Source organism: Lampris incognitus, chromosome 5 (genome assembly GCF_029633865.1).
Source record: "Lampris incognitus isolate fLamInc1 chromosome 5, fLamInc1.hap2, whole genome shotgun sequence".
Lineage (NCBI taxonomy): Eukaryota > Metazoa > Chordata > Actinopteri > Lampriformes > Lampridae > Lampris > Lampris incognitus.
Window position 1 is genome coordinate 10272539 of NC_079215.1, and position 144179 is coordinate 10416717.

The 144179-nt window shown below is 44.1% G+C and overlaps 4 protein-coding genes across 5 annotated transcripts; 1 reads left to right on the top strand and 3 right to left on the bottom strand.

Annotated features, from left to right (window-relative positions):
- Positions 1-1727: 1727 nt before the first annotated feature.
- xpo1a (exportin 1 (CRM1 homolog, yeast) a) lies at positions 1728-46776 on the bottom strand. 2 transcript variants are annotated; one of them, XM_056279865.1, is made up of 25 exons: positions 46202-46776; positions 45077-45208; positions 44503-44604; positions 43244-43316; positions 42452-42513; positions 42148-42189; positions 39984-40165; positions 32117-32165; positions 31892-32011; positions 29388-29516; positions 26489-26647; positions 24245-24427; positions 23875-24013; positions 20664-20845; positions 19820-19976; positions 18905-19068; positions 12976-13110; positions 12447-12630; positions 11756-11862; positions 9970-10164; positions 7902-8070; positions 4339-4473; positions 3316-3475; positions 2435-2531; positions 1728-1944 (listed from the first exon to the last, which is right to left on the bottom strand). In XM_056279865.1, the coding sequence occupies exons 2-25, from the start codon at positions 45200-45202 to the stop codon at positions 1798-1800; spliced, it is 3198 nt and encodes a 1065-aa protein (XP_056135840.1). In that variant the 5' UTR covers positions 45203-45208; positions 46202-46776; the 3' UTR covers positions 1728-1797. The 2 variants fall into 2 exon arrangements, with proteins under 2 accessions (XP_056135840.1, XP_056135839.1); XM_056279864.1 differs by having other exon boundaries at positions 42148-42192.
- A 3637-nt stretch (positions 46777-50413) lies between these two features.
- fam161a (FAM161 centrosomal protein A) lies at positions 50414-70399 on the bottom strand. The gene is made up of 7 exons (XM_056280900.1): positions 70136-70399; positions 68064-68311; positions 61368-62597; positions 60877-61044; positions 55293-55392; positions 51991-52148; positions 50414-51230 (listed from the first exon to the last, which is right to left on the bottom strand). The coding sequence occupies exons 1-7, from the start codon at positions 70286-70288 to the stop codon at positions 50837-50839; spliced, it is 2451 nt and encodes an 816-aa protein (XP_056136875.1). The 5' UTR covers positions 70289-70399; the 3' UTR covers positions 50414-50836.
- Positions 70400-75736: 5337 nt separating this feature from the next.
- cct4 (chaperonin containing TCP1, subunit 4 (delta)) lies at positions 75737-89327 on the bottom strand. Its single transcript, XM_056279630.1, has 13 exons — positions 89050-89327; positions 88510-88562; positions 88335-88424; positions 87404-87512; positions 85023-85287; positions 82038-82170; positions 81506-81645; positions 80646-80742; positions 80092-80202; positions 78717-78847; positions 77415-77649; positions 77033-77146; positions 75737-75909 (listed from the first exon to the last, which is right to left on the bottom strand). Exons 1-13 carry the CDS (start codon positions 89165-89167, stop codon positions 75895-75897), a joined length of 1611 nt encoding a protein of 536 aa, XP_056135605.1. The 5' UTR covers positions 89168-89327; the 3' UTR covers positions 75737-75894.
- A 112-nt stretch (positions 89328-89439) lies between these two features.
- On the top strand, positions 89440-115142 carry pus10 (pseudouridine synthase 10). Its single transcript, XM_056280984.1, has 18 exons — positions 89440-89504; positions 90401-90535; positions 93334-93601; positions 94150-94232; positions 94478-94512; positions 97665-97779; positions 98754-98815; positions 102543-102588; positions 104474-104538; positions 104671-104756; positions 105814-105939; positions 106871-106927; positions 107036-107112; positions 107377-107432; positions 109313-109430; positions 110892-111034; positions 111176-111275; positions 114869-115142. Exons 2-18 carry the CDS (start codon positions 90410-90412, stop codon positions 114905-114907), a joined length of 1602 nt encoding a protein of 533 aa, XP_056136959.1. The 5' UTR covers positions 89440-89504; positions 90401-90409; the 3' UTR covers positions 114908-115142.
- The last annotated feature ends 29037 nt before the right edge of the window (positions 115143-144179 follow it).

Below are 144179 nucleotides of genomic sequence, written 5' to 3' on the forward strand. Positions count from 1 at the left end.
TGTGACTTGTTCACCTGTGAGTGCCTGGGATTAATCCCAATTAATTCTGTTGTCTGGTTTATCTTGCTACTTGGTGCCAGCAGCCACACCATGTACCCTGGCTCTGCTGAATGACAGAAGCTAAGCAGGTGTGGGCTTGGCTAGTATTTGGATGGGAGACCAAAAATGAGTGGCTGTTGGAAGTGGTGTTAATGAGCCAGTAGGGGGCAATCTTCCCTCTGGTCCTAATAAAATCAACAAATATCAAATCCCAATGCCCCAATCAGTGCACTGATGGGGACACTGCTGTAGGAGATGCCGTTCTTCGAATGAGACGTTAAACTGAGGTCCTGACTCACTGTGTTCATTAAAGATCCCATGACACTTATCGCAAAGAGTAGGGGGTCCCCCGGTGTCCTGGCAAAATTCCCAACCTGGCTCTCTCCATCTGGCCACCTAATCATCCCCCCCCCGCCCCCATGTAATTCAGTCAATGATTCCTCCCTCTCCCCCCAAGCTGATGTGCGGTGAGCGTTCTGGTGCAAAATGGCTGCCGTGCATCACCCAGGTGGGTGCTACACATTGGTGGCGGTTGAGTGTTCCCCTTCAATGTGAAGCACTTTGGGTGTCTAGATAAATTTAACCCATTATTATTATTATTATTATCATAGTGCCTTCGTACAGCAGACAGGCTCTACAGCCGCCCATGGGCCCCGCAGTTGTGCAGACCAAGTGAACAGCCGGAGCCCAAAGCACCACAACGCCTGAGGAACACTGAGCCCACAGGGTGACAACCCCACACATCCTCGAGCAGCACACTCAATGTTTTAAAAACAATTTAGTATCAGCCCCTTCAGTGCCAGTCTTTAGTCTGGCAACCTACAACTAACACCTGATCACTTCCTCTGATGCAGTCAGTTGTGATAATACTGACGCAGAGATAAAGCCTAGTTCCAGCTGCTGAAATCACTTGCAGCATTCTAAGTATCTGGGCCTGTTACGGTATTAACCCACAGAAAACAGTCATCACACTAAATGGCTTTTCTGGGCCTTGGGAGTCTGCGGTAAACAAGCAGCACACAGTCACTCAGAGGGATTTGTAAAAATAACCAACTTTATGTACTCATAGTACTAACACAGCTTTACAAATAGGATGATATGCATACAGCCTCCCTTTGCTCCCGACATTCTCATCTAAATTCAGAGCCCTCGTTTGTGAAGCGTGGACTCCTCATCCTTAGAGAAAGAAGAAAAGGAAAGAGAGATGCTGACAAACTAAAACAAAGTCTAAAAAAGAAGCAAGAAACATCTACTCTTGACAGTCACATTCATGTTGCAGGGTGCAGGAACCACATGGCACTTTCTGAAACCAACACACTTTGTAAAGTCAGGTGCTTTCATCAAAATATATTACATATTAACAAGTATAAGCAGTATAGTTGTGTGTGTGGGGATACAGGGGATTTAACAAATTCTTCCACCTTCATGCATGTCTAAACAAAATACATTATTACCATACATAAACCTTCAATTAGCAAGGAAAAAAAAAAGGAAATAGCATATTACACAATTATCTTTGTATAAAATGCAAATGTATGCAAAAAATCTGGGGTCAGTGTGTTTGGGCGGGCAATGTACATGTTGGCAACAATTTGGTCGTCCTACAACCGAGTGCTTGGGATGAAAAGCCCCTTCATTTCTCAGTCTGACACGTGTGCACACACGCTTGAAGAAACAAGCTATTGACAAGCCAGATTCCAAGCTTTCTGTGAACATGTCCCTCCTCCACCACTGTACATATTGGTCCGAACCGTTAATTTAGTCACACATTTCCTCGGGCAGCTCATGGGGGTTCAGGATGCCAGGCACAGACATCTGGATCTTGTGTTTCTCCTCCTGGGCTTGGCGGAGAGACGCCTCCCTCTCCTCCAGGAAAAGGTCGGAGGTGTCTTCGCCAGCAAACTCCTGTGTGAACACGGACAGAAGCACAGGGGACACGTCAGCCAGGCAACCGCAAAACCGTAGAAGAAGAGACTCCACAGTGCAGAGTGGTGGGGCATTTTAATGATTTGTACACTTGGGGGTAAGTGAATGGGTTGCTGGTTTTTTTTTTTTTTGCCCAGTGATCCATATCCATCCATCCATTATCTGAACCATTTATCCTGCTCTCAGGGTCACGGGGATGCTGGAGCCTATCCCAGCAGTCATTGGGCGGCATGTGGGGAGACACCCTGAGCAGGCCACCAGACCATCACAGGGCGGGCAAACACACACACACACACACACACACACACACACACACACACACACACATTCATACCTAGGGGCAATTTAGTATGGCCGATGTCCAACTTTAACCATCTCTTCCTTCTCTGGATTCTGTTTGGATTTCTCTTTTGTTTAGGTTTACATGATGTCCTTCATAAACCCGTTTTCATTTCATCTGGCCACTCACCTTGATCTGAACCAGGAAGTCTCTCAGGTGCTCCTTGAAGGCAGGAATATCCTGATTTAAACTGAACAGGCCCGTAACAAACACTTTTACCTGGGCACTGCAGAGAGAGCGAGAGAAAAAAAGAACAAAGAGTCAGGATCAGAGTTCCAGCCGGCTCACTGGTGTTTTGTGGGTAACGGCAGCTTAGTTAGGGGAGGACACGAAGTAGGCCAGAAAGCCCAGTAGGGTGTAAAAGTTCACATATTTTCACTGGAAGTGATCAGTACAGGCCCTGAGTCACAGAACACGGCACACCTTTAATGGACCGCAGTGTGTGATTAAACTTGTACATTAAAAATGTACATGCACTATTTCAACTAGGCTGTAGCCTACAGATGACTTCAGTTTTTGCTGTAGAATTTCATTATATATGCAAATTTCAGATGTCCAGGCACCGTCATAATTACGCACTTCTGTGAAACAAAGTGGTCTGTGCTCTAAGGGATATTTAATGTAAAAGAACTACTTGCTGGGTTGATTTTAACATCTCGTAAGAAGACAGCTTGTAAGAAAAGCTTCAGGCATGTTTGGCCATTTATGAGAATAATTTTGTACTTCTGTCCTACTAGCACCACAGGGGCACATGGTATCTGCTGAATACTGCCGCACTGGCTTAATGCTGAGGGGAACTACAGCAGCGTCAATATTCAATACAAATGAGACAAAGCACATATGCTGAAATCAGCGTCCACAACCACGATGGCATAATGTGACACAAAAGGCAGCGAGTACAAAATTAGACCAACTGTGTCCTTTAGTACAGGAAACCAGTGCGAAAAACCAAAGTGAAGCACATTTTGTTGTGTAGCGGTCATGTGACTGGAGGGCTGGAGTCTCCTTACTCTTGTAGATGTGGGAAGGCCGTTTTCAGCAGGTTGGCCACGTACTCCTGGACATAGACCTGGTTGGTGGTGGGGTTGGCAGGGCTGAGGTTGGAGTTTATCTTCCCCTCCTCCACCAGGCTGAACATGTAGGCCAGGATAGAGGCGTGCATGGTCAAACCTGATGACGTACAAGATGTGGAGGGCTCAATCACACTTTTCTTTCACAGCATTTTCATGTATAAAAACGCAGTCTGATTTAGATCAGAACAAGTTGAAAGTGGGGAGGATGAAGAAAAGACAAGCATTTACTGCTACACAGGTTGAGAGAGCTTTTTGTGTCTGAGCACAGAGGCTGACGAAGAACCCTGGTGAGGGCAAGGGTTAAGTGTGTGTGGTATTTTGATGTGCAGGTGTCAGGGCCTAATCCAAATATCTAAATGTGAGTTGGAAAAGAAAATGAGTGACAGTAAAAAAGTACAAGTATAGTGGAAAAAGAAACAAAAAATATTGATAATACAACACATCAGCACCAAAATAAAAGAAATCACAAAGTAAGAGCAAGGGTGTGGGTGGGAAGCAGAGCTAACACAACATTACTTCTTTAATGCTGAAAACAAACAGCCAATTACATTCCTTTCCTTCTGGAATTTAAAAGATTTCCTATTATAAAAAAAACAATATATATTACATGTTGGGTGTTTTATGACTTTTGGGCAGTGAAAACTTGTTTCAGTCCCAATGAGTTATTTCAAACATCTTGATAATCCTAAAAAACATATTTTCAGAAAATCCATCACTATCCAAACCACTTAACCTGCTCTCAGGGTCGTGGGGATGCTGGAGCAGGCCGGCAGGCCATCATAAATAGGAAAATAAATTCAATTCTTGAAAAACTCAAGTTTTTCCCACTATTTTATCTGAGGAAATTGTCTCAAATTCTGTTAAAGGAATGACATAATGGATTATTTTTTCAGTTCGCTTTGGTGGATCACAACTACTCAACAAAGAAAAAGAAAAGCCATCGGTCCGCCCCACTCTTACCTGCAGTGTGTGAGGTGTCAGTGACCACAGAGAAGATGTGCTGCAGGATGTCACAGAAGAAGGTCTGGTAGAAACTCTGTGCTGCTGCCTCCTCTTGAGCAACGTTCTGCAAGAGGGTGTACAGGATCTGCAGGCCTGCAGGACAACATTAGGAAACTGAACAGAAAAGCTTTCTTTCCATTATGCTAGCTGTTCATCCAGTGTCTGTTCCAGGTTAATCCAATTCAAGGGTTTTTTGGGGGGGGGGGGTTGGAGGGTAGAGCCTATCCTAGGAGGCATTAGGGTGGAAGCCAGGTAAACACCCTACCTATGGACAATTTAGATTCTCCAATAAACTTAATATGAATGACTTTGGACCATGGAAGGAAACTGGATTATCTAGTAGGGATGTTCCTGAACACTAACTTCCCTGATGTTTAAATGCAAGTTAAAACTCAGATTAGTCGATAGTAAGAAAACACTCAGAAAACAGTCAATGGGCACAATTTTAAGGTTAAACACTGTCCGAAAAAATATTGCATATATTATAAGAGCATATGAAACTGTTAACAGCAGAGGAGCACTAAGGGGATGCATGCAACATAGCTGCATATCTATAATAAAATCCAGTCTTGAAGTTCATTTTCCTTCTCCCAGTCTTTGTTGTGTTTTTTCCATACTTGGAACACGTTGTTAGCAGCACTGTTTGTGGAAATCAAGAGGATGCTGGCTCAATTCAATAAAATGGCCCAGCTACCGGGGATCTTCCATAACATGAACTATGATAGAACAATGTTGTAGTACATGCAGCTACCACATGGTTGTGCTACAGTGACGTTATACTGAATAACGCATGGCTCTTGACCAATCAGATCACTTGGAATTACGTGATTTTTCTCCAATGAGGGGAGGAGGGGTGGGATGGGTCAAGTAGGGATTTGTGGGTGGTCGACTTACACTACAGCACTGATATTACCATGAGGCTGTAAGCAGATAGTGACAACTAATGCATTAGGGGAAATAGCGACCATAAATGTAAAGAAACGAAGTTGCTTGTCAGATTTTCCTAACAAGCAACCATATTTTTTTAAAACGAGCCAAAAAACCGCAACCAACCATTTTTTCAAGCGACTTACCAGAAAGAAAGAAAAATCAAGGAAACGGTAGAGACTGCATTATATAGCGCTTCTCTAGTCTACCGACCACTCAAAGTGCTTCACAACGTATGCTTCACATTTACCCGTTCACACATGGCGGAGGCTGCCGTGCAAGGCGCCAACCTGCTCATCAGGGGCAGTTAGGGGGTCAGTGTCTTGCTCAAGGACACTTCGACAAGCTCTCTGGTTGAGCTGGGGATCAAACCAGTGACCTTCCCATTACTAGACGACCCACTCTACCTCCTGAGCCATGCCGCCAAAAAAAAGAGGAAGCCCAAAGTCAGGTATTATAAGTAATCTTGGCAGCTCTGGTGAACAGGCCAATGTGTTTTGTATTTTTCCCTTTTTTTTATCTGGCATTGTTAACATCAGTAATGGAAGCTCGTTTTTTATAAAGCAACATTTGACTAGGAAGACATGACATTTCAGTGCAAATTATGTCAATATGTAATTTAAATGTGTACATATAATAAGTTTAACCAACTATTTCTGGTGCCGACTAGCGAGGATAACAATGTTAATCAACCAGTCAACTAATCGTGCACATCCCTATCATACAGCTTAGATTACCCCAATTGTAACATTTCAGTCCACAACCCTACATTCATCTACACCGAGACCGTTGAGTTTTTGGACAGCTTCAGGTACCGTGGACTCACTCTGGACAAAGACTTTTTCAACCAACACACCACCTATATCCATAAACGCTGCCAGCAAAAGACTGTAGTTTGCAAACTCGAGGCACCCTCCTGTCAAACCTCACCTTCTCTTGCTACTGTACAACAGCATAATCCAGCCCACACTACTGTACCGCTCCCCCTGTCTTCATCATATTAACACTACTGTACCGCTCCCCGTCTTCATCATTTCAACACTACTGTACCGCTCCCCGTGTCTTCATCATTTTAACACTACTGTACCGCTCCCCGTTTCTTCAGCATCTTAACACTACTGTACCGCTCCCCCTTTCTTCAGCATCTTAACACTACTGTACCGCTCCCCGTCTTCATCATTTCAACACTACTGTACCGCACTCCCTGTCTTCATCATATTAACACTACTGTACCGCTCCCCGTCTTCATCATTTCAACACTACTGTACCGCTCACCGTGTCTTCATCATTTTAACACTACTGTACCGCTCCCCGTGTCATCATTTTAACACTACTGTTCCGCTCCCCCCGTGTCTTCATCATTTTAACACTACTGTACCGCTCCCCCTTTCTTCAGCATCTTAACACTACTGTACCGCTCCCCCTTTCTTCAGCATCTTAACACTACTGTACCGCTCCCCCTTTCTTCAGCATCTTAACACTACTGTACCGCTCCCCCTTTCTTCAGCATCTTAACACTACTGTACCTCTCCCCCTTTCTTCAGCATCTTAACACTACTGTACCGCTCCCCTTTCTTCAGCATCTTAACACTACTGTACTGCTCCCCGTCTTCATCATTTTAACACTACTGTACCGCTCCCTGTGTGTCTTCACCATTTTAACACTACTGTACTGCTCCCACTGTCTTCATCATTTTAACACTACTGTACCGCTCCCCCTGTGTCTTCATAATTTTAACACTACTGTACCGCTCCCCCTGTGTCTTCATCATTTTAACACTACTGTACCGCTCCCCCTGTGTCTTCATCATTTTAACACTACTGTAACACTCCCCCTGTGTCTTCATCATTTAAACACTACTGTACTCCGGTGTCTTCACCATTTTAACAGTCACCAACAGGAACTGGCTCATTTGCATCTCGCACAGCGCATCCAAAATCATTGGCCTTCCCACCCCAAACCTATCAGACCTCAATAGCAAAGCCATGATATGCAGCACTAACTACAACTCAGGATCCCCCTCACCCCCTGAACTCATTCTCCACACGGCTTCCCTCTGGTGGAAGGTACAGGTCCTACACCGTCTGCCACTGAAGTTCTAAACTCAGTGAACCTCTAAACCCTTGTGTTAATGTATTGTTTCCTTGTTCTCTATATCGTGGGGTATATACAGTATGTGTACATGTATTTACTGTATGTGAGGGTGAAAAGAGGAAAAATCTCTCGTAGGACAATTATCTATCCATCCATCTTGAAAGAACCGTTTTGTTGGGGGAGGGGGGCAGCAGCATTAAACACATAGCCATGGTGCCTTCCTCGCGTCAAATCGTTTTTTATTTAGTATTACAAAAAAGTTTTGACGCTTGGGATAGAAAAGCTGACGTGTCAACAAAGAGCAAAAAAATTTAACTTTCAAATTTATTTCAAATACTTTTTATGTGTACAAGGAGATAGGTATGAAAACACACCTGAACTGCATTTCATTCACATGAACTTAGAAAAGTTCAAACTCAATGTTCCTGTGACTTGAAGCCCTAAGTTTGACAAGCCAATTCAAAAAAAAAAGTAAAGCGACACAAAGCCAGAACAATACCTGTGTCGGCCACGTTCCTCATGGTGTGTTTGAAGGCCCAGATGATGGAGTCGAGGACCAGCTTGAACTGGGAAGGGCTGATGGAAAGGAAGGCTGGGAAGCACTGGGAGTTTACGGCCTGGAGGAGGTAGAAGAAGTGGGTCCTGTGTTCAGGGAACTCCTCAAAGTCCTGATGAAAAAAGACAAGCAAGAGGAGTGAACGTGTGTGACTGGATGATTGTGACATTACCACACCATAATTTGATGGAAAAAATGCACAATCACCAATTATGAAGACACAAAAGCTCTTGAGACAAAGTGGCTGCTCAACTGCTGGTCGACAAGCATCGCAATGGTTTCTAGTTAGTGGGCTAGCTTAAAGAAGTCCATTCATGCTGTAGCCATTTTCATTACTCTCCAACATTTTTAACCCAACTAGCACTTGGGTAGAATTTCATAAAACCAGAAAACATTCAGATGTATTAGTTGTGTAGAATTTGCAGGTGTATTGCTTTTTTTTTTAAATATAAATTTATTTCTGATTTTCCCCTTTTTCTCCCAATTTAGTGGCCAATCGATCCCTATTTTAATTCAAACACCCACCCTCGTACTGCGTGCGTTCGCCAACTGCATCTCTCCGGCCGGCAGTCTCAAAGGAGACGCCTCCCCACTTTCGTGACAAGGCGACTCCAGGCCGAACCACTGTTTTTTCCGACACACACAGAGACGCATTCACGTGACGAACACAAGCCGACTCCGCCCCTCTCCCGAAGACAGCGTTGCCAATGACTGCTGCTTCATCGAGTCCGGCCATAGTCGGATCTGACGAGACCGGGGCGCGAACCCCAGTCCCCAGTGGGCAACTGCATCAACACAAAGCCGATGCTTAGACTGCTACACCACCGCGGACTGGTGTATTGCTTTTTTAAACTTGTCTGTTTTAAACTTTTAATGGTTTAATTTTACTTTTTGAAAATATTTCCCCATCAAAATGAACAGCATAAAGTTTCATCCCCCTCCCCAGTTGCACCCAGCCAATTACCCCACTCTTCCAAGCCTTCCTGGTTGGTTGTTGCTCCACCCCCTCGGCCGCTCCGGGGAGGGCTGCAGACTACCACATGCCTCCTCCGATACATGTGGAGTCACCAGCTGCTTCTTTTCACCTGACAGTGAGGAATTTCACCAGGGGGACGTAGTGCGTGTGAGGATCACGCTATTCCCCCCAGTTCGCCTCCCCCCCCGAACAGGTGCCCCGACCGAACAGAGGAGGCACTAGTGCAGCGACCAGGACACATAACCACATCCAGCTTCCCACCCGCAGACACAGCCAATTGTGTCTCTAGGGACGCCCAACCAAGCCGGAGGTAACACGGGGATTCGAACCGGTGATCCCTGTGTTGTTAGGCAACGGAATAGACCGCTACGCTACCCGGACGCCCCCCCCCCCCCCCCCAATGTTTCATCTTGAATGGAGAGGACTGATGAAGCCACAGTTAAGTTCACAATATCTTTAAACCTCTGAAACTGCCTTGACAACAGTTTAAGCTGGTTTATGCCCATCCTTATTTTTAAATTGCTCTGCTGCCACCAGAGCTGCAGGTATACAGGACATTTCACAACATTTGTCAGAGAATCTTCACATCAGATCTTGTGTAGTTCTTGGTGATATCCTGGCTACACTACACCTGTCTAGAGATTTTCATTGTGATTACTTGAGATAATGTTTCTCTTCAAAATCGACCAGCTCAGCAGCAAAGAAGAATACTTTGGGGGAGGGAGAGGTAGAGAATATCCAAAATGTTTATGAAATTTTAACCTGTTTTTGAATACATACATTTTAACAAGTCTTCTGCCCAAAGACCCATTAAAGGTTCCTTCACTTTACCATACATATGTAGATGGGAGACAACTAATGGACATTAAGAATGTCCAAGATACTGAGACATTAATTTTAGTGCCTTCAGCAGCCTGTGAACCACATTCACAAGTTAAAACCAAAAAGCAGTGAAACTGGTGTCTGTATGAGGAATTTAAAGAAAGTTGGGTCGCTGTTTTGCAGGCATTCTAGCGAGGTGCAAGCAGAGCCTACCTTGTTGATCATGTTCAAAGTGCACTCAAACACGGCGTCAAAGATCTTGGGTATTTCAGCAGTGATGTGAGACCCCAGTTTATTGACGATGGTAGCCATAGTGCTGAGGACCTCGGGCTCCCTGGCGGCGGGCACGTTCCTTTGGTAGTCAATGAGCACAGCCTCCAGCAAAGGGGGTACAAAGTTCTCTCCAACCTGGAACACACACACACACACACACAGAGGATCCATTTTCATCTGGTTACCCGTCATCAATCAAACTGACCTTATCTATACAACACGATTCAGAAATCAAACGCAACGCATTATGCTAACACTGGGCTTTAGCTTGTATGACACACACAAGCATTTCCCAATAAAAAAGTATGTGCACATACATGCAGAGAGTGAATATAAGCTGTGGTTAGAGTAAGGGCTGAGCATATGCATATATAATAATATATACGTAATGAGGCAGAATACAGACCAAGGTGGGGGGGATTTGGATTACACCCTGAACAGATGCAAACCCTGGTTAACAAGGTGTACCGAATCCATTTTCAACCGGCCATTAGGGCTGTCACAATTATGACATTTTAGTTGATGATTAATTGTCATAAAAATAATTGCAATGAACGATTTAATTGACTTTTTTCTGGTCATTTTATACCACTATTATAGTATAAGCCTCAACACATACAGCTTATGGAGAATAAGAGTCATTTATTTATGGACACTGGACTGATTTCTGTTTGCTTTTGGGGCTTTGCAAACAAAAACTGCATAAGGGCAGACCTCATAAATAATAACTCCAATATACAAAGGCTATGACTGAAAAATACACAGAAATTACAGAAAATCACAGGCTAGATATAGCAGCCGTGATAGTGCTGCACCTAGATTTATGTTCAACAGCTTGTTCTAAAACTATTGTGTAGGCATACACAACGTAACGAAGAAGTGGTTCAAGATGATAATGATGATTATGTAAAATAATTGCGGTTATCCCAAATAATTGTGATTGGACGATTATGTGATAACTGTGACTGGCCTACTGGCGATGACGAAAAAAGGCAGCTCCTTTATTTTCAGTGTATTAATGAAATGATTTTTACAACTTTTCATAATCCTTAAGCTTTTCCTCTCTTTGTATTAATAACTAAAGACTGCTCAGCAACTAACCGTTATGGAGTGTAGATATCTCATTTATGGAGGTGTTACCACCATAGACTAGTCTAGTGAAAGAATGAATTGAGGTGGAATCAGCAATATGAACGGTGCAGCAAGTGCTGGTTTCACGTGTTCTGGTTTGGGCCCAGTTAGGCATTGAATTTAGGTAGTAGTTAGTGTTGGATCATATGGCTGAAAATGTTATGATTAAAATTTTCATATCCAATGACAATGATTTTCATCACCGCATTTAAAAGCGCTATTTATGTCAGGTTTAATTAGCTGTTGCTCCTGAATAAAAGGTGGATAGTCACAAAGGTTATCCACCCTTAGAACAATTCTAAATGCCAGATTATATTTCCAAAATCTGCATGATTACGGCATTAAATGGCAAAAAAATCAATTGTAAAGATAAAATCAATTAGAAAAGACAACCAGCAATTGAATTCTCTTTCAGACGTTTAAGAATTATGAAGGCAAACAAAACTTTGTTTCAACAAAAATTCAGCAGCATCATCTTTCAGTGAACACAATACTTATAAATTCAGAAGGGAAAGGGGCTATGGCTAGCTATGGGCTAGCTATGGGCTATGCCCCCCCCCCCAAACGCATAGTAGTGAAAGAAGGCTGAGCTAACCATCTGGGGGTCGTTGGAGCGGCTAACCCATCCTGAGATCAACTTCAGGGTCTCTCTTTTCACCGTCCTCATGCTTCTTATCAGGGGCTGTTTAGTCACCATCTCTCCTATTGGGACAACAAAGTAGCATTAAACCTGAGTGATCTGAGGGTGAACAGCCTGATGGTTTACCTGCAAATGAATGCTGCGCGGTTAGACATTGGGAAGGAATGAACGACGTGGCAAGGTCATGTGATCATGATGAATTGAGAAATATTTTACAGGTATGTTTTAGCCTCTGATGATCTGTATTCTTCACCATTCTTAACTAGACATCCAAGATGAAATATTTCAATTTTGCCTGTAGGCCAATTTTCTCTATTTTGTAAACAAAAATTGCAAAAGGATAATTTTGAAGTCTGCTGTGTGATTATCAACAATCACTAAGTGTTAGTGCCATGTCAATCGGAACAACACAACCTTCACTTAATTTAACCATGAATTCATAATGTCATTCAAACAAGACAATGGAAATCATTTCAATACTGAGCTTGTAAAACAACCACAAAACTTTTACTTGGGTTTGTCAAGAACGGAGCCCTGTTGTCTGATTAACATGTACACCTCTGACTGTGGGTAAACTTTTGAATGAACTCATCAACACAAGCACCTGGCAAAACACAAACAAACCCACTGTCGGATGGGCACTCACCGTTTGTTTGGACAGCAGAAGAGATGTTTTCACTCAGACACTTGTAGACGTTGAGCATATCCAGGTAGATGCGTCCCAACTGCACTACGAAGGGATGGCCCACAGCCTTGCAGGCTCTGACGTTGGTCTTCAGGATGCTGCCGAGCTGCCGCACTGTCTCGGCATCTTTCAGGATGTCCACGTTCTGATGGAGGGGGTTTGCAGGAGATAAATCCAACAAACATCAGAGTAGTCTACTGTTGGATAAATACTAGCTAAAAGTTAGTTAAACAGCGGGAGGACGACCAAAGATTTAATCACTCACAATGCTAAAGTATAGCACAGTTCCTGTGGCTGTTTGAGAGTATGTTTTCTTTCATAGAATCTGAAGCAACAACCATAGTCAAATACTGGGGGGGCGGGGGGTGGGGGTGCTAATTATGCATCTATAAAACTTGAACTTCAGGAAAATTAACTGCATAAAAAATGTGAGAAAGGGACAAAATAAAACCAGGTTTTACTTAAACCAAAAATTATCTGCTCTTCGTACCTTGGTGGCCTGTTGGATAATGCTGTCCCACACTTGGTTGGGCAGGAGCATGTACTTCTCTATCAGGTGCTCCTGGACAGCCTGGTCAGTCTGAGCCCCAATCATGTAGCCCACTGCCTCATAAAACGTATGGACCTGCAGACAAACAGAAAAAAAATAAACAAATGATTTATGTTAAACAGTTGTTTCAAACCATGCCATGAAAAGAACTGAATTATATTTTTTGAGGATTGACAGACTGTTTTGGAACCCAGCTACTGAGGACGCAAAAGCCAGTGCATTCTGGTCCCAATCCCAGATAAAATGGAGAGGGTTGCATCAGGAAAGGCATCTGGCGTAATACCTTTGCCAAATCAAATATGCGGATCGTAAATCAGATTTCCATATTGGATCAGTCGAGGCCCGGTTACCAGCAGGGTGCCGGTTGAAACTATGTTACTTTTGGGCAAAGGAGAAGGAGGCAGTGGGGAGGATGGGTAGGAGTGTGGAGGTCAGAGATGGAATTTTGAATGTTGGCACTATGACTGGTAACGGGAGTGAACTGGCTATGGTGGAGACAAGGAAGGCAGATATACTGTGTGTGCAAGAGATCAGGTGGAAGGGGAATAAGGCCAGGAGCATCGGAGGTGGGTTCAAACTCTTCTACTGTGGTGTGAATGGGAGGAGAAATGGGGTAGGGGTAACTCTGAAGCAAGAGTATGTCAAGAGTGTGTTGGAGGTGAAGAGTGTTGGACAGAGTGATGAGTATGCAGCTGGAAATTGAAGGTGTGATGATAAATGTTATGAGTGCATATGCCCCGCACGTTGGATGTGAGATGGAAGAGAAAGAAGAATTCTGGAGTGAGCTGGATGAAGTAGTGGAGGGTATACCCCAGGAGGAAGACAGTGGTGATTGGGGCAGACTTCAATGGGCATGTTGGTGAAAGGAACAGAGGTGATGGGTAGGTATGGTGTCAAGGAGAGAAAGGTGAAAGGGCAGATGGTGATGGATTTTGTGAAAACCTCGAACCCGAGTTGAGTCTTGAGTCTCCAGTGTTCAAGTCCAAGTCCGAGTCCCCAAAGAAGAGTGCGAGTCAAGTCCCCATTACCTGAGTCAGAGTCATCAAGGTTGAGTCCGAGTTGAGTTCCAACAGGATTTGCATGAGGGTATGCACGTGAATTCGCATGTAGGTGGAACACATGTGCCTGCCCTTGTACGAAATTGAATAATGTTACGGTATTAATACAGCTATCAATATCTTATGCCAAATTATTAGGGTCTATTACAAAAAAAAACTAACAAAAACAAAAAAAGTCTTTATCAATTAACAAGTCCGAGTCCTCATCTCCAACTTCCGAGTCCGAATGCAGTCAATGCTCGAGTCCGAGTCATCAGTGCTCAAGTCGAGTCACAAGTCCTGAAAATCAGGACTCGAGTCGGACTCAAGTACTACAATACTGGAACAGGTCAACGCTATTGACAGAATTTTGTACCATAGATTATACCCAGGAAAAGCTATACCTGCTCTGTATGATTTACCCACGACACATGAACAGAATGTGCCATTACGGCCTATTGTTTGTATGATTAACTCAGTGACCTGTAAGTTTCTGGCATCTATTCTTAACCCGCTGGTAGGCAGTATTGAATATCACATTCAGAAAACTATGCATTTTGTGGATAAGGTGAGGGACATCATTATGGAGGGGGATGAAACAATGGTGCCTTATGATGATACGTCTCTCTTCACGTGTGTTCCTGTTGATGAAGCAGTGGAGTTCGTATGAAATATCAAAACGACACCACCCCTCAGTTAAAGGACCATCCTTAACACTGACCAAGTGTGTCTGCTCCTGAAACTGTGTCTTCAGTCCATGTACTTCACATACAGGGGGCAGTACTATAGGCAGAAGCATGGCTGTGTTATGGGATCCCCAGTTTCACCAATAGTGGCCAACTTGTATATGGAAGAAGTGGAAAAGAGGGCTCTGATGTCTTATCCAGGGACACCATCTAGCCATTGGTTCTGATTTCTGGATGGCATCTGGGTTAAAATCTAATCTCAGGACCTACCACATTTCACCGACCACATTAACTCGGTGGGCAACCACATCAAGTTCACCAGCGAGGATGTGAAAAATGACATGCTAGCCTTCTTTGACTGTGAAATTGCAACTGGTGATTGGGGGACATTTGATTGTTGATGCTTACTGTAAACCAACACATACTGATCAGTACTTAAGGTTTGACTCTCAGCATCCACTGGAGCACAAACTAGGAGTCATCAGGACCCTGTACAACCGAGCTGACAACATCCCCACTGTTACGGCCACGGGTGTGTCCGTATAGTTTTGCGTTGCCTCCTGTATCACTCTGACTCTACATTCAGGTATCCCCCAGGTGCTCCTCATCACCTAATCAACCGGTCAACGAATCATCCAATTTTCATCAGCTGTGTAGTCTCCCATTTACGTCTGGCCCGTTTTTGGTTTAGTTTGCATTTTGATTATTTTGAGTTATGTTTAGCTCTTTTGGGCAAGGGGATCAAGGTAAGATGCCCATGGGCAAACACCCCATCATGTAGCTTACCTCTGTTAGACACACTAGGTTAGCAGCGGTTGCCACTTTTTTTCTTTAGGTTTGGTGCTTTTCAGCACTGTCAAGGGTGGGTTACTTTTGTTAATGGTTTGTTTTGGCAACCGTTCGGTTCCCTTGTCCTGTCATTGTTAATAAATATATTTTATTATATTTATACGTTTATGTCTCACTGTGTTGCCCCCTCACCTCACTGTTACTCAGGACGCTAATAGTTGTACCCACTCCAGACCGAGGGTCGTAACAAATGGGGGCTCGTCTGGGATATTGGCGGCTTTGGTCTGGCTAGTTGCTGTTTCCTGTAGTGTGCTGTGTTAACGTTGGGTGGTGTTAAGCACAGTGTTCATTATTTAGTGTTAACAGGTGTTGTTGGTGTGTTCTTGGTTTGGTGGTGGGTATGGCTGTGGCTGCTGGTCCACTTCCTTTCATCCTCTGCCATGGTGTTGGTTCTGGTGGCAGAGCTTCGTGCCGACGAGGTCCGATGCTAGGGCAGAGCTGCCGGCCAGGCTGTTGTGGTTCGATCCCTGGTCCCCTGTGTTGCACTCGGCGTGGATGCTGACGCCCGCCTGAGAGGCAGGCTGAGTCAGGTCTCCAGTGGGAGATTTGGGGGGCGGGATTTGGGGCAGAGAGGCTGGAGGGGAATTGCGGACGGTAGACCTTTAAGGCTATGAGCGCGGGGCGCGCTGCGCTCTCTGCTTCCACCACCACCTGGTCCATGCTGGCACACCTTGTGTTGTGACTGTTTGGTCACGAGTTGTAGCTGGTTCACCTGCGGGTCGAACGCGGCTACGTCACTTGGCGTGAGTCGCCACGGTGACCGAGGTGTGGTCACGAGTTGTAGCTGGTTCACCTGCGGGTCGAACGCAGGTGACGCCCAAACAGTGCACCAGCCAAACGAAGAGAGAAGGACAACAGCTGCCTAAGTGTAAACCAGTTGTGATTCCGTATGTGGTGGAAGTTTCAGAACAGTTGCGACACATATTTTCCAAACATCACGTCTCAGTTGCTTTCAAACCCCAAAACATGCTGCGCCAGAAACTGGTCCAAGCCAAGGATCGGGTCACCCGGCACAAACAGAACAATACAGTATATGCAGTTAAGTGCTGGGAGGATTGCTGTGACTTGTACATCAGGAACCAAACAGGCACTGCCCAAGAGGATGGCACAACACAGAAGAACTAACGTGTCAGGCCAGGTCTCCGTAGCCTACACCCACCTAAAGACCAGTGGCCACTCTTTCAAGGATCAGGATGTGCACGTCCTCGATAGGGAGGGACGCTGGTTCGAACAGGAAGTCAAAGAGGCCATCTATGTGAAGAGGGAATGACCATCAGTGAACGGGGGGGGGGGGGGGGGGGCTAAGAGTACATCTGTCACCATCTTACAGTGCTGTGAATTCAACTATTCCCCAATCCTCTGTCCTCTGAGAATAGTACACATGGCCATTGTAACTCTAGTTAATGGTCACACATATCTGCATATGACACGGATCGTTGTTTTCGGTTGTTATGCCACTATATTGTTTATAGGGGTGGGGATACCTGCAGTCAGCTGAGACTGAAGAGGCCATTTAGATGAAAAATTTCTCTCAAACGTTGTGTCCAGATGACTGATTCAACTTTCTGCAATTTTCTTACCAGATTATTGAGCATGCATAAAGACATATTTAATGGTACCATAAAACAGCAATATGCTTTGCCAACTCCCTCCAGGCGAACGGGGAAAGTTGAAAAAACCAGGCTTTGTAGCCAGTTGGAAAAAAGGCAGGAACAGCGGATTTCAAAACCAAGTTTCTAAGACATTCTTTGCAATTTCTGACAGAACGGGTTTACTTTAAAGAGAGCGCAATCAAATCAGGACTACGAGTTTCTGGCATCGGCGAGGCAAGACAGTATCAAATGGATTATTTCCATTTTATATAGTCTAGCCACCATTGGATTGCACATGATTTCAGTTTGGTTGGAAATGTGCTTTCCTTTACAAAATAAAGAGCCTGAAATAAAAGTTGTCCAGGTTTAACAGCTGGTAACAGATGAATACACTCACCGGCCACTTTATTAGGCACACCCGTCCAACTGCTCGTTAACGCAAATTTCTAATCAGCCAATCACATGGCAGCAACTCAATGCATTTAGGCATGTAGACATGGTCAAGACGATCTGCTGCAGTTCAAACCGAGCATCAGAATGGGGAAGAAAGGTGATTTAAGTGACTTTGAACATGGCACGGTTGTTGGTGCCAGACGGGCTGGTCTGAGTATTTCAGAAACTGCTGATCTACTGGGATTTTCACGCACAACCATCTCTAGGGTTTACAGAGAATGGTCCGAAAAAGAGAAAATATCCAGTGAGCGGCAGTTCTGTGGGCGAAAATGCCTTGTTGATGCCAGAGGTCAGAGGAGAATGGCCAGACTGGTTCGAGCTGATAGAAAGGCAACAGTAACTCAAATAACCCCTCATTACAACCGAGGTATGCAGAAGAGCATCTCTGAACGCACAACACGTCGAACCTTGAGGCAGATGGGCTACAGCAGCAGAAGACCACACCGGGTGCCACTCCTGTCAGCTAAGAACAGGAAACTGAGGCTACAATTCGCACAGGCTCACCAAAATTGGACAATAGAAGATTGGAAAAACGTTGCCTGGTCTGATGAGTCTCGATTTCTGCTGCGACATTCAGATGGTAGGGTCAGAATTTGGTGTCAACAACATGAAAACATGGATCCATCCTGCCTTGTATCAACGGTTCAGGCTGGTGGTGGTGGTGTAATGGTGTGGGGGATATTTTCTTGGCACACTTTGGGCCCCTTAGTACCAATTGAGCATCGTGTCAATGCCACAGCCTACCTGAGTATTGTTGCTGACCATGTCCATCCCTTTATGACCACAGTGTTCCCATCTTCTGATGGCTACTTCCAGCAGGATAACGCGCCATGTCATAAAGCTCGAATCATCTCAGACTGGTTTCTTGAACATGACAATGAGTTCACTGTACTCAAATGGCCTCCACAGTCACCAGATCTCAATCCAATAGAGCACCTTTGGGATGTGGTGGACCGGGAGATTCGCATCATGGATGTGCAGCCGACAAATCTGCAGCAACTGCGTGATGCTATCATGTCAATATGGACCAAACTCTCTGAGGAATGTTTCCAGTACCTTGTTGAATCTATGCCCCGAAGGATTAAGGCAGTTCTGAAGGCAAAAGGGGGTCCAACCCGGTACTAGCAAGGTGTACCCAATAAAGTGGCCAGTGAGTGTACATTGTTATGAAGGAAAACCCGGGTTCAAGTCCCCACAATTGACAGGTTTCCTTAAGTAAGACACTGTATTGTTAGGTGTATTTAAGGCTTACCTGCTGTGGCTGGAGGTCACAGATGATTGTGTTGATGTTGTTGAGGATCTCGTCGATGAAAGGCATGACCTCACCCACCTGCACCTGGACAAAATGGCGGCGGCATTTCTGGGCAATCTTAATAAAGGTGTCACATGCCATGTCCTGCACGCCATCATGCGTCTCTACATTACACAAGAGAGGAGTCATTATGTAATAACAGCCCTCAAAAATTTGTAATTTCTTCTGATTTCATTAAGCAGAGACTGACCACATTGTTCTCTGGAGCTGGACATCAGAACTACATATTCTGTGTGTTATGGGGGGAAAATCGGGTTTAGTCATGCTTTTATTTTCATTTCTCATTGTGGGGGCATGGACGTCAAGAACATTAACTGTCAGTTACGTTTGGCATAATACTACTAAATGAATGTCGAGTAAACACTTGTAACAAAGACAAAACAACAACAATAATTTGGATATGAATCAGTCTTAACCAAACGTCCAGTTGATTAAATACTTTACATTCAAATAAAAGAATATACACCCTAAATAGTAGCTGTGGTCTGCCTCAGTAGATCAGTACTAGACACAATGTATTCTGCTTTATATTCTATATCAGCTCCGCCAGAGTTTATGTGATGTGCTGTTGAGGTTAGAGTTATATTCATACATAGCAAGGAAGTTAAGATCTCTGCCTGTGCTGTCATACATACACCCCCCCCCCCCAAACACACACACTGGTCTCAGGTCAATGACACGTGTCCCACTGTTCTGAGAGCTAATTTTTTCCCAGCTTTCTCTTCATAGAGACAGAGAGACACAAAGAACAGACAGAAAGAGAGAAAATAGTCATTGCACTCTCTGCCTTCTCATGTCTTTCAACAATACAAGCAGACAGAAAAAAAAAAACTGTTCTTGCCCCACTTTACTCACCATGCATAAACTCAAAGAGTTTGTTGACAACAGTCTTGAGGAACTTCCAGTGGGCCCGGAGGAAGCGGGGGTACTGGCCTACGATGTACATGATATTGGAGGCTATGATGGCCTTGTTGTCCTTGCCTCTCTTCTGCTCACATAAGCCCAGCAGGTCCTGTATGAGCAAAACACTCGGTATTGGCTCATATTCTGAAGCCTGCCATAGTTTACAAAAATTTGGCAGTTTTTTTTCTTCTTCTAAGTTTTCCATTCATCCATCCATTATCCAAGCTGCTTATCCTGTTCTCAGGGTCGTGGGGATGCTGGAGCCTATCCCAGCAGTCATTGGGCAGCAGGCGGGGGAGACACCCTGGACAGGCCGCCAGGCCATCACAGGGCATTCCGTAGTCGAGTCTATGTAATTTCCATTCAACCATATGTATTTCAAATATTTCAGGTTAATTTATTATCCTATCAAGAACAAAAGTGCCATCTAACGGCAAGATAAAAAAAAGTGATATTTCCTAAAGTGCTTCAAAAGCCTATGCTTACATTGCATTTTGCCCACCAAAAAAAATTAAAGATTATCATACATATATAGTCTACAACATGACAATTTGACACATTCCCCTTTTGAGGATATTAAAACAAGTTCATTTAGGTCAAATCTTTATTTAGCTATAAGTGACCAGAACAGATGAAACACAGTCTGTTCTACTAACATGTCAGACCATGTCTAACTTTAGTCTGTTGATCATGACCCTTTTTGTGTAAGCGCAAGGTTAAAGGGCAGCACGCTGGACATCAGACAGAGTTCTGGGGAATTTATAGCTCGCCAAGTTCCCTGACCATGTGTGCCTACCTTGATTACAGTAACCAGGAACCTCTTCTCATCCTCCTCATGCATGGCCCCGCTGATGGAACCGATGGCCCAGCAAAGAGTATTGAGGTTCCTCCAGGACCACTCAGTACCGTTCACCTGGTTATGGAGCTTCTCTGTCATGATGCGCTCTGTGTCAGCGTAATCCAAGTGGGTCAGGTAAACTGCAGAAAAAAACAAAAACAAAACACTAACGTGAGAAATAAAAATAAAATTGGGTGACGCGTGTAGCAGTTCAGCAGAGCTGGATACAAAGACCAGAGAAAGGCATACTTTGAAGACCCTATCCTTAAATTCGTGGCATCAATTCTCTCCCATCAGTGAGACAGGCAGCGTGTATCTGACCATTTCAAAACTGACAACTTCACAAGTCAACATTTCACCGGTTTGTATCACTGGATGCAGCCTCATGAGCCATCCCAGTCTTGTAAGTTGATCATGTTGATTGACTGATCTTAGGGCGCGGCGCCGCTCCGTGGGCACAATTTCAAAAAGGCAGACCCAATCAAAAAGCGGACGGTCTGATCAGCTTTAGAAACCGAACCAAGAGGACTATGTTCCCGTCACACAATTTCTTTACAATGCTGCCGTTTTGCATCTCAACTAGAAAGTCAAATCTTGTGATTTCTATGACAACAGTGGACACATGCCTGCACATTCCACAGGCATCATGCGACTTGTATTATGCTATGGCTTTCTCAATGCAAATAACTAACATTCACCAAATGCCACCAGTGTTTAGCCTTTAATGACTGGTTTGCCTCACAGGGCTACGTGTCATATGTTAGATGACATCAGACGCACAATCAACAAAGATACACCCGAAACAAAGACACACCGGAAGACTACACTGGCCAAAAAATTTCTTCAAGTTTAGCTTCCTGAATTATTTTTTTTTTGAGATTTTGATAGACAATGTCAAGCTGAACACAAAAATAATTTCAGATTTACTGTATCACATAGGAATTTTTGAGAAACATTAAAATAACTTACTGAATTTAACATGTTTAATCACATAATGATACTGACACATTGTGTTAGTTCAACTGAGCTTCAAATGTTTTGCAGCTGGTTTTCGTTTGTACTCAGCATCTGGTTCCTCTCGTGTCAGTGTCCGACAATAGTCGGCCAGCGTTGATGGGTTCCAGTTGCCCTGATACTTCTTTTTCGTGGTCACAATGTCCTGCTGAAACCTTTCACCATGTTCGTCACGGACTGCACCAAGATCAGCAGGGAAGAAGTCCAAGTATGAATGCAGAAAATGAAATTTCAATGACGTTGCATTGCACTTCGTGGTTTTGTATGCTTTACGCATGTCGTCAAGCAGCTCAATGTAGTTTGGTGCTCTGTAGTTGCCAAGAAAACAACAACATCCTTAAATGCATTCCATGCTATTTTCTCTGGCCCCACCAGCAGATCTTCTAACTTCCTGTCGTTGATGACCTGTCTCATGTGTGGACCAACAAAAATGCCTTCCTTAATCTTGGCATCAGTTATTCTTGGAAACAACTGTCTCAAATAGTGAACTCCATCACCTTTGTTCATTGCGTTCATAAAATGTTTCATCAATTGAAGTTTTATATGAAGGAGGCAGAAATATCTTTGTTGGGCCAACAGGGGGTTTAAGCGCCATACTTTTCTGCCCTGGAACGAAACGCTTACGGAGCGGCCAGTTTTTTTTTTTTTTAATGTAAAGGGACTTTTTAGCACAGCTATCCATTCACAAAGGAAACAACAGTACTTTGTAAATCGAGCTGCATTCCTAGTAGCAGTTCCAATACTTTTAGATTACCACAGATGTTCCAGTCGTAATTGTTGTACTGTATGTGTTTCAACAACAGTTCCATGTTATTGTAGTGTACCGCACAGCCAATGGGTACTTGGGTACTGAAGGGTCGACATTGCCATTGTGTAATAGAACAGCTTTCAGGCTTAAATTTGACGAATCTATATAAAGACGCCATTGTTGTGGGTCATGCACACAACCCAAAGCCATGAACAATCCATTAATGTCAGTGCAGAACCAGAGGTTGTCAACCTGCGTAGAGAAGTTCGTCAAATGTTCTTGATGCTTCCGAAAGATAGAAATTTTCATATCTGGTGACAGCAAACCTCATCCTTGCAATCTGGAACCAAGTAGTTCTGCTTTAACTTTCGACAAATCTAAGTCCCTGACCAGGTCATTTAATTCTGGCTGTGTTATCAGATGAGGATAACCAGATATAAAGGGTTCAACATTTGGATCAGTGCCATTTTCCACATCTGGTTCATGCGTTGGGGCATCTTCATCTGCCTCATCTAAGCTTCATGTCTCTGGTGGCTTCGGTACCGGAAAACTGTCATCATGCGGTACCGGTCTCATGGCTGAAGGCAGACTGGGGTATTAAATTTTAGTAGAGAAGCCAGATACATTGGTCAGACAGAATTAACAGTCCGTCACGTGATCCTTCTGTTCTCACCATATCATTGGGACTGCAAATAGTACTAACTTCCTGAGTACCTCTGAGCCAAGCTCTCAGGTTGACCGCACATGTTGCACAACAAATGTGAGGAGCCCAGGGTTTCTCTTGGTCAACAATTTTACATCCGAATTAGAGCTCATAGGCTTTCTTAATAAGTGCAGTCATGGTGTGTCTGAGCCACAGATGTAGCAGAATATATGGCAGCTGTTGCAACACTGACGAGACATTTCTGCTATATTAAATCTTCCTGAAGACAATAAATCTTACTGTTAAGTATACTCACTATGCTATTGCCTGAAGAACATGTGCGTCAACATGCATCCAAACAACATGTGTAAATGTGAGCAGTTTTTATAGCCTGTCTGCTGGCATCTAACCTGACTAAGCATGCCCAGGCATCCCTAAGACAACGTTTGCATAGCACCTACACTGAGCACATGCCCAGTAATGCTTGGACTGACCAAAACAGCTTGCTTGGTGGGCAATATACTAGTAGACTTAAAATATGATGGGAAATAAAAAAAATAGGCTATAGCTACAAAAATGGTATGTGATAGGAAAATTTTAAGGTGATTTTCGTGACCAGCTGCCCAAAATCCATAAAATACACCGAAGTGTTCAGGAAACAAAATTTTATGTTTTCTGGCTATCAAGGTTCTACAGTATTACCACTTTGTCAGCACGTGTGCCTAATAATTTCCAAAACTGTGACTGGAAGCCTGAACACTGACCCAGCGTCTCTCTCATGTTCTTGTAGAGGTTGATGGAGTCTGTGTCCTTCATAAACTCCCTGACCACCTCCCCCTGGTCATTCTCCACCACCAACACCTCCTCTGGCTTAGCCATGCGACTCACCATCAGGAGGCGCACCTGCAAGAAGCAGACAACAAATACAAGCGAGCTCATGTTAATTTGCAGAACATCTACTGTGAAATTAAAATTAAGATCATAAAACTTCTATTGTTTGTACATTACAAAATTATAATTACAAAGTAAATTATGACCCAGTGTGAACGTGAGTACACTTTGACCAACAAGAGTTAGTCAAAATGTGGCTGCACAAGCATGCATAAATATGAATGTATGTTTTTGACCCTCTACCTTTGAGAGTACAGGAAGGAAGAGGTGTCTACGTGGGGGTACATCAGAGAGGACAGGGGAAGTGGAGGTAGAGAAGGGGCTTTCTCTGTAGAGTTCAGCTGCCAAGTGGTTCCAGTACTCCAGACAGATCTTAAAGATCTCAGTCTCCTCCACTTCTGACACCAGCAGCATGTAGTGAAGGGCCTGTGGGTTGGGAGAATCAATCACACATGTTTAAACCTTGGTCAGGTACGTAAAAGAGAAGATCTGCTGTACCAAAGGCGTTTGGTTCTGCTGTGTTTGTCATAATTAAAATGGTTCTCTTTAGGAAGTGTGTCAAGGTATATAAATAAAAAGCAGAAAAAGGAGATCAGGTCAGTTTGTTTAATTGCAGACTTAAATTTCCTTGCTTTGGTAGCCTGCCTGTCTGATGAATGCTCACAGAGGAAACAGATTGTGGCCAAGTTTCAATGCTATGTCCAGTCTAAGCCATTTGTCCAGTTAAACGGTGTCCTGGAACCAGGGCTGACTAAAAATAACATGTTGCCTCCACCGACTAAAACTCTTTGCCCTTATTTACTATACTATCAACATCAGTTTCCTCCTGTGGAATCATACAATGACTCTTACATACAATGGCCATGTTCCAACTCAGTGGCCGCATCCTTCGAAGGCTGCATTTGAAGACTGATTACATGACAGCGGTGCACCAAGGCTGTCCCATTCCAAAGGCTCCTTTAAATGCAGCCTTTGATTGTCAGAATTTTAAGGACACAACGGATGGATCCTTCGTGGCCCAACCTTTCCCAAGATTTATTGTGTGCTGGTGATGACTGGATTTTTTTCCCACGAGAAAATGGCATCTGTAACTCCAGCAGCGGCCAACAATTACACGTCTAAATGTAAGCATTAGGTTTCAACTTACTCAAATAGCTAACAATACCAATGTTAAAAAACGAAGGGACCTTAAAACCTCAAATGGTCATTAACATAATGGGCAGTTACTAGACATTAAGTAATGCCAACGCTGGTAAAATAGTCATCGTTAAATGTTTTTTTATTTTATTTTTTTATTTCTGGGTCCAAGGGGCATCCAGGTGGCTTGGCGGTTTATTCTGTTGCCTACTAACATGGGGATTTCCTGTTTGAATCCCCATGATACCTCCAGCTTGGTCAGGCGTCCCTAAAGACAATTGGCTGTGTCTACGGATAGGAAGCCGGATGTGGGTATGTGTCCTGGTCGCTGCACTAGCGCCTCCTCTGGTCAGTCTGGGCACCCGTTCAAGGGGGAGGGGGAACTGGAGGGAAAAGCGTGATCCTCCCGCGCGCTATGTCCCTCTGGCGAAACACCTCACTGTCAAGTGAAAAGAAGTGGCTGGCGACTCCATATGCATCAGTGGAAGCATGTGGTAGTCTGCAGCCCTCCCCAGCTTGGCAGAGAGGATGCAGCAGCGACTGGGACAGGTCGGAAGAGTGGTGTAATTGGCCAAGTACAATTGGGAGGGGGGAAAAATATTTCTGGCTCCATTTCCACTACCATTGTCAACTGCAGCTGTCAAGGTTGATAGGGGACAGGAGCAGCGCTTCTTGACACAAGGGTACAGGGCAGCAACAGCTGGTGATGCAAATAGGAAATCCTCTGTAAACAAGACCGTCTAATTTAACAACGCTTAGTTTGGCCTTCATGTTCTACAAAGCACACACCTTTGTAAACCATGTCCTTCGAAGGATGCGGCCCCTGAATTGGGACACAGCCAATGACTTTTCCAGTCAGTCCGTCTGAACTTCATTAAACTGACAAATAGTCACAACCATGGTCAAGATGTTAGGTCATAACAAAGCTATGACCAGGCCAACACAGAAGGGGAAAATGTTAAGAGATCAGCAAGAAGACATTGGTTGAAAATGAAAGCACAATGTACCCAAAAAAACCTAAAATCAGACTCAAATTATAACCTACCACCACTCCAAAACTGCTTAACTTATCAAAGAAGGTTTGAATCAGTTCATCTGGCTATAACGTTTATTGACAGATAAGCTTCATCGCTCAACTAAGTGACATCTTCAGTCTAAACTGACTTGCAGGTATCCCCAGTCCTTGTAAACAATACAGTTGCTCAGTTTATCCCATGCCTTTTCTTTGACTTCGAGCGATTCTGGTGAACTTAATTTGCTAGCCAGTGTGACTAACAAAAGTCTAATGTCTGGTTTTATAGAAATACAGAACTTCTCCTGAGGGAATCACCTTCCTGGTTTTGCTCTTACCTCCATGAGTGTCTCCCGGAGATTGGGCCTCTTCTCTACGAGCTGGCCGTGTTCTTTCAAGAAGGTGCAGAGGAAAAGGCTAAGGTTCTGGATGAAGTTCTGCTCATCGTCTTTTCCATTGGCATATGCCAGCCGGATGTTTGTGTTCAATGGCAGCATCTGATCAGAGGGAGGGAGAGAAGGTTTTTCTATAACCCCTTTTTCTTCTACAAATATCTTACCTGTCCTTTCCTGACGTCTTTACCCCTGGGGATATGAAAGTATATGACTATTTGGGCTTTGTGGCTCTGGCCCATGCACTTATTACCATCAGCTGCTTGCGATGCTTTTGATCTGGATATACAGTAGTATACTGCCAAAAAAAAAGAAAAGAAGAGGAAAACCTACCCAAAATTAATCCCTTTATAACGTCCTCACCGACTTCAACATTGACACCTACACTACCGTTCAAAAGTTTGGGATCACCCAAACAATTTCGTGTTTTCCATGAAAAGTCACACTTATTCACCACCATATGTTGTGAAATGAATAGAAAATAGAGTCAAGACATTGACAAGGTTAGAAATAATGATTTGTATTTGAAATAAGATTTTTTTTACATCAAACTTTGCTTTCGTCAAAGAATCCTCCATTTGCAGCAATTACAGCATTGCAGACCTTTGGCATTCTAGCTGTTAATTTGTTGAGGTAATCTGGAGAAATTGCACCTCACGCTTCCAGAAGCAGCTCCCACAAGTTGGATTGGTTGGATGGGCACTTCTTTGAGCAGATTGAGTTTCTGGAGCATCACATTTGTGGGGTCAATTAAACGCTCAAAATGGCCAGAAAAAGAGAACTTTCATCTGAAACTCGACAGTCTATTCTTGTTCTTAGAAATGAAGGCTATTCCATGCGAGAAATTGCTAAGAAATTGAAGATTTCCTACACCGGTGTGTACTACTCCCTTCAGAGGACAGCACAAACAGGCTCTAACAGGTACTATTTAATGAAGATGCCAGTTGGGGACCTGTGAGGCATCTGTTTCTCAAACTAGAGACTCTAATGTACTTATCTTCTTGCTCAGTTGTGCAACGCGGCCTCCCACTTCTTTTTCTACTCTGGTTAGAGCCTGTTTGTGCTGTCCTCTGAAGGGAGTAGTACACACCGGTGTAGGAAATCTTCAATTTCTTAGCAATTTCTCGCATGGAATAGCCTTCATTTCTAAGAACAAGAATAGACTGTCGAGTTTCAGATGAAAGTTCTCTTTTTCTGGCCATTTCGAGCGTTTAATTGACCCCACAAATGTGATGCTCCAGAAACTCAATCTGCTCAAAGAAGTGCCCATCCAACCAATCCAACTTGTGGGAGCTGCTTCTGGAAGCGTGGGGTGCAATTTCTCCAGATTACCTCAACAAATTAACAGCTAGAATGCCAAAGGTCTGCAATGCTGTAATTGCTGCAAATGGAGGATTCTTTGACGAAAGCAAAGTTTGATGTAAAAAAAATCTTATTTCAAATACAAATCATTATTTCTAACCTTGTCAATGTCTTGACTCTATTTTCTATTCATTTCACAACATATGGTGGTGAATAAGTGTGACTTTTCATGGAAAACACAAAATTGTTTGGGTGATCCCAAACTTTTGAACGGTAGTGTATTATCACATAGGCACTACTGAAACTGTATTCTTATTCTTTACTCCAACATGAGGGTATGCACGTGAATCCACATGTAGGTGGAACACACGTGCCTGCCCTTGCACGAAATTGAATAATGTTACGGTATTAATATAGCTATCAATATCTTATGCCAAATTATTAGGGCCTATTACAAAAAACTAACAAAAACAAAAAAAACCAGTCTTTATCAATTAACAAGTCCGAGTCCTCATCTCCAACTTCCGAGTCCGAATGCAGTCAATGCTCGAGTCCGAGTCCAAGTCATCGGTGCTCAAGTCCAAGTCGGGTCACAAGTCCTGAAAATCAGGACTTGAGATGGACTCAAATCCGAGTCCTGGACTTGAGTACTACAACACTGACAACAATAGTCTGTACGCTTACTCTTGGGCATTATGAACGTCCATTTTTGATGACCATGTGCATACAGTCAACCCCCCCCTCGTGTGTGTGTGTGTAACATTGGACACAAACTTAACTGTTTTTGTATGTGTAGTAAATGTGTAAACTATAGCTCAGCGCCACCCACAAAGTTTGTGTGCATGTGCAATAACAGCTGATGCCTCATTTACAAAACCCTTATTTCAGATGTTTGTGTTGTGTGACTATTCGCATTTGCCCCTAAAAATAGATATGTGTGAACAGAAAAAAAAATAAATGTAGGAGCACAGTGTACGTGCAAGTAAAGTTTACAACCTACCGTAGTCAGTCGGATACAGACATGTTTAAAAAAAAAAAACCCATACTGCAGAACCAGTATGGTTTAAAATGCAGTGTCAGTGTTTAAAAATTTTGTGTTTCAAAGTTTTCAGTGCTTCAATATTAAAAAAAAACAACAACCCAACTTTCAAATGTTTTAAAAAGCTCTGACATTATTTTATTGAATAAGCTGTGTTTCAATTTTCAGTGTTTTAAAAAGCTATGTCAATGTTGTTTTCAATATTTTAAGGCCCATAGTGCCTAAATACTAGAGTCTTCCACCTTCATTGTCCTCCTCTGGTTTTCACATCACAATAAAACACAAGAAGAACGAGCACACACACACACACAAGCAAAATATATGTAATCAATTGTTTGTTAATAAACTGTGTTACCTGGAACATTTTTCACTGTCCTAATTTTTTTTTCATTTAGGAGCACATATACTCCTTGGGGGAAAAGTTAGCATCCAGTCCTGCTCCACTACCAACTGCATTCCCACAGCTGTGTGTGTGTGTGTGTTTGTACGTGTGTGTGTGTGTACCTGTTTGAGTTGGCACATGGTGAGGGTGAACAGGTTGATAAACTGTTCCTCGTACTGGTTGACGCTGACGCCGGCAATCTCGGTGAGACACTTGAGGGTCACATTACGGAACATGGGCACGTTCAGGAACTATTGCACACAACAGAGGAAACCGAGTGGGGTCAGTGTCGAGAGGGTAACATGTCAGGACATCATTTTAACCATCTTCCCATCTTCTACTCAGAAACCCCTCACTTTACATGCTCAGTGTTTCCATCTAGGTAGGTTTGGGTATCGATTGGAACCCCCCCCCCCTTTCTCCCCAATTGTACTTGGCCAATTACCCTATATTTTCCGATCCGTCCCAGTTGCTGCTCCACCCCCTCTGCCGGGCAGAGGAAGGCTGCGGACTACCACATGCTTCCTGATATATGTGGAGTCACCAGCCGCTTCTTTTCACCTGACAGTGAGGAGTTTCACCAGGGGGACGTAGCATGTGGGAGGATCACACCCCCCCAGCCCCCCCCCCTAACAGGCGCCCCGACCAAACAGAGGAGGCGCTAGTGCAGCGACCAGGAAACATACCCACGTCCGGCTTCCCATCCGCAGACACGACCAATTGCGTCTGTAGGGACGCCAGACCAAGCCGGAGGTAACACGGGGATTCGAACTGGCGATCCCTGTGTTTGGTAGGCAATGTAATACATTGCTACGCTACCCGGGCGCCCCTTAACGATTCTGATTCTGCTTATCGATTCTGGTTCTTAATGACTCTCAATTCTGATTGTTTGAGGGGTGGGGTCAGAACAGGTCACGTATTTATTTCACAAAAAAAAAACTTTTTTAAAAACCTTTACACAAGTCATACTCATATTCACAACTGACTTAATACAGTTTGTGGAACCTGTAAATTGACTTCTTACAGGTTCATTTGGTTGCTGTTATTAAATATGATTTAATAATAAGATTTTTCATTCAATGTACTGTAACTGTAACACTGAAATCTGCCGAAACACAACACGGCAACAATCTAAAAACCAACTAATTTATAGTTTGAGGACCCGAATCCCATGTGGGTGTTGACGAGAGAGAAGTAGGAGCATCTGTGCAAACGTTCATCCACCAAAAAAAAAAAAACATTACGGTATTTGCACAAATTTGAGCCTTTAGCAATTCAGTCAAGTATAGATCGTTTGCTGCCTCGCTGTTAAGAACAAGACAAACATTATTCAATTTTAACTTTCCCGATTGGGACGAGGTGCTGGCTGAGGGTTGACTGAGGAGGACCAGGTATGTGAGGGAGACCAGCGCAACATGTCAACGATACACTCGTTGATTTGTATACCATGCTGGAGAAGGTGGGGTTTTTTGGGGGGGAGGGGCGCCCCATTTTTTTCTCCCCAATTGTACCCGGTAGATTACCCCACTCTTCCGAGCCGTCCTGGTCTCTGCTGATCCTGGGAGAACTGCAGACTACCACACGCCTAGGCGAAGGTGTTTTGTCATGTTAGCAGTGCATCCTTTCTTGCACAAAATAAGTTTAGCACAGGTGTTGTTGCACTGTGCTGACTCATCAATTATTTTAAACAAAATGAAGCCACGGTTTTGAGCGCTTGCTGCAGTCCACGATGGTGCACGGCTCTACCTAGACTCATGTGCTCACTACTCTTCGCTCTGCACAGCGTCGCCCAGTCCAGAAAGAACACCAACATGTAGCTTAGGAGACGAGAAGACATGCATCTATTCAACTAGCATGACTATAGGTGCAGCCGGATAGCCAGGTCCTGGTACTGAAACTAGCACGAGCGGACATTTTTTTTTAGGAAATTATAAGCACAATCGAATTTAAAATGTCTTAATGATTCTATTGGAATTGGAATTTTGGAACCGGTTCTAACTTGGAACCAGTTCTCGATGACCAACTCTACCAATAGGCTTGTCACTGTCTGCAATATTTCCCCAATATGGAATAATCCCTGTTATTCTTTTACCAGTAATAGTGGTTATCAACAGCCGTCAAAAGGTAGCACAAGGGTGCAAAAAATGTACCTGTATGAGTAGTACACTACTAACACAGGCTTATGGTCATTTCATCAAGTGGTTTTTGAGTTTTTTGCCCCCCCCCCCCACTTTAAATGTCCTGGCAGTGGCAGATGTCAAATAAATATGGCAAGTGTTAATTTTTTTTACAATCCTGTGTTATCAGCAATGGCAATTGTATATGTGTATGTTTGTCGGAAGGCTCCCTGACCAAGTTGCATTTGCAACTAAGTTTGTAAAACATGGTGAGGTTTTCAACAATGCTGTTCCTCTGGTTCTTATGCTCTTGCACACACAACCAAAGTAAGATTGTTTTTGTCAGAGAGGGTCTTTGTTCAATGGCTGCTTCCCTTGTGAAGTATACACGCACAAAACAGTTGGGTACACGTTATTTCTAGACATCAGAGAAGGTACGTTACTGAATATTCTGTTAGTAGTAGCAATGATGTTTTTCCATTAAAATAAAATCGAAAATGTTGATCTACCTTGTATACCAGAGTGCTGATCAGTTTGGTTTCAAAGATGTAACCCAGGGGAATCCAATTGAGGAAGCGAAGGAGGGTCTCCAGGGTGGCGTGTACCAAAGGTGCATTTTGGGAGTTTTCCTGACAGAAATGGGATTAGAGGAGTCAGAATGGATCTGACAGAAGATTAAAAAAGGTGGCTCATTTTCCTTAGGGAATTCAGGATAAAAGTCAGTTTTGGCTTACCATAACAAACTGGCACAGCTGGAAAATCTGGGAAAACTCGTTGCACATGCTGAAAACAGGACAGATAATCAGTGATATTAGTCGTGTGATATTAGTCACTATGAATATGCCAAGATGGCGCCGTGAATGGCAGCCTTGGTACAGCGCTCTCCAGTACTTTTGTTTTTGTCGATCCTCTGTGTTCAGTTACTCGAACCTAATTACTTTCACTAGAAAAGAACTGCTTAACATTAGGCAGTTCACACCGGGTAGTTTTTCACCAGCTTTCACAAACCCCAAGTTTTTTGGAAATCTTAGTTGGAGGAACAGCGACTCTCTGTGAGACATGGAGAGACGCAGACGGGGGAAGTACACCGATGCGTTGGTGAGGCTCCGACAGCAGGATCCCAACCATAGGAAATCAGGAGACATTATTTGTTCGGGTGCTGGAAATATCCCAGTGTTGTGCGTGCAAAAAATGAACAACATTATTGCACTTTGGAAAAGACTAGTGGGTGTGTGTGGAAGTACTGCATGTGGTCAAGATCTCGATTATAAAGTTCTGAACTTCAACTCCATTTGTCTCTTGTTGGACGCCCTGCAGTGTGTTTGAATCCTGTAACCAGATATAGTTATAATAACGGGTGAGGGCTACATTAGCCAACTGTTAGACGGGTGAGAGCCTCCAAAGGCTAACCGTATTTTTCAGACTATTAAAATAATATTTTATCTTCTGCACTTGATACTTTATCCCCCCTGAATACATGGGTTGTCCCATTTGCCCATACTGCTCTCTAGTACACACCTGCTCAAGGCTATAAGGCCGGTGCCTTGAGAGGCTTTACACCAAGATTGGACTTGCTGTTCACAAACAATTGTATTCAAATCATATACTCCATTACAAAAATGCTCTTTCAACAGCTAAAACATCCCATTAGGCAAATATCATCAGTACGGTTGAAGGGAATACTGGAACTCTCTTCTCCACAGTAAAATGTTACTAAATCCACCAGAAACCAGTATGAACAGTCATCTTTCTAATGAACAATGCTGTTTTTTTTTTAAAGTTTTTCCAACTCCAAAATTAGTACAATTCATGAGCAGTTAGCCTCTGCTAACATCATGCAGACTGACTTACCATCAACAAGCGCCATGAAACTGTCCCCATTCACTGTCCTATGTGAGTTCAATCTTCCAACTGAAAATCACATTTCTGAACTTATCACTAAGTCTAGCACCTCCACACGTCACCTGGATACAATTCCCACAACCTTAGTTAAAACATGCCTGCCTTCTACCATCTCCCCGATAACCTCCATCATCAACTCCTCTTTCCACTGGTTAAGTTCCCCCTTCACTTAAGGTTGCCATAATCAGGCCAACTCTGAAAAAATTTTAATTTACATTCTACTGACCAAAAATACTACTGGCCTATTTCCAATTTACCATTCATCTCCAAAATCCTTGAGAGAGTAGTTGCATCTCAATTTCAGATCTACACTGATAATTCCAGTCTGGCTTTTGTCCCAAACATAGTACAGAAACAGCCCTGGTTACGATCACTAATGACCTCCATCATGCAGCTGACTCCGGTCTACTCTCTATCCTCATCCTCTTTGACCTCACCGCAGCCTTTGATACTATATCCCATCAGCTCCTCGTGGATTATCTGGCTTGCTAGAATGCTAGAATGAAAGTCCGCGGTGGTGTAGCGGTCTAAGCATCGGCTTTGTGTCGATGCAGTTGCCCACTGGGGACTGGGGTTTGCGCCCCGGTCTCGTCAGATCCGACTATGGCCGGACTCGATGAAGCAGCAATAATTGGCAACGCTGTCTTCGGGAGGGGGACGGAGTCGGCTTGTGTTCGTCACATGAATGCGTCTCTGGGTGTGTCGGAAAAAACAGTGGTTCAGCCTGGAGTCACCTTGTCAAGAAAGTGGCGAGGCGTCTCCTTCGAGACTGCCGGCCGGAGAGATGCAGTTGGCAAACGCACGCAGTACGAGGGTGGGTGTTTGAATTAAAATAGGGATCGATTGGCCACTAAATTGGGGGAAAAAGGGAAAAATCAGAAGAAAAAAAAATGCTAGAATGATGGTGCTGAATGCCAAGCTGAAGTCCACAAACAGGATCCTTGCGTATGTCACTAGGCAGTCATTGTGTTGCAGGATGTAGTGCAGTCCCATGTTGACTGCATCATCCACTGACCTATTTGCCCAGTAGGCAAATTGCAGGGGGTCCAGCAGGTTTCCTGTGACGTTCTTCAGTCACCAGCCCTCTTCAGCCCTTCAACACCAGTTGTTTGAAGGGCTTCATCACCACATACATCAGAGCGACAGGCCTGTAGTCATTCAGTCCTATGATGGAGGGTTTCTTTGGGATCGGGATCATGGTGGAGCATTTGAAGCAGGAGGGGACTTCACACAGCTCCAGGGATCTGTTTAAGACCTGCATGAAGATTGGAGCCAGTTGGTCAGCACAGGCTTTACGACAGGATATGGAGACACTGTCTGGACCTGGTGCTTTCCTGGTCTTCTGTCTTTAGAAAAGCCGGCTCACATCCTCTACACGTATCTTGAGTGCAGCCTGAGTATTGGGGGGTTGCCAGAGGTGTGATTGGGGCAGTTATCGTTGGGCTCCAGTGGGTGATGGGTGTGTCTCTCAAACTTGCAATAGAAGACATTCAGGTCATCAGCCTTTGTTTGCCTCAGTATGTGGGGATGGTCTTCTGTAGTTTGTGATGTCTTGCAGGTAGTGTTGCACGGTAAACCGGTACTGAAGAAGTACTGCAGTACTAGTTTTGAAAACGGTACCATACCAGCATTTTGAAAAAAATACCTTGAAAATGAAAAATTATATCTTTATTATGAGAACGGCTATTTGATCTGGCTAATAGGAATCTGTCTCTTTAAGCACAACGCTGACAGTGGTGACGTTACACTAGTGGTGTGTGTGAAGTTGCGGGACACAACCCTGACTGAGTTTGTAATGCAAGCTGCAGCAAGCGTGAAGTGAGGTGAGAACGACAGTTGAGAGAGCGGACCACTTTTTCCATTTTGTTCAGAGACTAGACTCGAAGAGATGGCAGCAGCTTCAGCAAAACCTGAACTCGTTGATAAAGAGGGGGCCTGAAGTGGAATACGGCAATATTTCAGCTTTAAAGTGGACGAAAAAGGCGAACCCATAAAAACACAGCAGCACCGCTGTACAAGCGCTGTTTTAACGTGTCTTGCAAAAGCAGGCAACACGTCAAACCTGGCCAAACATGTCGGATAAACATCCTGACCTTCTCAAGGAATTCAAAGACCGACAGGTGATAGTTGACTAGTTCACTCCCATTATGTCCATGAAAGAAATAGTGATTGAAAAGCCTCTGCAGTAGTAATATACATATACTCATATATAGCCTACATAGTTGTGTAGTGCTGAAAGTGTCGTCCATGATGTCGTATGCAAATAATGGTGTCAGAAAGACTGTCACTTAACTGCAGAGATATTTCGATCCTGCATATGCACCAAGCTAGCAAACAAGTCATCACAACATCCCCTGTACCTGCAACAGAAATTAATTAATGCACACGTGTGTCTCTACATAGTGAAGTCACAAACATACAGTGATTTGGCCACTTCCCATTGAATGTTTCATACATACTGTATAAAAACAGCACTGGAAGTCTTTTCTTTTTAGTGAAACATTAGCATACATATGACATAACCTAGTCATAGATTATGATATATCTAATCAGTCTCATCAAAATGTATGGTACCTCACCAACTAGTATGTATGGTATCTCACCAAGTATGGTAGTATGGTATCTCACCAACTAATTAGGCCTTCGGCTATGACAAATTCATAATCATAAATTTTCTAACCTATTTTTTTCCCAAGTACACGTCTAGTGCCTCTGGCTCAGAGAGACTCCACCCACTAAGAAGCAACCTAGCATCTAAGCTGTTTTTGAGCAGCATATAAAGTACTAAAAGGAGTCCAAAAAGGCTAAAAGGCTCAACTTGATTGATTGAAAGGGGCAGAATTCCTCTGTATGGACCAAGTGCCAGTATATTTAGTTGAGAAAGCTAGGTTCAGAAAACTTGTACACAGCCTGGACAAAGAAGTAATTCCTCAAGGAATTTCTTTATATATAATGAAACTCCCAGGTGTATGGTGAGACAAGGTCTATTATCAGTGCACAGCGGACACCAAAGCCTTCTTCTCCTGCACTATGGACCAGCAGAACTGTAAACACATACATGGCTTTAACAATCCAGTTCATCACAGAACCCTGGGAAATTAGGTCTTTGTGCTTAGGATGCGCTGCATTGCACTCTGACCACACAAGCTGACAATCTGAAGGAAGCCCTGGTTGATATTGTGACAGATTCTTGGGGGCTAGATATGGCCAAAATGTCTGGTATCACAACAGATAATGCTTCTAATAACCTCAAGGCTTTTGCTGACTATAACTGGACACACTGTTTTGACCACAATCTGTATTGGTCAGTCAAGAAATCAATAGACATTGATTGTGTGGCAAGCTGTCTTTCCTGACTCCACAAGACTGTCTCTGGCTTCAAGATCTAATAAGATGTCAAGTCTGCTGAAAGACAAACAGAAATCTTTAAAGCTGCCACAACATAAACTAATTCATGATTGAGCCAAACCGATGGGGTTCCACCTATGACATGGTGGATCGGTTTTGTGAGCAGCAACAAGCAGTCTCTGCTGTTCTGGCTGAGGACAGAAAGAAGTGGCACCTGATGCCCAGAGACACAGATATGACAACTTTGGAAACAGTGAGGGGTGTCTTGGCTCCATTCAGTGATAGGACCGATGCCTTAAGCGGAGACAAAGAAACAACTCTCTCATCAGTCCTACCACTCATGTGGAAGACAAGAGCCTGTCTGAAAGGGACCGAGTAACAAATGAAAAACAGCAAGTCACCCTAGGACTACGGTTTAGGCCGAGTAGTGACAGAATACCATTCAAGCCAGTTATGCTATAATAGTTGGGCTATTAATGTTCAAATTTTTGTCACAGATGTCATCGTGTTGAATGTCATCTCTTATTGTTTTAATATATACAAATCTATTTTGAATCGGGACAAAGAAAAGTTGTTCAGAATTAAGATAACGCTCAAAATAGCCGAGTTGACAATACTTTTCTTTACTAAGAAAAAGAAAGAAAAAAAAGGTTACACAGCCAAGATTTAGGATAGGTTAGAGGTAACTGAACAGTTTGAAATTATGCTGCTATTTTAGTTAACCCAGATTATTGTCATTTTACATTAAATGCCACTACTTTATTTTATTTATTGTTCTCATTGTTCTAAAAGTTTGTGTTTCGACTGAAAATGTTGTCCGGGTTTGAAATAAAGCATAATAATGTTATTTGAGAGCGTTTCCCCTTTTTAAAGTATCGAAATTCATGACTTGGTAACTGTATCGGTATCGAAATAAAAATGTTATCGTGACAACACTACTTGCAGGCCCCCCCACACAGACATGGGGTCGTTGGCTGAAAACCTGTTTTTTTTAGCTTTTCAGTGTAGCTTCCTTCAGCCACTCTGACTTCCTTTATCAGTGAATTTCTGGCCTGCCTGTACAGGGCTCCATCCCCACTGCTGTAGGCATCCTGCTCGGCCTGCCGGAGCTGTCTTAGTTTGGCTGTAAACCATGGGTGGTGGTTGTTGCTGTATGTTCAGAAGGTCTTAGTAGGCAGGCATGCACACGTCTTCACAAGAGCTGATGTAAGACGTCATAGTTCCAAGTTTGTCCAGGTTGCCAGTTGCAGCTTCAAATACCTTCCCATCAGTGCAGACACATACAATTATTATTTAAGACACCAAATAATGACTTTCATTTCCCATCGTAATGTCATTGTATAATGCTGAGGTGAGGATGGAAAATATGAGCCAAAAAAAAAAAAAAGAAGATAAAAGATTTGGCACATGAACTAGTGCTTCAATATAAGATACATCAAGCCTCTTTTCTTCATAAGTTGTTTAACAAACATCAGCACTTCTTAGTAATCAGACTCCAAGAAAATTTATCTTACAAAATCTCCTGAACATGTGTAAAAATGATTGGAAACATTTAAATCAAAGCCATATTGATTTGGCCATGTATATGTTTGCACATACAGGGAATTTGACTACGGTTTAGTGGCTCTCAATTTTAAAACCCATAAAATCGTCTCGTGACGATTTAGCCTCTGGGGACAACAGCCTATATTTTGGGGCCTCCGCTGTAGCTGCTCACCTCCATTTGCTATGAAGACTTCCTTTTCCGCGCGCCCGTCATTCTTTACAGGCGAAATAGCAACTTGAGACAAGAATGGAGTTGAGAGACGACATCTACGACAACACTGTTTCACAAGTAGTCAAAATGGGTCCAATGTTTCTCCACACAATACACAAACGTAGTTTTTGTAGGTTTTAGGTCCAGACAACATTTCGGCCAATGCATTATGCCTCTTTCACTCCCTACATGGACTGTTACCAACATGCAACCAATGCATGTTCCTGTAGAGAACGCCGTCTACTCAAACATGATTGGTCAATACTACTCGGATTAAAATGGAAACTGAAACCACAATGCTTCCGATACCAAAATCTTGTCCCACGCCTACAGATTCACCTGAACTTTAATATGCTCCTGTCCTGTTTGGTGGCCAATCCAAACCAGACAGTGAAGGATGTGCAGAGAACAGACTGGCTAATTGCAGAGTAGAACTGAATTGGCAGCTCTAGAGGGAGGTTGAACTTCCTGAGCTGACGGAGAAAGTATTGCTGGGCCTTTTTGACGATTATGTCTTTGTTGGATGCCCACCTTAGGCTTTGGGAGATTGTGAATCCCAGAAACCTGAAGGTTTCCAAAGCAGACACAGTGATGTTGAGAATGGTAAGAGGGGCAGCACTGGGGGGCTCATCCTTAAGTCCACTATCATCTCCAGTTTTGAGTGTGTTCAGCTCCATCCAGGTTGTTATGACTGCACCTGAGGGCCAGCTGTTCAACCTCCAATCTGACCTCCACTCGTCACAGAGTGTTCTTAGTGTTTTCTACTTTCTCTTTTGGGCTTAGAGGCTGTTTATAAATTGTTCAATCATATGTTAAGTAAAAACTCCAGGAAACAAAGGAGCAAAACTGCATAGGCCAGCTAAATCAGTTGAAGAAAAAAAAAAATCCCTCCAGACCAAACATTTTTTTTAATACGATTTGCCATTTCCCTCCCAAATAGAAAAGTACCAGTACCAAGAACTAAATTACTAACATTAATGACAGCATAAAAATGTGACAACATTTTGAGAGAAAATGCTTTGCGGATTCATTTTTGGATTATTGGTTATTGGTATATTCCAAAAGGAGATATGCCATTATTTTGGTACATCGCATTCACCTATGAGCCTTAAGATCCCCAATGTACTCAAAGCCACCAACAGTTCTCCCCACTCTTCCAGTACCGGTATCAGGTTTCCATTAAGACAGAAAAGCTGAAGTGGGGCATTTTAATCTTCCCATGTAATGTTAATTTCTGACTGAAATGTTCCGATTGTCTTGCATTTTGGACATCTTTCTGCTATTCTGTTGTATTAAGAGCCACCCATTTTTCTCTTATATGGGATTTTGTGTCCATCACTTAATGATTATCAGTTGAGAAATGAATGTGCTTTTCATTTACCAGGGATCAGCATTGATTAACGTTGACGTAAATACGGATTAGATCTGAGCTAGAGAACCAGCCAGTGAAGATATTTAGGTCTGATTAACGTACAAGAAAATATATACAAAAATATTAATGAGGCCCATAAATCATCTTCTAAACACCCTGAAATCCTCTTTATTAGCAATGCCCCTGACACCCCAAAATGGACAATCTCTGCTCCAACAGGTACCTGTCTTTGAGGTGCTTGGCCTTGACCTGTGTCATCTGCCCACTGGAGAAGTCAAAGACCTCCTCGCTGAGCAGCTTGAGGATAACCATGTTGTTCTGACAGAGGCTCTCACTGGTGCGGCTCGCCCCCACGATGTCGCTAATGAAGGTTGGCCAGTGCTTGGGCCACTCCTGCTTCAGGATCTGGACCAAAGAGGGCAAAAGAGAGATCATTGACCTAATCACCTCCTCAACATGGAGGATTTGTTTGTGTTGGGCAGAAAGACTGGGACACCCCCCCCCCTCATTGTGCACTTCCTTGGAATAAGGCAGTGCAAGGTGGAGAGAGAAAGGGGATAGCATGCTGCAAAGGTCTTGAGCGAAACTCAAGCCACTGGCCCAAGCCCACACTGTATGTCCACATCGAGCTGAACCACAGCTATATCAGTGCTAATCTGGTTGAAGTAAACAATGAAGAAAAATTACTTTTCTTCTGTGAAGGAAAACACGGGTGCTGGACAGCACAATCGATACTTACAGACTGTTTCTTATACAGTGCATCCGGAAAGTAGTCACACCCCTTCACTTTCCCCACATTTTGTTATGTTACAGCCTTATTCCAAAATGGATTAAATTCTTTTTTTTCCCTCTCATCAATCTACACACAATACCCCATAATGACAAAGTGAAAAAGGTTTTGTAGAAATTATTGCAAATTTATTAAAAATAAAAAACTGAAATATTGCATGTACATAAGTATTCACACCCTTTGCTATGACACTCAAAATTGAGCTCAGGTTCATCCTGTTTCCACTGATCATCCTTGAGATGTTTCTACATCTTGATTGGAGTCCACCCGTAGTAAATTCAATTGATTGGACATGATTTGGAAAGGCACACACCTGTCTATATAAGGTCCCACTGTTGACAGTGCATGTCAGAACAGAAACCAAGCCATGAAGTCAAAGGAATTGTCTGTGGACCTCCGAGACAGGATTGCATCGAGGCACAGATCTGGGGAAGCGTACAAAAACATTTCTACAGCTTTGAAGGTCCCGAAGAGCACATCATGCTGTGGGGATGTTTTTAAGCGGCAGGAACTGGGATACTAGTCAGGATCGAGGGAAAGATGAATGGAGCAAAGTACAGAGAGATCCTTGATGAAAACCTGCTCCAGAGCGCTCAGGACCTCAGACTGGGGCAAAGGTTTACCTTTCATCATGACAACGACCCTAAGCACACAGCCAAGACAACGAAGGAGTGGCTTCGGGACAAGTCTGTGAATGTCCTTGAGTGGCCCAGCCAGAGCCCAGACTTGAACATCTCTGGAAAGACCTGAAAATAGCTGTGCAGTGACGCTCCCCATCTAACCTTACAGAGCTCGAGAGGATCTGCAGAGAAGAATGGAAGAAATACCCCAAATACAGGTGTGCCAAGCTTGTAGCTTCATACCCAAGAAGACTTGAGGCTGTAATCGCTGCCAAGGGTGCCTCAACCAAGTACTGAGTAAAGGGTGTGACTACTTATGTACATGCACTATTTCAGTTTTTATTTTTAACAAGTTTGCAAAAATTTCTACAAAACCTTTTTCGCTTTGTCATTATGGGATATTGTATGTAGATTGATGAGGAAAAAAAAGGAATTTAATCCATTTTGGAATAAGGCTGTAACATAACAAAATGTGGGGAAAGTGAAGGGGTGTGAATACTTTCCGGATGCACTGTACATGCCTCCACCCATGAGGATTTGAACCTAAGACTTAAGTCGCAGCAGGACTACAACTCTTCTCTAACCTCCAAGTTACTGCTGGCAAAATCCAATACCCAATTTCTTATTGTGAAAATTAACCACAATAAGAAATATTCAACCCTGCTGAATACCACAAAACAATGTCAGTATTTAGAAAAAATAATCTTTATAAAAGCAAACCGATCTTGCTGAAAAAAAACAAAAACAAACAAACAAAAAAACAACCATGGTTGCTGTGTAGTACAATACAAACAGTGGTTACATTTTGAGTGACCTAAGCCTTTCACAAAAAGGTGGAAAGATTCAAATGACAATGATTAGTATGATCCCACAGAAGTTTCTAGCAGTAGTGAAATGTCTCAAATGTGTGTTTAGAAATATGTCTAACATGGGGGGGGGGGTGAGATGTGCATGAATTTTCAGAGCTGATGTTTTACCTGGACAAGGATCATGTTGAGTTTTGCTATGTAGACTCCCTCCTTCTGAAACATAAAAATAATTTTTACACTGATGTTCTTCTGTCATGCAAAACAACTAAGCTATTCAAGGGTTTAACATTTCAGAGACAGTCAATTTATTTTATTCAAGGAAAGTTTGCTGTGTACGGTCTTTTACAGCACAATCGTGCTTCACTCATTATTATACAGACGTTAAAAGCCTACTTTTGGTTATTAAGCAGTGTCATTGAAGCATCTATAAATGACCTCACTTAAAGGTACCATGAAAGCGCTGTTACCTCACCTCTATGCTTCCAGGATCAGAGGAAGTTTTGATAATCAGCCCAACGACATACTTCTTGATACCTGGCAAAAAAATGATGTTAATGTCACAGCACACTGAAAACATTTATCTGTCTTGCACAAGTCCACCTTGGACTCAAACCCAACTTATCTACATACTCATGTTCCTTTTCCAAAATTTGTATGTTATGTCCAAATGTCCCAGTGAACAACGCATCAAGTCAAGTTGTTGCTGGTATGTTGAAATTTATGTAGGAAATAAAAGACCCCCCCCCCCTTTTCTCCCCAGTTGCATCCGGCCAATTACCCCACTCTTCCGAACCTTCCCGGTCACTGCTCCATCCCCTCTGCTGATCCGGGGAGGGCTGCAGACTACCACATGCCTCCTCCGATACATGTGGAGTCGCCTGCCGCTTCTTTTCACCTGACAGTGAGGTGTTTCGCCAGGGGGACGTAGCGGGTGGAAGGATCGCACTATCCCCGCTAGTCCCCCCCGCCCCCCGAACAGGCGCCCTGCCCGACCAGAGGAAGGTCTAGTGCAGCGACCAGGACACATACCCACATCCCGCTTCCCACCTGCAGACACGGCCAATTGTGTCTGTAGGGACGCCCAACCAAGTTGGAGGTAACACGGGAATTTGAACCGGGATCCCTATGTTGGTAGGCAATGGAATAGACCGTTACACTACCTAGACGCCCCTCAGATTCTGATTCATAAGACATTGCAAAACTTATAAAAAAAAACTAGCATGAGACTACACAACTCTGGCTTAGCTCATTGTATCATTATTACCTTCACACTGATTTCTGGGCAGGATCTTCCAGCGGGTTTTGATGACTGTCTCAAGGATCTGCAGTGCATAGTACTGAGAGGAAGACAGAACAACAACTATTACAAGGAAAGGCATCACAAACAATTCTTCTGGCAAAGGACTTGGAGACATGAACCAAGTGGCAAACAAAGATGGAGTAGGATACAGTAATACAGCGCTAATATACATTGCTTCAGTCTAGCTGATGACAGCAGATCAGCCAACAGGAAGTACTCCTCTGATACAAAGCAAACAAAGAAGGTAATTATAGGTTATTAGAAGCAGTAATACAGATATTACTGCTTCTACGAAGGACAGGATTAGGAACGAGTATATTAGAGGAACAGCCCAGGTTAGACAGTTCGGAGACAAAGCGAGAGAGGCAAGATTGAGATAGTTTGGACATGTGTGGAGGAGAGATGCTGGGTATATTGGGAGAAGGATGCTGAACATGGAGCTGCCAGGGAAGAAGAAAAGAGAAAGGCCAAAGATGAGGTTTATGGCTGTGGCGAGAGAGGACGACATGCAGGTGGCTGGTGTGACAGAGGAAGATGCAGAGGACAGGAAGAGATGGAAACAGATGATCCGCTGTGGCGACCCGTAGTGGGAACAGCTGAAAGTAGTAGATTTGTTTACCGCTAATGCCATGTAAACACCATAATCGAACTATCTTAATCAGATGAAGATCTAAATTGATGCAAGCATAGTGATCAACTGAGCTAGATTTTTTTTTCATTGATTACTTGACTTAAAGTGCTTTGTATACACCTTTAGCCGAGTTCTTTTGGAGAACTGATTGGCACATGTACCAAAAAGGTAACAATTCCCCCAGAATTCCCACTACCGGAATATGACCCAGAAATGATAGTTAAGGACAATATGGAAAGTGGCAGTAGACAACTGCATTCCTCAAGTGAGACAAAGAATTATCATTCACGCTCAATAAAATGAAAGAGCATAATATTGTTTATATAGTATTTTGGACAGGCAAAAAAACAAAAACCCAGAAACGGAGACCTTTTTCCGAAAAGTCTCAGACACTCTGTTGGAAGCAGGGTCGTACACAAGTAATTTCTGTTCCACAATTTGATTATCCAATGCATCTTGTCAGATTATTATAGAGGTCACATGCTGCAGGCACATGGAGACACCTTAATTGTACCTTCACCTTAAGCACATCGACTCAATCAGCTTTCCTTTCAGAACACAATTATCAGGGAGTTTCAGAATAGTTCCATACCTTGGTTTTCATATTCTGAGAGAATTCCAGGATTGTGTCCACTCTTGTCCATGCATCTGGATGATCCTTCAGGTTAGTCAGTACTTCCTGGGCCATTCGTTGCTAAAACAGGTAAGCAAGAGGACAAGCCTTTTACTAGCCAAACTCCTTCTACAGAAACAGTAATTTGGGTTTCAAGAATGAGAATTATTGAAAAAGAAAAAATTAAGCCCCCCCAGTTAAAAATTGCACTTTTTCAGAGGACAGTAATTTTGGTTGACAACAAAAGAAAAGAAAAAAGGATAAAACTTTCAAAAGAACGGGATCATCTAAATTTTTAAGTCACTACATATCAAACTGGCAATTACCCCCCCCAAAAAAATGGACACGAAATATCCTGGAACACAAGTATTTCTAGTTACTATTAGCACCATGATGAGGTGTACATTTAGTCATAAATGGTTGATCGATAATGCGCATGTAAATTAAACAGCTCTATCTGACTGAACAAAAAGGGTACTGTTCTTAGAAAGTTTTGCATATGGGAACATGACTGAATGCTGACAAATCAACAGGAGAGTACAGTGGTTTTCACCTGAGAACCAATGTCATAATACATGGAGTTCACGACATTGTCCAAGAGGTTGATGTCCAGTTTCTGACTGAAGTCCAGCAGCTGTCTGGCTGCATGATCCGCCAACATTGTCATTTCTGCTGGCATAGAGCTCTGGTGGGTGGGGAAGGTTAGGGTAGTTTGCAGTTGATTAGTTTCACTTGTACACAAGTTAATGGCTGACAATTTACATCAATCTAAATGCAGAGTTTGCAGAGTGCTTTGCAAAAAGGCAATAAAGCTTTGAAGTTCAACAATCCAAGTGCTTCTCGAAAATGATCTTAAAACACTTGATTGGCTAGATACCGCTATAATAATGAACTTGGCTGGTTTTCAGTTCACGCTAGAAGCTGCCAACGGGTAGGCTACGAGCATGCCAATTATTGATGAAGAATAAAATTGATCCACACGCGCAAATATTTCATACTAGTGGAAGCAAATCATGAACTCTTATAGAAATAGCCACCTCAATCTCTAACGCCCTTACCGGGAAAACCTTCCCTTAACAAACAATTGTGCTTGGGAGGCTAAACTGCCCTCTCATTTGTCAATGGGGTGGGGTGATAAGAGCAATACACAAATCGATCAAGCCATCATCTATACCCGCTTAATGAGATTCGGGTTTGCGGGAAATTGGATATCCCAGCATGCACTAGGAAGAATGGCACGAAAGGCACCATGGACAGCACATCAGTCCGTCGACAGGACCCCCCCCCCCATGCACAGTCCTTCACATCTACGGGCAAGCCAGACTCCCAATTCGGCTAACACGCACGTCTTTGGACCGTGGAAGGAAATCGCAGTACCCCCCCCCCCCGAATACACTCGCGGGGAGAGAACACGTGAAACTCGACACACACAGCGTGGAGAGCTGAACCGAGGTTGCTCTCGGCGAGGGCACAACGCGGACCACACCGAGGCACACCAGTGAAATCACTAAAGTCAAGCGCGGGCGATCAGACGCTTGACTCACCCGTCCGCTGGCCGACACTGCTCAGCCGAGCGCCTGCCTGCCCCCCCCCTCCCTAAGTTAATTGCTAATCACACCATTGTCTGCACACCAGCGCTAGCTAACCGTATGTCCGGACCGCGTCTGACAAAACTTACCCGGTATCGTTTTCGATTCCCTCGCAGAGAGAAAGACTGGCTAACTCGGCGCTGTTTTTTTTTTTTTTTTCCGAAACGGGACGAAATAAAAAGGTGAAAGCGGGTCTCTCTCGGCGCGCCGACTTACGACATCCAAAAGGCGGCTGGGCTAGTTTCCCCGGCTAACGGGCTGCGGCTAGCATGACGTGCGGACCCCCCGCGCTAAAACACTGGTTATCGACGGTCACTTCGAGTCGTGAGAACGCGTCCCCCCCGACCACGTGTAAATACCAACACCTTTGCCGGCCACCCGAATCCGGTAATATCCCCTTCGCCCCCCTCGGCCGTTCAGCGCGGCGCTTAGCCGTTACTGGGCTAACCGCTAGTAGCGAGTTAGCGTACTAACGCGCAAGCCAACGGCAACTCGGGTCCCTCTTGCTAACGGCTAAGCTAGCGGCATAGATTTAAGAGTCACGGTTTGGAGCGTCGGTCCGAGTCATAATCGCGACAGAAAAACAGTGCCGAGTTTTGCAGCCTAGCGCCGCTCGCATGTGCCGTTTGGTAGCGGATGTGTTTTCGAAGCGTTGCCTGTTAGCGCTTCCTCTCGTCCCATGCCTCAGACCCGAGACCGGTTGGAACCGGTTGAGACCGGGATGGTCCATCTCATCTCGGTCTCTCGGCCTGTGGCGCGCCGCGTAAAATTTGGACCTACGTACACGCCCCTTGCGAGATGTCATTGGTTAGTCCGTACGCCGGCGCTACGCTGTGATAGGCCGGGCGGCGCTGTCGATCCGACTTAACCTCCCTCCGGGCCCACGTGGTTGTGTTTGCCCTTGGATGGGGGGTTTTACCTCACGCCCCGGCGCGTCGCTTACCTCAAAGCCTCTCTACACCAACAGGTGGGGCGGTTAAGGCGTGGATTTGTAGCTTTTTCAAGTTATTTATAGCCGTAGCGGCTCTCGGAGCACTGGCACGCTCACTATAATTTTCCATCTTTCTACTCTTGAGTAGCGAAAGACAAGACACTTATTTTTGGTGCAAAGACTCAGAGACGGAGAATTGCAGCTCATCTCAGCTCTCTGGCTCTGGGGTGCAAAGGTGAAGCTAGACATCTTGGCGTAATCATGGACAGTGATCTAAATTTTAAGAGCCACGTCAATCATCTCACAAGATCAGCCTTCCACCATCTTAAAAAACATTTCAAAACTAAGGGGCTTTCTATCAATATCAGACTGTGAGAAATTAACCCATGCTTTTATAACAAGTAGACTAGACTACTGCGATGGACTATTCACCGGCCTCCCAAAATCAGTTGTGCACCAACTACAGTTCATTCAAAATACGGCAGCACGTGTTCTCACCAGAACTAAAAAGTATGAGCACATTACACCTGTTCTTAGATCTCTGCATTGGCTCCCCGTTAAAACTAGAGTTGATTTTAACATTATTCTAATTGTATACAAAGCGCTAAATGACCTTGCACCACGCTACATAAACGACATTGTAGCGAATTCGGGGGACAACGCGACCACAGGAACTGCCGCGTCCGGGAGGCGAACCTGCATTGCCCGCACCGCAGGAGTCATCGCTAACCGCTAGACTAAAGGATCAGACCCGCAAACCGGCGGCCAGCGTGTCTTCTTATCGATGCACGTTACACTACCCCCCCCCCTCCTTCGGGAAGTCGAGCGGTTAGCGATGCCTCCTGCGGTGCGGGCGATACGGGTTCGCGTCCTGGCCGCGGCAGTTCCTGTGGTTGCCCCCCGAATTCGCTACATTGGTGTCAGAAGTGGGATGGAGCGACCGGAAGGCCATCGGAAGCGCATGCGCCCTGAGGCGTGAAGGAGCTGATATGCTTAAGCGCGGGGACGCGCTTCCCGAAGGAGGGGCGTACTGTAACGTGCATGGATAAGAAAACACGCTGGCCGCCGGTTGGCGAGTCCGATCCTTTAGTCGAGCGGTTAGCGATGTCTCCTGCGGTGCGGGCGATACGGGTTCGCTTCCCGGCCGCGGCACTTCCTGTGGTCGCGTTGTCCCCCGAATTCGCTACAATATGTTAATTCCCTATAAACCAGCAGGAACCCTCAGGTCCAATGGCAGTGGGTCTTTCAACCACCCCTCATGCTAGGTCTAGAGCAGGGGAAGCTGCATTTTCTATTTACGCCCCAAGTAGATGGAGCGCCCTGCCTGAGGACCTGAGAGAGGCCCCCACACTGGACACATTTAAAAGCAAGTTAAAAACCTTACTTTTCAAAACGGCCTACAGCTAAATTCATTGTGTGTGTGTGTGTGTGTGTGTGTGTGTGTGTGTGTGTGTGTGTGTGTGTGTGTGTGTGTTTTATATATTTTGCTATTTTGATATATTCTGCTCTGTTGTTACTTTTAATTAATCAGTGTTTATGGCACTTTTATTTATTTATTTCACTAACTTAGTTTTAAACTTGTTTGTACTTTTCTAAAATTTGCCTGTACTTTTAGTTATTTATTTTTTGTGAGGGGGGGGAGATTTTATTGATTTCATTGTTTTATTGTGTGAAGCACTTGGTGTTACATTTGTTTGTATGAAAAGTGCTATGCAAATAAAATCTGGTTGATTGATTGATTGATTGATTAAGTAGAAAGATAGAAAATTATAGTGAGCTATAATTTTAATAATTTATACATAATCTTATAATTTTCTATAATTTTCCAACTTTCTACTCTTAAGTAGAAAGATGGAAAATTGTAGTGTTCCACCTCCATCATCAAAGTTGCAGATGGCACAGTGGTAATAGGCCTGATTTCTAACAACAACAAACAGGCCTGTCTGAACCAAGTAGATGACCTGGCACAGTGGTGCCAGTCCAACAACCTGACCCTGAACGTCAGCAAGACCAAAGAAATGGTGGTGGACTTCAGGAGACAGCAGGGGAAAGGATACGACCCACTAAAGATCTACGGGGAACGTGTGGAGAGGGTCTCCAGCTTTAAATACCTCGGCGTACACATCGCTCAGGACCTCACCTGGACTCTTCACACTCAGCTCACTCTAAAGAAGTCCAGACAGAGTTTCTACTTCCTCCGAAGGCCGAGGAAATTCAAGGTCTCACCCTCCATCCTGAAGACATTCTATTCCTCGGCTGTGGAGAGTGTCCTAACAGGTTGCATCACCGCCTGGTATGGAAACTGTTCTGCCCGTGACTGAGTTGACCTGCAGAGTCCCTCCCCATCCTGCAGGGCACTTACACCAGAAGGGTGAGGACGAGAGCCAAGAAGATCATGAGCGACACTTCTCACCCTAACAACGGACTGTTCAGGCTATTGGGGTCCGATAGACGCCTCTGTAGTTTTAGGGCCAAAACAGAGAGACTAAAGAGAAGCTTCTATCCACAGGCCATAAGAACTCTCAACATATACGACCTTTCACATACTTGAGACAGCTAGGTTTTTATTTTTTATTTACTGTTTATTTTGACTTAAGAATGCCCTGATCTTTTGTCTTTTATCTCTATATACTAGGCCTATGTCTTTTCTCACACGGTGACAGACTGAGTACCCCCCTTTCATTTCACTGCATGTTTTACTCTGTATTTCTGTGCACGTGACAAATAAAGTACTTGGACTTGAACTTGAACTTAAAACTGTCTCTCTAATCTTATTCCTAAAACAAGGACTGAACAAAGTTACCCAGAAACAAGAGGGAACTGAATCATACTGGGGATTATTACTCATAGTGAGCACAGCAAAGTCTGTCTGACAAAATATTATCAGCTTCTTCCTGTGTCTGAGAGGGCCTACGAAACCGTAGCCCCCCCGGGCCAGGATGCAGGAGTGGCAGAGCGAGGCACAAAAGCGGGAGCCATGCAAGGAAGGGGCCACGGGATCAACCTGGTAGACAACTCTGTTGGTAACTGCAACTAAATATACTAATGTGCCTTAGGAAAGACAAAAGGCAAAAATATCACAACAATATGCTTCATCATATACAAGTTAAGCGCTCAAATTAGACATGAAGTGCTTAAACTTATAAAAGTGCCGCCAAAGAATAAAAATCAACAATATAAATTTGTAAGACTCTTAAATTGATGACGCCTCATCGGTGACACTGTTCTGAAATGGATTGTACTGCAACCCCCCCCCCACCACCACCACCTTTATTTTCCTAAGAGCAACAATCATATTTTTACATTAATTTTTGACTTATTTACTCTGACACGTCACACCGCGCAAAGGGATGTGAATAATACAGGTGAAAATGGCTTTTTATTTGTCTTGATTTGTTTGAAAGTAATAAGCACAAATATGTCAAACAATTACAGAATATGACAGATTCCCATGCTGTAAATCCTTATCACTGTCGAAAACGTTCCCATAAAGGGCATCCACGATATAACGGTCAAAGGTTGAGCAGTCTGTCGTGGTAGGATGTCATTTCTCCCCCGAGAACCGTTATTTTTAATAAATTTAACATTAACATTCTATACAACATAAAAATTCCTGCTTTCATTTCAATTCTAATCATTGGTACATTCGAGGTGTAATGTGACTATAGGGCAGTGGTGGCACTCTGGCCTTCTTTTGGGGTTTTTGGCGACTGGCTTTTGTACACAACATCTCTTGCATGTTATCTAGTTTGTAGACACTGCGACAGAAAAAGAAATAGCCTTTTCATTCCTCTTATTCATCACTGGCCTTATTTATTTTTTCCCTGCTGTCCCTGTCAGAGCCTTGGCTGTTCTGACTTCTGTCACTATGACGGCTGTGACACCGACTGGCGAGATCGCCATCCTGCTCCCTGTCCTCCGTGGCCGAGTCCTGTTCACTGTTGTCTGAGTAATTCTCATGGTCGTCTGAGTAGTGGTAACTGTCATCAGAATCGTGGCGGTCATCACTTTGCTCGTCATCGTCTGTGTAGTGTCTGACGTCCTCTCCTTCGCTTTCTTCCATGTCCAGTTCATATTTGTCACTCGGATCCTCCCGCTCTTCTGAGTCTGCACATAAATCCTCCTCATCCAGATAGACCTTTCTGTAATGAACAGGCGTGTGTCCCGTATCATGCTCTTCCTTGTCACTGACAAAGAAGTCCAGCAAAAGACAGAAATTAGTGAAATAACCATTGTTACTCTCACCAGTAGCAAACTTTTCATCATGTTCTGGACTGAGCGGTCACACGGAAGGTCAGTTCAGACAACAAGCGACTTTATTAAGCCATATCTTGACCCGATGTACTAACCTGTATAGGCATAAGCTGATGTCCCTCCCTTCAGTAAAGGTATGTATACCTAACTACTGCCTACATACCTTCCCATGCTAACTTGTATCTGCACTTGGTCCTCACATTTGATGAAATACTGATTATGTAGTGAAGAGATGAATGATTTACCATGAATATGCTACTAGATGGATGGTGTTATTCTTATTATCATGTCATTTTACACGACGACATGGTTCAAAGGAGCTAAGTGTAATATTTCACCTTTCCTGAAGCATAATATGTTGAGGGAATATCAGTAGGAATTGAGGAATGGAACTGAATGAAGTGAACCTTTTTTGTTCTGTTTGCTTTGGTTTGCCGTTATTCATATCTCTGAACAATGGAGATCAGGATTCAAGCAAAATTAGACAACACCTTTGATATAGATGGTATGTAAGAACTTGGATGGATCTGACTATGATGAATAAAATATGTAGGTAAATGAATGGTACTAATAATACCAATAGTAATAATGATAATAGCAGTAAGCATAACAATATGGTAAAATAAAAGCACTTTACCAAACACAAAATAATAAAATACAGCATTGGGATATAACCGGTGCGCTGATGTCTACCTTGGTCTGGAGTGGCTGGAGACGGAGGCCTTGTGGGAGGATCTTGGGCTGTCGGGTTGGTGGGACTTGGGCACCTTGCTGCTTATAGAATCCTCCGTCAGACCACAACCACGCAGGGCTTCGACATATCGCTTCTCCGCCGCCTGCTTGGCATTCCTCTGTTATTGCAAAATGAAACAGATCACAAGGTGGCAGTTCTGATGTCAGGCGGTTCATCAGTTTGACTTTGCAATTGAAACCTTAATCATATTATCCATTCTATTTTATTTTTTCTTTTCAATTTTATAATTATCTCATAATTCTTAATTTAGGCAAAACTCACTCCCCACTCTTCCCTCAAATCCCCTGTCCTAGTAGCATAGACTTATTACTCAAGCTGGGAACCTTATCCAAGGTCCATGTCTCCTATTTCTACGACTTTTTATCCCCAGCGGATGAGTCGTCATTGATAAGATTAGAGTTTGTTGGGAAAAAGAACTGCAGACCACTTTTTCAGATGCTTTCTGGAAAAAGGCTCTGGGAGCTGTCAGCTTCTCCACTAGTTGTGCTAGGCTCCATCTCATACAGTTCAGAGTAGTTCATAGACTCCATTATATCAAGGCTGAGCTCGCCAAACTGTACCCACGCAAAGTGGATGAAAATTGTGAAAGATGTTCCCTAGCCCCTCGCGATTTGGCTCATATGTTCTGGTCATGTTCCAAACTAACTGGCTTCTGGCATTCTTTTTTTTTTTTTACATGATTTCAGAAACTTTGAAGTTGAAAATCTGTCCGTTCCCTCACACAGCAATCTTTGGTAGACAACCCCGCCCCCCCCAAGACAAAATCACTACAACGGCTATCCAATCTAATGTTATTGCCTTTGCCCCTTTAATCGCCCGTAGAAAAATCCTCGTCCTTTGGAAATCCTCTCAGCCACCCTCCATTAAAGCGTGGCTACGGGACATTTTGTTTCTACTTAAACTGGAAAAAAATAAAGTTTACACTGAGGGGCTCCTCTGACAGGTTTTATCCTCACTGGAAGGCACTGATTGAATATGTTGAGTGCCTCCCTCCTGGCGAGGTGGCACCATAGAAATCGAGCTTGCGCCGGCCTGGGGTGAACGAATACCTTGCAGCTTGCCCACCACATACACAGCCAGCAGTTACTCAACCTCATAAAGCCCAAAAAGACCATTAAAATGGTTCAGATGCTAGTACAGTAGTTATTCTTTTATTTACTTCTCGCTTCTTTATTTTATTTCATTTTATTTTTTTACCTAACAAAAAATGTTTTGTTTCTTTTGTTTCCTTTTTCATATTTATTTAACCTACTGTAATGTGGTCTAATTCTGTTCTGAGAAGGGGCCTGTGGGATGGGGTAGGAGTACATAGAGGGGAGCAGGATGTGGGTAAATAGGATTTGGGGAAGCTAAAATGTTAAAAAAAAATATCACAGTCTTTCAATTGTAATGTTCAGTTCGAATTGTTTTCCTTGAAAATAAATGTATTAAAAAAAAGAATTATTTGACTCTTTACAAATCATTGACTTCACAAATTATCCCATGGTGTTTTACTAGTTCACATGGGCCTCTAAGTGCATCTGATGTAAAATATGGTGGAAGTTCAGGTTCAGTTCCCTCTTAGGTGGTTAATAAGCCAGAAAACTGAATACGTCTTTGTTTCAATTCAGCTTTGCTTGTCCAACTATGGAATTTGTATTTTGAAATTTTGATTTGTTTATTACATAGAATCTTTTGTAGAGACTACACAATTTATAACATCCTATTGTAACTCATACAATTATTGCCTATCTCTCATACACACACACACACACACACACGTATATACTACATCCACCCATCCATTATCCAAGCCACTTATCCGAATTCAGGTCACGGGATGCTGGAGCCTATCCCAGCAGTCATTGAATGGCAGGAGGGGAGACACCCTGGACAGGCCGCCAGGCCATCTCTCACACACACACACACACACACACACACACACACACACACACACACACACACACACACACACACACACACACACACACACACACACACACACACACACACACACACACACACCTAGGGACAATTTAGTACGGCTGATTCACCTGCCCTACATGTGTTTGGACTGTGGGATGAAACCAGAGCACACGGAAGAAACCCACGCAGACACGGGGAGAACATGCAAACTCCACACAGAGGGCGACCCGGGATGATGCCCCAAGGTTGGACAACCCCAGGGTTCGAACCCAGGACCTTCCTGCTGTGAGGCGACTGCGCTAACCACTGCGCCACCGTGCCGTTTCTTTCGAGACTAAATCCTCCAAAGAAATATCAAACTTAACTTGCTTTACTCATATTACTCTTCATTTGTCAGCTGACATATAAAGCCAACTCATCAGTTAATTGTTACAATTGTCAGAAAATTGGTTAAAACAGTTATTTGTTTGTATTGTATAACCATATATATATATGTATATATATGTGTATGTATGTGTGTGTGTGTGTGTGTGTGTATATATATATATATATATATATATATATATATATATATATATATATATATATACACTACCGTTCAAAAGTTTGGGATCACCCAAACAATTTCGTGTTTTCCATGAAAAGTCACACTTATTCACCACCATATGTTGTGAAATGAATAGAAAATAGAGTCAAGACATTGACAAGGTTAGAAATAATGATTTGTATTTGAAATAAGATTTTTTTTACATCAAACTTTGCTTTCGTCAAAGAATCCTCCATTTGCAGCAATTACAGCATTGCAGACCTTTGGCATTCTAGCTGTTAATTTGTTGAGGTAATCTGGAGAAATTGCACCCCACGCTTCCAGAAGCAGCTCCCACAAGTTGGATTGGTTGGATGGGCACTTCTTTGAGCAGATTGAGTTTCTGGAGCATCACATTTGTGGGGTCAATTAAACGCTCAAAATGGCCAGAAAAAGAGAACTTTCATCTGAAACTCGACAGTCTATTCTTGTTCTTAGAAATGAAGGCTATTCCATGCGAGAAATTGCTAAGAAATTGAAGATTTCCTACACCGGTGTGTACTACTCCCTTCAGAGGACAGCGCAAACAGGCTCTAACCAGAGTAGAAAAAGAAGTGGGAGGCCGCGTTGCACAACTGAGCAAGAAGATAAGTACATTAGAGTCTCTAGTTTGAGAAACAGATGCCTCACAGGTCCCCAACTGGCATCTTCATTAAATAGTACCTGTTAGAGCCTGTTTGTGCTGTCCTCTGAAGGGAGTAGTACACACCGGTACTACAAATAACAGTGACGGCTGATTTCTCGGCTCACCTGTGCAACCTGCTCCAGCAGCAGGGGTCTCCCCTTCACCCTCTCCCGGATCTCTTTAATCTCCTGCTGGTATTCCTTCCTGCGCTGCAGATCTTGTTTCCTTACACAGAAACACATACGTAGGCATTAGCTCCTTGTTCTGTGAGACTCGACCAGTAAACCCGCCGCCTCTGATGTCATACAACGCAGTTAGCTACATCCCAGAACAGTCACAACAGAATATAGAATATAACAGAATATAAACTGAAACAAATTTGTTTCAGTTTATTGTTTTTTGAAAAACTTGAAAATAGGACTTAGGCCATTATTTTAAGAAGGTGACGATATGCAAATGAAGAACGGTATGTTGAGTGGAGTGTCTGAGTTTTACAAGGAGGTGCTGGGAATGTGGGGAGAGTTTGTGAAACGTGTGCAGTATGAATGTCCGAATGTGAAGCAGGTGTGGGAACAACCAGTGTTTTTAAATCCAAAAATCACATTTGAGGGGAACACAGTCTACAACAGGGTGATTTGGAGAGTGGGGTTTAGAAAGATAAGGGATTTGGTGTACGAGTATCTACCAAGGTTTACGAGGGCACAGGTACTGGCAGATGAAGTGAGGGGAAGGGGTGATGAAATAAGGTTGGGAGCAGCGGAGAGGATGATGGGAAAGATCAAGGGGAGGATGCTGAGAGAATGGGTCAGTATGAGTGAGACAGAGGCTGTGTTGGATGAGGAAGGAGGGACAGAAATGCATGTGGGAGAAGGAGAGAGGAGAGTGGGTCTGATGAGTGTGAAAACGACAGTGATGTGTAGATGTTTAAGAGGGGAGGAAGTGAGAAGACCGGCTGCGGAGAAAGTGTGGGAGGGGGTTATGAATGAGATGGACGTAGGGAGGATATGGAGGAATCTGAGAGTGAAGTGGAACAGAGCTGAATGTGAGAATTTTGACTCTTTATTAAGACACAATAGGGTTTTCAATAATGTAATAATCAGTAAGTCTGAAGTGAATGTGAAGAAAGAATGTGATGTGTGTGGTGTGGGAGTGGAAGCATTTATGCATGAGTTTGTTGAGTGTTGTGAGCTGGAGGGATACATGTTGAAAATGAAGGAAGTAATAAGTAGTTGTTGGAGAAGTGGTTTGTTGACAGAATGAATGGAGAGAATTGTGGTTGTTTGGGGTGAATGGCAAAGTGAACGGATGTAATGTTAATCTATTAAATTATGTTTTAAGCCATGCAAGGAATATAGCCTGTTACGAAAAGAGGAAAGCTGAGGTGTGGAATATTTTTAAGAGTATAATGGAAAGAGATGTTATTATGTTGTTTAGTTATGTTAGACAAGAAGGGTTTACTAGTGGATTTGTGGAGGGGAGCACTTTTACTGTGATTGGGGAAGGAGGGAGGGGGATGTTGGATTTTGGTTAAATAGTGTAGTGTGTATGATATATGTGTATTTTTTGTTTGATTTCTTTAATTGGGTGGGGGGTCTGTAGGTTGGAAGCCATGCCAAAGCCTACAGGTTACCTCACCATGTTCTGTCTTGTCTAATCAAATCAAATCCATTTTATTTGTATAGTCCAATATCACAAATTACAAATTTGCCTCAGTGGGCTTGACAGCAACACAACTACCTGTGTTTTCATTTTTAATTCTTATCCTCTTTGATTCTATTGAGTTCGATGGGTTTGTGAAACATTTTATTTCTCTATTGGTTTAATACATGTATGTTGTATTTTGAATGTTTTTCCTATAAGATAAAAGAGAAAAATTCTACTTGTAGACTGAGGGAGAGTATAATAGATTTAAGACAATAAACTTTATTTATATAGCACTTTTCTAAACAGGGTTATAAAAATTACCCCCACCCAGAAAAACATTTGTATGAGAATAAATTAAAAAGCACAAACCAATAAAACTGTAAAATAGAAGAAAAAGGGAAGAGAGCAAGTGTTAAGTTGTTAAATAAGTAAGAGCAAAAATAAAAACAGTATATATATAAAAACAAATATCAAACATTTGCAAAAGCTTTCATAAAAAGAAAAGTTTTACGATGAGATTTAAAAGAAGCTAGAGATTGGTTTGTCTGAGTTCAATGGGAAGAGAGGTCCATTGTGTGGGGGCTCTAACAGCAAAAGCCTGTCACCCTTTGAAACAAACCGAGACCTGGGAATAACCAGCAGGGCTCCATCTGTGGATCTTAATGGTCAAGAGGGCATACATCAGGTCAATAAATTGGAAATGTATGTAGGAGCAAGACCGTTTAAGGCCTTAAAAGTGAGCAAAAAATGTTTAAAATCAATTTGAAATATAACAGGGAGCCAGTGTAGGGAAGCAAGTACAGGAGTGACATGGTCATGCCTTTTTATCCCCGTAATGAGCGGAGCAGCGGCGTTTTGTACCAACTGCGGATGGTGGAGGGAGCCCTTGCTGATACCCGAGTAAAGTGTGTTGTAATAATCAGGCCAGGAATAGTTAAAGCTTGTACAAGTTTTTGCAGATCGGCAATTGATAAAAATGACCTAATTTTAGAGATTTTCTTGAGCTGGAGAAAGCATGACTGAACAACATGTTTGATTTGATTATCAAAGCCGAGGTTAGCATCGAATATTACCCCAAGATTCCTAGGAACACTTGAGGAACATCACAACTCAACTGAGCCATCGTGGAAGTAGTTACCCAGAACAACAGGAAAAGTTCTGTTGGAGAGGTAAGAGCGTAATAAACCAAGAGCCAAGCCCTTGATGCCTACCCAAGTTTCTAAGAGATGTAAGAGAATACCGTGATTGACTGTGTCAAAGGCAGCACCTTAAGTCTAAAAGATTTTTTTCTTATGCATGCTCAATAATCCAGGTAAGACAATCAAAGAAAGCTGAATCAGTTCATCTGGACACAACGTTTATTAAGAGAAATTATTCATCACTCAACACAGCTCAACTGTGTTGAGCTGTGTGAGCTGTGTGAGTATATATATATATATATATATATATATATATATATATTGACTGCTGGGTTAGGCTACAGCATCCCCGCGACTCTGAGAGCAGGATAAGCGGTTTGGAAAATGGATGGAATGGATATTACCTTGTGTGAAAGTGATATAAAATAGAATAATCACTACATTCTTCTGATGGAGCATTCAATTGTCAGGTCCGCCTCAATCATTCAAAGAGACTGGACAAACTTGTGCACTTCAGCTGAGGTTAGGAAAGTGAGAGACCTCTCAGCATGTGTCACCAGGAGCAGCGCCAGAAAGATGATTCTGTACTTATGGATCCTCTTGTCTCGCCACTTCTTTCGCACCCCATCATAGCAGTGCTGCATCTTGTGTACACCAGCAGAGAGGTCTGGGTGAAAACAGACTTGTTCGTTGTTTTATAGGACTTTTCCTTTGATTCTGTGGCTGTCTTCAATACTCGCTCCCTGTCTTTAAAGTTCAAAAACTTCATAATAATTGTTCTCGGACATGTCTTCTGCGAGTCATTGTTTGGCGGGGCAACGATTCTATGAGCCCGCTCGATTACCAAGACCTCCCACGGTTCCAGTCCCAGAGCTTCTGGTAACCACTTTTCCAGGGAATGTAATTGTATCCTGGCCCTCTGCCTTCTCCAGTAGGCCCACTAGTCTTATGTTGTTCCATCAGCTTCTGCCTTTCAAGTCTTCCATTTTGTTGGTAAGAATTTTTTTTTTGTGACATTTTACGCCATTATTAGATAGTGATAATAGACTGGGAGTCAGGAAAGGGAGGGGAGAGAGAGGGGACGACATGCAGAAAAGGGCCCAGGCCGGATTCGAACCCAGGCCGCTGTGGTAAGAATTCAGCTTTAAGTGGTATACCCTCTACCAAGTGAGCCACTGGGGCAAACCTGTTGGTAAGAGTTTTAACGGTGCTTTCCAATGTGCCGACTTTGGATATCAGCCCATTAACGTTTTCTTCAGTGTCAGAAATCCGCTGTTCCGCATGCGTTATGCACCCTGTGCATTCCTGTACCTGCTTTCTTATAGCAATAATTGTTGCTTGCATCATATCAATTTTCTTACAGAGTCCTCTTTTCAAGGTAATTATGGCTTTCATGACATCTTGATCGGTATTCTCGCCTGAGTCTGATATTTTGCCATCTCCCTTTCTTCACCCTCCAAAATATTTGTCCTCATATCGTGATTTCCTTTTGTCTTTTTTGCCTCCTTTTCATGACATTTTTTAATATCCAGTATTCTGAGATATGTGTTGCTTGTCTTTGAATAAAATTCTGGTCAGTATTGCAGGATCAATTACATGCCAGCAGCAGAGCTGAAATGTTGCGACCTCTTAGCACCATGCCATAACCGGAAGTCCGGATTGTGGTTATTTCTAGATATCAATTCAGAGAAGTAAGCTGATCTCACATCCTTAACTGCCTTGTAGAAAATTAACATTTGGTTTAAGGTTATGTGCTAATTCGGACTTGCTGACCTTACATTGTCGTTCAGATTTTCTACAGAGTCTTCTAAGGGCACGAGTGTGCTCGTTCAGCCAGGGGAAGTTATTTGATTTTTGTTTCCTAGTTTTAAATAGTGCAATTTGGTCAAGGATGGATAGGCACTGATCACTGAATGAATTTAGCAGTGGATCTGGATTGAGAGGCAATATAGAGGGATTAAAGGATGATGAAATGAAAGCATCACAGAATTTAACTGCAGAAGGAGCTAAGTATTGAGAATGCAAGAGCATGTTTTAGGATAGCAACTAGGAATAGAGAGCTGTAATGGAACTTTGAAAACAACAGCTTTATGGTCAGTTACAAGCATATCCACCAGATTAAGACACTCGAGAAACCAGAGAGTACAAGGTCTAAAATGTGACCATTGGAATGTGTGGCCCCTTTAACAGATTGAATGAGGTTAGGAGTCTATAAGATCTAAAAAATGTGAAGTCAGGGAATGGGAAGGACAACATACATGAATATTAAAATCACCAAGAATCAGCACCCTGTCATATTTTGGCATGACAATAGACAAAAGCTCAGAAAACTCAGAAATAAAACTAACTGAATTGGGGTCTATAAATTAAGATGCAGAGTAAAGTAGGAGGGCCAGTGATTAAAAAACTTAAAACCTCAAAGGAGATAAAATTACCAAAAGTAACAGGATGGCACTTAAGACCTAACTTATAAAAAACAGCTAGGCCACCCTTTTCCAGAGGGCCTTGGAATATGAAAATATGCAAAATCAGGGGGCCTAGTCTCAATCAGGGTAGCAATGTCCCCTGGGGACAGCCATGTCTCAGTAATCATAAAAAAGTTCAGATTATTAGAAAAAATATAGTCATAAATGATGAGGGACTTATTACCAAGAGATCTCACATTCAGGAGGCCAAAATTGTTTGGTGTCAAAGCAGAGTGAAAAGCAATGGGAGTACAGCGAATGGACATAAATTGCAGATATTTGCTTCAGATATCCGGTTGTTGTTGTTTCTACTATTAGATAGAAGTGGCGTGCATGCTAAATGCATTTTAAGGGATAGTAAGTACTAAAAAGGAGGTAGTATTGTTAGTATGCACTATATTCTCTTAGTAGTATGTAGTATGTAGCAGAGTATTGGGACACAGCCTGGGTCTTTGGGGTACCTGAACTCTTTGAGCTTGGCCTGGTTGGTCTGTGAGAGCGCTAGGTGGGGATCGTTGGCCTGTGCTCGCTTCAGCACCACCTTCTGCAGCTTCCTCTCCCGCTGCCTCTGCCTTTCTCGCCAGCTTTCCTCCTCCTCTGCTGCCTTTTTCCTCTGCTCAAGCACCTTTCTATCTTAAGGAGACAATCTGGTCACAGATGACGGACAGGTGTGGAGGAGGGTTTTGACTCAGTTGGGGTTTGGGGAGGAGGAGAGTGGGGTGGAGGAACTTGGGGATTTCGTGAAGCAATGTCTTTTGGAGCAGGTGCTGGGTTGGAAGTAAGAAAAGTTGGGTAAACAAAGGGAGGAATGTCCAGAAGGTTTCTTTCATTGGGGAGTCAAACAAGGAATTATAATTTTAAGGATGGCTATATCTAAACAAGTCACCTACATTCGGAAACTCTCACTAACTCCTTTAAAAAGAGGCAACCCTTGTGGTTTCTATGACTGTACCTCACAGCCTCCTGACGCTTCTTGGTGGCATCTGTGACTTTGGCTGGCAGGAGCTCCAGACTGCCAGAGAGGGAGGAACAGAGGCTGGAGTTTGGGGTGCAGACGGGGCTTGAGTTCAAATGGGGCCATCGGGTCATTCTGGGGCTGGTCTGCTCCTTCTCAATGTCAGCCAGGATGCGCTCACGGTGCGAGGAGATATGCGACGTCCTCAACTGAAAGGGTTCACATGCAGTCACAGGCCTCACCTCCTTTCGGCTTTCTAGATGCATCTGGAAGCGGCGGTAACTGGCATCGAAGTCTGGGACATGTCTTTTGATCTTCGGGCTGTGGGAAAAGGTGTTGTTTCCATCTGCTGTGTCATTGGTCTTCTTTCGCTCACTGAGCCTTCGCGTCAGCATGCTGGGGGGCATTGATGAGCTGGAAAGCATCTCCTTCGCCCTCATCTGCATCTTGATGGACCGATACAGCTGCTCCTCTTTCATCTGCTCCCCGGATGCTGTTGCATACACAGCCCTGGGCACTGGCTTGGCCTTGAAGGGCTTCACCTTCTCCTGAGAGGACTGGAGTTGGCGGAGCTGCTCCTCCTTTTGCTCTTTCTTCCGTTGTTCTCGTTCCAGGAAGCTGAAGGGCTTCTGGATGGTGCCCGGGTGCTGCCCCTCTCCCTCACGTGTCGCACGCCGCCGCTCCTCATCCCGCTCCAGGAGCTCCTCGTAGAGTGGGAGATGCACGTGTGCAGGCATGGGGCTGGCACGGAACTTCTTCTGGCACTCTGTTAGCTCCTCAAGCTGCCGCCGCAGTTCCGCATTCTCAAGCTCGATCTCTGAACGTGTCTTGATGCCGCGCCGCTGCTTCTCCGCCTCTCGAAGGGTCATCTGGAATGGTTTGGGGATGGTCATCCTGTGTTTCCGCTGGTGCCGTTGTGTGTCTTTACCCAGCTGCCTCTTCTGACCCTTCCTGTTTGGATGCTTCTGGCCAGAGGCGTCGTTTCCTGGCAGGCTCTGGAGGGAGGAGCAGGACAGATGGCGGTTGAGAGGGGACAGCTTGAAGTCCTTCCACATGTTCTTGATGTGTTCCTTGGGAGAGGAGAGCAGACCTTTCTCAACATCGTCATTTGCAGCTCCCTCTTCATCAGATGAGTTCAACTGTCCAGTGCCTCTCCTGAGCTCCATAGCAGAGTGGTACTTCCTCAAACGCCGCGGAGCAGATGGGCTGTTTATCGCCCACGGTAACCTAAACAGAAATATAAATGGGTGTTCTGTTAAACGGATTCATGGTCCAACATTCAGTGTTTGTGTTCAAAACAGCCAAGCGTTTGGAATGTTTGCTACAACAGGAGCAGATATATTTACTTAAAATTAAAGCAGTATAAAAGGGATTTAATGTGCTATCAATAAAGGTAATCCTTGATAAGCACTATTATTCAATCATTCATTCATTATCCAAACCGCTTATCCCAACCGGGGTCGCGGGAGCTTATCCAGCAGTCATTAGGCAGCAGGCGGGGAGACACCCTGGACAAGCCGCCAGTCCATGACAGGGCCAACACACACACACACACACACATTTACATCTAGGGACAATTTAGTATGGCTGAGTCACCTGATCTGCATGTTTTTGGACTGTGGGAGGAAACCGGAGCACCCAGAGGAAATCCACGCAGAAACGGGGAGACCATGCAAACTCCACACAGAGGACGACCTGGGACGACCCCCAAGGTTGGACTACCACGGGGACCTTCTTGCTGTGATGCGACTGCGCAAACCACTGTGCCACCGTGCCGCCCATTATTTGTTTATTTATTTATTTTATTTTCAAGAATATTTTTTTGGGCAGTTTCCACCTTTATTCGATAGCGATAGTTGAGAGAGACAGGAAAGGCAGTGGAGAGCGAGGGGATGACGTGCAGCAAACGGCCCGGGTCAGATTTGAACCCAGGCTGCTGCAGTAAAGACTCAGCCTCGTGCGGTACACGCTCTACCAGGTGAGCCACCAGGGTGCTCTGTATTATTATCAATATCTTGCCAGACAGGTTATTCAAAAGACCTTCTGCACCTGCGGGGTATCACGTGACAGACGATGAATACGCACACCAATGAAAAGCAAATGTACAATTCTTTCAATTCCTGACCCTTGAGGCATTTGTGTCACATTAAATAAAACCTGATTCAACAGATCGAGCGGGTGTTCTTAAAAAGGCCCTCAGGTATACCGCCCTGTACTGCTTTCATTTGACCAGTTTGTTCATTTCATTCCGGTCTAAAGAGAGACAGGACTAACTGGACTGGAACAACAGGTGAATGAAATGAACTACCCGGTAAAATAGTTAGCTCTGTTTTGATGGAGCTCCCTGAATTTTTATCCAGTATTGATTTATGACAGAAATGTTCTTTGTGGTGATTTTAATATTCACGTTGACGAGTCTTCTAATGTCCTTGCTACTGATTTTTTAAATATCACTAAATCTTTTAACTTTCAACAACATGTGTCTGGCCAAACTTATAACCGTCTAAGCATCCCGCTCTAAGCACGCTTGCGTCTTTAATGAGCGTAGCACCTCTAAGTTCTGTACACTGTTTAAATTCCCATGGCAATATGTTTCCTGACCTCTCCTACACCAATATTTTGGCTAATTATTTCACTTCTCTGTGTTCCTCAACCTTAGATTTCACAGCTCCCTTGAAGACTGGATCTAACTCAAAGACTGGAAAACAGCCCTGATTAAACGGTAGTATTTGAAGCTGTAAAAGGAAATGCAGAATGGAGATGGAAGAAATCAGGTCTCCGGTTCCCCTTCGTGGCTATGAAAGAGTTATTAGTCCTTTATAATAGGATGGCGAAATAAGCAAAAACTTGCTACTTTTCTGAACTTATTTCTGTGTGTGTGTATGTGTGTGTGTGTGTGTGTGTGTGTGTGTGTGTGTGTGTGTGTGTGTGTGTGTGTGTGTGTGTGTGGTGTGGGCCCTGTGATGGAATGGCGGCCTGTCCAGGGTGTCTTCCTGCCTGCTGCCCAATTACTCTTGGGATAGGCTCCAGGATCCCCACGACCCTGAGCAGTTGTGGCAGAAATCTGAAAGTAAGGAGTCTTGCAAGTGTGATTGGTTAAATCAGAATTTAATGAGCTTTCTGCAGAAAGGATCAGACACAGAATAGCTAGGCAACCTGCAAGGTCTGATGGTGAGGGGTCGGAATGTGTATGCTTTATAGGGGAGGTTGCTGGCAGCTAGCTGATAAGCAGGATGCCTGCAGCTGTCTGCTACCCAGAGCAGGCTGGTTAGAGTCGGTTTGAGTCACGTAGAATGGCGTGTTATCTGGATGTGTCAAGGACAGGTCAGTTACAAAAGATGTTTGTGCTGAGGATCCGTGGAGTACAGAAGGTCTGTACTGCTTGGGTGCATTAGGTTAAAGGATAACTGGTAAGTTTCTGTCACACAGGATAAGTGGTGTGGATAATGGATGGATGGATTCCCTCCCCCCTTTTTCTCCCCAATTGTACCCGGCCAATTACCTTACTCTTCCGAGCTGTCCCGGTCACTGCTCCACCCCCTCTGCCGATCCGGGGAGGGCTGCAGACTACCACATGCTTCCTCCAATACATGTGGAGTCGCCGGCCGCTTCTTTTCACCTGACAGTGAGGCGTTTCGCCAGGGGGGCGTAGCACATGGGAGGATCACGCTATCCCCCCCCCCCAGTTCCCCCTCCCAGTTCCCCCTCCCCACCCCTGAACAGGTACCCCAGCTGACCAGAGGAGGTGCTAGTGCAGCGACCAGGACACATACCCACATCCGGCTTCCCACCCACAGACACGGTCAATTGTGTCTGTAGGGATGCCCGAGCGAGTTGGAGGTAACACGGGGATCCGAACCAGCGATCCCTGTGTTGGTAGGCAACAGAATAGACCGCTATGCTACCCGGACACCCCGCTGATTGTGATGCTTATCGTGAAGTCTTTAAGTTTTTTAAAGGTGGAGTCAATAAGGCTTAATATTATCCCCAATCCTACCTTTTTAGATGTTGACCACCCGCACCAGGACACTTTGAACTATATTTCCTGTTACTCTGCCTGAACTTCTAGAAATCATGTCTCTTATGAGAATATCCTCCAACCCCCTTGACATAATTCCAACTACATTTTTATTTGAAGCAATGGAATGTATTGGCAGCATGGTGGCGCAGTGGCTAGCACTGTTGCCTCACAGCAAGAAGGTCCTGGTGAACCTCAGGCCGTCTCAAGTCCTTTCCGTGTGGAGTTTGCATGTTCCCCCCGTGTCTGTGTGGGTTTCCTCCGGGTGCTCCGGTTTCCTCCCACCATTAAACGACATGCATAGGTTTAATACTCCTCTCTGTGCCCCTGACTGAGGCATGGCAAGAAGAACTGGAGTTAGTCCCCGGGTGCTGCACGGCGGCTGCTCACTGCTCCTAGTTACATGGCTGCACACTGCTTCCAGTGTGTGTTTTAGGATAGGTTAAATGCAGAGGATGAATTTCCCCATGAGGATTAATAAAGTACATCTTATCTTATCTTATTGGACCCCATTTGGTTTCTGTTTTGAACAGCTCACTGTCTACTGGTTGTGTCCAACCAGTCCTAAAGAAACGTTGGCTTGATTCTACACTCCTAGATAATCATCGTCCGATTTCTAAACTAACTTTTATTTCTAAGATTCTTGAAACAATTTGTTTCTAAGCAGCTTCTTGCTGCTGTGGAAAAAAAATAGTGTCTTTGAAAAGTTTCAATCAGGATTCCATCAGTATCACGGCACTGAGACGGCCCTTCTCAAAGTCACTAATGACCTTCTAACAAGAGCTGGCTCAGCCGCCAGACCCCCCACCCCCCAATTGCATCCGGTCAATGACCCCACTCTTCCGAGCCGTCCCGGTCACTGCTCCACCCCCTCTGCCGATCCAGGGAGGGCTGCAGACTACCACATAATAATAATAATAAATAAATAAATAAATAAATAAATAAATAATTTATAACAATAATAAATCAAACTTATATAGCGCTTTTCTAACACTCAAAGTCGCTTTACAATGCCTCCTCTGATACATGTGGAGTCGCCAGCCGCTTCTTTTCACTTGACAGTGAGGAGTTTCACCAGGAGGACATAGCACGTGGGAGGATCATGCTATCCCCCCCCTCCCCCCGAACAGGCGCCCTGACTGACCAGAGGAGGTGCTAGTGCAGCGACCAGGACACATACCCACATCGGGCTTCCAGTGATGTGGAGTCAGGGGAGGCAAAGTAGGCAGTGCCTCACCAGGCTTAATAAGAAAAGAAAAAGAAAAAACCTGACAGTAACATATTTATTTGGTTATTTTAGCTTTAATTTGTTAAGATTGTTGTAAAAAATAATTTAAAAAAAATAATGTAAAACTTGTTGTTTTATCAGTAAAAGGCATGCGCTATTCAGGATGGCTTGCTCCTAAAGTAGCATTCATGAATGCAGGCTGCTGAGGCAGAGTCTGCTTGTGCCTCTCTCTGGCACAAATAAATATAGTTCACTGCCTACCCAGCCATGGACCTCACTGCACGTTACTGGGCTTCCCACCCGCAGACACAGCCAATTGTGTCTGTAGGGATGCCCGACCAAGCCAGAGATAACACGCGGATTCGAACCAGCGATCACCGTGTTGGTAGGCAACGGAATAGACTGCTACACTACCCGGATGCCCAGCTGCCAGACTTTTAATTAGAACTAAGAGGCATGGCCACATCACACCTGTTTTAGCCTCTTTACATTGGCTCCCTGTTTGTTTTAGGGTTGATTTTAAGATCTTATCGATTTCCTTCAAGGCGCTTCATGACCTGGCTCCACATTATATTTTAGATCTTTTAATCCCTTTTGAAACTTTGCGTAGTTTGAGATGCTCGGGCAGAGGTCTTCTGTCTCTCCCCGAGTCCAGGCTGAAAACTAAAAGGTACATAGCCTTGGCCATCAGGGCCCCGAGGCTCTGGAACGACCTGCCCGAGGAGATAAGGCTGTCCGAGTCCGTGTCTTCTGTTAAGTCTCTTCTTAAAATGTAATTTTATCGGAAAGCATATCCTGGTTTTACCTGAGCTGCCTCCGTATTTCACCAGATTATATTTGTTTTAATTTCAGGTTTTTTATTTTGAATTTTTTATTTTGCTTCATTTGTGTTTTATAATTAGTTAATTTTTATGGATTTTAGTTAATTTTCTGTTTTTATTTTAAAGCACTTTGTAACTGTGTTTTGAAAGGTGCTTTGTAAACAAAGTTTATTATTATTATTATGATTACTGATAATAATGGAAAACCAGCAATACTGGTGGTATCTGAGGACCTGATTGAGAACCAGTGGTTAAGCAATATACATTTTGGCAGTTATGGTACCTCTGTTGACCTGTTTTAAAATGTCTTAACTGACGTAGCTCCTTACCACTTCTGGACACAAGTTTGATCAGGAGTTAAACTGGTAAGAAGACTCTGCTCATTACAGTTGGACATGAAATATAGTGCCCCCTTCATGCCAACTTTATTTAAGGAGTCTCCCTGACACTCAACTTTTTGTTTCATTGCTCAGTATTATCCGTTAAAGCAAAGATCTTACTGTGTAGATGCATTTTCTCTCTCTCACACCCTCTGTCTTTCACACACACTCAAACTGGTTTCATACATTACGGTTCATATACTTTTCCTCATATACATGAGTCAGTGATGTGAAGAAGTCACACACCTGTGCCCTGCCTCATGTGTCATGTCTATGGGATCCTTGCACTTAAGCTGCAGTTTCTTGCGGTACATGCCCTCTAGCTCGGCCATGGTGCGGAGGTGCGCCTTCTTCAGCTCTTCTAGTTTGCTGTAGTATTCCTCATTGGAGGAGAAGATTTCGTGCAGGTTGATGTGGTCCCTGACCATCAGAGGGCTGTTATTTTCTTCCAGGTCCCCATCACTGAACTCAGAACCTGAGTCCTCGCACTCCATCTGAAAGGGTCAGAGGTCATATGAAACATTTGCTAACAATACTTTGTGCGACCAGAAATCAAAACCATGGATGTGTAAGTTTCCTTTTAGGCTGTCAAATACAGAGTCTTTACAACGGGCAATAACTAAAGTTCTCAAAGACTTTAAAACCAAATGACAGATTATTCTTGTGATCCCTTCTTGACCCCTGATGGGGACTTTGTCGTTCTCTCGACAGGAAGGTTCAGATTCAGGTCTTTATAAGGAGCAGAGCAGTGCCATTTGATTCTCAAATTCACGGTGATTTGGATGTATTGTCAAAAGGCACTTCAGCATGCAAAATCGAACTCGGTGCCATCTGGGTACAGGAAAGTCTCTCTGACCACTAGGTCCCTCCTGGGTTGACTAGCCCCAGTTTGAAGCACAGCATGATTACAAATGTCTCCTCCTGGGTCTAAGCCCATTATCCCTGGCTAGGGCAGTTAGAGTGGCCATATGGCTGCGCGTGGCTGCCTAACAAAGCATGAAGGCTCAACTGGTAGGCATTCGATGTCATATGATGATAACCTCCATTTCTGCTACATGTGTTATTACAATGTGTCAGACATTCGTTTATTTTGGACGTGATAAGGGTAGGTACATTTCACCTGCAGAGAAGGTTTTGGTGTCATGGCAGCGAGAAATGAAGCATTTGGGATTATGAGTCCATTGTGACGCCTAGTAATCTAGCTCAGGCCGGTGGCCAAAAATAGTCGGGCCAACAAATTGCTGCTAACAGCTCAAATCCCTCTCCAGCCCATACAGATTGACCTTAAAATGTCAAGAACCAGTTAACCGGAAAAACAGGAGAAGTTGTATAGGAATACTTTAGTCCTATTCCTTTGACTCTGCTGTCGTATGGTGTGAATATGTTTTAGGAATTAAGTTACAATATAATGACTGGTTTATTTTATCTCTATGGTACAGGCTGCCTAGGCACGTTTCACTGAAAACATTGAAATTGTGTGTGTGTGTGTGTGTGTGTGTGTGTGTGTGTGTGTGTTTCTGGGGGAAACAATTGTATTTAAGTAATATTTGTTTTGCATAAACATGTCAAGACTCTGTAAGCATTAATGAGACAGGACATAAAATAGGGAGGGAATTAAAGAGAAAATACAGTGGTCTATGGCACGCCGCAAACAAAATCATTAATTAGGATAGATAGATAGATAGATAGATAGATAGATAGATAGATAGATAGATAGATAGATAGATAGATAGATAGATAGATAGATAGATAGATAGATAGATAGATGGACAGACAGACGGATAGATAGACAGATAGATAGATGGATGGATGGGTAGATAGGTAGGTAGATAGATAGATAGATAGATAGATAGATAGATAGATAGATAGATAGATAGATAGATAGATAGATAGATAGATAGATAGATAGATAGATAGATAGATAGATGGACAGACGGACGGACGGATAGACAGATAGATAGATAGACGGACGGACAGACAGACAGACAGACAGATGGATAGATGGATGGATGGGTGGATAGATAGACAGAGACAAACGGATAGATAGATAGATAGATAGATAGATAGATAGATAGATAGATAGATAGATAGATAGATAGATAGATAGATAGATAGATACTTGTTCTACTTGAGGAAAATCGATGCCACAAACAAGTTCACATTTAAATATTAATATACAAGTTGATCACAATAGTTTAACCTCCATAGTCATGCGAACACATATATCTCCATGAATTAAACACAGAGAGAGAGAGAGAGAGAGAGAGAGAGCGAGCGAGAGAGAGAGAGAGAGAGAGAGAGATTTTTTATTCACTCACTTCCTTTTCATAGTGGCGGTTGTCCATATGAGCCGCGGTGGACGGCAGGGCTCTCTGCCGCTCGTACGAGGCCAGCGGAACTTTGGTGTGCGGGTCCACGGGCGTTTTCAGACAGGATGTGACCAGCACATTTGTCCGATGGGCGTTTGACATGTTTGGCTCCAACAACCTGCCAAAACTTTCACCCTCCTTTTTTAAAAGCAGTCGCGGCTCCGCGACGAAGAACGGCGGGGAGCAGGACAAGACGCGGCTGCGCTCCCTTGGAAACGGAGACGCGCGGCGGCGGCGGCGGCGGAAGTGACGTATTGAACGAGGGGCAGAAGAAGACAGGGGGCGGCTCCCCAAAAAGCAGCTCGACGGTGTTTTTAAGCCCCCAGCGTACTCTTCAAGGTAAGCGCTGCGTGGCAGGCACTCCCCGCCCCCTGCAGTTTCAGCCAATCACAGCACTGGCGCTAACCCTAACCAGTGCTGTGATTGGATGAAACTGTTGGGGGCGGGGAGTGGCTTCCATGCAGCGCTGCCTGGAGGAGCACGCTGGGGGCTTAAAAACACCGTCGAAGCCAAAATCGTCAGAGGTTCAGAATGTGATGAATATGACTGTGAAGCCATTTAGGAAAACAAAAAAAACAAAAAACAAAACAAGGATTTATTCCTAATGGTAATATCACTGTTGTTCCAAAGAAGTGATTTATGGAGGGGGGGGGGGGGTTGAGGATGAAGGCCCATTTCCATGCTAAAAGGGCTTGCTGATGGAATGTAGATAAACGAACAGGTAACCTATTTGGTGGGTAATTACGTTTTAGAAGGAGCGGAAGGCCCCCAATTTTATTAAAATGGTGTTTGGGATGAAATACCAAATTGATATGGGATTTGAAAGACAACTTTTCAGCCAGTTTATTCTAAAGGTATTTACAGTGTCATTAAAGTCCGGATATTCAAGACCACCCTCCTCTCTAGAAATGGAAAGTAAAGATTTTTTTTAAGTCTATGTGAATACAAAATCTAAAAAGGTTTTATTTATTTCTTTAACTGTGGGGTCTTGAATGAATAGCGACAACGATGGGTAGACGTAGCGGGACAGACCCTCTGCCTCGGAGAGGAGCCCCCTCCCAATAATAGAGAGATCCCTCTGAAGCCTTTTTTTATTCAATTTTATTATTTTTTATTCTGTTTATGCATTTTTTTAATTCTATAGAACATTGTTGTGTTTTAAATGGGGAGTCTGTTTTGATTATTGTGAGTTTCTGTTGGAAGTTGGAGAACCTGGAGACGGAGCACACAGGGCACCAATAGCTGCAGAAGGTCATTCCCTCGTCCGGGAGCTTGCCACCTCCGGTACACCAACCCGTCGTGGAGCACAAAGTTGCCTCATTGAGAGTGGTAGGCCTTTGCCTTGGGTCCCAGTGCTGACACCTCTGTCCACTCAGGGCGCCGCCCCATCTCCATCCAGCCCCTCACCAGTGCCAGGGTCATGTCTGCTTCCTCAGTTGCTACGTGGTCAGCGGGAACTACCTCTCCTCGTTGCTGGCGGTCTGGACGGCTGCCACCGTCGGCGTCATCTGGCCCCGTTCCTCTTGCCGCTGGCAGTAGCAGCACTCCAACGCCGCACCGAGGCCCTGTGCCTGCTGAGTGGTGGCTGCTTGGCGACTGATTTGTTGGTCTTTGAGCCTGTTTTCCCCCCGGCCAGACTGGAGCGCCACGGCCTTTGTGCCAAGCGTGATGGTTGCCTCCGACACATTTACATGGGCTCCCCAGCGGGTCAGCAGGTCCAGGCCGATGACGCACGGGTCTTGAATGTTGGCCAGCCAGAACTCGTGCACCAGCTCCCGGTCTCCAGTGTGGACTCACAGTGACTCCTTCCCTCTCACGCCAGCCTTTTCTCCTGTCACCATCGTCAGCTGGGTGTTGCTTGGTGACTCTGCCGTCCGAGAATGAGCCAGTGGCACTCGGAAGGACGCCAGGTCGTACCAGGGAAATGGTTGACGCCAGGTCGTACCAGGGAAATGGTTGACCCCGTGTCAACCAGGGCCCGGCAGGGTCGACCGTTGAGTTGGCAGTTCAGACACAGTCCTTTGTTGTGACCTAGGCAGCCAACCAGCGTGCACCGGCCGACCTTGAAGTGGGGCTGTAGACTGGAGTGGCAGTCTACCGGGGAAATGGTTGACCCCATGTCAGCCAGGGCCCGGCAGGGTCGACCGTTGAGTTGGCAGTTCAGACACAGTCCTTTGGTGCGACCTAGGCAGCCAACCAGCGTGCACCGGCCGACCTTGAAAGGGGGCTGGAGACTGGAGTGGCAGTCCGTAGGTCACTAGGCCACTCTGCCGTCGTTTCCCCACTGGCCGGGTGACTCTGGCTTTCGGTGCTGGTGCTGGGCAGTCGCAGGTTATGTGCTCAGGCTCGTCACACACGCTCGTTATAGAGTTTTCACCTGCCCACGTATGTTCACCAGCTCGGATGATGGCGCTGTTGAGCCAGAAATACACTGATGAGCCAAAACATTATGACCAGTCACCACTGAACCGGATAAGGTTGCTCATCAACAAACAAGGGCACGTGTCGAGGTCTGGCTAGGGACCAACAGCATGTTGGGCAGGGAGTCAAAATGTTTTGGCTCATCAGCGTATAAATAACTCAACTCTGCAACAACTAAGATGGACTAGTGAAACATTAGCGATTCTAAACCCGAGACTTCAGATCAGTTATCATCACTGATGAACACGGCGAAGGCGAGCATGTCGTTTTGAAACAGCACGTTGCCTTCGAGATCGTAATTTGGGATTTTCATCTGGTCATCAGCCGCTTCTCCGGGGCCTCCAGCTCCTCCTGGGGGATCGTCCCAAGGCGTCCCCAGGCCAGATGGGACACGTAGTCCCTGCAGCGAGTTCTGGGTCCACCCCGGGGTCTCTCCCCCCCTCCCCCCCCCCCAGGTTGGCCGCGCCCGGTACAAATAAAATTGACTTGACTGACGTCTGGTAGGTTTCCCTTTAACTGCGCGCGCGCGCCCGCTCCCGCGAGGCGCACGCACTTCTCGGCGGGCAGCGGAACTCGGCGCAACACCGGTGTTGAGTTGAACAATTTTGCTTTTCCTTTCGATTAGTGCAGTGGTTCTCAAACCTTTTTGGGGTCCTGGACCCCCCTGCGTATTTTTGATCTACCCCGAGGACCCCTCCACCTGATCTTGGGGGAGGGGGGTTGCAATTTGATAGAAACAGTAGAAACTGCATTTTAAATGGCATTATAGCATTTATTCACTCTTTGGGGCAAAAATAAGAGCTTTCAGTTGTAACTTAGATATAGTTAACAAAACAGAATTCTTATGCAGTAACTTTCAGATATATGTAACAAAACAGAATATGTATTCAGTAACTTTCAGATATATGTAACAGAATTGTTATGCAGTAACTTTTAACAATGCAAACGGGAGCGAGATCTTATTAAAATACAATAAATTACACTTGTGAAACAGATGTAATTAGAGAAAAAAGTCCTGTTACCCTTTATAGTTTAGGTAGATAAAGGTCTCAGTCACATTTGAGTAAAATAATCCTATTTCTATAAATGTCATAGGATCTTTTTTTTTAAAGATATTTTATTTTCACGGACCCCTTGCAATTACACCACGGACCACTAGGGGTCCGCGGACCCCCGGTTGAGAAACGCTGGATTAGTGCATTTAAAATGTCAACTTCGTTTTCACGTTAGAGATGAGAGGTTTAGATAAACTGCACTTGTTTTAGGTAATGTTTGCTTGTCCTACTGATGCTGTTGTGAAGCAGAGCCGTCTGGCCTGCAAAGACCTCCAGAATGAGACGGGGGTGAGTGGGAACGTTGATAAAACACCACTAAACCAAACATGGACGTTTCCTGTTCAGCTTTTTGAGATCTGAAATACAACCATTTCTTTGCATGAATCATTGAACTGTTAGGTGTAAAGACTGATACAAAAACCACGTCCAGCACTGCTGGAGGCGGCAGATCACTATACAAACACTTCTTTCAGGTCTGAAACATGACCATTTTTTTATTTGCATTTAAATGTACAAAGATAACTGACTTATGCTGACACATTCACAAGTGTTATTTGCTGAAGTTGGAAGTAGATTTAAAAAATGCTGACTTGTGGCCCCTGAAGAAAAATCTAAATATCTACACTTGGCCTATTTGTGTGTGTTTTCCCTTTTAAGTCTGTAAATATTGAGTGTACAGTACAACCCTGGCCTTTTCTTTTTGTGTAATCTAAAATGACAGATTACTGATGCTTAAAAAAAAATGTTGCCCATGAAAATTTGGAACCTGGACATCTGCAGATGTGAAAGTTGGGTCTGACTTGAAATTCAACTTTGTCATAATTAGAAAATATGCAATTTGAAAGGACTCATTCAAATTCAAGAGCTAGCCGGAGTAAAACAAATCACTTCAGTATAAAACATCTTGCCAGATTTAGTGAGACTTCATTTATATATATACTAGAAGAACCCCGCTACAATGTAGCGGTTTGGTTATCCACCCGTCTAAATCTCCCTCTTCATCCTGCCAGCTAACCGCCTTCCCCCCCTGCCCCTAAACCCCCCCCCTGCCCCTAAACCCCCCCCCACTCCAACTCCCTCCCCCCCAACTGCTCAGAATCATCTGAAATGCCGAGAAAAATGGTTTTTAGTCAATTTTAGAAAATGCATATTTTGCATAATTATGCATAATTTTAATTTTCTGCTATTTTTCTGGTCCTCTCTGGAACAATACCTACCACCTCCAAAAAAAATTAGGATCACAAGTGCATTTTTGCAAAAATGCATTTATTTTGCATAATGCCAAAACATTTCTAAGTCCCAGAAATTTTTTTTATACAGGTGAAAAAAATCAAAGATGCTCAGAATCATCTGAAATGCCGAGAAAAGTGGTTTTTTAGCCATTTTTAGAAAAATGCATATTTTGCATATTTATGCATAATTTTAATTTTCTGGGATTTTCCCCTTACTCTCTGAGACAATACCTACCACCTCCAAAAAGAATTATAAATGCTTTAGTTTTCAGTCCCGCTATCTACACTAACACACACTAACACCACACACACACACATTACGAAAATATAGGAGTAGATAATATATATAAGTCGATAATACATGTCATATTTTAGTGTAAAACCATATTGGAGCCAACGAGGGCAAGTGTTTTGCATGCAGTTTCACCAGTCACCATCTCCGGCAATAGTGTCATGACAGCGGTTTTAAGATTCAAACAAGACTAAAATCCCGTTGCTCCAAGAGATTTGTTTCTGAACCGGGCAAGTCTGCACTAGTTCGACCACTTAGACTTGTATCCTCCAACACTATCCCAAATCCCCTCCAGAGAATAAGAGTCCACATAGCGAAGTCAGATTTGTCTTCAGATTAAGCAGATACCATTTTTGGCATGAAACAGTCAAGCTAGTGGAACTATTCAGCATTTTACAAGAAATTAAGTTGAAAAGTAGATAAATCTGTGTCATCTATATTTCTTCACATTCCTTGAGTGATCTTAATTGTAGGGCCTAAATCAGAACTTGGAAAAAACAAACACTGTTCCACCTAATGAGAGACGAGGAAAAATCACACAGGCACGAGCTGGAGTGTCAAAAAAAAGATGCTTTTAATCGTTAAATTACATGATGTAATGACTACTGGACACATGGACAGACAGAGCTCAACAAGCAATAGTCCTGTGGTCCCTCACAGTATGAGAAGACTAAGCGACTGTTCACTACATAGACGGCACGGCACCTCTTATCGGGCGTTCACCTGTAAAACAAGACAAGACAAGATATCAGAACACAACCTAGTTTTCAAACTCATCTCAATATGATATAAAAGCACATTGCAAACTCCAACAGAGACAATTATTGGGGATCAACAGGGGTTCCAAATACACGATTCTGTAAACTTGTGTCTGATTTAGTTTTTGTTCAGTGTTGGGTAGGATACTGGTGACCATTTCATATTAAATGGATCTCTGGTGTTTGGTGGTCAAACACCAGTGCATTTACCATTGTAGTTAGTATTGCTCTTGTAGTTAGTATTTCTCTTATTAAAAGGTGCTATATATCCATTATTCAGCACCAGCATCTCAGAACAAAACAAACAAACCTCCCCCCTCCCTTTGCATTCCTGGCTATTATTTCGTTGGTTGGAATATTTGTTTGTACATCCATCCATTATCAAACTGCTTATCCTGCTCTCAGGGTCACGGGGATGCTGGAGCCTATCCCAGCAGTCATTGGGCAGCAGGCGGGGAGACACCCTGGACAGGCCGCCAGGCCATCACAGGGCCCACACACACACACGTTCACACCTAGGGACAATTTAGTACGGCCGATTCACCTGACCTATACATGTCTTTGGACTGTGGGAAGAAACCGGAGCACCCGGAGGAAACCCATGCAGACATGGGGAGAACATGCAAACTCCTCACAGAGGACGACCCGTAGTTATTTTATTAACGTTAGTAACATATTCAGCTTGGTAAGGAGCTATTTCTTTGATCTGCTGAGTGGCCTAAAAACATGGAACGCAACTATTAGCTTGCTAGCTATCCTGCTAATGCTAGCTACCTCATTGCACCAACATGCACACACGGCCGGACTGGCTTCCAAAACAAAGAACAAAGCTCGGATTGTAACACACAGAGAGGGAGTGTGACTTAATTCTCTGCTCAGGATGCCATTACTCCATTATCTCTGTACATAGCAAATAGTTCTTGGCTGCTAGATTGTTCTAAATCTCATATATAGCACCTTTAAGCCTCTCCGCTTAACTTTCTCCTCAAAACACCTGTTAAATGTATTCTGTAAAAAAAAAAACAACCTATGAGCAACATTTTGTGAGTTAAGTGCCACCCGATCAGATCGCGGTGTGGCTCTCTTACCACATCATCAATCTTGAGGATGCTGCGGACTGTCTCAGTGGCCAGGGTCAGGGCACTGATGGACACCAGCAGGGGTTGCACCACTAGCTCCTCCAGGATGTTGGAGATACCACCCTGAGGCGGACACAGTGAAACGCATTCAAAACCTTAATGTCTCAACAGGAACAAGTGAAACTCATTTACAAACTAATGCTCAATTCAATGTGGCAAGTCTGGATTTCCAACATCCTACTAGAAATTATGCAATGGAACAATCATTAAAGTAAACAACCATGGCAAGATTTCTCCAAACTGACTTGTGCAAAACAACATTACCCCATGTCTACTAAGAAACACCTGGTGACTGCAAATAAACAACCCAGAGTTTGGGCCGCTAACAAACCTTGCGAACGTTGATGCCAGCAGTCTTCTCCCCCTGGGCATGCCTGTTGCGGAGCTCTGTCACTGTGGAAATGGGGTTCAGACCTGCATTCTCTGCCAGTGTGGATGGGATGACCTCCAGGGCATCGGCATACGCGCGAACACAGTAGGCCTCCATGCCGGGCAGGGTGCGTGAGTACTCTGCCAACCGCAGGGCCAGCTCAATCTCTGGGGCACCACCACCAGCAATCAGGGCCCTGACAGACAGACATCCAGTAAATCATTCCAGCAAATAGCGCTGAAGCAAAAGTCTACCTTAACCTTTATTACTACCAACAGGTTTGGTATTATTTATTAAAAAAATGTTTAGAAAGCAAAGAGATCCACCTATGATATAAAAAACGTATTTTTCCTTTAATTTTTTTAGTTAAGCAAAATGGGCTTTTGGAAGGCTAGCTAGTAGCATCTCTGCCAGTAATGAAGTGCAATATGTCTGAAAATGTTGTCGCAGCTGAAATTCATATTGAACAAAAAAATTTTTCTACTCACAATGGTTACAAAATTAGTACATCTGTCAAATTAATGGGCTACTTTTGCTCCCGAGTGAAAGATGAACAGTTAAGATTAACTGCATTTAAAACCCCTTTCTGGGGCATCCGCGTGGTGTAGCGTTCTATTCTGTTGCCTACCAACACGGGGATCGGCGGTTCGAATCCCCGTGTTACATCCGACTTGGTCGGGCATTCCTATAGACACAATTGGCCATGTCTGCGGGTGGGAAGCCAGATGTGGGTATGTGTCCTGGTTGCTGCACTAGTGCCTCCTCTGGTCGGTCGGGGCACCTGTTCAGGGGTGGAGGGGGAACTGGGGGGAATAGCGTGATCCTCCCACGTGCCGTGTCCCCCTGGCGAAACTGGTGAAAAGAAGCGGCTGGCGACTCCACATGTAGCGGAGGAGGCATGTGGTAGTCTGCGGGCTTCCCTGGATCAGCAGAGGGGGTGGAGCAACAACCAGGACGGCTCGAAAGAGCGGGGTAATTGGCCAGGTACAAAAGGAAAAAAAAAAAAAAACCTCTCTTAACTAGATCTTATTTTAATTAATGCAATTGATGCGGAACAATTTAGTCAATTATAAAAACACAACCAGCATAACTCTGCTCACCAATGAAGATTTTGCATTTTTCATTGGGATGAAATAAACATGGTCTAAGATTTATGCTGCTAAAATATTTGCCTTCTCTTTAGGATAAATTCAAGGCATAATGTATAAAATCACATTTCCTGCTCTTGATAACAATCGACTAGAATCCACACAGCTGACCTACCTCTTCTTCACCAGGCAGCGTATGACACACAGGGCATCATGGATGGAGCGTTCAGCCTCCTCGATCACCAGCTTGTTGGAGCCTCGCACCACGATGCTCACCGTCTTTCCAGGACTGGTGCAGCCGGTGATCTGCACAGAGGAGGGGAGGCTCATGACTTCCTGAAGCAGTACACTGGCTATTCATTTTAGAATTTTAAAATTCTTTTAGTTTTTAAGCCTGTCTGTGGGGTAAAACCATCTAATCTCTCTGATTTTCTATTAAGCTGTGCATCCAACAGGGCCCTCCAATCCTCTGGCAGTAACCTTCTAAGAGTAAAAACATGATCCGAGATCTTTAAACTGGGAGGTCTTTATGGCTCCGTTCTCTGACTTGGTCTGCCAGATGGTCTGGGAACCGACTCCTTGAGGAACTAAAACTCAACCTAAAGATATACTGTACCTATTTTAGTATTGTTTTTTGTTCTTGTGGAATAACCTGCCTGCTGCCGTCAGAAAATCAGAGTCAGTTGAGTACTTACAATTCAAACTTAAAACTCATCTTTTTGCCTTACTTTTTGCCAGTTAGCTGCCTTTAAGTTGAATGCTTCACAACCTGTACTGAATGGCGGGTCGGTTTCTGTCTCAATGAATTTACCAAGCACTGCCCTGTGATGGTCTGTCCTATACTTGTATTGAACATTCAAGGTAAGATAATTTTAGGGTTTTCAACAGCTGCCATCACAACCTCTGATGCGCTCGGATGAGAGTCACAAGCACACGGTCACTAGTTAAACCAAAACACCTGCAAGAAAAGGGTCGCGCTGTTACTGCAGTTAAACTGTATCCAGCTCACACAAGCTTGCAGGGGTTCAGATCAATCAGATTGCATCTAATTTGTAAACGGCCTCTCAGAGCCAATCGAGGACCCTGCTATTTCATCTACCCCCAGGTTAGTCCCGCCTACATTAGTTAACCCTTTACTGGTTGTATTTGAGACCTTTCTGACAAGAATTGATCGCTGTTATTGGGTGAAAAAATATGATTAATTGACTAGTTTTTTGGGAGTAGTTGATGACTACTAAAATGCAGCAGTCGTGAATGCCCTAAAATCAAGTTATTTATAGCTGTTATAAATCTGGATTATGTTTCCCCACATTTGGCTGTTCTTTTCGGGAAGGGAACAGAAACCTTAGTGTTTCCTGTGGGACATATTTAGCCAACACACAATAAGGTGTAGTATGATGAGATAAATTACTCAATTTTAACATCTTCCCCACACCAATAGACACACACACACACACACACACACACACACACACACACACACACACACACACACACAACACAATAAAACTATATGGAGGGATGGGAGATTAAATGGCAGAGTGGCATACCTTCACCAGCTTGCTGGAGCCATCCAGGCTGACCTCCTCAGCTAGCTCGGCTGAGCCCAGCATCTCCGGGTGGAACTGGTCGATGTGGGCGATGGGCTTGGTGCCAATAGTCTGGAGTGGGGAAAAAAAATGAAGAATCAGAACCAATGCTGTTGAAAAGAAAAGCCAACGTTCAGGGGTTTGTTTTCATGGCGCTGCATTTTCTGATGCCCATATCTGGTGAGATTTACTGAAAGAGTAGAATCACTGGCCACAGAGCCACAAGGCTCTGTTTCCTCGCACCTTGTAAATACACACATATATACATTTATACATACATTTTCTTTGGCGAGTAGCTATCTGTTGGCATATGGAATCAGCACAACACTGTCAACATTGGTAATTTGTCATTAAAATTTTCATTTCTGCTCTATGTTGTATGACAGGAGTTATGTAGTTGACACAAACGTGCCTATAGACAAGTTCCCTACAGGGATACCTTCAGCTTTGCTCATTTCAGAATCCAACATTCAATCCCCAAACAATAAGGCAGTATAATATGACTTGGATCGTACTTTGCAGACGAATTCAATGTCTTCTCTCGGGATGTCTTTGATCACCATGATCTTCATCTTGTTGAGGAAGTGCAGGGCCAGGTCGCTCAGAGCATCTCTGTGAAAAAAGGGGCTTTGTTTCAGTATCAAGACCTTTACGTCCCAACATTGGTTATGTGTTGAACTCATGCCAGTCTAAAGATCAGAAAAACAGTTCTCATTAAATTACAGTGTCTACAGAGAAAATGAATTGTTGAGACATGAATATGTAGTCTGCAGATTTCGGGGGGCAGTTACTGTGGATGGTTGGCACAGAAAATGGAAAAGTGTGTGTGGAGTCCAGACTCTAATCTCTTGCCTCCCAATTGAGCAAACAAGTTTGATTTTTATGACTGAAACCTGGACATAATCAAGTGGTGTATACCAGTCAATGACACAAATCTGAAAAGAACTTTCAACAGTCAATAAAAATTGCAGGAAAAAAAATCAGAAATACAGGAAATAAGGAAAGCAAAATGGTGAACAGACAAGGAAACAATCTGCAGGTGCATTGCTGTAAGCAAATGGAAGAAAAGGTAATTGAATTATGGCAGAAAACTTCCTGTAGGACCTATCGTAACCACACAAAGAATCTTGCGTTCTCATGTGAGTTTTCCGTTTTCACTTCAGTTGCAAATGACAATTTGGGCTGTGTGATCCCACATTTTTCTGTTGTCATAAAAAAATCTACAAAAAATTGTCAGTTAAGTGGGAGATGCCATCTTTTCATACTCTATTAGGGATTTTAAAAGTTGTGTAGTGTTTAGAAAATTAGTTAGTCCCTCATAAACAAAAAAATGCACTGCTGACTGGGTGTACTCTCTCAAATGGTGGCCATATACCTAAGGATGGACTTCTGGATGAGCAGAACATTGCAGCCTGCCTTCTTGATCTGTTTGACCAGGTTGAGGATGTATGCACGCTCTTCTCTTAGCACGCGGTCCATCTGGGCATAGTCTGACACCACAATCTGGTTGTCCATCTGGAAGCCGGTAGGGGGGAGAAGGAAAAAAAAAAAAGCAGGTGAAAGAACTTTTGAGTAAAAGGAAAATAATCTGCTCTAAAAAGGTATAATCCATGATGTCAGGGTGCCATGGCTATGTTGAGTACTGCGACAACAGGAGCACCCCACTAACAACAAGAAACACCACAAATCTCACCATTGGGACAAGACCGTGTATTTGTTTGAGAAATGGAGACAACTGAAAGCCTAAAAAGGAACTGAAAACAATGCAGTATTGGCTGATTTTATAATTTCTGACTAATAATGCAAAAAAAAAAAAAAAATGTTGATAAAGTCTGACTAAAACAGCAGGAGTAGGGCAGCAGTATATCTCCAATTAATGGCTGTGTAACTGATACGTTGTCACTTACGTCGGTTTTTGGAGGGGACAGGCAGAACTGGATGAGGCCTATTTTGGCCTTCTCGACACGGGTCACTCCAGTGTTTGCCACCCTCTCGGTCAGAACTAGGCCATCCACAAGCTCACAGTCATCAATGGTTCCACTGCAACGATACACAAACACATCATAGCACTGAAGAAAACATGGCCAGACTTTGGAAAGTATTTAGACAAGAACATTTAGAATATGGGGCTTATCATCAGGTAGGGGGGTCGACAGAGGTCAGTCATGTTCTATTCCATATTACATTTTAGTTCTTTATTGGTACTGCATCTATTATTTAAATTAAGCATTTAACGGTATGCCCTGTGATGGCTTGGTAGCCTGTCCAGGGTGTCTCTCTGCCTGCCGCCCAGTGGCTGCTGGGATAGGCTCCAGCATCCCCGTGACCCTGACAGCAGGATAAGCTGGATGGATTTAACGGTATGGTGGCTAGTCAGTTGTGGACGTTACCAACATAGTGGCCTGGAGGCATTTGGTTTCCAGCACTGCTCACTACTGTTATTCATCCATCCATCCATCCATTATCTGAACACATTTCATCAAATTATTGTAAAGATCTGCTCTAATTATCTCACAAATAATTGGAGAATTTTCAAACAAGCCTTCCAGGAAAATTATACTTGAACATTCAAAGGGTAAATTAAAAGTGGCAATTGTGGCCGGCAGATGGACCCAGAGCTACGCTGAATCTACTGCAGATCGTAATCCAATTTAAATGGAGGCTGTTCAAGGGAATTAAACACCAGCCTGACATGGAATTGGTCTCTGAGAGGTTGAAATTACCCGATTGGCAGATCAGATCAGCAGAAGAGGTGAAACAGACATTTGTAACTCATTTATTAAACTTCCTCGACAGGGGGAAAAATAATCGAGACATTTACCAGCAGTATGCCTATAGATACCAGTAGTGCCTGGTTAATCTTACCAACTCTACCAGGCACACAACAGATGACCGATGAGCGTCTTTCCCATTCGTTTAAGAAGTTCACCTTGTCAAAATATAAAAAACTACTGTTTCTGTTTAATTTTCAAATCTATCTGCCATCTATCTGGATGTTTTTAATATTTGGGCTCCATGAGGATTGTAATGGTGGGCTAAAATGGTAACTGGACTGTATTTATATAGCACTTTTCTAGTCTACCGACCACTCAGAGTGCTTCACAATGTATGTCTCACATTCACCCCTTCACACACTGATGGTGGAGGCTGCCATGCAAGGCGCCAACCTGCTCATCAGGAGCAGTTAGGGGTTCAGTGTCTCCTCAAGGATACTTCGACATGCTCTCTGGAGGAGCTGGAGATCGAACCGGTGGCCTTCCGATTACTAGGCGACACGCTCTACCTCCTGAGCCATGCCGACCCTGGCTGTTAATACAACAATACCTCTTGTATCACCTCAACAATGTCAAAACTGATAATTTCCTATTAGAATAAACCCACAACATACTGTAGCTCAATGTAGATTTTTGGCAGCTAGGTTAGACAAACAATCAAGACAATATGACCAACAGTCAACCAGCCCAATTACTGACCAATCATGGCAGTAACAGTTGATGTCGCTGTCCAGCAACATAATGCTACTTGCTGGTGTCCGACTAGAATAAACCCTCTGATTTATTAGTCTCAGGCCAGTAGAGACGTTTTCATACTTGGAGATTCATTATGCAGCATGATGGGGGAATTTGAAATGCACAGTAAGCGAGACCAACAGCCCCCTCTAGTGGTAAAAGGTGGTATTAAGGCAAATCTTAACAGTACAGAAGGGAAACAAACCATTGTGACACAGCGCTTTCCATAAGCACCGGCTGCTTGCCAAACAGCCGACTACTCATTTAAACAAACTCATCTAAGTCCTGCCGGCTACTTTATTAATTTTTGATTCTAATAAAATAGTTCTGATGAACAAGATGCGATTCACTATGCGTGTACATTTACTACCACTAGCCCCGGCTTCAAAACAATGCGAGCATGATGATAGAGAAATGCACCTATCTGTCCGTGACAACCCCACCCTTCCCCACATGCTCTATATGAATGAGAGTGCATTTGTGCGCTCAGCTGAGAGGTTGTGTCCTGCTGAGTAGAGAGCACAGAGTTGTCCTAAGTGTTTTGACAAATATTAACAAAATAATTGATGACAAAACGCATTAAGAATTACATTGTTTGCACAGACGGGGGACATCCTCATTAGAAGGGCTATTTTGGAAAACACCGGTGGCTGCAACTTGATGATTGTGCGTTAAGCAACACAAAACCCACTGAGAGCGCTGCATTTTCCATATACGCCAGAATGACGTTTATGGTTTGAATGAATGAATTATCTTTATTTACACTGCACTTTTTACAGCAGAGTCATCTCCAAGACACATTGCAAACACACAAAACAGGCGATGTTGTCAAAGTGACAGGCCTATATCATATGAGGAAAACATAGGCTATTGCCTCAGCCTCACACTGTACTTTTAGTTTAAAATGTCCAAGAACGCTTTTATATTTTTTTGCCATTGACCAATTATGCAAACTAACGTAACAATTATAATAATATTATAAATAATTTACTTTAAAACCATTACATATGTTAGATAAGGCATGGGATTAAAAAGATGTTCCCCCTTAAAGTAACCTTGTTTATTTTCGCTTGAATAAGAGTGCATTTTGTTTCGAGTAAAACAATACATTAACCATCACTGTGGCAGGTCTTCATAGCCCTTACAGTGAAGGTGTCAATAAATAAAAAATACAGAAGCTCTAATGATCTTAATTACAAAAGTTCTTATCAGTAAGGAATAGGTGTGGTTTTACCGACTGTGTGGGCTAAAATGCTATGGGGGTCTGGGGGGGCATGCCCCCCGGACCCCCATAGCTGTCTACTTTTTCCACTGGCTGGCTACCCCATATCCTTGCGGAAAGCCCTGGTGACAAGTGACATAGGTTCCAGTCTTTGACCTTACCCGAGCTTCTTGACAATTTTAATATCCTGCAGGTCGACACTGGTGGCGGTGGCTGGATCAATGACCTTCATGACAGCCTCCACGCACATGGGCGCCAGCAGGCTGGAATACTGCGAGACCACCTTGGAGCAGAGTGACGTGGTGGCGCTGTTGAGCAGCGTCTCACGGTCACTGAGCTGCACCGGTGTGCTCATGGGTATCAGCACCTCCACGGCCTTGTCCACAGCCTTCTGGAAGGACTCTGAGATGGTGGTGGGGTGGATACCTGCATGGCGGGAACATTTAAAACAAACGAAAAACAGTTTAAGGTTCCTATTAACTGCTACACAGTGTATGATGCAAGGACCATGTGTCATGCTCTAGAAGATGCATTTGAACACAGAAGACAAATTGTCGTGCTACCCAGCAGGTTCCATCGAGGACCATCAGGAAAAGCCATCATAAACAGGGTTTTGCTAATTACTTCCTAGAATTTTGTATGATCATCTCATGATAAATAACAGTTTTCAGTTCAAAACCCAGTTAGTTCTTAAATTGGTCAAATATCTACTTTTAACCAATGATTTGAACCAATCCAACTGGCTGAATACATCTCTCCAGACCGGAGATGATTCAATAACTAGCCTGGAAAACTCAGGTTTCTTAAGGCGCTTTCACACCTATAGTTCAGCAGACTCGGTCCGATTCAGGGGTGAATTTGACATTTTTTGCACTTGGTTCGGTTAGCGTTCAAAATGAACTTTGTGAGGCAAACCTTACATTGTAAAAAAAGGCTCGCGATTGAGCGGGTTGCTCGTCTATTGGACAGAAAATCTGAGGTAAACTCAACAAAACGCTTCCTGTTTCGGACAAAATATTTATAGTGTTGACAAAGCATCTTGACTATTATGCCACATTGATCTACTGTGTAATGTAATCCTCTTTCAAACATTATATCACTGAATTATTTACATAATTTATAAAAACACTGCAGTGTTTTTGTGCCTTTCCACAAACATCTGTGTGACGTGATCATCAGACCATATTTTGACCTCATTGCCCCATGACTGACTATGAAACATTTTTGTTTATTGGCATTTTCACACCTGAAAGTCTCAACCAAGGGTCATGTTTTTGTTACACTGTATACATTTGATCTGGTAAGTTTTGGTTTCACATTGCAATTATGGGAGAGCACTAAAGAACTCTACAACACATACCTGGGTCCTGTCGTCATCACCTATCTGGGCTGTCTCTTCCTATACTTTACATTTATTAGTTTGTAGATGGCTGTGCCTGTAATGTCAGCGTGATGTCAACTCGGCGGCTAGCCTTCTAATCGCCGTTTGAATTAATGGAGAAAAATGAATGAACATATTAATTTCATTGTCGCTACAATAATATTATTATGGCATTACTACCAGCAAAAATACATGGAAAGTGTCGTCATTTTTATGAAGTTTTTTTTCTAGTTGACCTTTTTTTTTTAAAAAATAACATAGTTGGACCACATTTCAATTTAAAATTTGGTCTCATCCTCTCCCCATGTGCTACCTCAGCTAATTTTTCTGGTTCTGACGAGAAGCTGCCAGAACCTCCTATAAATGGTCCAAAATCCGAACCATCCAAAAAAATGTTTTCACACTAGAAACAAACCGAACCATGGTTCAGTTTGATCTGGACCGAGACCACCTCTTTTCATTAGACCAAAGTTCGCCATTTGGTCTGGGGTATGGTTTCACACCTGTAACTTTGGTTTGGATTAAAATGAAATGTCCAAAATTTTCGACCAAACGAGCTAGGCGTGAAAGCATCCCATGTCTACCTGACTCGATATTGATTTCCCAGTGTGTGGCAAAACTTAGTACCTTCAACCCATAATGCACTCTTTTTTGGTTTGCTCCCTGTAGTTGGTTCGGATCACGTTCTCAAGTGAACCGAACCGTAGTTCACTTGAAAGCGGGCCGAGACCTCCATTTTTCAAGAGGACCAGAGTTTGTTTGTTTGGTCTGCACCAGAGTTTGAATGAGTGTTCACACCACCCCAAATGAACCGTACTATCAAGGAAAATGCTCCAGCGTTAGATTAAAACAGACCAAACAGCTCAGGTGTGAAAGCACCCCAAAATACACAATTCTTGGAAATTTTGAACCAGTTACAAGTCAGAACAGACACTTGATTACAAAAATCTCATGCGAGTCTTTTTGCAAACTCAATTTCCTCCATGACAATAAACCCTAAACCAAAATATAAAATGCACTGCATGTGAAAAAGTCATGGTTGAGGTTACTTTATGATTCCAAGTTTTTAAACTGAAGTAATCCCTAATCATTTCGCCCATCTATACGGGATGGTCTTTCTGTCTGTTTTTTTGTGTCTGTTGTCCAGCATGCATTGGATACCCTTCAGCAGAAGCTTGGCGCAGGCTTCCAGCAGAGCCCCAGCAATCACCACAACAGAGGTTGTACCGTCACCAGCCTCAATGTCCTGCGCTTTGGACAACTCCACCAGCTGAAAACACACACACACACATACTGTAATGGTAGAAGGCAAGGCTCTTAACAGACAGGGCTCAAATATCATTTATAACACTTTCACATTTTCGTGTATTTTTGGCATGACATTTCTAGTGCTTTTAAGTGAAGTCAAGGAAAAGTGAAAAGGAAAGGAGGAAGGTATGTATTTTTCATGTACTCGGATCCACCTTGCACCAGCTGATTTCACCAATTAGTTCTCTCTTCTCGGTTAAAGGTGTGTTAATTAGTGAAATCAGTTGATGTATTGTGGGGTTAGTAAGAAAACCTGCAAATAAATGGCCCTTCATGGCACAGGGTTGAACACCACTGATGAAGTGGTTTTGATTTTGAGATACTTTATTGATCCCTGTGGGGAAATGATTCTACATTTAACCCATCCTAGCTGTGTAGCTAGAAGCAGTGGGCAGCTGCCGTGCAGCACCTGGGGACCAACTCCAGTTCATCTTGCCATGCCTCGGTCAAGGGCACAGACAGGAGTATAAACCCTAACGTGCATGTCTTTTTTTGATGGTGGGGAAACTGGAGAACTCGGAGAAAACCCACCGCAGACACGGAAAGAACATGCAAACTCCACACAGAGGATGACCTGGGATGACCCCCAAGGTTAGAAAACACCAGGGTTCAAACCCAGGACCTTCTTGTTGTGAGGTAACACAGCGCTAACCAATGCGCCACCGTGCCGCCCCCATTTTTTTAACAGCGGTCTATAATTTCTCTTTAACAGGCACACACAACAGAAAAGTGAGATAAAAAATTACACTGTCACACAGTGGTAACGCTTTCAGCTGGAACATACCATTTTGGCTGCAGGGTGGAGCACCTGCATCTGTTTCAGGATGGTAGCCCCATCATTGGTAATGGTCACATCACCTTTACCGTCCTGGATCTGCAACACACACATCTCTGTTAAAAGTGTATTGCCAACGAGGTGGAGTAGAAAGAACGTTAGGGGACAAAAAATGTAAACTGACCATCTTATCCATGCCCTTGGGCCCCAGGCTTGTTCTGATGGCATCTGCAACAGCTGTCAATCAAAATATTCGTCAGAGTTTCTGCAGATGACCTCACCCATAAAGTTAGTCTCCATCCTCTAATATGCAAATGACTTGACAACATGCTTTCAAATTAACCTGCAATTTAATACAAATGTTGACAGTGTGTGCGTACAAGGTTTTATTTTTTACTCGCTTAACTACCACTTGCAAGGTTTTCACATGACACAGGGTCAGGCAGGTTCTTCAGCAGCACCCAATTTTATTCGTTTTTTTTTAAAAAAAATTTACAGAGAAACCGTTTCAAATTCAGAGGAACCAGCTGATGTTGCTTTTATGTCGAGTCACATGTAGCTAGCAAGGCAAGACCCAAATCCTGCCCAGCCCATGACTAGAACTAAAGCCGGTCGCATCCTTTGGACTGGTGGTTTTAGGTGGTGCTGCGACTTAAATGGAACACACGACAGAACCGAACTTTGACAAAGCATTCTACATACACAACCTTAACTCTTATTTTACCTTTCCCCGCAGAGATATTACTGAACCGAATCTGGGCCGGCTTGTCACGGTCCACATACGCCCCTCCTCTGATTCTCCCTCCGTTAGAGGCTTTGGGTGCCGCCGCTGTTTCGGGCATCGTAACCGATATTTATCTGAAATCGTTGAAAAAAGACCTTAGAGGGGAACAAATGGACCCCTAATGAGACGGAGTGCTCCTCGGTTTCGGATGGGATCAGATTCGGTAACGGTCTTCAGCGACCACCAGAATCTTCCAGAGCCACCGTCTGCGACTCAAGCAGGAAAAGGACCCAACCGTCAATCTCCGCCGCGCATGGAGATGACGTATTTAGTCGTCTAGCGAGTTGCCATCCGATGTGCACGTGCGAAGAAAGCAGCAAGGGAGCGCTTCTTCAATAGAAATCAGCGGAATTTATTTATTTTAACATTGTTTGACGGAGACGTTTCTTTGAGAGGTAATTGTGTGATACTAATTGTCGCAGTCTAACCTTCTTTGTGTATTATTGAGATTTCAATTATCTAAATTCATTACCCTTTTCTGTTTTGGTTGTGATAAGTGTCTATTGGGTAATATACAGTCACATTACTAAGCATTGTTTTTTTAGAAACCTTCCCAAATCAATTTATATTTGAGTTATACATCTGGATTTGTGGCACATAGCCTTGTTTGCTTCCATTCGCCTCACAGTGCTTCCCAATGTTATGGTCAAATAGCTTTGCAGTCAGTACAGTCAGGACAGTTGTGTGGATGCATGCTCAATAACCAATAAAGAGCATGCTCAATAGACTCAGGACACTCACGTTTTAGTAGTTTTTATTTGCACGTTCGCCGAGGTATGCTTCATTTATCAAACACGCCTTGCAAGAGCATCTTACAAGATCATTATACAGTATAGGTAGCAGAAGTGTATTTGTGGTGGTCCCATAGCTAGAGCACCACATCATCGCTTTCAGGATTAGGGTTTCCATTCCTTGCGTATTTCAATGGGCAGAATATTGCACGAACAATGCAAGATTTGGGGCGCATTGTTTCCAAGGGTGCAGTTCAAGCTCACAATAGTGCAAATGTCCTGCTACACACTTGGTGTATGAGTTGGCGATATTGCTGAACATCTGAGATTGCAGGTCAATAATAATTTATACTTTTCTAGTGAGGCTGGTGGTGGGGACGGAAATCTTTCACCACCAAGCGTAGGCCTCAAACAAAATAGCAAATAAAACCTAGTGGTTGGTTAATAGACACTTAAACAACATTACCGCACCATCTAAGTTGGACGTTGGGCTAGTTGTGCTAACAAATGTGTGACTGATTCTGAAATTATCCTAGTGTTTTGTTCCCTGTACTGTCTAGATCGGCACAATGCTTCCCCTGAAGGAGAAGGACAAGCCTCTTGTCCAGAAGCTGTTGTCAGCCGGATGCTGCGCTCGCTGTGTCCTCAGGTTTTGCTGCATTGGCGTCCAGGCAGCCTATCGCCAGCCCTACCAGGTAGAGGTCACTTTTTTGGGGGGGGGGTATGTTCGAGTGGGATGGATGTTTTATAAACTATGGATGTAAAATAAACTATGTTTGAAGCCAGTGAATTTGTGTCAGGGTGCAGAATGTGAATCTTGTGGTTCATATTGTTGAGGGGTTCAAGGTTTTTATTTTGTAGCACATGAATTTGAACTTTCCCAGATTTTCTTAAATGCAGTGGTTCTCAATCTGGTCCTCTGGACACTGGGGGTCTAAAAGCCCCCTCATCAGATGGCTGGTTATCCAACTCATTAGGTCAGCATGTTTAGCTACCTGACAAATTGGAAAACCAGCAGTAGTGAAGGTCCCTAAGGACCAGATGTTAGGAACAAGTACATTTACATTTTAACAACTAACTGTAGCGAATGCGCCAATCCAGACTGACTTACAAATTCCTTGACCACAAACATTAGAAGCAACCATTTGAAAGGAGGTCAAGGGTGAGGTTCTACAGTCAAAAAAGATGGAACGGCATCTGGGTGGCATAGCGGTGTATTCCGTTGCCTACCAACACGGGGACCACTGGTTTGAATTCCTGTGTTACACCCGGCTTGGTTGGGTGGGCACAGTTGACAGACACAGTTGGCAGTCTGCGGGTGAGAAGCTGGATGTGGATATGTGTCGTGGTCGCTGCACTAGCGCTTCCTCTGGTTGGTCGCAGTGCCTGTTCAGGGGGTAGGGGAAACTGGGGGGTATAGTGTGATCCTCCGACGCGCTATGTTCCCCTGGCGAAACTCCTCACTGTCAGGTGAAAAGCGGCTGACGACTCCACATGTATCGGAGGAAGCATGTGGTAGACTCTGCAGACCTGCCCAGATCAGCAGAGGGGGTGGAGCAGCAACCAGGATGGCTCGGAAGAGTGGGGCAATTGGCCGGGTACAATTAGGAGGAAAAAGGGGGAAAATGAAAAATAAATGTTGTCTTGCCTAAACACCAGTTATTTATGTCTGTGAATGTTCTCATTCATCCAGGTCATGGTTATCCAAAGGAGTTGAATCAAGTGCAACTGGACTTGGTATACACTACCGTTCAAAAGTTTGGGATCACCCAAACAATTTCGTGTTTTCCATGAAAAGTCACACTTATTCACCACCATATGTTGTGAAATGAATAGAAAATAGAGTCAAGACATTGACAAGGTGAGAAATAATGATTTGTATTTGAAATAAGATTTTTTTTACATCAAACTTTGCTTTCGTCAAAGAATCCTCCATTTGCAGCAATTACAGCATTGCAGACCTTTGGCATTCTAGCTGTTAATTTGTTGAGGTAATCTGGAGAAATTGCACCCCACGCTTCCAGAAGCAGCTCCCACAAGTTGGATTGGTTGGATGGGCACTTCTTTGAGCAGATTGAGTTTCTGGAGCATCACATTTGTGGGGTCAATTAAACGCTCAAAATGGCCAGAAAAAGAGAACTTTCATCTGAAACTCGACAGTCTATTCTTGTTCTTAGAAATGAAGGCTATTCCATGCGAGAAATTGCTAAGAAATTGAAGATTTCCTACACCGGTGTGTACTACTCCCTTCAGAGGACAGCACAAACAGGCTCTAACAGGTACTATTTAATGAAGATGCCAGTTGGGGACCTGTGAGGCGTCTGTTTCTCAAACTAGAGACTCTAATGTACTTATCTTCTTGCTCAGTTGTGCAACGCGGCCTCCCACTTCTTTTTCTACTCTGGTTAGAGCCTGTTTGTGCTGTCCTCTGAAGGGAGTAGTACACACCGGTGTAGGAAATCTTCAATTTCTTAGCAATTTCTCGCATGGAATAGCCTTCATTTCTAAGAACAAGAATAGACTGTCGAGTTTCAGATGAAAGTTCTCTTTTTCTGGCCATTTTGAGCGTTTAATTGACCCCACAAATGTGATGCTCCAGAAACTCAATCTGCTCAAAGAAGTGCCCATCCAACCAATCCAACTTGTGGGAGCTGCTTCTGGAAGCGTGGGGTGCAATTTCTCCAGATTACCTCAACAAATTAACAGCTAGAATGCCAAAGGTCTGCAATGCTGTAATTGCTGCAAATGGAGGATTCTTTGACGAAAGCAAAGTTTGATGTAAAAAAAATCTTATTTCAAATACAAATCATTATTTCTAACCTTGTCAATGTCTTGACTCTATTTTCTATTCATTTCACAACATATGGTGGTGAATAAGTGTGACTTTTCATGGAAAACACGAAATTGTTTGGGTGATCCCAAACTTTTGAACGGTAGTGTATATCCGTGAAGACGTTTCGCCTCTCATCCAAGTGGCTTTCTCAGTTTGTGCCTTTCTGACTAGACCAAGCTAGTCTGACTGGCTGGTGGTGAGACTCAGAATTTATCCTCTTTGGCGTCGTTGTCAGAGCTATAGATGTCCATGGCTCTTTGAGTTCCGATGTTTACCAACGCCCGTCGCTAGCAGAGCCATAGATACGAGTGGCTCTTTTGTGTACCGATGTTTGGCTGCGCCCGTCGTTATTGGAGCTATTGATTGATTGGCCCCGTTAGCGACGGGCATTGGTAAACATCGGAACTCAAAGAGCCATGGACATCTATAGCTCTGACAACGACGCCAAAGAGGATAAATTCTGAGTCTCATCAGCAGCCAGTCAGACTAGCTTGGTCTAGTCAGAAAGGCACGAACTGAGGAAGCCTCTTGGATGAGAGGCGAAACGTCTTCACGGATATATACCAAGTCCAGTTGCACTTGATTCAACTCCTTTGGATAACCAGTTATTTAGTGATACTTTATGCATAGTGTTGCCATTTTTTAATTTTTTTTTCTCAGGATATACTTAAGGAAATTCAGGCTTTCATCAGCGATGAGGAAAACAACAAACCCCAAGACGCCGCAGTGGCAGACCCAACCGTAGACCCCCCGAGTAAAAAAATGAAGCTAGATGTCGCAGAAGCTGACGGCCAGTCCGAGGGCGATGCTTCTGCTCATCTCGTGACATCACAACAATCCGACCCAGAAGCAGAAGAGTCGCACGTGTGCGTGGCGTGTCTGGGAATTCTACAGGAGTACTCCGGTAGAAGCCACGCCGTCAAGGTGTGTCCCTCTTACATTTCAGCAGAGGTGGAACCTAAATCGCATGACTTGGACTCGAATCAGACTTGAGTCACAAATTTGATGACTTCAGACTTGACAAAACTGAAAAAGACTTGAAACTGGACTTGGACTTTAACACCAGTGACCAATGACTCGACTTGGACTTGACCCTTTTTACTTGAAAGACTTGATAGCTTCTCCAAGTCCCAAAGATAAAATGCTTTTAAAAAGTGTGCAGCCGATCAACTCTTCATTTCCATAATAACGGATCCGCTTTGAATCAATCCCCAGTAAATAAACATTTTAGAAAGGAATCATGATTTGTGTAAATGTAGTATATAATCTATTACTCTGTTGTTAAAATCTGAGCACAAAATGACTTGTTTAGGACTTGAGACTTGTGACTTGGAGAACTGACTTGGTCCCACCTCTGAATTTTAGCACCCGTGTCTTGTTTAACGCTGGTCACTGCTGTCGGTGTTATCAGATTTTTGGAAAAAAGGGAAAATGAATAATTTTTTTTGTTGTTTCTTTGTTGATCTGCACAGATAGCAGAAGCAGTGAAGAAAGAAAACTACAAGTTTGACACTATGGTGCTGTCTGTCTCTCTCCCTGCACAGCTGTGCGTCAGAGAGGTCAGTGTGTGTTTGTGTGTGTGTGTGTGGATGGGTGTGTGCGTGTGTGTGTGTGTGTGTTAAGGGCATCAACAGTCTGCAGAAATGTCTTAGAACAGAAAGCGATGCAATTCAAAAACTCGCAGAATTCAAGTAACGAAGTTGAAACCGTTTTTTCCTTTGTACTGAGTTACTATAAAGATATACAGTACAAAAACTAGTATTCTTGTATACTGTAAAAGCGCTTTCGATGCTTTCTTTCCCAGCATTCCCTTTGGCTCCATGTGAAAAAGGAAGTGAGGTAAGTACACTTCGTTGCTGTAGGATACATTTATTCTGAATATGTTTTTATCACTCTAAATATACACCGATCAGCCAAAACATTAAAGCCACTGACAGGTTAAGTGAATAACATTGATTATCCCGTTACAGTAGCACCTGTCAAGGGGTAGGATACAATAGGCAGCAAGTGAACAGTCAGTTCTTTAAGTTGTTGTGTTGGAAGCAGGAAAAAGGGGCAAGCGTAAGGATCTGAGCGACTTTGACGAGGGCCAAGTTGTGATGGCTACATGACTGGGTCAGGCCATCTCCAAAACGGCAGGTCTTGTGGGGTGTTGCCAGTGTGCAGCGGTTAGCACCTACAAAAGCAGTCCAAGGAAGGACAACGGTGAACAGGGTCGTGGACACCCATCGCTCAATGATGCGCGTGGGGAGTGGAGGCTAGCCCACAGAAGAGCACTACAGCTCAAAATGCTAAAAAAGCTCGTGCTGGTTGTGAAAGACAGGTGTCAGAACACGCAGCGCGTCACAGCTCGCTGCGTACGGGGCTGCGTAGCCACAGACCGGTCAAGAGTGCCCGTGCACTAACCCTGTCCACTGCCGAACGCGCCTACTATGGGAACCTGAGTGTCAGAACTGGACCACGGAGCAATGGAAGAAGGTGGCCTGGTTTGATGAGTCGTGTTTTCTTTTACATCATGTGGACGGCCAGGTGCGTGTGCATCGTTTACCTGGGGAAGAGATGGCACCAGGATGCACTATGGGAAGAAGGCAAGCTGGCAGGGGCAGTGTGATGATCAGGGCAATGCTCTGCTGGGAAACCTTGGGTGCTGGCATTCATGTGGATGTTACTTTAACACATACCACCTACCTGAACATGGTTGCAGACCAGGTATACCCCCTTCATGCCAACGGTATTCCCTGATGGTGGCGGCCTCTTTCAGCAGGATCATTCGCCCTGCCACGCTGCAAAAATTGCTCAGGAATGATTGGAGGAACACGGGGATCGCCGGTTCGAATCCCCGCGTTACCTCCGGCTTGGTCGGGCGTCCCTGCAGACACAGCCGGCCGTGTCCGTGGGTGGGAAGCCGGATGTGGGTATGCGTCCTGGTCGCTGCACTAGCGCCTCCTCTGGTCAGTCAGGGCGCCTGTTCGGGGGGAGGGGGAACTGGGGGGAATAGCGTGATCCTCCCACGCGCTACATCCCCAGGGCGAAACTCCTCACCGTCAGGTGAAAAGAAGCGGCTGGCGACTCCACATGTGTCGGCGGAGGCATGTGGTAGTCTACAGCCCTCCCCGGATCGGCAGAGGGGGTGGAGCAGCGACCGGGACCGCTCAGAAATAGGGTAATTGGCCAGATGCAATTGGGGCGAAAAAGAGGGGAAAAAAATCCCCCCAAAAAAAAAAAAAGATTTGAGGAACACGATAGAGTTCAAAGTGTTGCCTTCACCTCCACATTCCCCGGATCTTTCACTCCGATGGAGCGTCTGTGGGATGTGCTGGAACAACAAGTCCAATCCATGGAGGCCTCACCTTCCAACTTGCAGCACTTAAAGGATCTGCCGCTAACGTCTTGGTGCCAGATACCAGAGGACACCTTCAGAGGTCTTGTGTAGTCCATGCCTCGACGGGTCAGAGCCGTTTTGGCGGCACTGGGGGGGACAGTCCTACACAATATTAGGTAGGTGGTTTTAATGTTTTGGCTGATCGGTGTATGCCGCTCATAGACTGGTTAAAAAAAAACCCCGCAAAACTGTACGGAGAATATAGATACAAGTATAAAAGGGGGAAAAAATACACGGGGCAAGTGACGGCTGGTGGTGATATTGGGTGGGTGGGCTAACAAGTGCACTATATCCATCAATAGTTCATGCTACAGCACCAGCAGCGTCACATCCAAGATACCAAGTTACAGCAACGGCACTATATACCTCGTCATAGCAGGTGCTCTACAACGACACCATGGAGAAGTACCCACTACAACGGCCTGCTGCCAAAAAACTCTCTGTATCCGTTCTTTCTCTCTCTCACACGCACACACGTTTACTAATTTCATCGGATAAATGTTTCAGATCCACAATTCCTAGTTCGGTCCAAGCCGTGTCTCCTCCAAAAAGCAAGCACGGGAAACCGAAAAGTGAATTCTTAGCCACGCTTGCCGTTAGCCAGGCCTTTCGTTGAAACCAAGTAACACAAACTTGTGATTGTGTTATTTGACCATCGTTTGGACGATGTGCCCCCAGTCTCTTCACTTCCGATATTTTGTGTAAATACAGCTCCCGCCACCCAGGTCCGGGTATCAGGGGCTACCGCCTGGTCTCACGTTCAACTCTGAACCGGTGTTGATTGCCCCTTATTGCACCCTAACCTTCATTTTTATTTTATTTTATTTTATTTTTGTATGTATGTTTTACTTAAAATTCTTCTAACTTGGGGCGGCACGATGGCGCAGTGGTTAGCGCGGTCGCCTCACAGCAAGAAGGTCCTGGGTTCGAGCCCCTGGGTAGTCCAACCTTGGTGGGTCATCCCGGGTCATCCTCTGTGTGGCGTTTGCATGTTCTCCCCATGTCTGCGTGGGTTTCCTCCAGTGGCTCCGGTTTCCTCCCACAGTCCAAAGACATGTAGGTCAGGTGAATCGGCCGTACTAAATTGTCCCTAGGTGTGAATAAATGTGTGTGTGTGTGTGTGGGCCCTGTGATGGCCTGGCAGCCTGTCCAGGATGTCTCACCGCCTGCCGCCCAATGGCTGCTGGGATAGGCTCCAGCATCCCCGCGACCCTGAGAGCAGGATAAGCGGTTCGGATAATGGATGGATGGATGGATTCTTTTAACTTTTATCTTTACTATTTGCTGTTAATTTTTCCCTCTTGCACCAACATACCAGGACAAATTCCTCGTATGTTGTTGTACTTGGCAATAAATTTGATTCTGACGATCACCTGCGCCAGTTTGCACTTGTGTCTCTGGTCACATTGGAAAGGCCAACTTGTGCCAACGTGACGCACTTCTGCTTGCATTTATGCCTGGTTTCACAAGAATAGAGCCCATAGTATATACCATAAATAAGAGTACACACTTGTGCTTGTGGAGGATAAACCTGGTGACTTTCCGTCTGTATGATTCTTAAAGGTGCCTGACATGTTTTAACGCCGCCTGCTTCCTTTCCCTCGGCCAGACAGAAGAGCATGGCCCTGGACAAAGATGACGTGGCCCAGGTGAAGGAGGCTTTTAAGTGGGTGATGCAGGGCCTCGTTGCCAGGGAGCTTGGGGGCGTGGCCGTGTTCACCAAGGTAACGTGACCTCTGACCTGGAGGGAATAAAGGAGGGAGGGACGGGGTTTACGCAGGGTAGAGGCTCGTTCCCGTCGATGCAGAGAACGGAAACGGAGTAGAGAACGGTCAACCGAGCATGGCGCTAGGATTCTAGGAAGACCCGCCCCTGCTCTGCGTCTGATTAGCTAACTTTAACCCTAACCCCGCCCTAACCCTAACCTACCCAAACAACGGAGGCAGCGAGTACTTGCGCATGCTCAGTTGACCGTTCTCTGCATCGATGAGAACCAGCCTCTACCGTTTACGCAGAGGCTTTTTTTTCTGTCCATCACTCGGTCCGTCTCTCTGACTGCTTGCCTATCTATTTATTTAGCCCCTTAACACAGTCAGAATATGCATACGTATGTTGTTGTTTTTCCTTTCTCCGGGTTGAAACCCAGGAAGCAGTGTTGTAAAAATACTCTTATTGTAATCAAATATTTTTGGCGCATTTCTGTACTTCAGGGTTTGACCTTTTGGCAACTTTTGCTTTACAAAATTAAATCAAACGCAATTTTCCCTGATAGCGTCATCACTCACTACTGTATGTGTTTTAGGAAATTGGCAAGGCTTACTGATGAATAGCTGTAAATAGTGGTTAATAAATGTGCGATAAGGCACTTATAAGCTCTTACAACACACTTGTTAATATTCACTTTTACCAAAATGATCCATTCCATCCATTATCCAGACCGCTTATCCTGCTCTTAGGGTCACGGGGATGCTGGAGCCTATCCCAGCAGTTATTGGGCGGCAGGCGGGGAGACACCCTGGACAGGCCGCCAGGCCATCGTAGGGCTTTCTAGTAAAACCTCGTACTTTAAGTATGGGTGCTGGGTTCTCTGTCCACCATGGTCATGTGCTGGAGTAGACGCGAGGCCACATTAGGTGACAAACGGAGACGTTAAAGACTTAATTCCAGTTTGTCTCTCGGACTGATCTCTTCCTTTCAGAGTGCGTTTGAGATCGGCGTGGAGTTCACCCATCCGGAGACGGACGCCGACTGCCACTTCCTGTGAGTGTAACCCACCCTGTACATTCATAACAAGCAGAACCTTTTTACTGGCGTGCAGAAAGCATCTGCTAAGGTGTAGTTTGGAAAGAACTGTCAGGGCCTTCAGTAATGAACTGCACCCCCCCCCCCCACACAGACACACACACACACAAAGTGCTCATATAAGTGCCAATACAGCGAACACAAAATGCACACATTATATGCGCTACCGGCTCAACACCAACAATCCCCTTCATGGTGTCAGTTAAACAAACATGGCGGCGAGGTGAATAAAGCGAATCATTTTTGGTTCATCCAGTGTTCCTCCTGGTCTCCTGCGCCGAGGTCAGCGGGGAGTGATTTGCTGACTTGCAAAATACGACCCACGTCTCGTTTACTTCAACACTCATACCGGCGTACATAATGGACACTGTTGCCCAGTCTAAGTCAACTGTGTGTGCATGCGTTCAGCAGCGGAGAGCAGCCTTCTTCCAACGAGCTACAGAGCGAATGAAGAGAGGGAGCGGCGATAGCAAGAACAAATGTTTTTTAATCACTGCAACCACGAGAGGTTCTTGATCATACAGTCATAATATTGCAAAAAAAAATTTTTAGGCTGATCGGTTCAGTAGTGTGCGAGATTAGCCGCAGAGAGACACATACACATACGTACGCCCACGACCAAATACATAATCCCCTCCAGGCCACCGCCTGGCGGAGATGACAAACAAGTTTCCACAGCTGATGTAGTATTCACCAGTTAATTGTGCAACTTCGACAAATTCAATAAAGTATAGCCCCACAGTATTATCAGTGCACTGCCTCAAGACCTCAATGGTGGAACAGGTGGAGAATAATGGCTGACTTTAAGGGAAGCCTCCTGGCGGCTGGAAAGGCGGATGAAGGCTGCAGCAGAAATGGGCCCCTAGTCGTCTTGGACTCCATGCCACTTGATCCTGACCCAGATCTGTCAAAGATCGTGTAGTGGCTGTCTGTGCACCAGTCTCCCCATCTTAAACAAAGTCATGCACAGGCATCCTTCATAAAGGGAGTCCACCCTCACGACGGGGGCAGGATTGTGAGATCTGGAAGCATCTAGTCATGAGCCGGCACGTCAGGAAGTGGGTGCTAGATTCAGTAGCTGGGCTCTTGGAACGAGGTAGAAAGAGCCCTTCGGTAGCTGCTCTCACAGCTGAGCAGCCCTCTTTAGGATCCACTCTGCTCACCCCACCTGGGGTTAGGTGCTAGAAAAGATGCCCTAAAAATAGCCTGCCTCAAACCTCCTGATTGGATTACCACGTCCAGAGGGATCACCACATGCGGTCAGATAAATAGAAAAATGAACTTTGGAGTCTGGAATGTGTGCACACTGATGGATAGTGTAACCAGTGACAGACCGGAGAGGAGAACCGCGAACTAGCATCACCACCACAATAATGCAGCACCAACTCCAATGGACAGGCTATGTCATCCGCATGTCCAACACACGTCTCCCCAAACAGATCCTCTACTCTCAGCTGAAGAAAGGTCAGCGAGCTCCCGGCAGGCAAAAGAAATGTTTCAAGGACAATATCAAGACCAGTCTGAAGAAATTCAACATCACAATGAGCCACTGGGTACAAATTGCACTGGATAGGTGCTCCCAGAAGAAATCCATGCAGGAAGGAGCTGCACGTCCATGAAATGGAACTCCACCGCGCCACAGAGAAGAGGCGGCAGCACCGCAAGGAGAGAGAAAAAAGCTCAACCACCACCACTTTCCCCTGTCCACACTGCACCAAAGTATGTGGATTGTGGATCGGCCTCTAGAGCCATCTGAAGACCCACAAGTAGACAACCCAGTGGAGAGGACAGTCATACTCACTTCGAGTGACTGTCTATGATGATGAGTGCACCGCTTTCAGTTCAATCAGAAAAATGTGCACACCAATGGAGTTGAAGTTCCACTTCACTTGAGAGACTCGTGGCAGCCTTCTCTCACAAAACTCATCTAGTAATTTAGTCTGTTTGGGGGAACGTGTAAAAAATGCAGACAGTCCTCCCAGATTCGCAAAAAACACGAAGTAGATCAGCAACAAGATCGTCAGTAGCTATGAATGCGGTGGCCATTGCGCCTAGTTCACTCACAACCCACCAAAGGCTCAAGCTCAAAGTTGATGATGTCACCAGGGGCTAGCACCAATACATCACAGGTGCCCTGGGGCAAACTTTCACTACACATCAAAATTTGACTGGCTGATATATGGTCACTCAAAGTTGTAATCAGTTTGCAGCTTCCGGCTTCGATGAAAGGCTAGCAATACCACTAGTGCTGGTACAAGGAGCTGTGATGTGTTTAGATGACACAGGAAATCCTTGCTCAGCCCCATGAGAAAACAAGTAATTGAATTCAGACACATTTCAGGCACACTTCAATTTAACTATTAAAAACAAATTATGATTTTGATTTTGGCAGGGCCTGCAGAGAAGGCCCCGATCGATGGCCCTGACAGTCCACCACTGAAAGACTTTCTAAAGGATGACCTCGCTAACCAGAACCAGATTTTTTTCGATGACACTGATGTTTCACGAGATTGGGTCTCCCCTCCTTCTCACTGCAAGCAATTTGAGAAAAGCATGTAAAGCATTCACAGTCCAAACACAGTTTTGAGGACTGATTCGAGGCGGCTACTTAGCTGAACCGTGTAGCAGCAGAATGGTGAATAAAGAAACATATTTTTTCACCACTCTGCTGTTACATGGCACCACCAGGTATAGAAACAGTCATACATACCATACTGTATTGCAAAGTGGAGTGATCTCAATGACAATAGCCAACACATGCTAGCATGTTTGCTCACAGTGCTCACAGGTCATGTATAATTCTATAATATGGCTTCCTTGATGTAAATAACGCACCCTACCATTCCCAGTTTCTGCCATCATTGTTAACAATTCAGCTGTGCTGCCTACCAAATACAAAGCCCCCTTGGTTCAGTCTCCCAACATGTGATTGGACCAGCCACTTTTTGGACAGGCCTTTTTTTTTTATGCTAATTGAGCAGGAGGCCAGACCCAACCTCAGTAAAGGTTAATGTGATCCACTCAAAAGATTGGAAGTCCATGAAGCTAGAAAAATAGTAGTAGTAGTAGTAGTAATTGTTGTTTTACTCACCTCAGAATATAAATGACTTTATCACAGACACCATCAACAATACAAGTACAAACTAGGACAAGAGAAGTACAGGTCAAAAAAGTACACACGTTTACTTCGTCTTAAAGGCCAGATTATGCTGTATACTGCTGCGACAGGCAGATAAGCATTAATGCCATTCCACAATCTCATTACGTGGGGTACAAATTAACATTTGTATCTCTCAGTGGACATTTTGGGGGAAAAAAATCATCTATCACTAAAACAACTTTTATGATCCAAAATTATACTATGGAAAAATGACTTGTATGATTTAGGGTACAATGAGGTACAATGACAGTGTAGCTGTCAATCATTAAGACTCAAAGTTTCCTGTATGTCTTTAATGAGTTGTCCTTCCAGTTTAACTTATGGCCCAAGCTAACATGAATAAAGTTCGTCAAGTTTATGCCATTGCAGTAAAAGACTAAAAGTATTTCTTTCTCCATAATAAGTATGTACTAAAAAGCGGTGGATAAGTCAAGGCCACCGGAGGTGGGACGTGTATTTCTGTGCTGACTTAAGTCAATGGATGGACTAATGACTGAAAAGATACTTGATTGATTTCTCCCACAGGGCCGGAGCGTGTCCGGACTGCTTCAAACCCACGAAGACCAAACAGGTAAAGCACATATAGAGACATACAGACAGAAAGACAGACACTTTATTGATCCCGAGGGAAACTAAAGTGTTATTACAGCTCGCATAATCCAAAAGCACACAATGTCAAAAATACACACAATAGCAAGAATGGAAAGAAAAAATTACAGGGACTATACAAAATAACGAGCAGGAGTTTGTCCATCCTGTTGGCCAGAGAGCGGACATTCGCCAGGTGAATTGACAGTAGCGCAGTCCTAAATGCCCGCTGTCGCAGTTTAACGAGCGCTCCAGCTCGCTTACCCCGCTGGTGTCTCTGTCGTAGTCCGCACAGAACTGCACCATCTTAAAGCTCGGCAAGACTTTCGTTAAAGTCGGTGAAAAAGTCTGTTCCGCTTGTCTAGTGGACAGTTGGAGGCTTAAAGGTTCTTTCCTGCTTATGTGATCAGTGAGTGGGTGCTGGAACCTGAACAAATAAACCAAAACAGGAAAAGTACAAGAGAGCGCAGAACTGAGGCTACCATCCGCGGCGCCATCTTTCTAACGGTGAAGAAAAATAAATAAATGGATAAATAAATCTCATATATAGCGGTACTGTGGAGGATATATGGGAGGTCCTTAAATCAAATGATTACAGTGTGAGTGACAGTATGCAGTATTTGAATATGAAAAATATAAGAATGGCAGTGGTAGCAGCGTACCAAATAGTGATGGAGGAGGTGAGGGTGGACTCAATGATGACGGTGTAAAAGTGCACCATCACTGGCTTTGGCAGGTTGAACTTCTTCAGCTGCCAAAGGGAGTATAACCTCTGCTGTGCCTTCTTGGTGAGGGAGCTGATGTTCAACTCCTGCTTGAGGTCCCAAGTGACGTTGGTGCCCAGGAAGCGGAAGGATTCCACAGTGTCAACTGGGGAGCCACACAGGGTGATGGGGCGGGTTGCGCCAGGTACTTTCTGAAGTCCACAACCATCTCCAGTCTTTAGAGCATTGAGCTCCAAGTTGTTTTGGCTGCACCAGGACACCAGATGGTCAATCACCCACCTGTAGGCGGATTCGTCCCCACCAGAGATGAGCCCAATGAGGCTGGTGTCATCAGCAAACTTCAGGAGCTTGACTGACTGGTGACAGGAAGTGCAGTTATTTGTATACAGGGAGAAGAGGGGGAAAGGACACAGCCTTGAGGGGAACCGGTGCTGATGGTCCGGGAGTCAGAGGCGTGTTTCCCCAACCTTACATGATGCGTCCTGTCAGATAAGAAGTCATGATCCACCTGCAAGTGGAGTCAGGCATGTGTAGCTGGGAGAGCTTGTCCTGCAACAGATCCAGGATGATGGTGTTGGAAGGCGGGGGCTGAAATTCACAAACATGATCCTGGTGTAGGTTCCTGCAGAGTCCAGGTGCTGAAGAATGAAGTGGAGCGCCATGTTTACTGCATCACCCACAGACCTGTTGGCTCTGTAGGCGAACTGGGGGGTCCAGGAGTTGGCCAGTGATGGTTTTAAGGTGGGACAGTACAAGGTGCTCAAAAGATTTCATTACCACAGAAGTCAGGGTGACAGGTCTGTAGTTATTGAGGCTTGTGGTCTGTGTTTTTTTTTTTGGGGTTGGGGATGATGGTGGTCTTGAGGTCTTGACGCAGAAACATTTGCTTGACTATTAAATTCGGGCTATAGCTTTAAGTTACCAAAAATCACTCAAAATGCCATAATTTTTTATAATTTTGTGATATCAGTTTGCCTCTTTCACCATAGTTTGTTTTTTCTTTTTTTCTCAAGTGGTGAAGATATTTGTTTTTCGAAGCAATTTTTGGAAATCGTGAAGATTTCAGTTTTCCCGGAAGTCCTGATCATGTCAGAACTCAGTCGAGTCTCAGTGTGAGTTTTCGTATGTGATCTCCTTCTGTAGTCGGTGTTCACCAGAATGGCGGTGGTCAAAGCCCTGGAGAAGATAACCGACGCCAAGTTTCTAAAGTAAGCATCGCGTCTTGCCATCGATTCACGGTGTTGGTCATTTAAAGATGTAAGACACATCAGTATCAGTAGACACAAAATCGTGTGTTTGAAATAGGACCCTGTTTTGATTATTATTATTATCATTATTAGACATTATCCGTGTCCACCTGCACGACCTTCAACCAAATGCAGCCATCAGGACATTCAGTGTCTCCATGCTTCTGTCTTTGTGGCAGGTAGGAACGTCATCACAACATTTTAAAAATGTGAACAGCCATATATAGTTCTGTTATTTATATTGTGACACAAACACTAGATATGTTTTCAACGGGGGCGTCTGGGTGGCGTGGCGGTCTATTCCGTTGCCTATCAACACAGGGATCCCGGTTCGAATCCCCGTGTTACCTCCGGCTTGGTCGGGCGTCCCTGCAGACACAATTGGCCGTGTCTGCGGGTGGGAAGCCGGATGTGGGTATGTGTCCTGGGCACTGCACTAGCGCCTCCCCTGGTCGGTCAGGGCACCTGTTCAGGGCGGAGGGGGAACTGGGGTTGAACAGCTTGATCCTCCCACACACTACGTCCCCCTGGTGAAACTCTTCACTGTCAGGTGAAAAGAAGCGGCTGGCGACTCCACATGTATCAGAGGAGGCATGTGGTAGTCTGCAGCCCTCCCTGGATCGGCAGAGGGGGTGGAGCAGTGACTGGGAAGGCTCGGATGAGTGGGGTAATTGGCCAGATACAATTTGGGAGGAAAGGGTGGGGGGTGGGGGGGGGATAAAAAAAAGAAGATATTTTCAACATGACGCAGTATACCACAATGGTTTTATTTTGAACATGAATTTACCTTTTTTTTTAGCAATTTGTTTTAACCTTAAATTCTCCAAAAAGAGGAAAAGTTGTGTGTGTGTGTGTCCGTGTGCACTTATAAGACCAGATGTAATTTTAGGCCTTCAGAATATGGACAGTTTTGTAAGGTGAGGAAATTTTTGCCAGTGCTCACTTCTTAAAGGGTCCATTTTAGGGTTAGGATTTGGGTTTAGGGTTAAGGTTAGGATTAGGATTAGTATAGAAAAAAGTGTGTGTGTGTGTGTGTGTGCAGTAGATCTAAATATATTGTTAGTGTTAATGTACATAACAAGACTTGATTCATATGGGAACATATAAATAAAGCCATTCAAGCAAATGGCAGCTAAAGAATCAAGTCAGTTTAGTTTTCCTCTATGTGCTCACTTTCCTGTTCTCTCTCTCTCTCTCTCTCTCTCTCTCTCTCTCCCCCTCTCTCTCGATCTTAAGGGAGGTACAACAAGTTCTGTCGCAGCCTCCCTCAGACGCCATGGGTGATTGATGGGGAGAGGAGGATGGAGTCGTCGGTGGAGGAGCTAATCGGGACCCCGCTCCTCTCTGCTTTCAGGGCCAACGGTGAGTCCAGCCAGGCCCAGTCAAAACCGACCCGCCCAGCAAAAACATTGTACACTGGTTGTAAAAGGCTATGTCACAGTGACGGAAAATTTGAAATTCTGTCAATAACACCCCATTTACACCTGGTCTTAATATGCGATCTGTATCTGGGTGCCATAGAAGTGCCATAGTCTCCAATGTTAAAACGGTGCTCTAAAAATGAAATTTCAACAGTAGGATGAATTACAGTCACAGGTGGAAATCATCTCAGCAGCTACAATACAACATTTCCCATGGCTGAGCTATGTTTTGTTACCATTGTTTCATGAAAGTCAGTCAGCAGAGCGGCCTTTGATCATGAAAACCGCAACGGTTAAACACATTTCAAGTCTTTTAATAAGGGCTTTGAAATTAGGATAGCCCGGTCTCCGTCATTTAATGCCCGACTTGGTTGCTGACATGCAAGGGTCTGCCTAGGAGGCTGCACATCCACAGACTGACAGGCAAGACGTTCTGTTAGGAAGATTTTTTTTCGCTTGAGCACTGCATATTAAAAAAAAAAAAAACTTTTTTTTTCTTCATATTTCCCATTCAGTCAACTTGGGCACTGCGCAAATTTCTTACAATGGCAGGAAAAACACTGGTTTTTCTGTCGGTGTGTCTGTGTGCACTCCTCTAGTTGGAGTTTGAAACGCAAACGTTCATATGAACCATTTCGAATGAAGTACAGCGAGCCTCTAAACACGTCCTCCTTCATCCTTAACTGACTCATTTCGTCAAGGCAGAGTGACCATCAGTCATTCTGCATCCATGGAGAGTTCAGCGGGGCAAATGACCACTGGTATATAATAGTTATACTGGTAGACCGGATCAGGAGATGGTTCTACTAAATATGCCACGGTAGCATTTTAAAAAAATATGTCTTTAATTTTTTTCCCTTCATTTCCTACAGGATTCAATTTCTCCTCTTCCGGAAGAGAGGATGTGGATGTTCGGACCCTCGGAAATGGTCAGAAACTCACAAATCCTTCTCTGATAAAATTTTGTCCCTGACGTGTATTTAAAAGCTACACACACACACACACATTTTTTCTTATTTACTTTTTTTAATTGACAGGTCGTCCATTTGCAGTAGAACTATTGAATCCTCACCAGTCTCGGCTCACCAAAGTAGAGATGAAGCAGCTCCAACAGGTACCTCAGACCACTCACTCCTCTCCAGTGGACTTAATTTACTCCCCCACTATCTCGCTCACTTATTCAATACACACTGACGCTCTCACTTGCTAAACCCTCCCACTCACATGTTGCAATCTTGTAAATGCCACAGGAGACCGATCTCCATGCACATTTCACATCACCCTCACACACACACACACACACTGCATCCATACATGCATAGATAGATACACTCGCTCATCCCTTTGACAACTAAGTTCCTCCTGTTTTGGCTCACAGACTGTTAATGAGTCCACAGAGAAGATCAGAGTGAGAGATCTACAAATCGTTACCAGGTGAGAAATTCACTGACCAACTACACCAGACTTCATATAATAGTGCCATAGGAAAAGGAAAGCTTGTGTTAAACTATACTAGATTACACAATACTACACTGGACAATTTTATACACATGTAATGATACTCAGAGGAAAGTCAGAAGTAGAGACTGAATGACCTAGTACAGTGGTGAGACACTCAACACGGCTAAGAAGGTTGCCAGCATATCTGGAAGACCGAGTTGGACTGAAAAAAAAATAATCTTATTGTCATGTAATGTTATGTTAATAGTTAAAGCACCCTTGAGTTGTTTACAATTTTCTTAAAGTGACTAGGGGAGTAAAATTGAAGTGGGAAGTAGGTTGTGCATTTAGGAGGGGGGGGAGGTGTAGTAAAGTGGGCTATCGACTAGTGGGCAATAGAGGGTCTGTGAAGGCAGATGCTGGGGTAGAGAAGAAGATGCAGAGTAGAAGAGAAGAGAAGAGAAACAAAGTGAAGTTGTTCACGAGTGTTATGTTATGCAACAAGAAAGTACCCAAAACCCTGACCACCTTGGTCAACTTACTATATATGGTAACTTACTATAACTTAATGTATTGTAACGATCACAGGTGAATAGGCTCGGTAGCCCTTGGCTAACGGGTCGGACCCTTTAGTTGACTGGTTAATGTTGTCGTCCGCGGTGTGGGTAATCCGAGTTTGCGTCCCGGCTGTGACGGTCCGGCTGGGCTGCCCCCCAAATTCAATACTGTATGTACTATATATAACGATATACTAGGAGGTACCCAGCGTTGCCCAGGGAAAATGTTCTCACCAAAACAACCAACACGACCTGATCTTTACGATATAATCGATGATGAAATATAGGATAATTTATGACACGATACATGTGATAAACAAATGTCGAATAAACGAATGTTATTAATGAAAATTATCAAACGTCGTAATTTTCAATCCATTCATCAAGCTTCTTTGCCAATGTATGTATTAATCGCTCAATGTTCAAGCGCCTCAGGGTAAACCATGTTGCGTGCCTTCAGGCTAGCGTTGACAATGTTATGTGTAGTGCCTCCCTTGACCACTTGAAGGATTTACCGGAAGTCGCCACAAAGCATCGTTGGAATGCGGGGAAAATGTGCTCACCAAAACAACCAACACGATCGGATCTTTATGATATAATCGATGATGACATATAGGATCATTTATGATATGAAATGTGATAATTTTCAATCCATTCATCCAGCTTCTTTGCCAATTTGTGTATTAATCGCCGCAAATCCGCCGCCGCAAATCGCCACAGAATAAACTCAATTTTGCAAATAAATCAAAATGTTTACTTGGTTTTTGAAAAAATTTTCAAACTGTGCAATCCTTGGAAAGCACTGATTCTAAAGATACCTTAGTTTTTGTTCTACAATGAGTATTTCTGGAGTTGTAAGCGAACATACAAACATACACTCGCTTTATATATACATAGATACTATAATAGGAACGATATTACATTTCTGTACAATACATCACTTGGTTATCAAGCCATTGTAAATACAATATGAAACTTGTTGATTTTTGTGGGTTTTTATAAAGTGTATTTTGGAGGGCGACTACAGTTTAACATGCAAGCAAGGGAGGCATTAAAGATGGTGAATGAAATTACGAATGGAAGGAGAAGAGAGAGAGAAAAGATCCGAGCAGCATCAACGTGAGACTGGAATTAGTTCAGCCAAGGACGTGTACACGGGTCTGTTCCAGGAAAGAGACAAAACTCCACCGTAGTGAATGAGGTTAAATTCACTGACATACGTTTTTGTCGGACGACTGATTATAAAGAAGTGCTTAATCCACATTCCCTGTTACACTGCCACAGTGTACGATGCCAAACCGATGTCTGTGTTTTCAGAGAAGACATGGGGCGACTGAAGGAGGGTGAGGAGGAAAAGACCAAGCAGTACACGGCCCTGGTCTGGACCCAGAAGGCCATCGCAAAAGAGGACATCACATTCATCGATGACATCAAAGTGAGTCCGTGTCATTCAGTCTGCCAACCCCACCTCACCACGGCTGGGTTTTACGTCTGTCAACCAAACTTGATTTAAAGGGTCGAGCCAGTGGTTGGTGAATTTCCTCCTCTGTAAATGTGCAAATAATGCATCAGTTGTGTGTGTGTTGTGTCTGGGCATGCTTACGTCAGGTTATACGCATGTTCGCCTATGTTTGCTGTACATCTACAGCCAACTTAAGTGAATCTAAGTGTCCTTTATGAGTGAATGTAAACTATTATTCACTGCTCTGCTGCTAAAAATGCTACACATTTCCCAGACGTTGGTTTTCAGTTGGACAGTCCCGTTTTCAAGTGATTTGTTGTTCGGTCAGAGGAGTCAACTTAATCACAAAATGTCCCGCATTTTCTTTTTTCCCCAATACCAACAGTGTATTTGCAGCTCAATCAAAGCAAAGGATCGATTAAAGTTTGTTTTCACACAAGTAAGGAGTGAATGATGGAATGTTGATGAGCACAGATTACCGTCCGTGATTGCTCCAGTTGTGGATGGCAATTGAAAAAAATAGACGGACTGTGAAAAGCCTATACGTGTGCAGTCAAAGCATTCGGTGTTATAACATATTTGGCTGAAATTAGATTTATTGTTTCCTCTGTAACGATTTATTTTATTGTCTATTGGTTCTATTGGTAATGTTTGGATTTGGTTTAGTTTTGACATTGGAGCAGTTTATAGTTGCTTTCTGTTCCTATTTGGGTCCGTGCTACTCTTTTTGCTGCTGTTTATTTATTGGTCGATACCACTTCGATACTACTACTACTACTACTTTCGGCTGCACCTGTTAGAGTTCACCACCGCGGATCATCCGTTTCCATCTCTTCCTGTCCTCTGCATCTTCTTCTGTCACACCAGCCACCTGCATGTCCTCCCTCACCACATACGTAAACCTCCTCTTTGGCCTTCCTCTTCTCCTCTTGCCTGGCAGCTCCATATTCAGCATCCTTCTCCCAATATACCCAGCATCTCTCCTCCACACATGTCCAAACCATCTCAATCTTGCCTCTCTTGCTTTGTCTCCAAACCGTCCAACCTGAGCGGTCCCTCTAATATACTCGTTCCTAATCCTGCCCTTCTTCATCACTTCCAGTGAAAATCTTAGCATCGTCAACTCTGCCACCTCCAGCTCCACCTCCTGTCTTTTCGTCAGTGCCACTGTCTCCAAACCATATAACATAGCTGGTCTCACTACCATCTTGTAAACCTTCCCTTTACAGTACAGTACAAACAGTACAAATCTCTTACCCACCACGCCACCCTTTATGTCACCCAGTTTTCCTCATTTTGTTCACTGAACTTCATGAATGTGTATTCTATGTCGTGATTCTGTCGAGTTTCTATCCTGAAAAGACTGGGACAGGTTCTCAGCGACCTTGGTTGATGTCATAAACACAGACAGCTGAATGAATCTTGTTCCCTCAGGAGTTGACCATAGACCAGAAGACCCCTCTGAGGGTGCTGCACCGCAGGGTGCTGGCCGTCCGACAGAGAGTCATCCACAACATGAGTACCCGCTTCATTGACCCACATCACTTCCACCTTGGGCTCAAGACCCAGGCCGGGACGTATCCTTAAACACACTGAGGCACAAAGGCACACACACACACACACACACACACACACACACACACACACACACACACACACACACACACACACACACAGACACCCTAATTCACAATATGCTCCTCAACAATGGTTCTCAGGTACATCAAGGAGTTTGTCCACGGGGATTTTGGTCGGACCAAACCCAACATGTGTCAGTTGCTGGAGACGGACACAGACATCCTGGAGCTTGACGTTGAGGTAATAAGTTACAAGTCATCCACAGTTGTGGCTTTTTGAGAGTTTAGTGGGGATTAAAACTGATAACTAATGAATTAATGGGCCATTAGTTTCAGGTGTCCATCCATCTGTGTTCATCCCACTTACCAGGTCAGTTTCAGACAACAGGGCAAGTAGGGTGACAATCGATAAACACCGCCATCCGGGGGAGAAAACACATTTCTTTATCATCCATCGACTTGTTCCATCAGTCATTACCCAGTATTTGTGACCTATGATGGGTCAGGGTTGGAGGAAAGACTTAATGGTTTATGGCTTGGTTCTCTCTTTTCCACTGTTGTCTGAGTCTGATACATCTGCATCTTTGCAGCCGTTCCACATTTACCAACCACCATTGGCATTAGTTCAGCATATTAGTTGGCACATATTCATATAAATGTTAAACAAAGTTCAATTGAACTTTTAGAGAGGTCAACAAAAATCAGATATGGGTCATCCGGGTGGCGTGGTGGTCTATTCTGTTGCCTACCAACACGGAGATCGCTGGTTTGAATCCCCGCGTTACCTCCGGCTTGGTCGGGCGTCCCTACAGACACAATTGGCGGTGTCTGCGGGTGGGAAGCCGGATTTGGGTATGTGTCCTGGTCGCTGCACTAGCGCCTCGTCTAATCGGTCGGGGCGTCTGTTCAGGGGGGAGGGGGAACTGAGGGGAGTAGCGTGATCCTCCCACGCGCTACGTCCCCCTGGTGAAACTCCTCACTGTCAGGTGAAAAGAAGCGGCTGGCGACTCCACATGTATGGGAGGAGGCGTGTGGTAGTTTGCGGCCCTCCCTGGAGCGGCAGAGGGGGTGAAGCAGCGACTGGGACGGCTCGGAAGAGTGGGGTAATTGGCCAAGTACAATTAGGAGAAAAATGGGGATTAAAAAAGAAAATCGGGTACGAATTGGGTGCGATTGTTCAGAAAAGGCAGATAAAGCTAAAGCCGGGTATGTGTGATGAAGCAGGGGGGCGCGCTTCCCAAAGGAAGGGGGTAGTGTAACGACCACAAATGACTAGAATCACCAGCCCTTGGCTAAGGGGTCAGACCCTTTAGTCGACTGGTTAACATAATCGGCCGTGGTGCAGGAGACCCGGGTTCACATGGCGGCTGGGGCGGTTCCCGGCTGCCCCCCGAATTCGCTACATTCTTCAATTACCCGGAAGCACTTCTAGATTTCCGTCCAGCTCCAACTTGTGACTTGAGAAAAACTGCATTAAAGCAGGATTGATTGATTGATTGATTGATTGATTGATTGATTGATTGATTGATTGATTGATGGAAAAGTAGTTGGCTCAATATTTTCTGTTAAAAATGTAGAACAAGAAGAATCTTGGCTCATTCAACAGAAAAGAATGTAAAATCAATAAACAATCAAGATTGGAGATTTTAAATTCTGCTCCCAGTAAGAATAAGGATTTCACATGAGGAGACTCCTGAACATTCACCACTGTGTTTTGCCATCGCTCATCTTCTCCAGTGTCCCATTTTATTTCAGCTAACGATTTTTTTTTTGAGATCACAGAAGGTGAATCGGTTCATCTGGATACGTTTAATGACAGATACGTTTCATCACTCATCTAAGGGACATCTTCGGTCTAGACTGACTGCAGGTGTCCCCACCCATAAACAATCAACTCCCATATTTTCATAATTTGTGTGTGTGTGTGTTTGTGTTAGTTAGTTAGTGTAGATAGCGGGACCGAAAACTAAAGCACTTATGATCCTAATTCTTTTTGGAGGTGGTAGGTATTGTTCCAGAGAGTACGGGAAAAAATCTCAAAAAATTAAAATTATGCATAATTATGCATAAATGTGCAAAATATGCATTTTTCTAAAAATGGCTAAAAAAACCCACTTTTCTCGGCATTTCAGATGATTCTGAGCATCTTTGATTTTTTCCCCCTATATAAAAAAGTTTTTCTGGGACTTAGTATTGCTTTGGCATTATGCAAAATAAATGCATTTTTGCAAAAATGCACTTATGATCCTAATTTTTGGAGGTGGCAGGTATTGTTCCAGAGAGGACCAGAAAAATAGCAGAAAATTAAAGTAATTATAATAATTATGCAAAATATGCATTTTCTAAAAATGGCTAAAAACCACTTTTCTCGGCATTTCAGATGATTCTGAGCATTTGGGGGGAGGGAGTTGGAGTGGGGGGGGGTTAGGGGCAGGGGGAAGGCGGTTAGCTGGCAGGATGAAGAGGAGGGAGATTTAGACGGGTGGAGAACCAAACCGCTACATTGTAGCGGGGTTCTTCTAGTACAGTGACATAATGACCGAAACCAGCGATTATAAGGGTGGGGATACCTGCAGTCAGTTGAGACCGATGAGGTCACTTGAGCCTCTTTCACGCTGGCCAAAAAAACCAAACCCTGCTAACACCCGCATTTGGTGGTCATTGTAAAAGGATACAATCGGCATTAACTCCCGGGACGCTACAGAAAAAAAGTAAGGCAAACTCGTCTGCTGGCAGTCAGACCCGGGTCTGCTGGCTCTGTGAAAGGAGTCATAATTGCCCTTTTTTTTTTACCCGCGTTTAAAAAACCCGCTTATACACCCTAATTTTGGTGTATGTGATGAGCGATGAAACGTTTCTCTCAATAAACCTTGTGTCCAGATGGACTGATTCAACTTTCTGTGATCCCCTTACCTGGATTATCGAGCATGCATAAAGATTTATGTGATATTTACTTAAAAAATAATAATAAACTTGATATAGCACCTTTCTAAACACGGTTACAAAGTGCTTCACAGAACAGGATAAAATTGTAAAAAAGAAAAAGACAAAAAAAAGACAAAAAAAACCCACTGAAAAATAAATTCCTCTTTCCTTTTTCTGTCGGGCATTTTTTTTTCTCCCTCAAGTGCTTAGACATGAGGAAGGCTTCCAGTATTGTAGAGAAGCAGGGGGTATGTCATCCATTTGACAATTATTCTGTGGGCCAAGGTTGTGACCCTTGACCTTTCTGTAATGTCAGTAGTCTTTTTTTACTCAACCAACCGTTTAACCCCTTGTTGGGGATGACGATCTGATGAATGACTGTAAATCTGGTTTAAAAAGTATGGCCACACCAGGGCGTCTGGGTAGCGTAGCGGTCTGTTCCGTCGCCTACCAACACGGGGATCGCTGGATCGAATCCCCGTGTTACCTCCGGCCTGGTCGGGCGTCCCTACAGACACAGTTGGCCGTGTCTGCGGGTGGGAAGCCGGATGTGGGTATATGTACTGGTCGCTGCACTAGCGCCTCCTCTGGTCGGTCGGGGGTGCCTGTTCAGGGGGAGGGTGAACTGGGTGGAATGGTGTGATCCTCCCACGCGCTACGTCCCCCCCGGTGAAACTCCTCGCTGTCAGGTGAAAAGAAGCAGCTGGCGACTCCACGTGTATCCAGCATGTGGTAGTCTGCAGCCCTCCCCGCATCAGCAGAGGGGGTGGAGCAGCGACCCGGACAGCTCGGAAGAGTGGGGCAATCGGCCAAGTACAATTGGGGAGAAAAAGGGGAGGGGGGGGGTAAAAAAATTGTACATTTCCAAGCTATCTTATAAAACGTCTTGTTGTGTTTTTTCTGCCCCAGTCTGTGGATGTGGACTGGCCTCCTGCCATACCAGAGTGAAGCCTACCCGGGATCACCACTGGACCATCACGTGACTCCAGAAGCGGGCCAATGTGCAAATGTTAGCGGCATTTGTACTGCTGCCATCCTCAGTCACTGTAAAATCGCTTCAGTTGTAAGTGTCGGCTAAAAAGCTGCAAATGTAATGATTTGGAAAGCTGGTTGGGAGACTGAGGCAAGCGACGGCGGGGAACTGTGATCTTGCGCTGAGAGTACCGTTCTCCTTTACTGTCGTAATTATCTGAAACCGCCAAGTCACCATCGCTTGACAACCAGGTCAGCTTTCTGATAAAACTGCGATGTAAAACACTGCTTCACCGTAAGGAACCGAGTCAGAAAGGTACGCAGGGTAATGCTTTAAAGTAGCCTGATTCCAGTGTGTTAACCTGTATTTGAATCAACAGTAAAATATATAGTATATATTTTTTTAATATATATTTTTTAAATATACTTTAGACTTAAGAGTCTAAAATATGTATTTTAGACTCTTAAGTCTAAAATATATAGTGCGTTATGTAGTTTTACAGTGTACTTGCACTTTGTTGTAGCCTACCTACAGTTCTCTTTTATATGGGTTACCTCACTGAAACAAGGCTACAAAAAAAGCACTGCATTTTCCTTCATTTCTGTTGACCTTTTTTTGTAGGAAGGAGGCTCAGCACCCCCACTCACATTAACGACGTTTTCACTCATGATCATGCAAGATCAAGACCAAGACACGGGTTTGGTTTCAGATTGGATGCCAACACCACAAATGCCTCCAGTAAGGTTCGGGCGTCGTCAGCAGAAGTGGTGCGTGGCCACAGAAACGCAAGTGTTCTTTTCGACCAAACTCAACACCGACAGGTTTCGCCAAATTAGCTCTCCCCGTTTCCAGTTTAAAAAAAAAAAGGTTTTAATCAGTGAAATCAGCTGGTGTGTTGTTACGCCGCTATGAAATCTGCAGACCCGTGGTTCTCCGCGGTACACAGAGATGTCTGGTTAAGAGGTTTTTTTTTTTCAAGCGAGAGTAACGAACTGATGAACTGTCATGGCAGAGACCAGCGAAGGCGTGTAAATACATGGATGGGGTGACCAGTGTTACAGCCAGGAGGGAGCTCAGAATTGATCTCTACTGAGTCTTACGTGTCAGTAAAATCTAAGTTTGACGTAATGGGAAGCGTGTCGAAGAAAGTTGAATCGGTTCATCTGGACACAATATTTATTGACAGAAATGTTTCATCACTCATCTAAGTGACCTCTTCAGTCTCAACTGACTGCAGGTATCCCCACCCTTATATATATATATATATCTCCCCACCCTTACAATACAGTGGCATAACAACCGAAACCGACAATCAGTTTCATCTCCAAATATGGGCGTGGCCATTAACTAGAGTTACAATGGCCATGTGTTCTATTCACAGGATTTGGGAATGTTTGCAATCACATCACTGTAAGACGGTGACAGGTGTACTCTTAGCCCCTCCCCCCTCTCGGTTCTGGGGTGGTCATTCCCTCTTCACATAGATGGCCTCTTTGACTCCTCGTTCAAACTAGCGTTCCTCCCTATCAAGGATGTGCACATGCTCATCCTTGAAAAGAGTGGCCACTGGCCTGTAGATGGTGTAGACTGCAGATTCCTGGCCTGACGTGTTAGCTCCTCTGTGTCGTGCCCAGGCGCGGATCTACGGGGTGGCAAGGGGTGGCAGCTGCCACCTCTGGGACACAGTCTTGCCACCCCTTTGCCACCCCAGGAAAAAAATCTCTAGATCCGCCACTGGTCGTGCCATCCTCTTGGCCAGCGTCTGTTTGGTTTCTCTGATGTACAAGTCACGGCAATCCTCCTGGTACTTAACAGCGTACACTATATTGCTCTGTTTGTGCCGGGGGACCCAATCCTTGGGGTGGACCAACTTCTGGCGCAGCGCGTTTTGGGGGTTTGAAAGCAACTGAGACGGGGTGTTTGGAAAATACGCGTCTCAGCTTTTCCGCCACTCCCGCCACATACGTAATCACCACTGATTTACGCTTAGATAGCTGTTGTCCTTCTCTCTTCGATCGTTTGGTGCACTGTTTGGGCGTCTTCCTGGCTTTGACAAACACCCAGTTAGGATAACCACACTTAACCAGCACATCTGTCGCCATCTTACAATGCTGTGATCGCAAACATCCCCAAAGCCTCTGTGAATAGTACACATGGCCATTGAAACTCTACTTAATGGCCACGCCTGTTTGCATATGAAACTGATCGTTGGTTTCAGTCGTCATGTTTATAAGGGTGGGGGTACCTGCAGTCAGTTTAGACTGAAGAGGTCATTTAGTTGAGTGATGAAACGTTTCTGTCAATCAATGTTGTGTCCAAATGAACTGATTCAGCTTTGATTTTCTTACTGGATTATTGAGCATGCGTCAAGACATAATGGAAGTGTAATTTCCTAGTAGATTCGGGCCTGCCCATTGGAAAAAAAAGAGCGGCATGCAAAGTTTATCTAAGCACCGAGTTGCTTTTGGCAAACCCACCTCTTACCAGCATCCTCAGAACTAGTCTCAGTTTAAGGTTCAACTCTTTAGTGTACCATCTTATAAGATGACCCCCTGATGAGTAGCTCACTGTATGGAAAAAAATTATTTTGAATTTGAGTGTCATGAATCTTTGGCTCTTTAAACCTGCAACATCCGCTGACACATGTCTAACATACGTGACGATTAACTAAATTACAAGCATCTTTTTTTTCATTAGTTGTCGGAGAAACTTGAGTATTTGTTGACCTTTTTTTGTCTTTGAGTGACAGACATGTTCTGTAATGTACCCAAACTAAAAATAAATGTTTGTTGGAAACTTTTCCCTGCTTGTGTAATAATTGAAGACTAACTGAAAAGTTTCTCTCCAACATGACAGCTAATGTGGCGGACAAACCTACACAGACAACATTAATGGACACTAACTTAACAGAGATGTCCCATCTCGGGGGGGGGGGGGGGGGCACGGTGGCCTAGCAGCTGCCGAAAACCCGGAAGCAGTAAAGTAGTGGTTTTAATTGTCGTGCATCGAGGCCAGTGATTAGGGCTAAATCCAAGATGGCGGTCGGTCATCTCATGGAAACGGCATGATTCTGGGGAAACAAACATTACCGCGGGAGTAAAGACGGAACTAGAACATGACGAGATCTTATTGTCCTCTTATTTTCTTTTTTTTTTAGTACAAGGAAAATATACCAAACAAGACAGGGTATACATGTAGAAAAAAGAGTATATAATTTATTCAACAATAGTAGTGTAAACCACTAATAAGACACGTTAGCCCCTAGCGAACGGGTCTGACCCTTTAGCTAGGGGCTAGTGTGTCTTATTAGTAGTTTACAGTAGAAATGTTTCATGCCACAAAAGAGCACCACAGATGTGATGTTTGCTTTCAAAATGTTGATTGAGAAGTATAGAGAAGGCCAGAAGGAGATACATTGTGTCTTCGTAGATTTAGAGAAAGCATATGACAGGGTGCCGAGAGAGGAGGTGTGGTATTGTATGAGGAAGTCAGGAGTTGCAGAGAAGTATGTAGGAGTGGTGCAGGATACGTATGAGGGAAGTGTGACAGTGGTGAGGTGTGCGGTTGGAATGACAGATGGGTTCAAGGTGGAGGTGGGATTACATCAAGGATCGGCTCTGAGCCCTTTCTTGTTTGCAATGGTGATGGACAGGTTGACGGACAAGATCAGGCAGGAGTCTCCATGGACGATGATGTTTGCGGATGACATTGTGATGTGTTGCGAGAGTAGGAAGCAGGTGGAGGAGAGCCTGGAGAGGTGGAGGTATGCACTGGAGAGAAGAGGAATGAAAGTCAGTAGGAGCAAGACGGAATACCTATGCGTGAATGAGAGAGAGGACAGTGGAATGGTCAGGATGCAAGGAGTGGAGGTGACGAAGGCATTTGAGTTTAAATACTTGGGGTCAACTGTCCAAAGTAACGGGGAGTGCAGTAGAGAGGTGAAGAAGAGAGTGCAGGCAGGGTGGAGTGGGTGGAGAAGTGTGTCAGGAGTGATTTGCGACAGAGGGGTACCAGCAAGAGTTAAAGGGAAGGTTTACAAGATGGTTGTGAGACCAGCTATGTTATATGGTTTGGAGACAGTGGCACTGACGAAAAGACAGGAGGTGGAGCTGGAGGTGGCAGAGTTGAAGATGCCAAGATTTTCACTGGTAGTGATGAAGAAGGACAGGATTAGGAACGATTATATTAGAGGGACCGCTCAGGTTGGACGGTTTGGAGACAAAGCAAGAGAGGCAAGATTGAGATGGCTTGGACATGTGCAGAGGAGAGATGCTGAGTATATTGGGAGAAGGATGCTGAATATGGAGCTGCCAGGCAAGAGGAGAAGAGGAAGGCCAAAGAGGAGGTTTATGGATATGGTGAGGGAGGACATGCAGGTGGCTGGTGTGACAGAGGAAGATGCAGAAGACAGGAAGAAATCGAAACGGATGATCCGCTGTGGCGCCCCCTAACGGGAGCAGCCGAAAGTAATAGTAGTAGACCTTCTCTGTAATCGATCCCCATAATGCAGGGTTCTCACAAATGATGGGACCTGTCACTGCAAATGAGCTTGGAGTGACGTGACTTTCCACTGTTTGGTCATCCCCGTCTTTGTCCGTTTCTTCGTCGTTTTCCCCATCTTGTTGTACCTCTGGCAGAGGCAGCGTGTCGCTGCTGGAGCTAAAGACTGCCGGGCTAACATTTTTGTTGCTAGCTAGCTGAGGCTGTGCATTACTGCGACCGATGGTAGACGCTTCCAAGCTATCGTTAATACTTGCTAGCTCGACATCCTCTTGGCAATTTTTTCCCCGCACAGTACACTTCTCACTGATGCAACCTAACTGATAGTGGGTCAGGTCAAAATTAATTCCACTGTTTTTCTTTTTTATAAATTTATTTCTAGCTCTGCCCCTTATCCCACCTGATTAACCCAATGGCCGGAACTGTTGTCGAATAACACCCCTGGCTCACGTTTCCACAGGAAGGAGATAGTCGTAACACCAGCTTCCTTCAAACTCGTGTTGGCTGTTTTACACTCTGAAGCCTCGCATGAATTGCGTCACCTTCAGGCCGCAAAGGAGATGTAGGGAGAATGCTTTTGGTTGCTTGGCTGCAGGCGCCCGGATGGGCCAGAGGGGTCGCTGGAGAACGATGAGTCCCTGAACACTACACTGATCTACACCCACTATCCCTCAGGTAAGGGTGGCTTAATGGATGCCTTACCCCGTGGACACTCTGGCCGTGACCGGTTACGGCACGTCTGGGATATGAACCTCCCAGCCACATGACAAGCGGATTGCAAAAACGGCGGTTTAATCCGCTCGGCCATCAGAGCGGCCAAATGCCACAGTTTTCAACCTTGACTTGGCTTACGAAAAACTGACCTTGAATCTGTGCAATGTAAGCCACCTGCTCTCTATGCCCACCTACCTTGACCGTTGGCCAATCTATACAGTGTATGGCCGCTTGTTCACCAGTCACCACCTGCCCAGCCATCTCATCAATATAATAATCAATCATGAGACTTATTTTTCTTGGAAACAACTTTTATTTCATTCTGATTGGATAATTATCAAGAGAATGGATCAAGCTGTGTCATACGTATATCTGTAAACCCCGGAAAAAAAGAAGCATACGCCACCCCCACTCCCCATCATGGAGGGCCCCTTTACGCTGAGGGGCCCCTGGGCACATACCCAGGCTGCCCATATGGTAGATCTGGCGTAGGTGGTACAGCGTCCTGATGATTCCTAGTTTGTGCTCCAGTGGATGATGAGAGTCAAACCTTAAGTACTGATCATTATGTGTTGGTTTATGATAAACATCTACAATCAAATGTCCCCCATCACCAACTGCAATTTCACCGTCTAAGAAGGATAATTTGTAATTTTCCACATCTTCCCTGGTGAACTTAATATGTTTGTCCACAGAGTTAATGTGGCAGGTGAAATGTGACATGTTCTGAGATTTGATTTTAACCCAGGTGTCGTCCACAAATCTAAACCAATGGCTAGGTGGTGTCTCTGGATAGAATATCAGAGCCCTCTTTTTCACTTTCTCCATGTACAAATGGCCACTATAGGCGAAACTGGGGAACGCATTGCACACCTATGCCTCTGCCTATAGTACTGCCCCCTGTATGTGAAGTACGTAGACTGAAGACACAGCTTCAGGAGCAGAAACGCTTGGTCAGTGGTCCTATTGCTAAGAGTGGAGGTGTCTTGTAATTTCATACGGCCTACCTCCACCACTTCATCCATTTTATTAATCCACATTTTTAAAGTTTTCACCAGACATGACAGTCTCTGAGACAAATCAGAATTTAAAAATAGTACACAACTCTATACATTTATTATGAATATCATCAACAATAAAGTGTCGATGCTTTAACAATATGAGGCCATGTCTTATCTGTATTTTTGCCTCCAAATATGTGAAGACCAAAGGTGTGATGATGAGACAAAGACATTGATGTTCCTTGACTGGTCTGTGGCTGAACCGGCTTCAGTTCCTATTTATTGTTGAAAAGTGTCGTTCACGGCTGTATACAGTGTGTTGAGACAAACACTCATTATGGCAGTGTCACAGTTAGTTTATTCATTATAATAATAACTAATAATAAAAAGGAGATGATGATGATGGAGAGGAAGATTTCTTACAGGATTTCAGGAATTCATTTCTGCACAGAAATATCAGTGATAAATATGCCATGTGCATTTATTGCAAAGCTATATACAACACGAGCATAAATAAGCTCAATAGCCAAGATAGAACAGAGAAACATGATGACTGTCATTCAAACATTATCTAAGAACATCACTGCCCAGCAGGGTGAGGACGCTGTCTCCAACCAGGTTAAACAAAATAGTTTTCCTCAATAGCTGGTTGCCGAGAATGTGTGTGTATGTGTGTGTGTGTGTGTGCATTTTCAGTCAGACTCAGGATCTTTTGTTGACTGTGCTGTACAGTCCTTCAGAATCCTCTTGCGCTGTCTGGCCTCTGGTCCTAAAAAGGAGATAAAACATACATGTATGTCAATCACCTCATCACTCCTGATTCACCAGGCAAGGAAAATTCTGTCTTTGGAATTTTGGTTTACCCAGATCAAGACATCTATACATCTACTTGTCTGTCTGTCAGCCAAGCTATCTATCTATCTATCCATCCATCCATCCAAAAATTTGTCTTTCAGTTATAATGTAAAGACATGCTCACTGGAAGGTAGCACTGGATTTGTCGAATTTGACCACAGCATATACAACATCTTCCTGTTGTTGAGGCCGAGGTTGCTTAATAGTGGAGTCAAGAGGGACTTCCTTTTTCTTGGCGTGAGAAAAATTGACATTGATGTAGTTAGGGTCATCTTGCTGCCCCGCAAGTTCTCTCTCTGCTGCAGGAGCCGAGCTTTCAGCCCCAGGAGAGATGATTTCCTACAGAGGACCAGAGTTTAACTGATGGGGAGTCAAGACAGACAAAGGTACATTTACATTACAATTTAAAGTGATGGTGAAATTTGATAGAACCTGGGTTGTGTACCAAAGGAGTTGAATCAAGTGCAACTGGACTTGGTATATATCCGTGAAAACGTTTCGCCTCTCATCCAAGAGGCTTCCTCAGTTCGTGCCTTTCTGACCAGACGAAGCTAGTTTGACTGGCTGGTGATGAGACTCAGAATTTATCCTCTTTGGAGTCGTTATCAGAGCTATAGATGTCCATGGCTCTTTGTGTCCTGATGTTTACCAACGCCTGTCGCTAACAGAGCCATAGATATGAGTGGCTCTTTTGTGTACCAATGTTTGGCCGTGCCCGTCGCCATCGGAGCTATTAATTTGCATTTGTTTAGCAGCGACGGTCGTTGGGGGTGTTAGTTTCGACTTCATTATTCAGTGGTCATGAGAGTCGTTGGAGCCGTTAGTGACCGACTGTTGTTCTTGGAGGCTAGGCTTCTTGAGTCTCCTGGGTAGAGATGGAAGGACGGCACTGTAAGTGGGAGATAGGTGGTGTCGCAGACCTCCTCCTCTGCTGAGGGATGGTTTTTCCAGTTTCGCATAGATGGCTTCCTTCACCCCTCTTTCAAACCATCTATCTTCTCTGTCCAAAATGTGTACGTTGCTGTCCTGGAAGGAGTGTGTCTTCTCCTTTAGGTGTAGATAGATTGCTGAGTCTTGTCCTGAGGAGTTTGGCCTTCTGTGTTGGGCCATCCGTTTGTGTAGTGGTTGTTTGGTTTCTCCTATGTATAGGTCAGTGCAATCCTCATTGCATTGTACAGCATACACCAGATTGATTTTTTGGGTGTGTGGTACGCGGTCTTTGGAATGAACCAGTCTTTGTGGGAGTGTGTTGCTGGGTTTGAAGTATACCGGGAAGCGGTGTTTGTTGAAAATTCTCCTGAGTTTCTCGGAGACCCCAGAAACATACGGGATGACTGTGCTATTCCTTCTGTTCCTTTTCTCCTCGTCACTCACCTGGTTGGTCTTTTTGGAACGTGTTGCAGTTTTCACAAAGGTCCAGCTGGGGTAGTCGCAGCCTTTTAAAGCTCCCCTCAGGTGTTTGTGTTCTTCTCGTTGGGCCTGAGTGCTGCTGGGCACATTGTCAGCTCTGTGTTGCAAAGTTCTGATGACGCTCAGTTTGTGTTCCAGAGGGTGGTGTGAGCCAAACAACCACTACACAAACGGATGGCCCAACACAGAAGGCCAAACTCCTCGGGACAAGACTCAGCAGTCTATCTACACCTAAAGGAGAAGACACACTCCTTCGAGGACAGCAACGTACACTTTTTGGACAGAGAAGATAGATGGTTTGAAAGAGGGGTGAAGGAAGCCATCTATGCGAAACTGGAAAAACCATCCCTCAACAGAGGAGGAGGTCTGCGACACCACCTGTCTCCCACTTACAATGCCGTCCTTTCCTCTCTGCCCAGGAGACTCAAGAAGCCTAGCCTCCAAGAACAACAGTCGGTCACTAACAGCTCCAACGACTCTCATGACCACTGAACAATGAAGTCGAAACTAACACCCCCAACGACCGTCGCTGCTAAACAAATGCAAATCAACAGCTCCGATGGCGACGGGCGCGGCCAAACATCAGTACACAAAAGAGCCACTCATATCTATGGCTCTGTTAGCGACGGGCGTTGGTAAACATCGGGACACAAAGAGCCATGGACATCTATAGCTCTGATAACGACTCCAAAGAGGATAAATTCTGAGTCTCATCACCAGCAAGTCAGACTAGCTTCGTCTAGTCAGGAAGGCACGAACTGAGGAAGCCTCTTTGTTGGATGAGAGGCGAAATGTCTTCACGGATATATACCAAGTCCAGTTGCACTTGATTCAACTCCTTTTGATAACCATGACCTGGATGAATGAGAACATTCACAGACATCCCCATTCACTTCTATTGCACAGTGAAAGAGGTCTCAAAGTCACACTTTTAGCAAAATAGCGAATGCAAACAAAGTCGATTCTGCCAATATATTGAATAATATCACCCATGTCGTGGGGAAATGAATGTTCCTTCATGTAACTTTTCCATGTGAAATTGAAAGTAGATCTTGAAGGTAGTTTATGTGACCAATTGCCTGTGATGGTAAACAAACTGAGCAGAAGTTAGCTTGCTAGCATGCTATGAAAGACATTTCACATATTCAGTGACGCTTAGTAGAGGGCACCAAGTAAATGGTATGTGAGGGCAATTCATATGTTTGCTTACTTTTAATCTTTCACCATGACCTTACATTGCTTAGATGGATGTTTGAAGTCCATGTGTAATAAAACAAAGGTAGTCTTATAAAGTGTCTTCCCCAGGTGCAAAAATAAGGGCCTATTGTTAATTGTTCACTGTATGGGAGACTCACTGAGTGTATCAAGTCTGTACGCAGTAAACTGGAGAAATGGCCTTGGTGGATGATAGCTGGAAGACATGCGATAAGGAGGGGAAGAACAGACAACTGTCCTATTAGAGAGAGACTGTACTGTATTGATCGGAGCGCATTCAGGCACCTGGGCTTGGATGCGTCTGTTCATGAACATATATTAAAATCGTGTGACAATACCGTGAGAGATTTTTGTCTCGTTCCTCATTTCTGTCGGCATGGAATTCAATAATTGCCACGACAGTCGGGGGCTCGCCCGGGAAGCCCAACTCATATTCTTCTTTGACCCACTCTCTGCGTGGAATCTGGCCGGCCAGTCTGGTGAAGGGATTGAAAAATCGCCTAAGACCCAGGAAGTCTACCTCCCCCGAGGATATTTGTAGTCGACTCCTGGGGTTGAGAAGAGAGTTGTGCGATTGCGGGGAGAGGAATTGTATGATACGGCTTTTTTATTTAAATGAGGATACAGTATTGAAGACCACGTGGAGATGTCTGAAGGTAATGACATATGTCAATTGAATTGTTGGTACAGGAAATTTCTGGGTAAGAGAGTGACTGCAGGATAACAGTATAGGCAAAAACCAAAGCAAACCTTTGACGGACAAGTCTTGTTTGACAGGATGTGCGAAAATTATGTGTGAAAAATATGGTGGTGACTCCTGTAATCAGCTTTCAATGTGGGGAAAGAAATGTAGATTTCCTGAAACTGGTAGTTTTAATGTAAACCAGCTGAAAGAGGGAAAAAATTGAGGAAGAGAGGAAAAAAAGGGGTCCTGTGTATATGTATCAATGCAGTTATCCGTTGAGTGAAGGTTATACCGATGTTCAAGTCCGAGTGTTAACGTCGATTTAAACGTCAAGACAGTTATCCGTTGAACAGAAGTTTACTGAGACTCCAGTCCAAGTGTTAACGTTGATACATATATCAAGGCAGTTATCTGTTGAGCAGGGGAACATCAGTAAAAGAACAGATATACTGAACTATAGAATAAAAGAGAAATATGAGAAGAAGAAAGGTAAAGATAAAATGGATTGAAGGGCGTTAATGATGTGGGAAGCGGAGGCTGAGAAAAAAAAAAGACAAGCAAAAGAATAGTGACACAAGAGATAGAAGGGTAAGGGGGGACAATTAATCACTGTCCTCAGCTTTCACAGAAGGACCTGGATCTCCTCCCCGTCTCAGCCGCTCATCAGAGACCCACAGATCAGCGGCAACCTGCCGCAGACCGACGACAACCTGCCCGTCTATATCCAGAGGCCCGAGAACCGCTGGCTGCAACAGCAGAGCCCGTCACACGGAGGCCGGTGGCCGCCCCGCCCCCATACAAGGCGAGTACGACCGAGGTTGTGTCCTCCTCGCAAGGCGAGTGTGAAACATCCAGCCCCATTGCTGGAAGAACAAGCGCCAATATGTTGCTCGAAATTGTACGTCAACACAGACCGACGTTGAGAGAAATCAAATCCCTCTTAATACGCAGCATGATATTGAAATGGGGCCGAGCGCAAGGGGGCTGGCCAGAAGAAAATGACCGTTATGACTGGGCAGACAATGCTAATTACCGACGCATGTAGAGGGACTATGTGGCAGACTGAGAGACAGTTTCCCGGCCACCATGAGATGGGGGGCAATAAAAGACTGTGGACAGCAGCCTGGAGAGACTGTGTCTGACTTTTTGGTCAGATTGACAAAAGTTTTCGGGGGAAAACAGCGGTCTAGCACCACCAGCGCCACCCAATGATCAAAATGACTCCCCGTATGAACAGCAGCTTAAAGCCTGTTTTTTTTGACGGCATGGACAAAGAACTTAGTCGTCAGGTACGCAAACACTGTGTGGGCTGGGACAGAGGATGTTTAACTGCTGTTCAAGAATTTGCCATCTATGTTGAGGACAATGTGGAACTCGAAGAGATAAAAGCACAATGAGCCAAGGCCCAGTTGTCTGATAAACCTCAAATGGCGCAGCTGGCACACTTCCAGACTCAGCAGAGGCAGAGGGAGAAGCAGAGGCCGAGCTCCGCGTAGAGGACCCCGCAATGCAGGCCCTCAAGACGAGGGGTGTTGGAACTGTGGGGCTGCTGATCATTGGTCAAAAGACTGTACTGAACCAAGGAGGAAACGGGGACCCATGGGCTACACATGCCGTGTGTACATCGACGATGAAGCGTGGCTGGCGGCAGGGAAGGAGGAGACTCCGGAGTCCGGTGACTGCACCCCCGACACTACACACACACCCACACACACCAACACATACATTAACACGACAGCCAGAGCATATTCAATATGAAAAAAGGTGAGCACAATTGAGAATTTAACTGAAATGATTTCAGAAATGGCAGCGAAAAACAAAATGAATTTCAAGAGCCCAGGAAATTGAGTGGCATATATATTGACACTGTAGGGCATCAGGTGTTGCAGTGAGAGAATTACACACCACACCATCGTCGGTCATCACAGAAGACGGTGGTAGAAAAAACACTTTGCTCTTTTCCAAATGTTGCCCTGTAAATGTGTTAGCCAGAGGTGTGATGTGTGCACTGGGCTTGGTTTTACATTGTACCAGAGGAAGGAATTAACGTCACTAGAGTATCAGACATCCCAGGTCAGTATGTACAATTAGGGCGTGGCAAGCCATTGTACATACACCAATGGGATATGTCGCCATCAGGGCCAAGATCATTAACCTCCGATCTGCTTAAATTGGCGCATACTCGCATGTCACCACAGCACACGTTCACGTCACCACAACACACGTTCATGGAAGATTGTGATTTACATGTTGCAGCCAACATAAGTGAAGGAGTTGAGGGATTTGAAAAACTTTGCTTCAGGCAAGGAAAAGAAAGTGATGTAATGACTAGTGATGGGATGTATTGGGACGATCATATGTGTGCATTGACGGTTGTGCTGACCCCCGCTGGAACTCAGCTCCACTGGGTGTGTAATTCGACACCACATGTGCCTCTGATCAAAACAGTTGACACCCAGTGGGAGGATTTAGGGCCGTGGGTCACTCAGTGTTCACAAGACCACATGTGGGAGACAAGGGGAGAAGAAGTGCGATACTCACCCCGAATGCAAGCATATATAGATGCCCATTTCAGAGCACTTTTATGGGAAAACGGATTGTGGATTTAACACAGAACAGTAAATTCAAGTTGAGGGGGTGGAGAAATTTCTCCAAATTAACCATTGACTTACCACAGTTGCAAGAAGTGCCACAAATTTTTATGGGCTACAGATAATTACAATGTGGGGATTAATTAAAGGGGCTGAACCCCTCCATGTGACACCCAAGAGCATGTACTGTCCATGTCAGGCACAATATCTACCCAAACCAGGGGCAGTAATAGGTATAACACCAGTGTTTTAACAGTTTGCTGGCAGCAGGAGTCATTATCCCACATGTTCATTCACCAGTGGGGAGGCCTATCTTTCCCGATAAAAAAAAAAAAAAAAAAAAGGTAAGGGGGCAGAATCAGCCAGCACAGTGGCGATTCATGCGAGATTTACGGGCAGCAGTGTCTGTGTGCACCCGGACTCTCAGTATTGGTTTGCTTTTGCGTTTCAGGGTAAGACATATATGTGGACCAGGATGCCACAAGGTTTTGTTGAGTCCGCAGTGATCTACTCTCAGGTTTTGCATGCAAGGCCGGAGAGTTCAGAGCTTCCAGCGGGTGGCGCGCTGAGATTTGATGATCTGTTCATCGGCAAAACAAGCTTGTGAAGTTGGTACCATTGCATTGCTACAACAGCTAGCGGAACAAGGCCGCAAAGCTAGCTTGAGTAAATTGCAATTTGTTCAGGAAAAGGTCAATTTCCTAGGGCATGAGATCTCTAAAAAGGGTAACAGATTGAGCTCAAAAGTAGTGGAAACCATCCTCAAAATTAGAAAACCTTGCGCTAAGAAACAGCTGATGTCAATTTGAGGACGACAGGCTACTGTAGACAGTGGATCTGTGATCACATGTGATTACATGTGGATGTGTGAATCGTGTGTGTGTGTGTGTGGAGGCGCTATTGACAATGTGACATAGACAGAGGCTGCTGATGCAGCTTTCATTTGACTGAAACAGACTTTAACTACCACGCCCACGTTGGGACTGTCCGTCCCTGAAAGACCATTTACACAGACTGTGGATGAAAAGGCGGCTTCATGACTTCTCTTCTACTACAAGAACATGGGGGAAAGCAGCGACCAGTGGCATATTTTTTCCTCAAAACTAAACAGTGTGGCATTGGGCTTGCCTCTCTGTCTGAGAGCAGTAGCAGCAGCAGAAAGAGCCATAGTTGCATCATGGGATATAGTTGGGTGTCAAAAAGTCACACTATTAGTACCTCATTTGGTGGCCTCTATTCTCCTAGAGCAGAAAACGGCCCACCTATCCCCAACATGCCGGTTGAGGTACAACAACACCCTCTTATCACTGCCCAATGTTGAAGTCAAACGCTGTACAGCTCTAAATCCTGCCACCCTACTCCCTGCTGCTGACGATGGGGAACCCCATGATTGTTTGTCTGCGACAGTGCAAGTATGCAGCCCAAGAGTGGATTTAAATGTGTGGCTCACACTACTGACAATGACCCAGTATCACAAGGTAATGCTCCAGCGGATGCAGCCGCTAAATCAGCGGGACAACAGGAAAATGTATTGCAGATGCCACAACAGACTGACACTCCTGTTGCCACTTTAACAGATTTGGTAATGGCACAAACCCATGCTGGTAAGACAGAGAGAACAGCCTGGAAAAAGCTGGAGGTATAGTATATGTAAATGACATGTGGCAGTCTGAGGACGGACGTCCTTGCCTGCCTAAGTGTTTGTTTCCTTTTATTCAAACTGGCACATGGAGAGGACCATGTGTCAGAAGGGGGGACGGTGGATGCAGTAAATAAACACTGGTTTACGACAGGCTTCACAAATCCCGAAATTTTTGTTCAAAATGTTTAATTTGTTTGAAAAACAATGCGGCAAGGGGGCAAACCACACAAGCCTCGAGCCACCGTCCCCCTGACCACCCGTTTGATCACCTGCAGATGGATTTCATTGAATTAACACCATGTGAGGGAAAGAATTATTGTCTTGTGATTGTTGATATGTTTTCTAAGTGGGTTGAAGTTTTCCCTACAGGACAGGCAGATGCCTCCACGGTAGCAAAAGCAGGTCCTCAGCTCAGACCTCATGAAGGATGTAATGCTTAACTATTGTGTGCAACTAAACAAAATGCTGAGTTCTATTCACATGCAGGCGAGAGCGGCACTTCCACAGCCAACAGAGGGTCAGCTGCACAACCTGAAGCCAGGAGATTGGGTGCTGATAAAGGACCTAAAAAGGAAACATTAGAGGAAGCCCCAGCAAGTGCTGCTAACCGCAGACAGCGGTTAAGGTCGCTGAAAGTGCTATGTGGATACATGCTAACCACTGCAAACGAGCTCCAGACCCGAGTGACAAGGACCGTCCAACTACACCAGGGCCGCAACAGTGAGGGATGAAATAGTGCGCTCCTGCACCTGTAGCATGCCAAGCTGCCAACAAGTTACGTGCAGAGTGGATCTCTGTGTCACCCTCACGGAACCAACCGAGATGACCCGAGCTGACAGGCCACACCCGTGGCATCCTTTTAAGACAATGGGGTTTGGACTCAGGGAAACGATTTGTTGTTTTACAATAACTATTATGATTGTTGGTCCCATATTAAGGGTTTTTGATTCCCCGCAAAATAATAATGTGGTAACATCGACCCCCGTCACATTCTCATTTAACTTTTACCCCCACCATAGCCAAATTGCTAGATGCAAAGATATTGCTAATTCCACAACAGCCACTCAGACTGCTGAAACTCCTTTAATGTGTGTAAAACGCTTTGATACCTATGGGAGAAATCTGGCTATAACTATGATGAAAGAATGGGCCACCTCTCGAAACTTTACTAATTGTTGGATTTGTTTCTTCCTCTTTCCTTATGTTAATGCTTAGTTAGTTAATTTGTAACCAATCTACATGTGTGTTATATCGCTCATTTATTGTTTCATCGTTTACTCATTGTTCAATGTTACTGTGGACTATGTTGTGTTTTAGATGGACTTTGAGCATTCACATAAGTTTTTCCCAAATGTCAACATTGGGTTTTTTCTTGTGATATAACCTTGCTCAGATTAGTGTAGGGAACCTCTCGAGTCTTTAACTCATTTCTAGTCAAGAGTGAAGTGAGATGTTTGGTTGGAGAGGACATGGGACGATTGTGACTTCTGTCTGACTGCTGAGTTTATATGGAGTGTTTTTGGTGTAAATCTGAAGCATTTCAGTTGACTTACAACTGACAGACAGGCCTCACAGTCATTCTGTGTAAGGTAAGATGTTCCCCAGGATGTAGAACCATTATTATGTTTTCTTTGACGCTTTATTTAGGTGATTTGTTGTTGATTAAAATTAATCAAAAGGGGAGATTGTGAGGGCAATTCATATTTTATGTTTGCTTACTTTTCATCTTTCACCATGACCTTACATTGCTTAGATGGATGCTTTAAGTCCATGTGTAATAGAACAAAGGTAGTCTTATAAAGTGTCTTCTCCAGGTGCACAATTAAGGGCCTATTGTTAATTGTTCACTGTATGGGAGACTCACTGAGTGTAGCAAGTCTGTACGCAGTGAATTGGAGAAATGGCCTTGGTGGATGAGAGCTGGAAGACATGAGATAAGGAGGGGAAGAAAAGACAACTGTCCTATAAGAGAGACTGTACTGTATTGATCGGCGCACAGTCAGGCACCTGGGCTTGGATGCATCTGTTCATGAACATATATTAAAATCGTGTGACAATACTGTAAGAGATTGTTGTCTTGTTCCTCATTTCTGTCAGCGTGGAATTCAATAATTGCTACGACACGGTACTTTACTAGTAACTGTAAATCGACGCCAAAACATGAGTGATAGGGCTCATTATAAGATACAGGCATATTGGCAGAATCTGCTTTCTTTGTATTTGTTCATGTGCTAAAAGTGTGACTTTGAGACCTGGTTTGCTGCACAGTGGAAGTGAATGGCGAGAGAAAAAAACCAAACACTTGGATTATCCATCTGGGTTGCATGGAGCAACCATGAAAGATATTTTGTAATTATTTGGATTCATATCGAGGTTCTTTCAAACCTCAACACTTTAGAGGTGTAGCAGGCCATTTTACTGAGAACAACTTCAAATGAAAGGAACACGTAACAGTAGAATTTCTTTGAATTCATCTTCCTCACCTGCCCTACATCATCTGATGTTTTTCTGAAGTTGGGTTCAAATTGATGTTTGGAGGCCCTCTTTCTTCTGTTCAAGAGAATGACCAAAAAAAATAAAGAAGATGATTAATTTATGATCAAAAGAGAAAACAATGGGGCTGGGAATCATAGGCACCCACCGATTTGGTGGGTTTTGTGGACAAAAGGCTTAACAGTGTTATATGGTTTCAATGTGTTTATGCGTTTCTTCGCAAAAAAAACAAACATTCTGTCTACGAAAAAGGCCTGTTGCACTTGGCCCCCCACATGAAATTATATTTTAGTGCCCATTTGATACATATTGCGGTTTTTCATATATCGTATTATGTATATATTTTGAATCAATAGCACGAATCAGGGCTCCACCCTGTATTCTACAGTAAAATGTGAAAACTTCAATAGTTCAACGAAATTGTGTGAAATATTTAATTGTAACAAAAACTTCAAACTCACGTTACAAAAGCTTACAACATGAGCACACCTCCCTCAGTAAACACTAAAACAATTCAAATTCAGACATTCAGTGATGTAGAAACTTCCATCAAACCTCTTTACAGCGTCCATTCATTGTGTTTGAACATTGCAAATCAAGGGAAATACTGCGATATTAAAATCATTACAATTTAGCATCACAATGTAGCATCAAATCAATTATTACCTGTCACTTACCTAATCCAGAAGAAGACAGACAGCAGTATGATGGCAACAAGAAAAGTGGGAATCCATACAGCTGCTGTTGACATCAATGTTCCTGGAAAATGTGGGTCAACTTAAGACACAAAATTTAAGAGGATTAACTAAAAGAAATTAGGTTTCATTACAAAAAATATATGATATACTTAATGATGTTCTCCTCCTGTCTGGCCATGATGACAGGCCTAAAGTGATTATTTGGAAAATGGGCCTATCTCACCTTTCACAACAATCAACTGGTTAGTGGAATTATTTCTCCCTCTTCTATTACGGACTTGACAGAAATAATTTCCACTGTGGTCAGTTGTGATGTTTATGGTGTAGTTCTGTCCTGATGCGGTTGGTGAGTCCTCATTCTCCTTGAACCACATGTACTCATCTACCGGGGGGTTGGCATCACCTTTGCATGTCAGAGTCACCGAACTACCCTCCATTAATTCACCAGAAGAACTCATTGACACTGAGGGAACCTTTGGAGCATCTTGCAGACAAAATAAATATTTCATTAATTTTAACTTCACAAATGTAATCAATAATTGTAATTGTAATCAGTTACAGCCAAACTAGAGTAGCAAAGTGGCCCTTAAGTAATAAATAATAAAAGCAAGTCAGACAAACATTAAATTTACCAGTCTGTGAATGTTCTCATTCATCCAGGTCATGGTTATCCAAAGGAATTGAATCAAGTACAACTGGACCAAGTGCAACTTTATACCAAGTGCAACTTTATACCAAGTCCAGTTGCACTTGATTCAATTCCTTTGGATTAAATTTACAAGACATGAAAGCTGAAATGCAGAGTTAAACATGTAAACAAACTCTGGTTTCTTTACATTCATCATTTCACTCTTGCAGACAGAGACGCCACTGACAATGTTGACAAAAAATTTTCTTCAAAAACGTTCAGAAAATATTAATTTCTAATATTTAGAGGGCTACAATGTGTACATCATTAGGCTCCTATGTTTGCATCCAGGTTTCAACACAGCAGTTTAGAGAGGAAGCTCCCACTGGTTCATGTGATTGACAGCTGAAGTTGCAGGCATGGCTGACATGCGTCCTCTTCATTTCAGTATGGTAACGACAGTTGCGTACTGTAACTCCAGATTCTGTGAATATAGGCACAATCTTATAAGGCTATCACTACTGGGTTTATCCCTAATGGTCCTGCGCAGCACTGAGAAAACTTAAGTCCACACCCACCTACAGTGTGGGGCCCTTTTACAGCCACATATTGAGTATATGTTGAACCAAGGCCATGCAATCAGCTCCCAATAAAAGCTTTTGTTCAGCTAATTATGGAGTCAGTGGGGCTCAGACATTAGAGGGCTGCACTTATACTCATAGAATCTGGAGTTACAGTACGTAACTATCATTTTATTTCATATTGGCTTTGCCCTTTAAGGCTATCGCTAGTGGGTTAAGGCGGAAGCAGGATATGCTCCATTCCACACTTGGTCCGTCCAGTATGTCAAGCACAAACCCACACCTACACAACGAAACAAACTCATGATGCCCAGCCATTGCGCCATACTTAATGGCACCTCACTGAGCCCTATATGCACCCGAATGGTACAACATGGCAGAATATCTAATATTCACCATGAGGGGAAGAAGGCTGTGAACAATAAGGCCTACTGTTGTGAGAAAGCAGAGATCAAGGTTACACACTGTAACAGTCCAGCAAGGAGCAGGGTTGGGGAAGAGGACCTCTCTCCTGTGCCAAAAAACAAGAAGAGCATACAGCCAAATCCCCACTATCCCCTGTCCCCGCTATCACTCATGCTGTCAGCACACTCTGTACAGAATGAGTCATAGAGAAACAGGAGATATTCCTCAGATGAGAATGGATGAAAAAAAAAGAAGAGGAAGACCAAGAAGCCGCAGTGCAAATGTCTTCTACCATCATTCCTCCATGCAAATATGTGGAAGATGCAATTCTCCACCAGGGGAATTGCATCTTCCTCTGATGCTCTCCTGGGGATCCACCCCAGAGGCAAGATATGCCTGTGACACTGCCTTGCAGGTGAGACAGGTGCTGTCCAGAAAGAGGAAGCCCCTGAGACTGCTCTCTGTAGTGCAAAAACAAATGTTGGGAATGGTTTACGGCATCTGTGTGCGTAACGTAGCAAGACGGAGTACACACCAGGCAGAGGAGATGAGACCTGGCTTCCCCATTTGATTTGTGAGGAGGGAATAAACCCTCTAAGGATATCACTTGATCTGAAAGAGCTATTAATGCTTTTAGGCTTAAAAGCCAGGTTAATAGCCGAGCTGCCATCTCCTTGAATCCGAGGGCATGATGGAGCCACTGAGAGATCAGCTAAATCGCTAACTCTCTTTGTAGATGTCCGTGCTAAGAGCAGAGCCATTTTGTCTGACAAGAACTTAAGTGGCACCTGATCCAAAGCCTCAAAAGGAGCTTTAACCAGTGCGTATGAAACCAGCACTACATCCCACTGAGGGGCAAGGGAGCATCTCACTGGCTGGTTACTCTCCATACGCCTCTCAAAAAGCGTTTCACCAGCAGGTGGCTAAACAGTGACCTGTCACCAAAACCTTCGTGACAGGACAAAATGGCAGCAGCATACGCTTTAACCATGCTGAAAGCCAAATTCCTTTCATCCAGCAGTTGCAGGAAGGAAAGCACATGGGGAAGGGAAAATGCAGTGGGGTCCAGGCTCCTTTCTACACACCAGGAAAAGCTGTCCATTTGGCTGTGTAAGACACTATGGTGGACACGGCCCTCATGGTCTGAATAGTGTGCACAGCCTCCTGTGAGAGGCCCATTCTCTCTAAACATTACAATTCAGCAGCCACAATTGCTGGCCCACTATCAAGTAACTCCTTATCGGACTCCCCAATTGCTGCCATTTCACTCGACACGGAAAAGGCATTTGATCGGGTGGAGTGGAGATACCGGTTTCTCACACTCAAATCCTTTGGTTTTGGTAAGACATTTTTAAGATGGCTAGAAATACTCTATAATCAACCAGAAGCGGCAGTTCAGACAAATGATTTAATTTCCCCCTATTTTTCACTAGGTAGGGGGACTCGTCAGGGTTCAAGCCTTTCGCCAGCATTATTCTGTTTGTCTCTGGAACCGCTCGCTGCTGCTATTCGCAAAAATCCTAATTTTCCAGGGGTGATGATCGGAGAGTCAGTACATAAAATTATGCTTTATGCGGATGACATATTTTTATTTATGTCAGACCCAGTAAAATCAGTGCCATCTCTCCTTGAATCCATTGATGCCTTCTCTTAGCTCACGGGGTACAAAGTTAATTGGTTGAAATTGGAGGCTCTCCCCTTGACAGCGCACTGTCCCAGGACTCTTTTCCAAGACGGAGCATTTCAGTGGCAGTCAGAAAGCATGAGGTATTTAGGAATCCTCTTTTCTCAGCAAATAAATGATGTAATAAGGGTAAACTTTGACGCTCTAATCAGAAAGATCTCTGCTGATGTGGAGAGGTGGTCTTCTCTGTCTCTGTCTCTATGGAGCAAGGTAAATGTGTTAAAAATGAACTGCATCTCAAAGGTGAATTACCTCCTGCAGTCACTCCCATTATGCGTACCTAGGAAATACTTAAAACAATTTGATAAGATTTGCAATAACTTTATATGGAATGAGAAAAGAGCCAGAATGTGACTTGAAAAGCTACAAGTACCAGTTGATAAGGATGGACTTGGGCTTCCTAACTTGTTCTGTCACTATGCCTTTACATTGAGACATTTGGCTCAGTGGTTGCTACCTCCAGAAAGGGCACTCCCCTGGTTTGAACAGGAGAAAATGGGATTCTTCCCTCTTTCCCCCCTCGCTGGTGTATCGACCAAGCTGTCACCGGAATTCTGGTCCCACCCTATGATATCTCACATTCAGGTGGTTTGGAAGAAAACTTCCCAGATTTTTAACATTAATCCATACTTGAACTCAGAATCGGGCATTTGGATGAACCCCAAACTATGCGTAGGTAACGCTCATTTTTTTTGGAAGGAATGGGATAACAAAGGGATCTGTACTCTTGGTGACCTCTATGAGGAAGACTTTCTAAAATCCTTTGAGACCTTAGCCCAAGATTTTAGTTTACCCAGGACACAGTTTTGGCGATACTTATAACTTACCGCCGCCTAGCTCAGATTTGCTTAGCAACACAATCAAAATATTTGGTCTAGGTCATGAAGCATCACATTATTACTCTACTCTATGATCTTTAGTCGAGTCCACAAAGGGACATCAGCGTTAAGGCAGGTCTGGGAACATGATCTAAACCTCTCATTCAGTGAGAAGGAATGGGACTGCATCTGGCAGAACTCCAAGAAAATGTCTAGGGATATTAGGATCAAACTTATTCGATTCAAAATACATAATCGGTTCTATTGGACTCCAGCAAGGTTGCATGGACTAGGGTTGAAGAACACAGTAGTCTGTTGGAGGTGCCAGAGGTCAGTGGGTACTCTTTTACATGCGTTATGGGCATACCCTGTTCTCCAAGATTTTTGGCTCCAAGTTCACGAGAAAATCTGTGACATTATGAATGGTGATTTTACCTTTAGCCCTAGACTTTAAGCGTTGGGGGACCCTCTGCTGCTTACCCACTGTGTGGGACATGTTGCAGAGTGGATCCAGACTAGCATCATGGCAGGGAGGCAGATCATAATGAGAGGGTGGAAGACAACAGGGGGACCTTCCATGCAGGAATGGATTACGGAACTGGGAAGAGTTGCGGTGTATGAGTGTCTATCTTATAGGATGCATAATAGATTAGAGGATTATGCATTGAAATGGGGGACATTTCTAGCCTACATTAGTAACTGAGAAAGACTTGTATGGATAGCGTGGCACAGCAGTCTGTTAGAGGAGTAGACGATGGACGGACCAACAGCTTGTTCGACTGTGTGATGACCAGATAATGTCACACAGTCAGTGTGAACAATTAATTTTATTCAGTGAAAAAATGAAATTTGTGAAGAAGTTACAACATTTCTTGGGGGTGCTACAGGGGTGCTATGGCCTTTCTCTGGGGGGGGGCTCCCCCCAAGACACCCTCTAGTGCCGCCTCTGATCATCCGTCCCAAATCCCTTACCAAACCACTCAGAACTTCTGCCTCACCATCAATAACGTTACTCTGTTTCCCTCCCGCACATCCGAAACCTCAGAATAATTTTCGACAGCAACCTCTCCCGTGAACACCACATCAATCAAATCACCAGAACTACCGTTTTCCACCTGAAAAACATAGCTTGTTTCAGCCCATTACTCTCCTTCTCTGCTGCTGAAACCTTGATCCATGCCTTTGTGACATCCAGAAATTACTATTTCAACAGTATTCTTTATGGCTCATCATCCAAAGTCCTAAACAACTCCAGTACATCCCGAAATGTTAAATGGGACTGCATTTATATAGCACTTTTCTAGTCTACCAACCACTCAAAAGCACTTTACAGTGTATGCCTCACATTCACCCATTCACACACACATTCACACACTGATGGCAGAGGCTGCCATGCAAGTTGCCAACCTGCTCATCAGGACCAGTTAAGGGTTCAGTGTCTTGCTCAAGGACACTGCTCAAGGAGCCAGGGATCGAAACAGCGACCTTCTGATTACTAGATGACCCGCTCTAATTCCTGAGCCATGCCGCCCCCAGAACTCTGCTGCCTGCCTGCTCACCCACTCCTGCTCAGGTGACCAGTGTCCCTCAGAAACTCCACTGACTCCCTGTCCCACAATGGATCCAACTCAAGGCCCTTCTCCTCACTCACAAATTCGTCCATAACCAGGTCCCCCCCACCTCACCGACTTGCTCCAGGCCCACACTCCTTCCTGCAACCTTCGCTCCTCCGATGCCAACATCCTTTCTCCACCACACAAGACCAAGCAGCGTATCTGCGGCGACAGAGCCTTCTCCATAGCTGACCCCTCCCTGAAACTCTCTCCCCAAACACATCAGAGAATGTACTGATCTGTCTGCGTTCAAATCATTAGTCAAATTCTCCTTTTTAGAATTGCTTTTAATGTATAATTATTGTTGTGTGTTACATGTTCTTGATGTGTTGCTTTTATACTTATTTCATCTTATGTCAAACAACTTTGTTTACCTTGAAAAGTGCTATACAAATAAAAGGTATTATTATTTTTATTCTCTCTTTCATGTTTCCTGTTTTACATCCTTTAGAGCCAGGTCCAAACTATGGACCTGAGGCACTATAGGGCAGATTTCACTTGATTGACAGTACTCATAGTAATATGTGGGCTGTTCCGAGTAGGGCGATCTTCTGGACTGCATGGATTTTGATGTTGCCTGGGATATGGTTGGTGAACTTTTCAATTCCCTTCTTCATGAATTCTAGAGCTCCAGTGACCACTGGTGTTGTTTCGGTGTTCATACCCGACATCCTGTTGATTTCAATCTCCAGGTCTTTGTACTTAGTCAGCTTCTCTGTGACTTTCACGGAGGTGTTTTTTTCAGGTGGTATTGCCATGTTGATGAGCATGCACCTCTTTTCCTTCCTGTTCTTGATAACGATGTCGGGCTTGTTGGCTTTTATCTCTCTGTCAATGTGGATGGGCACGTCCCAGAGGATGGTGACATCATTGTTTTCAGGGACCGTTTAAAAATTTTTTTTTTTTACATTTTTATATACTCTATTGATCCCTGCAGGGAAATTATGCTCTGCATTTAACGTTTTTCGCTGAGGTTCGTACCACTTCTCAGTCATCTTGATCTTGTAACTCATGCAGATATTCCAGTGCAGGTATGCTGCTGCCTTGTTGTGCCTGTATATGTACTCGGTCTTTGCCAGTTGCGGGCAGCCTGAGACAATGTGGTCAATGGTTTCTTCGTACATTCCACAGATTCGGCATTTTGGGTCTGTTCCATCTTTGACGATGCGATGGTGATAAGATCTGGTTGCCAGGCTCTGGTCTTGTGCAGCAATTATCAGGCCCCCCGTCTCTGCTTTTAGTCCGGTGCTCCTCAGCCACTGGTATGTCTTTTGTTGGTCCATGTCTGTGTCTTTCATTCTTTTTGGATACTTCCCATGTATTGCTTTGTCCTCCCAGGTTTTTTGCATTTGCTGCTGGCCATGATGTTTTGCCTTCTGCTTCACTCATTTAGCGCAGATAGTAGTTGCCGCATTTTCTGTTGGTGGGGTTTCTGGGACATCAAGCTCTTTCTTGAATTGTGCAGCTTCTTTGTTGATGGGGTAGATCTGATGTTTTACTATTCGGAGTAATGGGTCATCTGTTTTGTCAGGTATGCCTCCAGCCTGATAGTGGTAGTCTTGAAGGTCAGTTCGAGTTGGAGTAGGCCTCGTCCTCCCGAAGCTCTTGGTAGGTACAGCCTGTCGACATCTGCTTTTGGGTGGTGCATCTTCTCCTTGGTCATCATCTTTCTTGTCCTGGTGTCTAGTCTCTTGATGTCGTTTAGTTTCCAGTTGATGATGTTGAAGCTGTACGTCACTACAGGTATCGCTAGGGTGTTGATAGCTCCAATTCTGTTAGCCGCATTGAGTTCACTCTTCAGTACCATACGCACTCTCCTGTAGTACTCTTTCCGGATCTTCTCCTTCATGGTTGAGTGTTGTATGCCGTCTCCTTTGTTCACTCCTAGGTACTTGTATGTGCTATCTTGGTCTAGCTCTTTGATGTCAGTGTCAAGGTCTAAGTCTGCAGTCTTGGTAAGTCTTTCTTTCTTGAAAGTGGCTTTGGCACATTTGTCGATTCCGAATTCCATCTTGATGTCATTGCTGAAGGTCTTGACGATGGTGAGTAGACCCTTCTGCTGATTGTCGTCCTTGGTAAACGTCTTGAGGTCGTCAATGTAGAACAGGTGGGTCAGTTTGCCGTTCTGTGATTTGTACCCATAGCTGCTGCTGTTCAGTAGATTGCTGAGTGGTGCTAGTGCAAGGCAGAAAAGCAGTGGTGATAGTGAGTCCCCTTAGAAGATTCCGCTTCTGATGTTGCTCGCTCTCGATGTTACCGACCCCTCTGCATGTTGGAGAGGATTCAGTGTGGTCTTCCAGGTCTTCATGCTCTCCGTGATGAATTTGACAGTTGTAGCTCTTGAGGCTCTTCTCTATCCAGGAGTGTGACATGCAGTCAAATGTCTTCCTGTCGTCAATCCATGTTGTTGACAAGTTCTAATTTCTTCGATTTGACATCTTGCAATATGGCTTTATTGATGAGTAGCTGGTCCTTGCATCCATAGCTACCTTTCTTACATCCCTTCTGTTCTGCTGGTAACAAGTTGTTTTTGTCGAGGAAGCTATAGATCCTCTCTGTGATGATGGAGTTGATTATCTCGTACATTGTTGGTAGGCAGGTGATGGGTCTGTAATTCCTTGGGTTCTGTGTCTCCTCTGTCTTTGGGAGCATTATTATTATTATGGTCTGTAGAAGTTATTATTATCATTATTATTATGTTACACACTTCTACATGACTTGCTTAATGTATTGGTGTCAACACAACCATCACCTCAAAAATCAGAAAAACTCCCTAATATTGTTGCTTCCTGTTTTAGAGGAATTAATTTGCCAAGGGAATCTGTTGAGACACTGCATCTAAAGAAACAACATTTTGCAATGTCAGCCCGTGAGATCTGCTGCTGTGTTTTATACTTACACTGGACATCTATAACTTGAGGAGCAGAGTTATGGCGTCCATATTTATTCTCAGACTGACAGTGGTAAATCCCACTGTCCTCAGAGCGGATGGAGGGTAATTGATAAGTATCCCCCTTTTCGTAGGGCAGTGTTTGGTTCTCTTTGTACCAGGCGTACTGAGCTGGTGGGTTGGCATCGCTGCTGCAGTTCAGAGTCACCAAGTCTCCTTCCTTAATTTCATTTGTGGGACTCATCACCACTGAGGTGGTCCTCGGGCCATCTGGAAAAGATGGTAAAACCATAGAAAAACCGAGAGATGAGGATGTGGTTTTAAAAACTGAATGTTCTTGTTTGTTATACTTTGTTGTGTGTGTGTGTGTGTGTGTGTGTATTCTTGTACTTCTATCTGTTTGAGAATCAATTTGTTTATTTTAACCATCAAAGTTAGGATGTTTTTGCAAAGTGACGACCTTTTGGCTGGTCCTCACTTCCTCAAGGGTCTAATTTAAAGAGAGACTGACATGTCCTTTCTGAACACATTTTTTAACATTGGGAGTTTGAATCATAACCAAAAATAGGTGCGGTTTTATGAATTCAATGCTATTGGCTACTGTCTTCCTGGGTGGGTGGGGTTTGGTAACGCTTGTCACTTGTTATTTACAAAAAATGTCAGATAGCGAGAACGAGAGGGAGATCCTCTGCGAGGATTACAGTTTCGACGAGGAGGATTCGGTGATACAAATAACTGTTAGATAGAAAGATGATAGATATTTAGATAAATAGATAGATAGCAATACGTCGTAGCAAGATTGATAATAAAGTCTCAGCAAAATAGCCCAAACTCGAGCCAAAAAGCTAGCAAGAAGGGGTGAAAGAACGGCTTCTCCGTGGTTTTATAGCATCTCACTACGGACACACCCTATATGCAAATTCACTGGTGTCTACGTCTCCACCGGCACAATTTGTCATTGGACACCATCTACAGTCAATCACAGATCTCTCGAGTGGCCGCAGATGCGCTGTTTTGGCCACTGAATTTCTCTGTGGTCACATTCCAACTCGGAACATAGCCTATCAATAGGAATTTTCAGATTATGATGTCAGCATCACTTTAAGGTTGGGACTTGGGCTTATGGGTTAAGGTTAGAATTGGGATTAGTTTAAGGTTAGGGTTAAGGCTAGAATTGGGATTAGTTTAAGGTTAGGGTTAAGGTTAGGCATGTAATTATGATGGTTAAGGTTAGGGTTAAGGGCTAGGTAATGAATGTAGTCAATGAGGGCTCCCTACAAGTATATAGAGAAACAAACGCGCGCGCGTCCGCGTGTGTGTATGTGTGAGAGAGAGAAGGGGGCGGGTAGTGAACCACACGAAAAGGTTGACAGTCAGTTTTATGCTTGCTCAAGATTTGGTACCATATCACTGGTGAGTTTTGTTTACGCACATTTTACATTAATAACGATGTAGTCTGAAGTTTTTGTTCCCAACTCGCTTCTAACGTGACAGAAATACTTCCCAGAGTCAGAGGACTTGATGGAATCAAACACAAAATGTTCTCCAGTGCTCTGAGAAATGTCTGTATTTCCATTCTTCTTGTACCACTGATATGTGTATATTGGAGGGTTGGCATCACTGCTGCAGCTCAGAGTCACTGAACTGCTCTCCTTTATTTCATCAGAGAGACTCACTGACACAGAGGGGACCCTCTGCATAGAAATGAGTTTGATTCAACAGAAAAGTCGTGCTGAGAAATCGATCAGATCAGGGTTGGAATAATTGACTTCACGTAAGGAGAAAATATAAGAAAATTGTAGTTTTACGGTTGTCATCAGTGTTGATCGATCGTTAGCCATTTCATTTACAACAAGATGTAATCTATATCTGAGGAATTGCTATTCTTTCCATACTCTACTGTCACCATCTCCATACATTATAACATGATGTTACATTACAGTTTTAATAAGATTTTGATCAACACTCATTAGGAATTCATCACACCTCGGTTTTGTTTCAGAAAGAAAGGTACTCACATCTGACAGTGAGGGTCTCTTCAGGAGAGCTGAGGTCTGGGTGGTCTTTGACAGCACAGGAGTATGTTCCTGCATGCTGGCTGCCAACTGACTCAAATACCAGCTGGTTTTGTTCTGTCTCTAACTGGGTCAGAACTTGTCCATTCTGGGACCAGATGAAGGATGGTTTCCCAGTCAGAGGACAGCTGGCTGAACAGGTCAGTGTCACTCTCTGTGTCTCTGTCACCGTAGTACGAGGAGTTACCTTTAACTTTAGCCCTGAATCAGGAGGTAAACGAAGTCAGGAAGGTAACAATCTTACCACAAATGGGTCTACATTAGATTCTTCTAAAATCAACAAAATGTACAATATAATGCATCACAGTTGTACTTTATACATATATGCTCTGTATACTTAGTTCAAATCAGGGAGGCTGCAACCTATCCAAGAAGGCATTCGACACAAAGCAGATCTTCGGACAGATTGCCTGTTCAACAAAGGACACACACACTCTCATCTATGGGCAATCTAGTCTCTCATTTACCTAACATACATTTCCTTGACGGGAGGGAGGAAATGGCAGCGCCTAAAGAAAACCCATAAGTAGGGGTTGGTTGGAGGGGGGATGCAAGAAGACGTCATCAGCCCTGTTAAAAAAATGAACAAAAACCAGGCTTTTGTAAAACTACAATACCTCCTGCCCACCAGGGATGGTTACCCCCACCAGACACCACCATTCTCCCTGAAAATTCTTTACAATCGACCGCTGCCCATGAGCACACAAGAATAAGCCAGTTTTATTTAGAAAGGCTTGAATATGACAGAT

Coding starts and splice junctions, on each gene's coding strand:
- cct4 (XM_056279630.1), bottom strand. CDS start 89,167: ATGCCCGAAACAGCGGCGGCACCCAAAGCCTCTAACGGAGGGAGAATC. Junction 87,513..88,334: donor TCCACCCTGCAGCCAAAATG/GTATGTTCCAGC, acceptor GTGTGTTTTCAG/CTGGTGGAGTTGTCCAAAGC. Junction 77,650..78,716: donor CGCTGCCTGGTGAAGAAGAG/GTAGGTCAGCTG, acceptor TCTGTCTGTCAG/GGCCCTGATTGCTGGTGGTG.
- xpo1a (XM_056279864.1), bottom strand. CDS start 45,202: ATGCCAGCAGAAATGACAATGTTGGCGGATCATGCAGCCAGACAGCTG. Junction 2,532..3,315: donor GCCTTCCCACATCTACAAGA/GTAAGGAGACTC, acceptor CTCTCTCTGCAG/TGCCCAGGTAAAAGTGTTTG. Junction 1,945..2,434: donor ACTTCCTGGTTCAGATCAAG/GTGAGTGGCCAG, acceptor GTGTTCACACAG/GAGTTTGCTGGCGAAGACAC.
- pus10 (XM_056280984.1), top strand. CDS start 90,410: ATGCTTCCCCTGAAGGAGAAGGACAAGCCTCTTGTCCAGAAGCTGTTG. Junction 102,589..104,473: donor AACCCACGAAGACCAAACAG/GTAAAGCACATA, acceptor CTCCTTCTGTAG/TCGGTGTTCACCAGAATGGC. Junction 105,940..106,870: donor CTCTGCTTTCAGGGCCAACG/GTGAGTCCAGCC, acceptor CATTTCCTACAG/GATTCAATTTCTCCTCTTCC.
- fam161a (XM_056280900.1), bottom strand. CDS start 70,288: ATGTCAAACGCCCATCGGACAAATGTGCTGGTCACATCCTGTCTGAAA. Junction 61,045..61,367: donor AAGCGTCAGGAGGCTGTGAG/GTACAGTCATAG, acceptor TCCTTAAGATAG/AAAGGTGCTTGAGCAGAGGA. Junction 51,231..51,990: donor TCCAGCCACTCCAGACCAAG/GTAGACATCAGC, acceptor CTTCTTTGTCAG/TGACAAGGAAGAGCATGATA.